Here is a 144,179-nt window from a genome sequence, read left to right as displayed (position 1 = left end):
TGGCAGCACATCTTTAAAGTGTCTCATAGAAAGCACCCCAAAATATCCTTAACTGTATGCTTCCCTGGAAAATTTTTATCATGGCAAGTCCTTGATTGAGAACTGTATCTTCTGTTATTGATGTCATGAGATAGATCTTTCTAACAGAATAAATCTAAAAGCAATTCTCATTTCATATTTTTAAATGAGATAGTATGCCTCAATGTGGCACATGCTGATTTTTTTTTTTCCCATGGTGTATAGGTTAGTACAATATAAAACCAGAATTTAAAAACCAATCAAGCAACCAGCAAGACTTTGATCTTTAAAATGCTGGAATTATCTTTAATCAGAGGAGATTCATAAGTAGTAGTTGAATTAAAGGTGGAATTACTGTTTGGCTTTGTTCATTTAAGTTTCTCTGCTCTTCCCACTAACAAAAAAATTTGTCTCAAATGTCTCCTATATTCTTTGAGAGGGATTTGTAATAGGCAGTCTTCAACTTCAGAATTGGGTTAATCTTCCAGAGCTTTAGTGCCAGCACTGTAAGTAGATCTGTGAGCTTGGAGACCCTTATCAGTGAGAGTATTTGAAACTCTGGGAATGTATGTTCCCAAGCCCACAGTGAACTGCCTCAAAGAGCAGAAGAAAACAGTAAGTCTAGATGGAGAATTCTTTGGTTTTGTGTTCCTAGGGAAAAGCAGGTTGTTTTCTTTTGAAATCCTGCTTCTTTACATTTATTTATTTGTTCTCACACACTTAGTGATTCTAATAATGGAAGAGGGGTTGCTGTTGTTTTATTTATTTATTTTAAAATTAGAATAAATGGAAAAACACATCAAAATTCTCAAAATGGGTTAAAAGTTTAATAGAAAATGATACTTCTCTTATAGATCTGACTGAGTAATATGAAAGTTGTGACAGAGAGCTTAGCAGTTTTGGTATGATCCAGCAGAGGAAAAAGGGTGTGCCAAAGCCCATAGGCTCATGTCCCAATTCTTCAGTTACAGCAGAGCACCCTTTCACTTTCTTTCTCTTGCTACACTGTTCAGGTATGTCTCACACATAAATATGTATGTATATATTAGAAAGGCTCAACTCAGCTTCTGTCAGAAGAAGGTTACTTTTCCCTGCAATTCAAGAAATCCTTCTTTCTTGAGTGGCCACCTGCACTGTCAAACCATTAAAGGGTGAGTTTTAGTAATGATAAAGTCACACTTAAAACATGTTCAGAAACACTTTGATGCCCTTTGTCAGATTTTAAAACAAAAACATTTCTTACCCTCCATACTAGAAATGCAATATAGTTTAAGAAAAATGTCCAAAAAATACCAAAATGATGGCGTGACACATGAACAGAGCCTTATCAATCCTGTTCCTTCCCAAGATCTCTTCTTCATGAAGAGACCAACAGACAGAACCTTCTTCGTTCCCCACAGCATCACCAGTTTAATGTTTTTTATTATCAAGTTTGCTGGCATTGTTCATACACCACTGGAAAGTCCTCTAGTCTCTGAGTTTAAAACTACCAGAAAAAGAGTTAGAAGTCATGTTTTTATTGGTACTACCATGACACAAAAGACCAATAAAGACAAAGTGAAGTTGTCTACATATCTGAGTAGAAAGAAAACTGCCTTCTATGCACTTCACTGTCGTTATAGATACTGCATGATGTGACCTTCATCCCATTCAGTCACAAAGGCAAAAAAAAAAAAAAAAAAAAAAGTAAGCATGGGTTATGCAAAGGAGGACTGCTTTAAGGAAGTTTTCAGGAAACAAAACACAAACACTGGTCTATAGAAGGGAAGGTGAGATGTGAAGAAGAGGGCTTTTAGTGAGGAGGTGTTATTTTTCTTTTCAGTTTTTGTTCCTTTTTCCTTTTTTAACTTTTCTGAGTTTACAAAGAAAGTAGCAGGTGTTTGTTCACTTTCCAACCCCTGTGAACCAAGCTCTGTTGAACCTAGTCTGCCAAGTCTTTTGTTAACTGAACCCTGCTGGATTTATCCTGCCTTACTTAGCACAGGCTATCTGGGTACTTTCACTCCTTACATGGTTATGGCTGTAATTCTGCATGGGGCTTTACTGCACCATAACAGGATATAAAACCTTCTCATATACAATTAAAAAAAAAAAAAAAAAAAGAGAGAGAGAGAAAGAAAGAGAAAAAAAAAAGAGAAGAGAATAAAAGCAAAGAATAAAAAAAACATCATCTGTGAATAAAGGTTTTTATAAGCAGCATAGCATTACATTCTGCCTGACTGTTCCTTCTGACAGTGCAACACTGGAAAAATAACTATTCCCATTGCCCCTTTGCAAGGAAAGGTCTAGCTGAGGCACAGTGAACAGCAGTTTAACATTTCTTGGTTTTCCTTTTATTTGTGGGTAACTGGGATTGCTGCTCTTGTAGCTGCAAAGTAGTGCAAAGTAACCCACAGATGCAATTTCCACAAAGAGAGACCCAGTAAGAACACTCTTAATAGACATCCAAAAAGAAGGGATAGCTAAAGGTCCCTTAAGAAAACACAAAACCACATCATGATTGAGTTCTGGTAAAGGTGTAAGTCACTCAAACTCCTCCTGCTGCACAAGAAAATAAACAAAATCACTATGAGTTCCCCATGCCTGCTCCTTGGGATAAGCAGAAATCTTTATAACTTATCTAAATACATTATTTGACTCTTAATATACCCGTTCATATTAAAACACACTGAGAGATGGGTCTGAGAATACAAGGAAGGCAGCATAGGAACAGGAATATAAGGACAGAAGAATGGCATTTTTCAATTCATTGTTTTGGGGGATAGGAAAAGGGAACAGGCTTCAGGAAACTTTTATCAACAATGTGATGTGGCAGACTATATGAAAGGACATATCCTCTGCACTGAGTTGTACAGTCTAGAGTAAGTGTTGATGCCACAGTACATCTCTAATTCTTCTGCCATGATGTTGGCATGTATATGACATATATTACAATGAGTTTGCTAGAGAAAGGAGGAAGAAAAGAAATACATATGCCATTTCTAAAATTTTGAAAAATAACAGTGTAATGAAGAAGGTATCTGTGGATTAGAATGTATTTCAGGTATCTAGTATCTGGTTACGTCTGGATACATCTAGTATCCTGTATCCCTGTCATGCCTTTTCTGTATATTGCTTAGCTGAGATTCGTGTTTCTACAGTGACTTCCCCAGTTCTCTATACTAGAAATATAAGCAGCTCTTTCTGAACTGATCCTTCCACCCAGTTCTTTCTCAAGGCCTATTTATCTACTGTCCTCCCACTAGGAAAGACAAAGAAAGAGGCTTGAGCATCATCCTGTGATCAACCCGATTTGTCTAAATGCTTTCAGCCATGGGTTTGGGCCTTGTTAGCTATTACATATACAATATAGGGGTTAACACAATATAGGAACCATTTCCAAGTGACAGGTGGGATGCAGCCACTCTACTTTCAGGGGAAAGAGTATATAAGCATATGGATGCAAGCTGTCTCCTCCCAGCTGGTCTTCAGGACAGAGAACAAGCCCTGGTCAGTCTTTGTTTGGGAACATACAGAAGGGGAGAATTCTAGCAGCAAACAACTTGGGGAGCAGATGTGGTTTCTTAGCATTTAACTCATCATTACAGTTTCTAATTATGTGTTTACAATTACAGCTATGTGTGCTTCTAGTTGACTATATTCTTTTCTTAAAATTAAAAGAGATGACTCATTTTACATAGAAAATATTCACAGGGGCATTTTCAGATGCTTTCTAATCTGTGATTATGTTTCTGTGACTGCATCTCTGTCTTCTTAACTGTATATCTTTCTCACAAGCATGTTAGCCCTTAATCTTTTTTTTTTTTTTATAATTTTTATATCTACCACAATTTAGTAATGAGTTTATAGGTTTTAACTTTTTCTAACAGATTAGCTTATTTTCCCAATTTTCACACTTTTGATTGATCTATCCACACTTCTATAGATCTTCCTGTGCAACAAAATAGTTGACATAGGTAAAACAGCTATGCATAATTGATTTTTTTTTTTTTTTTTAATAAATAAGGTGTCTGTCATATAGGGGAAAAGATTTCCAGTTGTTAAGTAGGCTGGATGAGTGGGAACTGTATTTTTTAGCTTCAGTGCAGAAGAATATAAAAGGTAAATCTCATATGCTTAATAAGTCATAATTTCTTCGGAAAGTAAATTGTGGTTGAAATATCCTTTTAAAAAAATAAAAATCTGCTGTACATAAAAGTTTCAGAATTGACAGATTTGATCCACCATTCATTTCACAGAAACAAAAAATGCCGGTAGAAGGAAAAAAAAAAAGTGAAAGTTTTCCTGCTGTCAATGAGACAGAGGTGACTGTAAACAATAAGATGCCTTATAGCTATTCTCAAACAGGAATCAAAGCTGTAATTAAATATAAAACACTGTCAATGATAGGCCCTTTAATGTAACATATCTCAGTTGCTTTTCCTCTCTCTATCAAATATAATCTCTTAGACAAAAGCTGAGTGACTGAAAAGAACAAGAGAAGAAAGACTTGCACTGAAGACATTTCTTGCTCTTATTACAAACTTATTACAAATTATTCAGTTGCAAATATTCTTGACTAGAAGTTGGTGCAGAGAAAATTACATAAGTTTGGTGGCATCTGTCCTACTAAATTGTGTTCTGTGATGTAGGGCTGTGGATTGAGCTGAACTCTAGGAAAAGGCAGTTCCAAGCAACCTTCACAACTGGTACTTTTTCTGTTCATCCCTTGGGCTGACTTCTCCTCCAGTATAAAGTAGGTGAGGAATTAGAGAAGGCACTTGTGCAAAACTGTATCTTCATATTTCCAAGTTGTTTCATAACACAAATGAATGGATTCTGGGTGGACGGCAGTATTATCCCAAAACTGCAGGTCCAGACAACATTGTTTCATGAATACACACCAAGTTCACACACAAAAAAGAGAACAAAGTAAAGGGAGGACTGGAAGTCAGAGGCAACTCTCACGCAACACCTACCTGAGCTAATCAAAAGGATCCACAACTTTTGCACATGCCTTGATCAGTTGTGCAATGCCTCAAGCCAGAATCCAGCCTATATATGTAAACAAAGAAGGAGCCCTGAGCAAGTACTAGGAAATAGGACAGAGGATTTGGTATGAAGACCTACAGTTCTTACATGGTGTCATATAATGCTCTTCCTGCAGAATTTTCTACTTGCAAATCGGAAGAGAGTCCTTCAAAATCTGAGTCACTACCCTGCTGTAAGGCTAATGTTATAAGATCATTCAAAAGCTACAATGATGAGGTAAGCATATAGACAATGGATAACTCATCCATCAATCAGAGGGTAGAATGGCAGTTAAAACTGAGAAATCTTTATACAAAATAAAAACAACCTTTCATTTAAATTGCAAAAGAAAAAGGGGTCAGAAGGAAGACAAACAAACAAACAAAAAACAAACACTTTTCCTAGTTACTTCAGAAAGGCTCTACTTCAGGATATGACCCTGCATAAACTCCCTTTAACAGAGAAGATATTTGCCAACTACTTCTACTTTCAAGAACAATAGATATAATGAAGCTTGTTTTCTTATGGCTTGAAGTGACAAGTTGGGACTTTCTGAGGTCCAATAGTGCAAGCACCACAATTTTCCCACTAGTGGGCTATGTAGTTCCTCTTCCCTGCAGACTCTAATATACACAATAAGTTTGAACTGCAGCCATCCCTAAATGGAATCAAAAAAAAAAAAAAAAAAAGGGATTTTTTGCAAATGACATTTCTGGTAATTTGATGTCATTGAAAGAGTTGTCAATCTCTCAAATTATGTTGACCATGACAAGTATGTTAGAAAGTCATTAGGGACAAACCGATAAACGTGAAAGCATGCACATACACACACCCTCAGATGAACTGCATAAGCCACAGATTCTTATTAGAACCAGGCTTACAATATGAGGTGAGTAAAAGTCCGGAAACTGCTTCAGGGTGAAAATAACAGCACACAGATCTCTTGTTTCTTTGCATCCTGGGGCAGGAAACACCCCTGAGGGGCTGTAGTCTGTGAAGGACTCATGATGGAGCAGAAGAAAATGAATAAGAAACAAAGAGCTAGACTGCACTGCCCATATGACTCCAACCTCCTGTGCTACCCACTACATCACCAGAAGAATTGGGATGGACTAAGTATAGCCCCTTTTCCTTAGTCACTGCTGTTGCTAAACAAAACAGGGACTGAGAGTGATTCTACATAGCTGCTTCTCATCCATCCTGTTTTATTGCTGGCATGTTCTCTGGCATAGTTGTGATCTGTAGCAAGAATAAAACTTCTAGACAGAGCCTAAGGCTGACTTGGGGACAGCACACACATCCCATTCCTTATGGGACACGTGGACCAAAATGCTTCAGGTTTGGCTTCTGTCCTTACCTGATAATACAACATACAACAGCATGCTTTGCAACTCCAAAGACCACTGCATGACTGTATGTTGAACACATGAACTATTTCTTAGTTTCATGCCAACAAAACACCATTTTGTCATGATGTCTTGCCTAAACTTCAGGTTCTCTTCCAGAGGGAGGAGGTTTTGTAGATCTGAGTTGTACCTGGGAGCTCAAGCTGAAGTCTTCAATATTCTAATGCAGTTCAAAAGGCACAATTTACCTTTGTTTAGACAACCAATCTGAGTCTTAATTTACTATAATAACAAGAGGTTTGACTCCGAGTGCACTTTCAGACAGCTAAGTTTGGAGTTAAGTCCACTTAGTTTTGTTAAACCTTAGGTTAACAGTCTCCTGGGGCCATTTATAAGTCTAGCAACAAATTTTAATTTTATGTTGGTAATAATAATATTTGTCATGGTGTTTTGCTTACTAAATTCCCTCTACAGATCTATGCTCTAACTTTTTTAACTCTACATTTCTTTCTTCTTCTGAAAGCTACAGGACTGACTTGAACAATAGTCAAGGACTCCAGACTCCTCAACGACCCTTCAATCGCCAAGCTTCACAGGAACAAATCAACTGCTTCAGCTAACAAAAAAGCTGCTCCACAGTCAGAATCTACCTGTGGGTGACCCGTTCGGTGATAATCTGGAGCTGATTAATACGGCGGTGCACTAAAGGTCAGGAGGGAGGTGGCTCGGGGGCATAGTGTGGCAAACAGCTAGAAAGGAGGGAGTTGGAACTGATGGGAGGAGGTTCGTGGATCTGGTGGAGCCAACGAAACGACCTGTCTATGACATGTCTGGTGGGGAACCCGGCAGATAACAAAGACTGGACTGTCTACTTACCGCAAGCGCCCCTAGAGCCACAGGAATTAGATATCCTGGGAAGTGTAACAGCAACAGCATGTGTAAGGTTTAATTGCTCGGGCGAAAAACCAAATCATGAAACAGATGGTCAACACCACACTTGCTCCTTATTGCAATGCATCTCTTTGCTGTAATTATACAAAACTATAATAACATCATTCCTTGCGCTAGGAGCCGCTCTGCTCGGCTGTGGGATCGACTGTGGAATGGACGCCCCTAGGTGCACCCCGAGCATTTTTCCTTGGAGAGGTCTCCACTCTTAGCCGCTCACCATCAGAGTAGACAAGGACCTCCTGAAGCTGCGGAGAAATTATTTTAAGTGATATTTTCTTGTGGTATGAATGAGAAGTGCAAGAGGCCTCTGTGCATGATTGTGTGATTGTGCTGTGTGAGTGAGAAGCAGCATCTCTGTGAAGCAACATCCCAAGCGCTTAGTGGCTTGTTGACTGATGTAGATTCTAGTTGGCATGCTACTTTACAATCGTAATTCTGCATGTGATTATGTCTGAGGGTCTCTAACCAATTTTATGACAGATTCGGGCGCGTGGACAGCACGTGGGGCTGCAGGGAAAGTATATGTAGTAGTGAAAAAGGGCAATAAATGTCTCCTTGTTCAAGAGCCATCAGGAGTCCGTGTCTTTCATCCCTTCATCTACCTGATAATATTTTCCCCCTACACAATTACACCGGTCACCTTCTTTCTAATTAATTACCATCCCAGTAGACTTGTAGCAATGTGTTTTGAAAAGTTCTCAACAACAACATTTTTTTTTCCTCTGAAGTAGCATAAAACGTGCACATTACACTCTGTTTTGATTGATTGATGAACCTCACTGCAGTGTATAGAATAATGTGCTAAATGTTACACATGCCCTTAGTGGGCAATTTCAGGAAATTATTAAGATGTGGTTCTTTTAAAAGGTTCGGTAATGTAAGTCAAAGAGACACTTAACAGACAAAATGCTGATTAGTGTGGGTGACCACAGTATACTCGAGTCTTTGATATTTCTTGGCTTTTTCTTGGTTTCCCAGAGGCCCTTTGGACAAAGCAGGAAAGATGGCTGAGACACCCTTGGCCTTCTGGGAAACTCAGTGACATTTAAAGGCTGCTGGGGCCTATTCTGCTAATATCTAAACTAATTAAAATCAAATCATAATTGTAGAAGCTTGTTCACCAGAATTCTAATAAGCCTCGGAGCAGTACATGCTGCATGCTGCTGTGCTAAAGGCTGTCTCAGCTATGTGAGAAGGGTTTTACTATACAAAGAATTGTTCCCAGCAATTTTTCTCAATCTCACAACCAACTTCTTATATACAAAATGTCACTTCAAATGTAGGATGAAGACTTGCTCCAACATGTCTTTTTCCATATACACTGAACACATTTTGCTGTATTATGTAATAGGATATTTGTCAGGGTGTGGCAGACTTATGTATATCAGCTGTGTCATTATTAAGAATAAGTGTGATACCCTGCATTGAACTCACATAACCCCAAAACTATTTCTGAAATTATAGTTGACACCCAAGGAGACAGAACAGTTGAGAAGTTGGAACACCTACCAAACAGCCATTATTAGGTTCCAGAATTAGGTTCCTTTTTTTCTTGTTTCACTCCCTGTGTAGCATGGACATTTCCTTCAAAATTATAGGATTTAAAGACAGCATATAGTCATATAAACCTATAATTTGAATAATGGATGCAGATAATTTCCTCCCAGTTCAAATCTAGATCCCTAGAAATAGTAGAAAGAAAGGTGTTCAAAGGTAATCAGAAGAAGAGAAAGGCTCATTTTCCTGGTGAGAACTCCTCAACAGGGAAAAAAATGACTGAGGAAGGATGTGGCAAACATTCATAGCATGGAGTAAGTAACAGAGAATGATCATTCGTTTTTATAACAAATGAAGATGGACACTCAAGGAGATTACCAGTCAGCAAGTTTAAAACAAATAAATACTATCTCTTTCACACTTCATGGTTAAACTGGGGAACTCACTGCCATAGGCTCTTGTAAGCATGTTCAAAGAAGAATGAAGTAAATTAACAATACTTCAGATGAAATCCTGAGTTCAAAAAGCCTCAACACCAATAAAGGCTGGAGGCTGCAAGAATGTGTTGTGGGAAGGATCACTCTTATATTCTCTTTCTTATATTCCTCTTTAAGCATCTCCTGTTGGATACTGCTGAGGACTAGTATGTGGGCATTTTCTCTGATGTGAGACATGCGTTTACATTCTTAAGAAATCAGTGACACACTGGGGCATTTAAATCCTATTTATTTCAACAGAATAACTAAATATACCAAATGTTTAACTGTCTAAATTATTTGGGTGAAAAACAAATCAAATTACAAGAAGAAAGAAAACTTCAGACACAAGAGTGTCTGAGTATGCAAATATTGCAGAGCAAGATTAATGAATGCTGGAGATCTCACAAAGTAAAAATTTCAGCACTCATTACACACTTATTGAAGGCAATGAGAATTTCATTATAGACTTCACTAGAATCAGAGGAAGGTCTGAAATGAAGCTTTGTTTAAAAAGCCTTTAGTTCCATCAAAATTGTTTTCTGTTCCACAAACGTCCATCTCAGACAATGAGAGAGCTTTTGAGGGTAAGTGCCACAATTAAAGGTAGTTAACCCAGTTGGAATCTGTTCTCACGTAGCTATTGGAAAGATGGTGGTTTTGTAAGACACAGAGCAGGAGGGGACAGGTTTCATATATTCCATCAGTTTTCAAACAAACACAGCACGGGCTCAATATGCAAGCAGTGTCTTCACTCATGTCGAAACTGAAGATCATTGATAATTTGTTAGCACAGCCCGGTGCAGTATTGTAAATGACAGGGGCATTGGGCTGAGCTGAATGAGCATTATGTGCCTGCTGATGAAGTATATGTCTGTCAACTCAACTCTGAGTCTGACAGGTCTATTTTTTTTTTTTTTTAACATCTCTGTGTTCAGTGTCACTATGACTGCACACTGAAATACCTGTGTCAGATCAATAAGACACTCTAACAGCTAAGAAGTGCAGCATAAGATTGTAACAAATATTGAAGGGTATAGGAAAAGCTTATTAATATTTAGTAAAACTAATCTGTTTCTCACTAGCCAAAATATGCACATCCAGCCCTTTTGGGGAGACAGCTTTGAAGATTCACTAAGTTGCGATGAGGTTTTCTACACTATACGTACCATGCATATTCTCTGTGGGCTAAATCTTATTCCATAATTTTGAAGCCAACCTTTGAGATTTGGGAGATCGTTAGAGGGTTTGTGTATGTTTTCTTCATTCTGTTTTTCCAGATAGACCAAACTTAGTCACTTTATATATGGGAATTCAATTTAAATAATATGACTTTGCTAACATTACATTTTGAATTTATCTTTATTAAGGCTGCATTTTAATTTCATTCCATGTATCCTCATTAAGCAACTGTTTGCTCCCTCAGGCATGTTTTTCAGGCTAACTTTTAATCTACCTATTGGTACTCAAAGCTGTAAAAGTTAAAGCTTATTTGAATTTTTATTCAGAAATCTGCTAGATTTTTCCCCTTTGTAGAACTACAGGCATTCAGGGGCATGATTACACTTTTGCTGGAGATGTTCTATTTTCCCTGTATAATTTGATAAATATTAAATTGAATAACATATTTATAATAATGTTTTGTAGGCAAAGTCCTAATCTCCAAAAAATTACATATTTGTTACAATAACATTTTATTTTGCATTACTATTAGCAGAATCTCAGTCTAATCAGCTGTCTGAGATCCTTACACTGTAACATGTAAATGTGAGATAGACATTGAAATTACCAGCAAGGGGCCCCAAAGGAGTTGTATTTTACTTGTACCTGTTGTTTCTGATGACTGAGTATTTCACACATAACTTTAGGATGACAACTGATTGAAGAAAGTCTGACAAAAGAGAGAAAGTCATTGACAAGGGGTTGTTTTAAGGCATGATGTGATTTTTTCTTGTACATAAAGAAATGGCAGAATTTGCAATAAATGCAAAAGCATTTTTAATTTTTATTATGGTACACTCAAATAATAACTTTTTCTTGTGCCATATGCAATACCTACCAAGTTTAGGAACAGTCATTTGACTGAAAGAATGGGAAAGACAGACAAATCTGGGGGAAGTAATGAAAGCACCCAGCACAAGTTAAGGTTGCAAAGCAAGTTAATTGTGTCCGGGGACATGGATCTAACTTTCATGTCTTCTCATGTAGTACCCTCATCACCGACTCTGTTTTTCTTTAGCTGCAGTGGCTGTTATTTAAACTGAGTTCTGTGGCTATGCTGTCATCAGGCAAGTTGGGACATATATATGTCAATGTGCAGTAATAGTGAGTGAGCTATCATTCTTTGGTTTTCATTCTTTCCTTCCTCCTCCATTGCCAACATTTCCCCACATACATTCCAGTTCAGGTCATCGTGTATTTCCCTAGAGAAACAAAATTGTTGATCCTTGGTTTGATATAATCCTTCATTCCCAGAACTTGCATAGACAACAGGTATTGACTGCTCTCAAACTAAGTTACTGTTTAGAAATATTTCTCTAGATCAGCATTTGTTGTTTTGAAAAGCTGGGTGCTACCTTCAGCAAAAAAATAAATAAACTTGCTAAAGTAGGTCAGGAATCAGAACCAAAAAGGCTGCTCAAGGCAGACTCAGATCTGTAGGTATTTGCAATTTTAACTCACTGTTGTTCAATGTACAATAAAGCTTATAGGTGTACAGCACAAACAAGTAACCAGTAAAAAATGCTTATATTATAGGTGGCTGCATGTGTCTTAGTTATTTCTGCTTGTTGACATCTAAATAAAAATGCATACAACAGTAGTTAAATATGAGTAGATATAAAGTAAACAAACATAACATGATCTGGAAATTGCATAACTGATATACCTAATGCATACAATCAAGGAGCAGAAGCAGATTCAAACAAATGTCCCTATCTGATATGGAAGTCACATAGCTTTAAATCTAAGGTGACTAACAAATTCCTTCAGCCAATCTGTACGGTGAAGAAAAGTAAGCATTTGCTCCAACTCCCTATTGGACTAGACTGGCAGTTCACATATCCAGAATAATAACTTCTATTAGAAGTACTGGACCTCTAATAGAAATTTTACACTGACTTGTGCTAGACAAGGTACCTGAGATCTGGTTCAATGTTGCCAAAATACTGTCCACAATGCCCAAGCTGAAGATAAGACCTTATGGGCTATCAGTAGGAACCTAATGGGGGACATCTTGATTCATCCTATTTTGTCTTGTTCACAGATCTCAACAAATGTATGAAATTGCTGGAAGTTGAGTCAAAAGCCTTCACTATATTCAGACATGAATCCTAAGCTGGAGGTCATTTAGTTGTTGTTGTTGTTCATTCCTTTTCTTTCCTTTTAAGAATATATGCATTGTTATTTTATGTGTATATGTAATTTGTGTATGCAATTATTATTTTTTTTTCTTTGCAAAATTCTGACTTTGCTTTGAAGACACTGAGGTGAAAAATGAAAAGAAAACATGATCTTTGACTTTAAATGTTCATGCTTATGAATCTAGACTTTCCAAATGAAGACCAGATGCAGAAGGACAGCTGACTTCACATTTTATCCCAGACCACTCCAGAATAAAAATTAGGTTCTTCTCTGTCAGAGTTAAAAGTTCCTTTTGCTACAGGCAGTTGCACATCTCTTTGAATGAGCCAGTGTATAGGGACAAGATAGCTACAAATCGTACTTTGAGCCACCTCATTCAGATACAGATATTCCAGCTTAGATTGGACAAGGAAGGAAACAGAAGTTGGGTTAGATGCTTCTCATTAACTTCCTTTGTATGGCTGCTCTTGTTTAAACATTCAAGACATGCCGTAAATTTAAAGGTAAATTTCAAAAACACAAGGCTGCTTCACAAGGCTGCTTTTATGAGTGGAAAATAATTTTCACGCAAAACATTCCTTTCTCCTTCCTTCCTGCCTGCCTGCCTGCCTGCCTTCCTGCCTTCTTGTCTTCCTTCCAGAAGAGGGCCGCAAAGATGACCAGAGGACTGGAGCACCTCTCCTATGAAGAAGGGCTGAGAGAGCTGGGACTGTTCAGACTGAAGAAGAGAAGGTTCCAGGGTGACATTATTGCAGCTTTTCAATACTTAAAGGGAGCTTACAAAAAGGATGGATGGCAGCTTTTTTTCTCAGACAGACAATGATAGAACAAGGGGGAATGGTTTTAAACCAAAAGACTTAGATTAGAGGTTAGGAGGAAATTCTTCACTCAGAGGGTGATGAAGCACTGGAACTGGTTGCCCAGATATGGATGCCCCATCTTGTCTATGTCAAGACCAGGTTGGACGAGGCCCTGGGCAATGTGATCTAGTAGGTGGCATCCCTGCCCGTGGGGCAAGGAGGTTGGAACTATATGATCTTAAAGGTCCCTTCCAACCTGAGCCACTCTATGATTCCTTCCTTCCCTCCCTCCTGAATCACAAAATGAGGTTGTAGCAAGATGGGGATCGGGCTCTTCTCCCAAGCACCGAGTGATAAGACAAGGGGAAATGACCTCAAGTTACACCAGGGAAGGTTTAGGTTGGGTAGTAGGAGAACATTCTTTACTGAAAGGGTTGTGTAGCACTGGAACAGGCTGCTCAGAGAAGTGGTAGAGTCACCATCCTTGGAGGTCTTCAAGAAATGTGTAGATGTAGAATTTGGGAATTGGGTAGCCTGGTTTAGTGGTGGACTTGTCAGTACCAGGTTAAAGGTTGGACTAGATGATCTTAGAGACCTTTTCCTGCCTGAATAATTCTGTGATTCAATAATTCCATGAAGTAATTCTGTCCTGATTTACACCATATTAGGAATAATGGCCCTCCTTCTTCACAACATCCTTGGCTTCTGTGGGTTTCTTACATGCAAACAGGTAAGGAACTTCAGTCTCTTTTGAGGTGTTTTGTTTTTTTTTCTTTTAATATATTAATTATTATTCCTATTTAGACCTTTTTCAGAAGATTATCCAATTGATTACTCCCTAGTATTCCTAACACTGAACAGACATTATTTGTGCTTTCAGAAGTCTCGGTCATTTTATCCTCCAAAAAAGGTCAGGAAAATCATCTCCTCTTGGTGCTGTAAGGGTGAGAAGGTCTCTGTTGAAGTGACTTTTTTTTTGAGTTGCTTTGATGGCTTACACCTTACCAGTTTATCTCACTGGCAAGTGAACTAATGCTGAGGTGGGCTGTCACTGCTCACTGTTATTAACAGCAGGTTTATCTGTTTCTGAAATTAAAGTGTCTGCAACTCCACCAGCTTGGTGTTCCTTGACAGCTACAAGAAAAATCTCTAACTGTGCTGCTAATTGTACAAAACACAAGAAGGTTCAGGAATGTGTAATATTGAACCATACCATCTCCAACAATTATAATTTGGTTGTTAACAGAAGGCTATTTTATAATTTGGTTGTTAACAGAAGGTTATATTAGGAACTGAGTAGTGAAGAACACTACTGCAAAAAATATAAAGAAGAGATATGACAGGAAAATTTGCTTCTAGCATGACATTTTCAGTTCTGCTGTATTGGAGAAAGCCTTAACCAGGAAAAGCTTGTAGTATTTAACAGGAAAAAATATTCAAACTCTAGCTCTGCAGTTCCTGCCATGTTGAATAATGTCACTCTTTTATGTGGCAAATTTGCTTGTATCTAACACGAATTTGGCAGCACTATGATTTTTCCAATCATATACAATTACTTAAACCAGAAATGTTGAATCAGAGTATAGAAGTTATCTACAAAGCTCAAATTATCCCTTTGGAACATGCTTTTTGATATTTTAAGTTTCCTGATGCAAATATTTTTGGATCTCTCTTATTACAGAGGAGTTGTGAGAACTGCAGTTAGTATTACCAAAAGGTCTTATGAATTTAATTGACTTTCACAGATGAATCTTGAACAGAAAAAAGTAGTGTTTGGAAGAAGCAATCATACATTTCAGGTCATTGTTTCCAAAAGGAAACTTCCAAAAATTTTGCTTGAGAATGACTTTGTTTTACAAAAAAAAATGCTTAACATTTTGATTTTGATATAGTGCATTTTTACAGTACCAAGTAACAAAAATATCTGTGTTTGTTAGAGGAGGAAAATGCCACTAATTTTCCCTCCCTACTATTATGACTGAAAAATTGATGAGAATAAACTTTCTTACAAAGTTTCAATATCTTTCTGTATATAATCAGGCTAGAAACTTGCAGCATTAACTTGTGCCCTTTAGGGGTGTTATTGACATCAGCAATTGTGAAAGCATAATAATAAGCAAGAAAAGTAAGTTTCCAGGTAATTATTATTATGTTTTTCCTGGAACTGAAAAACAAATCTGAGCTAAGTGTCACAGTATGAGGTTTTGTTCTACTTTGGTGTTGCATTCCCCTTCAGATTGTTGCAATCTCTTTGCTTTTAACTTTCCCTAAATCACTTTCCTACCTTGCCCTTTTCTGTTCTTAGTTTGCTTCCCCTTGCAATCACTTTAAAGGCCAATACATGCACACCTGTATACTGAAAAAATAAATAAATATTCAGTAAATACTGAATACTTGTGATTTAACATTTGAATTGTAATTCTGCAGTAATTCTAGTCTTAAAAATTACCAAGACATACTTTGATATCATGGCCTAATATCTGCCATAGGCAAGGAAGCAGCTGGTATAATATAAATGCATGACTCCAAGTTGCTGACTCTTCCCTACTGCCAGGTTTGCTTTGCCACACCGAGAATAATGTTAGTAAAGGAACCAGCAGGCTGGACAAAGAAAAGAATTTTTGTTCAAACCTCCCACTGACATCGAGTTTCACAGGTAATAAGCAGGACTGGCCTAAGGCCAAAAATAAACTTTTTATCTGGCTCTCTAAACAAGAGAGACTCTTCTATAACACAGGATTTCAGCAAAGTATCCCTGAAGCTAATGGCATTTCATTCAACTCAAGACAGTCAAAGTGGTTCTAGAAGATGCTGATCACTCTTGTCCTTCATTCTGTTTTTCTTTACAAAGTCTCCTAAGAAGTTAGAGAGTCACTTGGGCACATATCAGGAAATTTTTAAATGTATCTAGATTTATTTGAAATGTACATTATGCACCGCTGAGGGTAGAAGGTGTCCAGATCTGTTGGTGGTTGTTGTTTTGTTTGTTTGCTTTTACATGTTTTTTTTTTCTTTCCAGATTTTCTTGTAACTACATGAATAAACATGACTGTCTGTGTGTGTCTATGTATCTTCTTTAACCAAAGGACAGAATGGGAAACATCTTTAAAAAATCCAATAAGTGGAAGGTACTGTATAGCTAAAACAAACAAACAACAACAACAACAACAAGAGAAGTATTTAATTAAAAAGACTTGTCTTCAGAAATCTTGAAAAGAAAAAGAAAAAGAAAAAGAAAAAGAAAAAGAAAAAGAAAAAGAAAAAGAAAAAGAAAAAGAAAAAGAAAAAGAAAAAGAAAAAGAAAAAGAAAAAGAAAAAGAAAAAGAAAAAGAAAAAGAAAAAGAAAAAGAAAAAGAAAAAGAAAAAGAAAAAGAAAAAGAAAAAGAAAAAGAAAAAGAAAAAGAAAAAGAAAAAGAAAAAAAGGAAAGAAAAAGAAAAAGAAAAAAGAAAAGAAAAAGAAAAAGAAAAAGAAAGAAAAAGAAAAAGAAAAAGAAAAAGAAAAAGAAAAAGAAAAAGAAAAAGAAAAAAAAAGAAAAAGAAAAAGAAAAAGAAAAAGAAAAAGAAAAAGAAAAAGAAAAAGAAAAAGAAAAAGAAAAAGAAAAAGAAAAAGAAAAAGAAAAAGAAAAAGAAAAAGAAAAAGAAAAAGAAAAAGAAAGAAAAAGAAGAAAAAGAAAAAGAAAAAGAAAAAGAAAAAGAAAAAGAAAAAGAAAAAGAAAAAGAAAAAGAAAAAGAAAAAGAAAAAGAAAAAGAAAAAGAAAAAGAAAAAGAAAAAGAAAAAGAAAAAGAAAAAGAAAAAGAAAAAGAAAAAGAAAAAGAAAAAAGGAAAGAAAAAGAAAAAGAAAAAAGAAAAAGAAAAAAAAGAAAAAGAAAAAGAAAAAGAAAAAGAAAAAGAAAAAGAAAAAGAAAAAGAAAAAGAAAAAGAAAAAGAAAAAGAAAAAGAAAAAGAAAAAGAAAAAGAAAAAGAAAGAAAAAGAAAAAGAAAAAGAAAAAGAAAAAGAAAAAGAAAAAGGAAAAGAAAAAGAAAAAGAAAAAGAAAAAGAAAAAGAAAAAGAAAAAGAAAAAGAAAAAGGAAAAGAAAAAGAAAAAGAAAAAGAAAAAGAAAAAGAAAAAGAAAAAGAAAAAGAAAAAGAAAAAGAAAAAGAAAAAGAAAAAAAAAGAAAAAGAAAAAGAAAAAGAAAAAGAAAAAGAAAAAGAAAAAAAATCCGAGGAATGTAAACCAAAATCATTATTTTATTTTTCATGTTGAATATGTCAGTTCCTCCTACATTTATCTTTAGTTTCTCATACTTGTTATTATAGTTGCTCTTTTGCATTCTGTGACATTAAGTAAAGAATTACTTGTGGAATCTTCTAACTTTACTTTGCTTTCTTAAATTATTTCTCAATTAGAAACAAACCACAAACACAAAACAAACAAAAGATTAATTTTATAGAACCATTTTGGTCATACTCCAAAGACCAAATGGCACACTAAAAACAATCTTTAAATCCCATATTTAAAACAAACCAAATGAAGCCAAACCAAAACAAAGATTTTAAATCCTAGGTGTCCCAATCCCATATGTTAGCTGGCAGAACTAAGTAAATAACCTTCTTCTGTATTTGCATTTTTTAAAAACAATTTGCAATGTAGTTTTGCATAATGAGAACACTTTTCTTTTTTATAAACAGATGCCTCTCTAGCTGTCATTTCAAAGATGTGTGATTGAATTTCTGAAAATCTAGGAAAAATTATAAAAGTGACAGAAGTAAAGTAAATGATTTGACTATTGTTTCAAGTGTTCTTTCTTTTTCCATTTAAATGTAAAACCAGTATATATGTCCTGAAGATATTATTCAGTAATCATAATAGTGGACTTTCAATAACACTTGAAATTGTTAAAGGTCCTGTGCTAATTAATACAGATAGAGCCCAAAGATTTTACATGCTAATATTAACCTTGCAAAAGTGAGTCAATTTGTGTGTGTGCATGCGAGGGTTGCATTCCCTCTATGTACTCACATGCACTGAATATACAGTCATTTGTCAGTCTCTAATAAGAAACAGAAGTGACATCTGTCATGCATTCCAGTAAACACATTAAGCAAACACAATAGGACCCCAAAATGTTTACTCAAGTACTCTAATTAATTGTGACTTGCTGTAACAGAGTTTTCTATGAATTAAACAGAAGGATCCATGCTCTCTCCTCCCCCTGCTGTAGTTTTTTGTGCAGTGGGAAAAGATTTAAACTAAAGACTTCCCTTCTGGCCCTGCCAAGGTGCATTTTTTCCTCATAGACCTGACTTGCAGTAGAAGTTGATGTGAGAGTTTGTCATGGCTGTTTTGACAGTCCGGTCATCCTAATCCAGGGATCTGGTCCCTGTGGTTTGTCAATTATCCTACTAACCCTACAGCGAGAGGAACACTCAAGGCACTGAACTGTCATCCACTAACCAAGAAATAATGTCAGCAGCCAGTGAGCAGGGATTGTGAGAGATGGGGATGCTTTTGACAACAGAGAAGTGTGGATCATTTCAGAGTTTATTTTATTTATAGGCATTCGTAACAAATTAATTATATCGCACTGCAAGGCTTCACTAAAACTTGCTGGATTCAGCCCTGCATGCACACGCAAGATGATGAGCACAATAGAGTGCAGAGCTTGCAGCACTGCGGATCCAGATGTGAAGGTTCGATTCCCAGTTTCTTTCACCTCCCTCCTGTGACCTTGAGCTTGTTACTTGACTTGGATATGTTTCAATATCCCCCTGGATAAACTGAGGATAAAAGCATCCATTCTTAAGAGCAGGCAGAGCCTTAATCAATTAATGCCTGTAAAGGACATTAAGATCATTTAGCAAAAGGTAGAATTAAAGTGCAAATTATGCTAAAGTCCCACTGAAATGAAAAGCAAGTGCATTTAAAGGGGATTTAGATGGAGAAGGCGAGACAGTGAAGAAAATCTAGGTGGAGGATTACAGGAGACTTGATTCTGATCCAGTATATATCAGGATAATTTGACTTAATTCCCCCTCTTAATACTAACAAAGCAGGCTCTGTCCTGGATTCTCACTTGGTGTAAAGTTACACTGCACCAGTGACTATGACTGCACCAATTACACCAACTCAGAATCCAATTTTTTGGATCTTGAAGTCTTCTTGTCCTAATTTTATATATATATATATATGTATGTATGCATATATGTATAATTTCCTGAGTCTGTTTTTTCATTTGTTCCTTAATCACAGGTTTACTCTAACCATGTTGAAGCAAGAAAATATGTCGGAAGAAATGAAGCAATAGAGATTAATTAAATCTCTGGAGTCACCCTGCACTGAAGTAAGGCACAGCATAACCAGTAAGACTGTATGATGGCTATGGAGCCAGGAGAATCTCTTACACCTTTATTTCCTTAGTTTAGATGTGGTACAGCACCAGTGGTAACTTGTTCAAATGTTCTACCATCTGACATATCTTCAGAAAATCATAGGGAGTGAGATGAGTGAATTGACTCGGGCCTTAGCAGGCATTTGTAACTTCTTTTGAGCTAGTCTTCTCAATTCTGGTAAAAAGATGTGGGAACAGGCCAGTCAACATAGTATGGGGATAAACTCTGATCCAACACAACTGCTATGAAATTTAATGTTTTAGGACTGCTTCTAGTAGCCTGAACAATTTAGAGCACCAGTGTCTTGTGGTTGTGAAGATTTATTATGGATATCAACATGGGAATAGAAATATATTTTGATCCTTGGAAAGAAAAACTTTTTCATTTATAGTTATTTCAAACTCATCGGTGCTACCATCAGAACAACAGAATGTAGTAGATCTTGCTATGCATCTAATAAATGTATCTCCCACATATCACTTACATGACTGAAATATGCACATCAGCTGCTGATATTTTATGAAGTCTGGAAAAATAGCAATGCCTCAAAGCATTTAAATTCACCACCTTCAGTCTTAGCTATATTAGTGGAGAATTCAGTTCTGGAGTCCAGGACTTTTCATGATCATGTCTGATATTAGACCCTAGCTATTTCAATTGCACCAGAGTCATCAAATCTGGAAAAGATCTGGAAGGTAGCCCAGGAAAATATTGTACTTAGGCAATGTGTTACTACATGAACATTGCTTCATTGTGCAAAATCTAACCCATCATTCATGAAAATCTTGAAAGTATTAGAAAGAAAGGAAAGGAAAGGAAAGAAAGGAAAGGAAAGGAAAGGAAAGGAAAGGAAAGGAAAGGAAAGGAAAGGAAAAGGAAAGGAAAGGAAAGGAAAGGAAAGGAAAGGAAAGGAAAGGAAAGGAAAGGAAAGGAAAGGAAAGGAAAGGAAAGGAAAGGAAAGGAAAGGAAAGGAAAGGAAAGGAAAGGAAAGGAAAGGAAAGGAAAGGAAAGGAAAGGAAAGGAAAGGAAAGGAAGGAAGGAAGGGAAAGGAAGGAAGGAAGGAAGGGAAAGGAAGGAAAGGAAAGGAAGGGAAAGGAAAGGAAGGGAAGGGAAAGGAAAGGAAGGAAGGGAAGGGAAGGAAAGGAAGGAAGGGAAGGAAGGGAAGGGAAGGAAGGGAAGGGAAGGGAAGGGAAGGAAGGAAGGAAGGGAAGGGAAGGGAAGGGAAGGGAAGGGAAGGAAGGGAAGGAAGGGAAGGAAGGAAGGGAAGGAAGGAAAGGAAGGAAAGGGAAGGAAAAGGAAGGAAAGGGAAGGAAAGGGAAGGAAAGGGAAGGAAAGGGAAGGAAAGGGAAGGAAAGGAAGGAAAGGGAAGGAAAGGGAAGGGAAAGGGAAGGAAAGGAAGGGAAAGGAAGGGAAAGGGAAGGAAGGGAAGGGAAGGGAAGGAAGGAAGGGAAGGAAGGAAGGGAAGGAAGGAAGGAAGGGAAGGAAGGAAGGGAAGGAAGGGAAGGAAGGGAAGGAAGGGAAGGGAAGGAAGGGAAGGAAGGAAGGGAAGGAAGGAAGGGAAGGAAGGAAGGAAGGAAGGGAAGGAAGGAAGGAAGGAAGGAAGGGAAGGGAAGGGAAGGAAGGGAAGGAAGGAAGGAAGGAAGGGAAGGGAAGGGAAGGAAGGAAGGAAGGAAGGAAGGAAGGGAAGGGAAGGGAAGGGAAGGAAGGAAGGGAAGGAAGGGAAGGAAGGAAGGAAGGGAAGGAAGGAAGGGAAGGGAAGGAAGGGAAGGAAGGAAGGAAGGAAGGGAAGGGAAGGGAAGGAAGGAAGGAAGGAAGGAAGGAAGGGAAGGAAGGAAGGGAAGGGAAGGGAAGGGAAGGAAGGGAAGGAAGGGAAGGAAGGGAAGGGAAGGGAAGGAAGGAAGGAAGGAAGGAAGGGAAGGAAGGGAAGGGAAGGGAAGGAAGGGAAGGAAGGAAGGAAGGAAGGAAGGAAAGGAAAGGAAAGGAAAGGAAAGGAAAGGAAAGGAAAGGAAAGGAAAGGAAAGGAAAGGAAAGGAAAGGAAAGGAAAGGAAAGGAAAGGAAAGGAAAGGAAAGGAAAGGAAAGGAAAGGAAAAGGAAAGGAAAGGAAAGGAAAGGAAAGGAAAGGAAAGGAAAGGAAAGGAAAGGAAAGATTTGGAATAGCCTAACTGAGAAACCACTGATCCATACTGATCCAATTGAGCTGAAACAGCTGGTTCTTGTCATTCTCCATAGCATTCAGGTAGTTTAGGTTTAGGGCAAGTTCTTATATATAGAAACTCTATCTTGCCATCAAACACTAAAAAAGACTGTACTGGGAATGAATACACATAAATTTTAAGACAGGAAGAATACTCAGCTATGCAAACATACATTGTATAAGGAAAAAACAAAGTTCTTGTGAGCCAAAGCCATGAGTGAGTCATCAAATCTCCCCAAATGAAGGCCAGTAAACTTTTTTTTCCCTACAAATCTCACTGTTTTATGAGCTGAATATGATCCCTGCTGTTGTTGAAATGTCAGTCAAGAAAACCAAGAAAAACATCCTTTTTTTTTTTTTTTTTTTGGCTGGTTATGTGTTTCTCTTCCTGCAAATGCAGATTCCCATAGTCACTCACCAGCCTGATGGGAGTTGTTTCAATAATTCTCACATGCATACAAACTTCAGTAGAATCACCATATATCTCATATCCAAGTGCCTGGCAATGAGATAATCTTATTTTACACCAGTGACTCTGAGAGCAGTAATACCCATCATAGTCCTCAGGCCAGTCTCTTCATTCTACCCTTTGTGGGAAAGGACATACAGTTTTCAGACTGGTTATTTTATTTTTGGAAATATGGGCATGCTGGTAACACAAGCATGTCTGAAGATATTCAGACACATTCAAAATTGTGTCTGTGCACTGAATATTACCATCAGACTGCTAGTGAGGTGGTCGAGGGAAGATGGTAAACACAGCCCATCCCCTGGCTCTCCCCACACAAATGAATCTCCCTCTCTGATACCTCAGAAGTCGTATTCTGTGAACACTGGATCCTTTAAAACAATTTGCAGGAAAGTTATATTATCAATGAGAAACTTTAAACCTCTAGGACTGCTACTTGACAATTTGTCACTCAACTTCAGCAAAACTATAGGGGAAAAGCACAATGAATTAATGAATAGCAACAAATCCCCATGACAACATGTTACTTCATTAAAATTTTATCAGCATTCTTCCTAAGGAAAGCATGCCTTCTGTTCTATGTTGAGTTTCTTCTACAGTGTTTTACAGACAATTCAGAGCATTCTGGTGCTTCAAAATTAGTTCCTGTGGAGAGTGAGCTGCACACAGACTCTAGATTGTGTCACACAGCAGTCTCCTGGGTGCCATGATGAATTTTTGCCTACATTTTTTTTTTCTGTGCATCTTATGCCTTAAACATTAATCAAGCATTTCCCAATTGCTTTCTTTGAGAATAGGTTAATTAGCTGCAAATGCATCTCTGTGTTAATTTTCAGAAAATGCATTAAACTGCATTTCATAAATATTTTCCTAGCAACCAAATGAAAGCTTTGAAAGGAAAATGTTTTCATTGCTTTCACTGAGGTTCTATCTTATGCTTTTTTGTTTGTGTGTCTGGATATCCATAAAAACATACTCATTGCTGTTTAGTGCATTTTTCAGTTCTGAATACAAACACACACAACAAGATTATAATAAAAAGTAATAAAAATAGTCACTAGATATTGTAAACTTAACAATAAAATTTTAAAATTTGTAACAAAATAAAACAAAATCTTCTGCTCTGAAACACTGCAGGTATTTGCTAATGGAAATTCAGATGTTCAGGTTGTTTTAAAGAGGAAAAACAAAACAACAGATAAACTAGGAGAAAAAAAATAAATTACTCTGAAAAATAAACAATAGTTTATATGCATATCAGCAATCTGCTCGGGTTTTATTAATAAACGATTTTCACAGACTATTACAGCCCAGTTATTTACTTCATGTATTTGGTTCTAAAAGTACCTAACAGGAAAATAGGTTTTCTCAAAAACTTAGTACTCCAAACAGCTTTGGGACACAAACTCAGTCTTAGATTGTCACCTGGTAGTTATAGCATTTGACACAGGGATTGGGTGTTGAAGTGGGTGGCTAAAATCCTGATACTTTTTTGGAGTGAGGAAGAACTAAGAGTCCACACTGAGTTTCTGCAATATTTATGATACAGGTTTTCTGAACCAGACAGAGGGTATTGAAATGATATTTCTTTAGCATTAGACATTTATTTTCTACAAATGAAACATACCTCAGGAGGAGCCAGTCTCCTGCTTCCAGCCAAGTGCTTGAACTGCACATCTCTGTCCTCTCCTTGTGGCCCCATGAATTTTGCCATTCTTGAGCAATGGTCCAGTTTCAGTAGAAAAAATGTAGAGATCTATACACAGAATCCAATGATGATGAGAAAATTCTGGTTGGATGTTGAAATTGTCATAACCATTTCCAACTTAAAGAAATCCTACAAACATGATCTGCCTTCCAGATAACCAATCTGATCACTGAGTTATTATGCCAAAGATTTTCACTCTGTATTATGGTTATTATTATTTTAATTCATTGCAATCTTAGTAGGCTAGGCTTGTTTCTGAGCAGGCTCAACAGTGTCAGTTGCATTCAATAATGTCAGATTGTAGCCAATATAAAACTGAATGTGATGCACTTGATAAACTTAACATTGTACAAAGATTTAATGACATTTCAGGGTTCAGCAAGCTGTGACACCAGTGTCAAAGAGATGTTGTGAGCAAATGGCAGCAAGGTCAGGAACTAGGAGTTGTAGTACTCTCAGAAAGGCTTCCATGGGAAGCAGCTGGTATCAGGCTGCAAGTTACTTTGTTTTCGTGCTCTCTTGCAGATGACAAAATACAGGACAATGGAACCTGTAGCCACTCTCCTGTTGAGAGGCAGACTTTCCTGGTGCATTTCTTTTGGCAGATACACATTCAAACTTTAAGAAAAAAAAATATATTAAGTCTTGGCCTCTGAAATACTGTCAGACTTGCTACACACAACATGCTTGTCCAACATACTCTTCAGCCCAAGACCCAGATTCTGTGAAATGTCTAACCATGTTTGGCTAGACAATATAACTAAAACTCATTCTCAAATTACAGCTATCATTATCTCTAACCAAAGCCAAATACAATATGTGATATTCTTGAAGAAAGCAGAGGAAAAGCTATTTCCTTTCTTCTCTTAATTTCTTTTTCCACTTCTGAAGACATCAGTAACTTGTGAATTAAAAGGCAAGGGGAGGTGGCTTTGAGTAGGTTTCAGATATATCTGTCATGGGGAGCATGTGGTGCTATTTAAGTTTCTTCTGAACTCTGCCTGCCTGTCTCTGTCCTGTAGTCTTTTGGAGGCAGCTTTTGTTAAAGGCGAGTCATGCCAATCAATCCTGGCAGGTGGTCTTTTTAGTTCCAGGTGTTGACAACAGGTATTTGCTTTGGTCTCGTATACCCTATATCACAAAGGGAGATGGTGAATTCAACATTCGTTGGCAGGAAGATGATAGATGACATTTGCTGGCTCAATGTTCTTCATGATACCATCCCCAATGGTTGTTTTTCCAGTTCATGTGCCACTTGGTGAGGAGTAAATGCAGATTCAGGGCTTGAAAATTCACTGTCCTATGTATAGTGCTCTCTCTACCAGTATGCCTACTTCAAAGAAACACTGTGCTCCCTGTTCTTTTGTATTTTGTTGTAAGAGAGCTTTTTCATTCAGGCTTTTTTAATTTACCCCTGAGTTTTAATGAGTTGAACTCTATTTTATTCTTAGTCATCTTTATAGGAAACTGATGGTGAATTATAAACAGATGCATTCCTTGCAGACATTTCCTAAAAACTACAAGATGATTAGAAAGAATCTGCTTGCTAGTGTCTAGGACAGGACCATTGGGTATTAGTATATATTTGTGTGCTTTTATTAAATTAATTATTTAGGAGCACAAAATTATCTCAGTGAAAGATCTTTTTGTTTTCCTGTTGTATGCCAGTTGTGCATGCTGCACGTTTCCAGATAAACCTCTGAAATAAGGTTTCAGCAATCAGGGTAATGCTTAGAACAATCCAGTTCTAAATAACTGTTGGTTTGGAGATAAGTTGAATGTATTTAGATTATATTTATTCATTAATGTATTGTTTTTTGTTTGTTTGCTTGTTTTTTATTATTTTTTTATTTTTTATTGGGGAAACACCATCCGGTAACATGAGCAATATGAACGCAATTCTCTACCTCACACATTACAAAGCAGTTTTATTAAGGAGGTGTTATAAATACACTGGTAAAACACTAAGCAAACACAAAATGGCCTTGGAACTTAACTATTCATCTCCTGTTTCTAGGAAGAAGCCTTTCAAAAGGAAAAGGGCAAAGGAAAAGAAAAATTCTGTTTGATGTGAAACTAGAATATTAGTGGAAAATGAATAAATGAGAGGAATGCTCTAAGTGACCCTATCCAAATAGGACTTGTAAAGAAAAGAAGAGAAGAAATGGAGTATTCAAAACAATTTTCCCTGGACTCTGAAGATCTTTTCTATATACATCCTCAAAATTGCCAGTACTGCCCCTTGTTCACCTGAGGAACAAAATGCTTCTTCATCTTTGCTTGGATGATAGTTCAACATCTCAGTGTTCCAGTAAAGCAGATAGCAAACTTTGTTGCTCCAAGAACTAAGCCTCTAGTACAAAATGAAGATGCTGCCAGGGAACCGTGGAAGGCAAGTTATCCATATCTGTACCAGTGATGAGTTGCTTCCACTGAGCCGCTGCTAATTCTCCTCTGCCCCAAAGACTGTAGCACCCAAACTGGCTGTTGAGTATGTTTCCAGGCTGGTGCTAACTCTCAAGCCGTGGCTGGGAGCTGTTGGATCAATGCTTGCTGGCCAGTGTTAAAATCATGCCAAGGCCCATTCTAACATTTTCGTTATGTGTGTGCCAGTACTTGACTATGTGCTTTAAACCCTTTTTATTAATCAAGAGGTAGCTAAAGCATCAATGTTGGCTTACAAAGGTCTCAGTACTGTACAGGTGGTAGGACTGGGTGCTTCCTCTTCCTCTTTTCCTCCTAGATCTTGCACTGCATGAACATGTCCATGGCCTTTCTTAAGGAACCAGGCAGCCCCATCCACAGGCTATGCCTGTGCTTTCTACCTGTTGGTTTGCTGGACTTCAAACCAAGCTCAAAGCTAACAGGGTAGATGTGGATGGGTTCCCCTCATCTGTTCAGGTCCTTTTTTCTACAAATTGCATTACACTCTGCACAACCTCAGCCTCACTGATCTGTACATTTGAAAAAAAAAAAAAATGTTAGCCAGGTTCACATCTTCCCATATTTACTATGTTCAACCATTACTGCTGCCTACAGGACCTCTCCATCTTAGGTTTCTGCCTCACCAAAGAACTCCACATCATTACCTCAGAGACTTTATTAATGTCTTTTAGCCTAACTTTTTAAAGTATTTTGCATTTTTTATACACCTAGCCCAAATAACACTTCTGTTGTTATTGCTCTTTATTATTATTATTATTATTATTATTTAATACAGTTAGTGCTTCTGTATTGACTATTCAGAGAGGAAAAGAACTCATTGAAATGGTGGCAAACACACTGAAAAGATTCCTCTAAAATGGAAAACTGTTCTGACTTTTCGCATTTTATTCTCAAAGAGAGGTCTTTTATTGACACCAGCTCAGCACCTTGGAGAGAAAAATGGTATTGAAAAAGGCTTTTAAACCCTGAGGTTGGCTGTGGTTCTGTTGTTGTTTTGTTGTTGTTGTTTTTCGTTTCTTTTCCCTAGACTTTGTAATCACTTTTTTTTTCTCTGAAAAAGTAATGCATATAATTGTGGGAACTTCCATCTATTTTGTAAGCAATATGGTCTAAGCATAAAAAGTCTAAAAAATATTTATTTTTTACTTTTTTGGAAAGGAAGTTACCCAGTTAGGGAATAAATGCAGAACACGAAGATGTAATTTTTTTCTTGAACAAGTTCTGGATCCTGACAATAAGGGCACTTTAAAAGCTTTCTATTTCTAAGCCTGTGTTCATGGGGGAGAAGGAGCTGATCAATTTCCTTTCAGGTTTCTTTTTAGGACTTTTCCTTGGGCTCTCTTTTTTATTTATTTTTTAACTTTTTTTTTTTTTTTTCCCCAAGTTAAAGGTGAACGACACATTTTAGTTTGAAAGGAGGAAATAAAACATCAGTTGCACTGGCAAATTTTAGCAAGGAAAAATCAATCTGGTCCAGGTTTGAGCTCAGGATTTTATTTTTTACCTGCAGTAGCTAAGAAATATCTCACTAATTTCATAAGAAATACCTGGCAACCTGGTCTGCAGGCATAGAACAACCCCTAATCCTGCAAACCATGAGGCAGGGCAGCAGTTTTAATTAAAGTATTGCTCAGAGGAGTCATATCATGAGCACATACAGTCAGTTGGCTTAAAGCTTCTCTTGGCAGACGAGTAATAGAAAGACAGTCCTGCTTTTGCCAGTGGTGGCCACACATGATGAAATTCATCTCTCCAGCTTGGTCTCTAGTGTGGACACTTACGTGTTAGGCAGTTAGAAGTTATTCCAGCTCCAGATTTTATGTCCTACTTTTTCTGCTGTACCTTTAGTCATGAAAACACCGTTCTTTCCATTTTTTGCTGTGCTCTGAGTGTCTGTTACTACATCAAGAGTGGCAACAAATAGCCATTCTGATAGACAATTCATGAATTGTGATGAATATCACAATATTGATCTTACCCAAGAAGTCTTTTATGCTGCTTATTGCATAAATGCTGACTATTCTTTAAAGGGCCAACATTGCTTAGGAGTGTTTACACTACAAATACCGAGATATATTGAATTGAATCAAAAGGTAAAGATTGAGAATATATATATATATATATACATGAACAATGCACAGAGAATAATAAAGCTGCAAGTGTTAGTGCTTTATTGTTTCTTATTCTTCTTCTTATTTTTAATATACAGACCCTCATAAGAAAAAGACCTTTTTAAGATATGCAGAATTGTAAAGTACTTTAAATAATTGTGTGAACTTTTCAGAAGTGTCAGGCTTAAAAGACGAGTTGTCAGCTGTTTTCAAATGAACTTTTGCTCTTAATTCTCTTGAAAATACAGCAAAGTGGCAACAGCAAGATGTATCTACCTTATTCAGCAAAACCTTCATGTTTACACCTAGATCTTAAACCGGTTCAGCAATGGGGGGGCTGAAGTCCTTCATGGAGCTGGGTGGAAGTGCTTATGTGCTTAAAGTGAAGCAAACTCCTCAGAGCTTTGCTGAATCAATGTCAAAATCAGTTTTAAAAAGCTTAAGACAGCTTGGCCCTGCTGACCTGCAGACAGATACAGGTGTAATGCATGATCTTAGTGCTGTCACACATGGGGCAATTCAAGGGTGGAGTTGTACTTTTCCTGCTCCCGTCTCTTTAAGGTAGCCAGAATGTTACTTTAACATAATTTTGATACTGATTTCATTACAGTGTTTAAAGGAAGATCAATGTAAATGTATGATATCAGCTACCTCATATAAAAGTCTTTTATATAAGCAGGTGGTTTTGGACCTTGCCTCCAGCTATACCTTTTGATCATTTAGAAGGCTACTGATGTACCCCAGGCAACTTACGTAAAACAGTTATTTGTACTCATTTAATGCTATACCTTTAAACACCCCTTTAATCTATTTGCAGCTGCAAAAGGCTCACAGTATGGAAATGTTTTAAAGGAATAGGTTTAACTGCCACAATTAGGCTTTCTGTATGGAAAAGCTCTCCCTCTTTATTCAACATGTACAAGCATGTGCACATGCAACTGCACGTACTCCTCTGTCATTCTGAAAAAAAATCTCTAAGCAGAAGCTTCTATATCAAAGCTGGGCATTCCTGGGGAAGGCCTGCAGGATGTTGCAGATCTACTCCAGTAAGTGTACTTCAGTGCTTCAGACAATTCAGGAAACTTGTTCATCTACACTAAGATGAAATGTGTTTGTACTTATTAAAAACAAACAAATGAAAAAAAAATAAGAACACAATTTATGCTTGTTTCCTGTTACTGTGTTTAAGTTCCATCTATTAAACAATGTAAAACATTGTAAAAATGTAAAAAAAAAAAACAACAACGTAAAACATGGCAAAAGATGAAAACGTAGATCTCAGATTCTTTACTGTGATTGACCTTCCCAAACATATATCATGGGTAAGTTTAGTCCAAGATCTGCAAACTATAGAAAGAAGTCTGGTGATTTCATTCTTTATTAAGTCATGTAGTTGAACAAGTTTTTTCATTTTTCCTCCATTTTTGTTTATCAGGTAAAAACAGCAAACAGTGAAGTCCAGGAGAAGAGTACTTCATGAAGCATAATAATGTAATGTTCAGGTATGTGCTCATGTGCTCTGTGCTAAGATCAGCAATAAATGTGCATAGCAAATGCATTTTATTAATACGGTTAATTGCTTCCAGAAGGTTCTGGTGTTTTATTCTGTCAAACCAGCCATAGAAAGACAATTAGATATCAGTTAACACATTTACTGTTCTTATTGTTTTTTGATAGCAACAATCATAAAACAATAAAAGCATTCCTTCTCTGTAATGATATTCTAGGGAGCCAGGTGTTCTGCATGTTAGAACAAAATTACTACCTTTTGGAAATAAAACCTTTGTATAACACTGCAGTAGTGGAAGGTGGAAGGGATGTAACACAATAGTTACATAGCCATGTATATATATTTTCCTCCTTGGATTAATTTGTGGAAGCTATACTCGTATCTATGCACACAGATATGTTTCTGTATACTCACATGCACACACTCATGCACATACTTTCTTTTAACTACACAGTGATGACAGATATTTTGTGATCCATAAATGGACTCATTTCTGGTGCTTGTGGTGTAGTGTCACTGGATACCAAAACCAAACACAGGCATCTACAACTAAACTAAATGTAGTGCTTCCTTTCCTAAGCTTGTCTCCACTGATTGTGAAGGAAATCTGGTGTGGTTTTATCTGCAGGTACTTTGAACCATTTACTTTGGACTCATTTAACATGACAAAATTAATCTCATTCTTTCTATCCCATATAGCAAAACTGAAGACAGAAAAGCCTTCTTGAATTACCAAGCCTACTTTTGTATTACTGTAAATACTAATATCAGAAAAAGATTTTGATAAACACATTAAACCCCATCCCATCTGAGATTCATCTGAGCTTCTAATTCTCTTATTTGAAGCCTATTATTCATAAAGATTAAAAACTTTTGACTTTGCTAAGTTTATAATGGCTCTTTTATTGATTCAACATGCTTTGACTAGAAAAGTAGCTATATTTTGTGTCACAGCATTTTTCATTTATCTCCATCCAATTATTTTCCTTTGTAATACTGCCCACCCAACTCCATCCCCCCCCCCACCCCCCCAAAAAAAGAAAAAAGTTATTCATCAAAATCAGAGACAAGATCAGAAATCTAAATTGATTAAGAAGTGGTTGACCAATGTAAAAGACTGCCTCACAGAAGATAAAGTCTGAATTGCAAAATTGAAACCAAGTGAGAAGTATAAAAGAAGTTAAAACCGTGTTAAAAGATAATATGAAGTAAGGCAAAATGGTGAATGGAACAAACACAAATGTAAAAAGGTGAACTGATTGTTTACCTCAATAATCATCACATTTTTCTTAGTCAGATGTACAAAATATCCTTTGTATTGCATCTGCTTTTTGTAGCATTCTTATTGTTTGGCAAAACCTATTCCAAACTTCTTTATATCAGATTTGCTCACTGAATTTGTCTAAGAACTGTGCCAGCTCTAAAAGAAGGAACTGTATGTTCTTGGTAATTTTTTCTTGCTCTTCATCTTTCATCTGGGGGCAAGAACCTCTTCATAATGACTTAGTTCCTAGTAACCTCACTTTCATGTAGAATATATATATTTACATTTATAAGGATATGCACATGTATGTTTATATAAAACACAGAATGAGTATGAAATCATCATGAAAATGCCTGTATTCACATAGCTGCTCTTGACAATCTATAAGGAACTATAAGAATTCTGCACTGGTAACTCTTTCATCTTTCTTCCCCCTGTGTGATTTTGACCCAGACAGATTCACTTTCACCCAAGATATTTCTTCTTGTTTCTTTACTGTTGCATTAAATAAATCAGTATCCCATCACCTTTAGCTGTATTCTTTTTGATTTTGAACAGCTCACTCCTGTCAGTTCTCATCTTCCAGCCTTGACTGCTATTTCACCATGTTCCTGTCACCTTGCAGTACTCAGATACACAACCTGCACTGGTAATTCTTTCTCCTTCCCTGGAGATGAAGGTTGGTCTTTTGGCTTACCCATGAAATCTCTGTGTCTTTCTCCAGCTTTCTAGGCATTTACTAAATGATCTTTCACAACTCAAGCTTTCTGCTTGTTGGATTAAGGAGAAATAGGAATGTCTATGTGTCATTTATTAGCATTTCCAGCTGTCATGGATACAGCTTGTCTTTGTAAGCTGTGCAAACTTATCTTGCCTGTAGATTATAGAAAGTATGGCAATGTCTTCAGTCACAGAAAGAACAATCCAACAGCAAACAGTCTCTGATGATTCAGACCACAATGTTCCAAGCATCTGAATCCTGACAATTAGCAATTAGCATGACATAACTCCTCTAAAACTATTTAAAATGTAGGTCTTGTCAGCTTTTGCACTATTAAGCCAACAGACTATATTGAGAGCTCTCTTTACACCTGTGCCAAGCTTTTTCTCATAAGGAAAGCCAAACTCAAAATACTTTTTTTTCTTGCAGTGCAGCTTGGGAATGACTCTAAGACAGCAATTTATACTTTTACTCTTATAAAAATCCTCTCTGATATTATCACAGTCATATATTAGAACTATCCTTTAGTGAGTACAAAGAGAACCCAATGTCTTTGAAGTTAAAAGCATGTCCTGTTAGGTTAAAACCATTTAAAGTTTACAGATTGACAGGAATAATTCATCTCCTTTATGAATCAGCTATGGTGGGGACACAGAATGCCAACTGATCTTCATCAAAATTAATTGAATCCCAAACACTAATTGCTCACTGAGGTCTGACTACCATACAAAGTAATGTCAGACACTTGGGGAAGTGAACCAAGAGTCTACAAATTGCTTAATCGTATGAACTAGGCTACCGGGTTGGGTTGGTCTTAGAGCTAAAGTTCTGCAAGTGACAGCAAGGAGATCTAAACATTTCTGGCATTGTCACAACTTTTCTGTCTGCCTTTGGGGCCTTTTGACCTCTGTTGCCTTCTTTTTCCAGTATGAAGAACAGGCATCAAGTCCCTGGACTGTGTTGCCTATAATTAATAAATAGATGAGTTCAGTTCAACATAGTGAGTTCAGATCCTTAAAACAAACAAAGAAACAAAAGTTCAATATGAGGTTAAATATTACAAGATATGCATGAAACTGATTATTAATAATATATATGTTTGATTGAAGAATGTAGACACCTGTTTGTGTTGTGTGTTCGTGTTGACAGATATGTAAAGAAAAGAAATCACAAAAGTTGGCTGATGCAGTGAAGATAGAAGACATGCAAATTTACAAGCCAGTAATCAGATGCCACCTTCTGGTTCATGAAGAGAAAGAGAAAATCAATAGCCCTATATAAATAAATCAGTCACGTAATATAATGCATCTTCATTATCCATAAACGCAGAGTGTGATATAGGCTATGTTATTTTCTGTTTGCCATCACTTAGTCACATAAACCCAGCATACAGACAGTGGCCGGAAAGGAAAGCCTTTATAAAAAAGCCAAAAGAAGGGGAGATGAAGAAAGAAACATGAGAAGGAATAGTGGAGGAGGCACAGCATTGTTCTTGAAAAGGAAAAAAGCCTATTATAGCCCATAAGAGACATTGTCAGGTCTCGCCTGAATCCCAAGGAACCACTGCAGCCAGGCTCAGAGTTTCGCCAGAGCATTCCTTTCTCCAGCTCCTGGTTGGGAATCTGAAGCATCAGCATCAGAAAAGGAAATATGTATTAGAACATTATGGTCTCTCAAAATCAAATGTAGTCCTAAAAAGGCTAAACAATTAAAGCAAAACAGACCTCCTTCCCCTCCAACAAACAAACAAACAAAAAAAGCCCAACTCAGATTTTTTTTAATGTGTCTACTATAGGATCTCCTGCTATGAATAAATAAATAAATAAATAAAAATTGAAGAACTTTGCATAAACCTTTGTTTATCCTATGGCATTCTAAAAATTTAAAAAATGAGTATGATAATTTCGCTTTAAGCACATTACATATAAAAGCTGATTTGACACCTGTCAGATGATGCTGACATTAAGAAATAATATTTTAAAGGTAACATTTGTCATTATAGAATTGTATAATTTCAATACATTAAAAATAATATATAAATTAATCCGTCCATAAATTTGAGCTAGAAAGTCAGTCTTCTTACATAGTCAGGAGCAAATGAGGAGTTATTAAAGTATTTTTAGCATAAAGCTTTTTAAATTACACATTATTGAGTATAGTTCAATAGATTATATAATTCTAATAAAATTACCAATGACTCTGATAGAGAAAATAATAACAAACACCTTTGTCTTTGCTATCAAGATTTCACACAGTGAAATACTAAAGCTGGACAACAACTTAAATAATTTTCTGATCAGGGTTTACATAAATTTCAGACTTTAAAATGACAGATGCTGAACTACTTGTTAGTTTTCCAAAGGTAAATATGCTTCCTTTCTGTGGTATGTAAAGGTTTCTGCTTAATTACCACTTCTTTCAGCTTATAAGAAATATTTTTTCACCTGAATTCTGCAGTTTGTTCATCAGAGTCATCTGGCATTGTTCCAAGTGCAGCTTTCGGATTTAAACAGCTGGAAGCAGGAAAAAGAGAGGGGGAGGCTTAACTAACAAGAACAATTCTATACTATTGATGTTGAGTGTTTTCATCTGAATCCGCACACCCATACAAACACACTTGGCACAAATTGGGAGTAAAATGTCAGTCACTGTATAGTAAGTTAGACTTCATTCACCCTTTTCCAAAGCAGTGAGAAGGCTGAATATGTGTAGGTGAATCTATATTTTTATTTAAATAAATGAATTGTATTGTATTGTGTCCTCTGGATTGCAAGGAACTATCAAAGACTAATTGGCATGTAATTTTGTGTTCTGCTAAGCCAGTGAAATAAAAAATATAAACAGAATTATTTTTCTTTTTTGTAAAATGAGTAGTTTGGAAGGACCATATTAACTGGTGATTGAAAACAAGGTTTGCCTGCATTTTCAAATCATGAGTAAAATTGCAATTTTAAAGCACAGTGGTATATTTCAACCCACTACAGTTTTAAATAACTAAAACACGTTTCATTCTCTATTGAATTCAATCAGTTCAAATGAGAATTGTCCAAAGTGTAAGACCGGAAATGTATTTCATTTTTCATCCAAGATGAAAATTCTTGTGGACATTAAGAGATGTCCATGAATAAAATCCTATGCAAAATTGTCAGTATTAGCCCAAAACTGTAGAAGCAGTCTATCGCATATTTCTTGGCACATTTTTTTTGTTTGTTTGTTTTTTCTCCTTCATATTAATATTATTTTGTCCTGTGTCAAAAATCTTATCTTGTTCTGCAGTCTAGGTGCAGCATAGGCATAGACTTATTTATTTATTTATTTATTTATTTTTAAATGGAATTTTTAGTAGAAATACTATTTTAACTGAACTGCATCTATAAAAGTGCAGATAGAAATGTATCTATTTCAATAGACACTTCTGAAGAGTATCCATTTCAAATCTCAAAGTTCCTGATTCAAAACAATCTATGGTAAATTCCTTAAAAGGGCTTATTTAATGTTAGTAGACAGAGCACTAATAGGTTGCAAAGGGAATGCATAAAGCCTGAAGACCTGTAAGATTACCAAGATGTGCCTTAGTATTTATCCATCTGTATCCCTCCACTAACTGTTACATGTTCAAAGGTGTTTGTGTTATTTTGAGATGCAGAGAAAATGAATATGTTTGATGCATGATCATATGTGTTGTCTGTCTGTCCTAGCAAAACTCAGGAAAAGTCTTTCACAGCTTGTCCTTAAGTGACAAATAAATCATGGAATCATAGAATTGTTTGTCTTGGAATGACCTTAAAGCTCATCTAATTCCAAACCCCATGCCATGGGCAGGGACACCTTTACACTAGAGCAGGTTGCTCAAAGCCCCATTCAAGCTGGCCTTAAACACTTCCAAAGATGGGGAATCCGCAGCTTCTCTGAGCAACATGTTTCGTCCCTCACCACCATCATACTAAAGAATTTCTTCCTAATATCTAATCTAAATCTACCCATTTTCAGTTTAAATCCATTACTTCTTGTCCCATCACTACACTCCCTGACAAAGATTCCCTCCCCAGTTTTCCTGCAGGCCCTCTTTAGGTACTTGAAGACCGCTGTAAGAATCACAGAATCACAGAATCGTCTAGGTTGGAAGAGACCTCCAAGATCATCTAGTCCAACCTCTGCCCTAACACTAACAAGTCCTCCACTAAACCATAGCACTAAGGGCTACATCTAAACGTCTTTTAAAGACCTCCAGGGATGGTGACTCCACCACCTCCCTGGGCAGTCCATTCCAATGCCTAACAACCCTTTCAGTAAAGAAGTTCTTCCCAACATCCAACCTAAACCTCCTCTGGCGCAACTTTAGCCCATTCCCCCTCCTCCTGTCACCAGGCACATGGGAGAACAGACCAACCCCCACCTCTCTACAGCCTCCTTTAAGGTACCTATAGAGAGCGATGAGGTCTCCCCTGAGCCTCCTCTTCTCGAGGCTAAACAACCCCAGCTCCCTCAGCCACTCCTCGTAAGACTTGTTCTCCAGACCGTTCTCCACCAGCTTCGTTGCCCTTCTCTGGACTCGCTCGAGCACCTCCATGTCCTTCCTGTAGTGAGGGGCCCAAAACTGAACACAGTACTCAAGGTGCGGCCTCACCAGAGCCGAGTACAGGGGGACAATCACCTCCTTAGACATGCTGGCCACACAGCTTCTTATGCAAGCCAGGATGCTGTTGGCCTTCTTGGCCACCTGAGCACACTGCTGGCTCATATTCAGCCGACTATCAACCAGTACTCCCAGGTACTTCTCGGCCAGGCAGCTTTCCAGCCACTCATCTCCCAGCCTGTAGCGCTGCTTGGGGTTGTTACGCCCCAGATGCAGGACCCGGCACTTGGCCTTGTTGAACTTCATGCAGTTGACCTCAGCCCATCGGTCCAGCCTATCCAGATCCTCCTGCAGAGCCTTCCTTCCCTCGAGCAGATCGACACACGCACCTAACTTGGTGTCATCTGCAAACTTACTGAGGGTGCACTCGATCCCCTCATCCAGGTCATCGATAAAGATATTAAAGAGGACCGGCCCCAGCACTGAGCCCTGGGGGACTCCACTAGTAACCGGCCTCCAAAAGGTTTCCCTGGAGCCTTCTCTTCTCCAGGCTGTGATTCACAGAATCACAGAATCACAGAATTGTAAGGGTTGGAAGGGACCTCAAGAGATCATCGGGTCCAACCCCCAAATTCCCATCTCTCTCAGCCTCTCTTCAAAGGAGATGTGCTCCAGCCCCTTGATCAACCCTTGGCCCTCCTCTGGACTCATTCTAATGCGATCTTCTTGTGCTAGGGACCCCAGATCTGAATGCAGGGCTGCAAGTGGGGTCTCACAAAAGGAGAGTACAGAGGGAGAATCACTTCCCTTTCCCTACTGTCCACATTGCTTTTTGTGCAGCCCAGGGGGCAGAAAGCTTTCTGGGCTGCAAGCGCATGTTGCTGGCTCATGTCAAGCTTCTCATCAACCAACACCCCCAAGGTCATTTGCCTCATGGCTGCTCTCAATCCATTCTCCACCCAGCCTGCATTTGTGTTTGGGATTGCCCCAACCCAGATGCAGGACCTTGCACTTGGCCTTGTGACTTGATCTTCATGAGGTTCGCACAGGCCCACCTCCCAGGCCTGTCCAGGTCCCTCTGGATGGTGTCCCTTCCCTCCAGCATATTGACTGCACCACACAGCTTGGTATCATCAGTAAACTTGTCACTGACAATGATTATAAACAGCGCCGATTCCAATACTGACCTCTGAGGAACACCACTCTTTACTGATCTCCACTTGGACACTGAGCAGTTGACCATAACACTTTAAGTGTGACCATACAGACAAATATCTTATCCGCCATGTGGTCCATCCATTAAATTCATGTCTCGCTAATTTAGAGACAAGGCTGTCATGTGAGACAGTGTTAGATGTTTCTCACAAGTCCAGGTAGATGATGTCAGTTGCTCTTCCACATCCACCAATGTTGTAACCCCACTGGCCACCAGATTTTTCAGGCACAATCTGCCCTTAGTGAAGCTATGTTGCCTGTCCCCAGTCACCTCCTTAATTTCCATGTTCTTTAGCATAGTTTCCAGGGGGTCTCATCCATGTTTTTTTCCACTCAAAACAATACTTGGGTGGTGGCTCTGAAATTTGTTGAAATTAACTTAGCTGGTGGCTCTGAAAATCAAGAGCCAAAATACATACTGCTTTGCTCATATTTTTAGTGTCATGATTCAGTATTTCTTTCCAGTTCTCAGACTGATATCCAAAGTGCATCCTAGGAACCTTCACAGCTTAAATACTAAACTCAGCAATTAAGCCTATCAAGACAAATAGCCGAGTGTCCTTATGTAGTAAAATAGCTGTGAGCCTGGGGGAAAAGACAGGAAAAATTTGAAAGCCTACAAACTGAGTCGGAAGTTGAGTAAAGCTATTATATTAGACCTGACTACTGAGCTGGGCTCATACCTTCACCCCCCAAAAGCCTCCATGATAGTCTTCCAATTGTGGGCACACATAAAATGCACAAGAGGAGCTGATGCTGTTCATTTATTCGTAATAATCGACCAGTTAGAGAAATCCATAGCCTACTCTGAGTAGTTGAAAGTTTTAAAGGAATGGTTAAATCACTAATCATTAAGGCAAAAGATGATCATCCAGGAAATCAGGGTTGCAACAATACTAGCAAACTTGACTGTATCAAGTAGACAAGCACATGGAATTAAAATATCCCTGTTGTTAGAGCAAGACCTAGCACACTTTTTTGGCTACCACACTTACAAGAATTTCCTATTCACAGAGCTAATAGGATTCATGGACCATTCTCAAAACAAGGTTTGTCTGTGGTCAGCCTGTATGAGGCAGCAGGCAAATGTCATGGTTTGAATGGGGCCAGACTGTGCCAGTTGATCTTAAAATCAGAGAGAGTGTTTTTTCAGATGTTCAGTTTACTCTAAATAGATATATCTCAAGAGTCATAGTCCCAGAAGCACAGTATGAAAAAGAAAAAAAAAAAGAAAACGTAAACAAGAAATGTCAGATATAGGTTTATACCGTCATCTCTTCTTCCTCCTCTCTACTCCTGTAGCTGAAAATTGTAAAAAAATATTCATATAAAAATCTTTTCTATTCTAGATGTTGATCATTTAAGCTGAAATTTCATCAGCTCATGCTCTCACCACATTTGTTGGAAACAAAACAAACAAAAAACAAAACAAAACAAAACAAAATCAGTGAGAGGGCTGCAGCATTACCTATTCATCCTACATATGATTTCCAACCACTTACGACATATTTTGCCATTCTTCTCTCTCCTTTCATGCACTGTTTGTAGATGCAACAAATTCAAGTAAATTAGAGCACTCAGAAAATCTGTCATGTTAGCTATAACAGAAAGGAGATACTTATCAATAATTTGATGATAAAATACAACAATGGCTCTAGAATTAAATTAATAGCTTCTTGAAGTACCTCCAACTTTGCAAGACAGTCTGTCTGCAACAGTCTTAAGGCATTAAATAGAGGTGAAACAGAAAAAAACACCTGGAAGTGTTCCATCTGAGAATTTAATAGAAATTGCCCTGAAAAAAATGCACATTAACACAAAGAACAAGCTCCTGTAGGAGACTGTAATGAGTCTTATGAAGAAAAGAAAATTAATTTTTCAGTTTGAAACACTTAAAAACTACTGAGAAAAAAAATCTATTTTTGATTTTTTTTTAGTGAAATTCTACAGAACTTTTTCATAATGGGCGGATTTTCAAGGATGAGTGATGAAATAAGTACAAGTTTTGCAGTCAACTAATAAAAGTTGTTTAAAACCCTTGCATTGCACACCTAGAAGAGAGACTGTGCAACATGCACTGCAATCCACCTCTGAACTGGGCTAGGATTTACCTGATTTGAAATGTACTTGAAGCAGAGGACATGCCCAGTGTGTTACAAATATTAAGGAAGAACCTGTACTTAGCTTCCAAGCTGAGAGAGACCCTGAAAGCTCCTATTATTCTGGGTGGGCTGACATATTAAATAGTAGCCTTAAAAAGGGGTTAAAAAAAAATATGGGGTGGAAATGTGTGTGTGTGTGAGGGGGATCATCAATACCATCTTTTGCAGTGCTCTGATAAAGGTCCCTGAAAAACGTGCTTTAAAGAAGCCGGCCAGATTTCATCTGAGAAGGTCAGGAGGGGAGAGAAACCTTCATGGCATGCATAAAGAGTGTATAACTTTCAGTTTGGATAGTGCCTTACCTGATGAATTCTTATTACATCCTCATTTGACTCCCTTAAACTGTTACTAAATGTTCTTTAACACCCAGTGAACTAAACACATTGAGAAGAACTTAGTTTGAAAGCTATTATCGTATTCATTTCTTTTACACTTCTGAGAACATTGCTTATGGCACCTTACGAATTCCTGTGAATTCCCTTTTTAGTACCTTAGATAGAGGGTGTGAAAGAGAATATGATCAAAATTAATGCTGAAACATCTCCATAGGCAAAAAACTGCCTGGAAAATCAGGCCTTCAGGAGAATTCACTGTTCAGCTTTGGCTTTACATTCACAGCTGAGTGTATTTTAAGTGTTTTATATGGAAAGTAACAGATACGAGCACTTGGCTTACCAGTGAATTAGGAAATCCTACTGTTCTCCCACTTCATGCAAAGTTTTGGACCAGCAGAGAAGAGATCATATGCAATGTGTAAACAGGGAAGACTCTCTTTTTCAAAGATATGACTGTCCTATTAACAACAGCCCAGAAGATCTGCAAGCAAAGCCCTTATGCTCATACACCAATGATCAGATACTCTTTTGTAAGTAACTCAAGTTATAATAGTTGGAGTGGAATTTGGACCCAAGTTCGGGGTCAAAAGACTCCACTCCTTTTACATGCTAAAAAGCCCTAACTTGGATGTAAAGTTAAATGCTAGCAAAAGTACTGCTGTTGAGAGGAATGTCACTAAATGGTCAATACATGGAAACAAATGCATCTGGGATTTAGATAATTATACGAATGTTAGTGTATAACTCCTGTATTACAACTTCTTAGAAAACCCTACTACAAGAATCATGGTGAAGCAAGAGAGTGTGGCTTCCCCATTCTTTGCAGAACCAAAGAGCAAAGGTGCAAAATTGCAGACTGAAAAGTTTTGCATAATAAGATCATCACTGAAGCAATTTGCTAAATTAATAGATGTAATTTTTTTTCCCAAATTCATATTCCCATTGATGTTATGAGAACCAATCTTCCTTTTTAATTTTAGACAGCCATAAGATGGTAATGTGCAGAGTGGATGGTATTTCAATTACCTTATACCTGGTTTGGGGCTTGCCAGTTATGATTTCCTTGCAATTAGCTTAGAGCTCTCTTCATATGCAATCTTCTCTGATGAGTGAAATGTCCAATCAAGAGATAGCATCATGACATCATTTGACACAAGATGGTTCTGAGAATAATCAGTCAAGGGAAAAGATTTGAAACTTGGAGAGTAGCTTATGTAGAAATCGGACCAAATTTGTTTCATCTAACTTTCATCATGTATGATGCAGATAGCTATAAGTGCAAACTCCCTGTAGAGAGAAAGGAGAAAGAGAAAAATAGAAAGAAAAAGGTACTTTTAGGAATCAGTTCATCTCATTACAAACAAATGCCTCAAAGAGGTCAGATCAATTATTTTTTTGTAAGTGGCCATTCATCTCTGAAGGATTTGCAGAGACCAGCCCTGCAGACACTTTAATTTGGACGAGATGTGTCCAATGGTTGGTGTCTATTATTGATATGACCTGATGAACATCACCATTTGCCATCTCTCCTGGTGTATTAGTCTGACCTGAGACACATCAGCTTGGACGTTTTCTCTTTCTTCTAGAGCAACCCTGGCCAGCTGAGAGTTAATGGCAGAAGGAAGAAACGGTGCATGCTTTTGCTGTCCACATAATACCCAGATGGCATTAATCTGGTATTTCCAAGGCTTGCATTTAGACGGAGAGAAATATCTTGGTTTCTGAAATTCTGCATTGTTTTCAAACTGTTCATCACATAGCTTTCATCGCAAGCACTTGGTTTGCATGCATGTCTTTTTTTTTTTTTTTCCCCCTCCTAATCCTGTTGATTGCACTGTATTTTAAAGTCAGATGAAAGGAAGAGCAAGCAAACAGAGTTTTTTCCAACACTTTGATGTCACTAATGTTCTGTCAACTGGCTTATTAAACCATACACTCTTAGTACTCTAAGCAAAAGCTTGAGTGCTTTACAAGGTGTCTAAAAATATACTGTGATCCTTAAAAGTATGATCATACTTATTGGACAAGACACTAAATAAAAGATGATGCTCAAGACCTCTTTTATATTTTATTCACCTCTACATATAAGTTTAATCAGGGCAGCAGAATTTTCCATTCAGTCATAGCTGGTTAGGAAAGTCTTGCAGAGTCTGGAGGTGAGGCTTTTACACTCTGTATTTTAAAAGCTGTTTAAACAACAGCATCCAGCTAATTTCCAGCAAGGAGCAAACTGGAATGAAAATGACATTGAAAGAAGAAATTGCTTGGAGCGTTATTTTGTTGCAACAGAATACAACAATCCCACAAAGGAACAAGAGGATCAGTGTTGAACTCACAAGTCTTATGCATAGTGCAAAGAAGCTAAAAATCTGCATCAGATTAAAAAAAAAAAAAAAACAAAAAAAAAACCTGTCCTGTTGCTGTCCCGACTCTGACTCCTTCCATGTTCTGCAAAGAAAGTGTTTTGCTGATCCCTTTGTCTCCAGACTGTCTATTGGAATAAAAATTATTATCTGGAGTCCTAAGAAATTACTTTCCAAATTACTTAGCCTTTTCTGGGACTCCAAAAATGAGAATGTAGTACTATTCTCCCAAATTTGACATAAAGTCTCTTAAAATAATGTGCACAGGTTTATATAAACATTTTATATTGTGGTGAACTTCTCTTTCTGTTGACACAAATAACATTTTATCCCAGTAGGGCTGGGATGCTGTATTATTTTTTCCCCCCAAATAAACAGCAAGTTTTTCCTTAGTATTTGCTTATTACCTTATCTCAGACTTTTTTTTCCCCCTTTTGCTGCTGAATAGTATTTCCAATAAATCTGGGTCACAGGAGTAATGAGAGGTAGCTTCAGAAGACGAGTAGCTCTTGCTCTTTCCCTGCTTTTTGTTTGGTAATTTAAGCCTCTGTAGAGCTTTTAATCCCAGATCTCTGGATGGAATTCAACAGGCTTAGCAACAAAACATAAAAGCTTACCAAAAGCACTCCAGAAAGGACTCCATTCTGTCTGTCTTTTTCCTAGATGATCGCTTATTTATCTGACTTTCCTATCTATCATTTTTAATTACTTTTCCACAGTTTTTGAAGCCACATACTGTTGCTTTGCATTTTGAAAAAAAATATATATATATATATATATATTACAAAAAAAAGTCACCTAGTTTGATAAACCCATGGAGTCATGCTGAATGGGGAATCTGCATTTCTACTTCCAAAGGCAGCCTCCAGGTCAGTAGATGAAAACTCTGAGGTCAAAATGTTGTCAGTAATGAGATCTCAGGCATTTCAAAAGTTCACATAGCTCTTTGTACATTGCAGGAGAATCCCTCTGTTTCCTCTGGTGCTGTTTCATGCTAATTTGGAAGCTGCAAACTGGCACGAAACATTTCAAATGAAACATCAGTTCATCTTGGATCCTAATTTATTGCTTTTGCAGAGTGCTGGGGTTGAAGTTGTTGAATTCTTAAGAATGATAAAGAGACATTGTAGGCAGCTGGATTTCACAGCAGTGAAATAAAGAGTGAATTAATTGTGTATATACCAAAGATATCATTTGCATGAAGTGAAGTTAGGCACCTGTTATTATTTCCTGCTTCATATTTTTGATAAATACTTCCATTATAAAAGGTTCAATAAATTAGTTTGTTTGAACTTTTTTTTTTTTTTCCTCTTCTTTATGAAATGACTTATTACAGTGGTAGGGACAAGTTAAAAGCCAAGAGGCTTCTTCTAAAACTCTTAAGATTAACTCATCTGATTGTGACAAGTTATTTCTATTTTGTAATACATGTTGTTGCAGGAGAGTGGAATGTGCTTATCACTGTAAGAGAATGCTTCAGACCCTGCCATCCAGAAATTCCCATCTAAGCCCTCAAGAAAAATTTGACTCCCGCAGTCCAACACATGGATCAAGACTCTGTGAAACAGTAAGCCTTGATCATCTTGAACCTTGGATATTTTTATGACAAAATACTTTATTTGAGATTCTAAAAGGTGAACTTTCAACATAGCATTTGACTGTAATGTCCATAGCTTGCAAGGACACAAGTGCTAGGTAAAAGTTAACAAAATATAATAAAAACATAGGAACTGAACATCTTTTCAAAATCTGAGAAGTTTTCTGGTAAGCCTAATAACTAGTGGTTAGCATATGCTCTAAAGTATGAGAACCGTTTAAATCTTTATTATTATTATTATTATTATTTTATTTTTTAGTATATATCTTTTGGAACTAAACATTTACTTTTTTTCATATGATCACAAGCCTGTTTATGCAGCATCTGTAGTCCAAGACCCAAGAGGTTAAGAGAAGCTTGGATCCTTTCTGAGCTGAACCCGAACTCTGAACCTTTTGAGTTTTGTCTGTCATTGATGTTTGTATCCTGCTGGATGTGTAGGCAAATTAGACTTCCAATCCTACAGAAACAACACAGAGATGCAAGAAATGTTATTTTCCCTGCTTTGCACTCCTTTAAACAAACATTGAGCATTAAGTTATAATTACAATCAATATTTTTGCCATGCCTGCTTAGCCAAATAATATATATTTCAGTCAGTGCACTTCAGGGATTTATCTCTGCAAGGCCTGTTTCTGCCCAAATCAGTGTGTCTTTCCCTTTGATATTCCCACAGTGTTCACATATACCCTCAAACATACACAGCCCTGGGTAATATGTCTCCAATGCGATGAAATCAATGGGAACACAGCCTTTTTTGCCTGACAGTATTGTCAGGGTGTATTATCTGGTTTAGGCTGTGGCTTCAGTTCATAGCAGTCGTCAGTTAAATTTCCCTTTCTGAAGCTGAGCAAAGTGTGGTAATGTCACAGCCACAGGCGACTGCCGCTCACAGGACGGTTTACCGGTGGAGCTTAGCCTCCTGGCTTGTCACAGTGTATATATCTCAGGGTCTTCTTTTCCTTCCTACTCAGAGGTTTCCAAGAATGTTGCCTGGAGCAGTCATGGGATGCAAAAAAAGAGAGATTTTTGTTCTGCACTTAGCAACATTACCACACTTCACACTCAGTTTCTGATAAGGGGAAATTTAACTGACTGCTCTGAACTAGATATACCAGATAATACACTCTGACAGTGCTGTGGATAAAGGCTGGCAAACCTACTAATTTATATTTCATTATCTCTGCACTTGGCTTAATCTGTTATCTCTTACTAAACATTAGAGAGCTCACAAGCAGAGCTGCACTGAACAGCAGAAAGTGGAACCACAAACATCTCTTGAACACAGGGTGGCTTCTGTGCCAGAGGATAGATGGGACATTTTGGCTACCCATCCACCCCAGAAATTCAACTGCAGCACTGATGCACTGTCTATTATAAAACAAGGTCTGTATCCCCATACAACCACCTCTCTGCAAATGCAGAGCTTTATTTCTTCTCTGGGTCTCTGAAAGGGCATTCATACCATCTGTAGGTGTTCAAGATAGAGGTTCATCAGGATAGCTGTGGTTGTCAACACAGCCCACAGCTCCAGCTATTTCAGAAGTGGGTGATACACACGGATCTAAAACGTGCCCTTATTTTCTGTTCTCCAAGAAATGGCAATATGAGTCATTCTAGGTGATGATCAAGTTCTAATTTCCTCCAACCTGGAGTGCAAAATTCAACATCTTGCACAAGTCTAACCTGTTCTTTGTCATAATCATTTAGTTTCTATGAGGATCTTATTCTTGTTAGTACAATGAACAAGAACAATCTGAGAGTCATCTCAAACTTAAAAGAAGAATATTCAGTATTTGTTACAGTGGATTATCCACAGGCAAAACTTTTTCCATCTGTGAGTGAAGTTAGGACGTGAAACCATGCCAAACAAAATAACATTACAACACAAAGTTTACTTTATTACTAGAAAGACAACCACACCTTCTGAGGGAGTTTTAATTACTGCTGTATAGGTCCAAGAACTTTGTTCTCTATGATCTGCAGTGAAACTGTCGTCATGATACTGAGCTAAAAACCAGGAGAGCTAAATTATGTCTATAAATTATATAACAGAAGTTTTTCAACCGGGCTCCAAGAAAATTCATAAAATCAAGATATTTCTTTCTGTCCTGAGAGAAGTATGCTTTACTGCTCCACAGTCAAGAGTCCCTACTTGCCATAGTCAAGAGTACCCACTGACAAATACATTATTGAGATGTCTGACCTAGCTCCATACCTTCAGGCACAGAAAAGATGTGAACAGGTTTCCGATATCTTAGTGACCGCCCTCACCAATGGGATACTGGTTGAAAGGAGACTTCATCCTCCTGACTGATTAGAGCTCACAGATTTAGATCATTTTTTTCTCAGTCCTATTAATCTAATTTCAAAAAAGACATTTCCCCAAACTGGTTGCTGTTTAGAAAAAGTCATTTTTAATTCCCAGATAGTGGTACTGAAGTTCTGAAGTCATCACCAACAAGACATGAAAAAGGTAAGGATGCTGAGGGTCATTTCAGTGCCTTAGATGTCATTCTTAGCTCAAATTTTCCAAGATAGCTGAGAAGATTGTAAACACATTTTCTTCTAATTAGAGTTTTAAATAACTGTAGGTCATCAAATTACTGCTGATTCATAATAAAGGCTTGATTTTGATTAATTTCATGGTTTTAACTTTTTGGAAGACATCTCTGAAATGTCAAAAAATTCTGTTCTAACATGTATAAAAAGATCTTAATTACTTTTTGTACAAAGCAAGTACTTACTTTGAAATGCAAAATAAATAAGTAAATAAAAAGCTAAAATCAAAATGAGAACTCAAATATGTTAAAAACAAGGAGTTTGATTTACTTAATATTTTGGTTTTATCTCTCAATTTGTGATTTAAAAAAAAAATCAATTTTCTATTGGTCTTGGATGCAAAGAGCTCAATGGTTCAAAAGTTCTTGTGAGGCTGGACCAATGTTTCCTTTATTTGTAATAATGGAACCTGTAAAATAAGACAGGTAGATAGATAAATGAATGGGAAATCATATAGATCAATATAATCTGCCTTTCCACCATGTAGTTATGTAGACCAGATTATATTCCAACCTGTTACCTGTATGTATAAGAATCTTTGTATCTATGTTTATTTCTTCATTTCACCTTCATTATACTCATTCTTTTTCATAATGTTTATAAGAACAGTATGTGTCTCATTTGTACTGCTTTATTTGCTTACAAAAGGCTGGCTATTGTTTTAATTTCTTTAGTTGCAGGGCCAGCATTTATGCCATTTCATGATGTTTTCACATAAAAATAAATTTGTTTGTTAGTTTTCCCTACACTCTCCATTATGGATTGTCTATTGTTTGTATCTATTTCATCAGAAGTAATACACTGTGATCTCCTTTATAGATTGACAAATATTTTAACCTGCATTTAAAGACATTTTTTTCCACTTTAATCTTAAGGAATGAACTTTCAGTTCTTCACAGAATCACAAAATGGAATCTTAATTGATTATTCTTTTTCTTTGCATGCTTAGATTTTTAACATTCATGGTCTTCACCAATAAACTTTTAAAATCAATGTAAATACTTAAAGTGATTTGCCTTACATAATTTTAAACTATAGAAGTTGTTTGTTTTGATTTTTTTTTCGTGATTTATTGACTGACAAATTTGAAAGAATGTTTTTATGTTAGGATTTTGTTTTCTTTCACTTTTAATGTACACAGGCAGAGATTTTATCCTACTAAGCTGTCCTTTTTGACTGGATCAGCATTCAATAAGCACATTGTGAGCCACTGATGATAAAGACTAGATGATATCTGTCTTTTTAGATAAAAAACCCTCTGAAGTATATCAATGTGTGTTTAAAAACAAAATATGAAAAACAATATTAGATCCCATTTAAAGGAAAATTAATGGCATATAGTCCATGCGCTGGCTAGCTGTGAGTCTTCTGCAAGATGGCCAGCATCTTTTTCCCACCCTGGCTAATACTTTTTACTTTGCCATTTTTATTGATCATTCCAACTGAAATCCAGGACATCTATTAAAAGAAGACAACTTAGTCTGAATATGAAATCACTAATTTCTGTTTAAGAAACAGAACACACTGAAGTTGAGCAGGAAAGAAAGAAAGGGGTAGATTTTGTGTATCTACGTTCAGGATGCAATCCAAATTATTTTTATGTTCAGAGATCATCAAAGCACTTATTTAAGTAAGCTCAATGTGAATGTGAAGACTCTGTGATTGCTTTTTGATTTTTTTATCATTCTATTAATCTGTTGCTAACCCATGTAATATTCATTCACTTAATATTTCTAGAACATGCATAATATATTGAAAAGATGGTCCGGGTGTAAACACACCAGATTTAAAAAATAGGTGATCTGCATTCAGTTGCTGTCTTGGATATAGATTTCCTGTGAGTCATAAGTCAAATGGTCTGCTACTTCTATACCTGTTTTTTAAATGGGGTATCCAGTCTCTTCCTCACAGGGGTATATCAAGAAAGATAAATTTTATAATGATGGTGAACGTCACCGGACAGGGAGTAAAGGTGGCTTTGAGCTGAACGCTGTCAATTAGGATAGCCGCAGGGTTTGTCTAAATAGCGTATGGCTTCTCATAGTCATCGTGACATTAATGAGCTCTGACGGTGCGCCATTTCTGGCCTTGGCCTGACTCTCTCTTGCTTCCACACTCCTGGCCCAGCTACTCTCCTGTCAGCTGAGGATGGATGTTGTGATAGAACTGGGCTCTTTTTCATTTGTCAATGGTGTTTGCTTTGAATTTGGCATGATCCCTTGTTTTGGCATTTAGCCTTGTTTGGCTAAATCTTCATTTTACATCAGATGGAAAAGTTCATGTAAACGTATACATTTTACTAAGCTAAGTAAAGTAAAGTCTTCAATGAAACCAAAACTTTTTCTCATCCCCTTTTCTGGTTGTGTTGCTAAACCCCAAATGAATTATGATTACAGCTGAACTTGATCTAGGAATCAGTCTTCATTTTCCCAAACAAAAGAATACAAATATAATAAAATAATAAAATAAAATATCCACAGTGGGTAAAAGAAAAGGGAATGACAGCAAGAGAATATAAAAGCTGATTACACAGTCCAATGGAAATCTGAGGAAATGACCTTTGCAAGCTGTTTCTGGACAGCTTTTTTGGTAGTACAAGACTGTATTTGTCAGGAGGAGAGAGAAATCCCTCAGTAACTGAGAAATGGTGGGATTTCAGAGAAGTCTTTCAGCTTTCTAAGTGGATGGGACAGATCATGTCTTATACTCTATGGAAAGAATCTGCATGATGACATGTCCTGCATTATAGAGAAGTCCTTATCAAAGATGACACCTATGTCCTGAGCTAAGTGACAGCAGGACAGTAATAGTCCCCACACTGTGGAGGATGAGAGGTGGCAGGAAAGCCCTGCAGGCAAACAGAAGAGTTTGTCTTTTAGGTAGTCTCAGCATCATTCCTGCACAGGCAAGTAAGGCATTATAAATTGCCTAAAATGCAAAGACTCTGCCTTTGCATATAAGTGCAAGACAAAATCCATACGATATTGAGTTTCTAAGGCTTATAATGCCCAAATAACTTTTTTCAGACCATCTGCTTTGAAACAAATTTGTCCCATTCTATAATCATGCTGACTAGAATTAAATTTCACTTAAGTTTAAGGTCAGTACCAAAACAGGAACTTGCTGATGGTGGTGGGGTGATCCATCTTGACTATTTTACTTTTCTACATGAAGTCGATTGCACAGAAATTATTATTTCTTGCCCAAATGACTACAAAGACAGCCTTGGATGACCACCTCAGATGTAGACATTTACAGCTCAACAAATGAATTCTGGTCATAAATGCATTTCTGTACACAGCTACCCCATGACATTAAATTCCATGGTAGTACTCAGAGTTTTCTGTTGGCTTCAATAGGCAATAAAGTATCATGGTATTTGTTGTAGGTAAGATCCTCACTGTAAAGCAAGAAAATTTTAAGTTCAGATTTTGGATTCAGATTTTGCTGTGTGTCTGTTCTTCTCTCTAATTTCTGATAGATGGTCACTCATCTTCAGCTTGCAGTATCTGGGATTCCTCGGGGCATTATTCAGGGCCCATTACCTTTTTAGCTCTAATGATATCCTGCCAACAGCAATCCTCTATGTATGCCATTTATTCCATTACACTAAACAGGGGTAATTTGGTAAATTGAGTGTTTAAGTAGCCTTAAGGTAATTTTTTTTTTTTTTTTTTTTGCCTTTGCAAAATGTTGATGTTCCATTTGGCCTCAGTAGATTCTTCTATTTTTGGAAGGGCTTATTTTCCTTTGTTTTTAATTGTTCATAAAATTGAAAGGTTAAATAAAGCCCCAAAACAAATGTTAAATAAAACCAAAATCATGCTATCTTTAAATTAAATCCTGGATTTTTTAAATGTAACTTTGGGTAGCTTCATACTCCATGTTCTTACCCAGTTCCTAATCTCTCATTTCAAAAGCATAAGGGGAAGTTAAAGAAAATTATCTAAATTACTGATTAAGGCCAATAGATTATGACTTTCACAGAGTAAAAGCTAGAAGAGATTCTTTTGATTATTATCTCTAAATAAAAATAAGCTAACTTGACTGTTCCAGTCAATTAGCTTTTTTAATTTAGGATACTTTAAATTAGCTAAATGAACAAACACAAACTTTCATGGCACTCAGCACACTAATGAAGAGCTGCAAATGTTTTGAGTGTGTAAGAGACAATGATGAACTTATTGTGTTCTCTGTGGCCCATAAAGTGGAAGAATAAAGGGGAAAACTTAAGTGTCATAAGTAACGTCATGGAGTGTTCAAAAGAGACTACACAGACTCTCCTACCTTCAGTTGACTAGGACAATAAAATATATCCTGGAACCTGAACTTCTTGAACTTCTAAGCTTTTTTTTTTTTTTTTTTTTTTTTTGGGGGGGGGGTGGGGAGGGAATGTCTAACTTCATTTCAAAACCAGATAAGAATGAATTGACTACATCCCCTGAATTTGCCCTGATGTCCTAATGTTCAATTCTTTCAATCTCAAGAAAACTAACTCCAATTTAGCGGTTGAATTTGTTCCAAAATCCAAATATTCCCAACTCCCAAACAAGTTTCTGTAAACATCAGAACTAGGAGATAACTTGGGTTGGTATGGTTAACCTTTTGGGAATCTCCCTGTACAGAGAGAAGCTAGTTGCCAATTTTTAGAAGGCTAAATTCGGTGAGATGAATGTCACTCCAAGTCTTCGAGGCAGGTACAAAAAAGAGGTGAGAGCTAGAGCTATATCAGGATGTTGTTCTCTGTCTTTTCATCCAGACATAGATAAAAAATTCCTTCTCCTCACATCCCCATCCTGGAAGACTAGTTTTATCCAATGACTAAATGCCACAGAGAGCCTATCTTATATAGAAGCCTTCTTCATATTGCTTCTCTTTTCCGACCAATAAATTATCTGTTTAGGAAAGCCTTAGAGCCACAGAGCATAACTAGTTGTTGAATAAGGCCCTTAGGAATGCTGTGACCCACAAACAAGCAACATCAAGAAATATTTTAAATTTCTGCAGATCTCAGAGGAGATTTTTTTTATTATTATTATTATTATTTTTATTCTAAAATGACATGTCCATTCCCCTAAAAGTACAGTGCTCTTTGCCTATCCAGAGGACAGTTGGCCAGAAACTCACAGGTGGCTAGAGCTTCAAGCTAAAAAGATTTTACTCCTCCATAAATATGCATCTGTTAGCTTCCAGGGCTTATTGCTCTTAGTTAGGGTCACTGAGCCTTGGGGACAAGAAAAACACAAAGGTCACATTCATCCCATTTAATTGTAGCTATACAGAAATTAGCATTCAGCCATTTGTCTAGTTGAGGTCTTGGTCAATTGAATGAGAAAAGCACTTTCAGAAGATCACTCATTCCATCCTCAGACAAAGTCTATGACCTTTAGGAGAGCCTTATCACACACAATTACTACCCAGAAAGAGTAGAGTGGTTGCTTAGACTCGATGGGTAGCTTTATCTTGACTAAATTCAGGCAAAACTCGAACAAATCATTATGTAAGTGTCCCAGAGCAGTCCAGCTTGATTGCTATTTAGTCATTTTTAGAATGTGGTCTCCCTAAGCACAGGACAAACTGGTCCAAAAGGATGCAGACAGTAGCACCCAAGGCACATGTACACCAGTGAGGGTGTGAGTGCTCTCCAAAATCCCAGGCTACGGAGAACACAAGTCTGAACTATTTCCACAGCAGCTAGTACCTTACTTCCTTCTACGCTAAATTCCCTTCTTTTTAAATGCATGCACTCATATTTAAAGAGCTTGCCATAATTAATATTTTAATTCATGGTAGGGAGCGAAGCAAGGTTTGAAATACTGGAAAAGCATCTGCTAAGCATGTATTCTCCCAGCCATTTTGAACTTTTTGTCCTTTCAGGAGCTGAGATGTGTGATGTGAGTACATTTATGTACAGGGAGGGTAAGGCTGGGGAAAGATGTAATCAGTCGTACAACATGCAGTGTACTTTCTATATTAAAAGCGTGTTTTCCTCTTTGCACAAAAAAAAAGAACAACTCATTCACATGGAAATGGAATAGATCCCTGTGGTGATTAAAAACTCCAGTAGAAAGATACATATTTAATGAACAGATAACACAGATAAAGGGGAAGAATGCACTTACAGCAGAAAGCAGCCAGAATAACTTGAATGTATAGTCTTTATTGCATTGCAGAATCAACTGAAAATATGGGCTTATTAAGTTTTTTAAGTACAAAGGCAAGACATTTAGGAAGGAGAATGGAAAAGCTGGGGGCATGTGAGTATAAAGAAGCATGTGATATTATGGATGCAACTACAGTTTGGCTAGAAAACAACACTGGGTGAATTCACATTCAACTATTGCTCTAGGAGAGAAAGTCAGGCTATAAAAGGAGATGGATTATGGCCTCTGATGCTTGAAATATTGTTTGTCTGTCTTGTATGATCAAGTAATTGAATTGTCTATTCTACACTAACCAAAGTAAAAGAAGTGCTTGCTTTTTTTTTTTTTTTTCTTTTTTCTTTTTTTCTTCCTTTATTTATTTTAATAAGTGTAACCCTGATGTCAGAGAAAATGAGCCCATTTTCTCAAGGTACAGTTGTGGATAGATGCATAGGTACAGTAGTGTAATCTTAAATTTATTATGAGAGATATATGATCACCTTTGTTATAGCAAGTCTTGACTAGTGCTGGTTATGCTGTAATTTGTGCTCATGAATGACACGATACATGCTTCTGGACCAAACAGTCCAACAGCAGCATGTGTTGCTTGCAGATCAGAAAGTGTACTGTGCCAGCCTGATCACCTCCAAGACAGGGATGTTTTGTTTCTACTATGACAATCATCAACAACCCTGATGGATGCGGCACTGCTGATGTGCAGCCTGTCTTCCCCATTGCCCAGTATTCTAGGAGGAGCAGCTGAACATGTGGTTGCACACATTCTCATGTTATCCTTTAGCATAGAAAGAAAGTGGGAAAAAGACAGCTCCTATGTTTTAACATTTAAATAGACCATTAGATCAGAGCTAGTTACTCTCTTCATCAGCTAGTTACTCTTCATCATCAGTAGAGCAGCTGACTTTAATTGCACAATACATCTGATCTGTTTTAAATTTTAGGACAGAAAAATCAGTATCAGGGAGATAGCAACGCACCCTGGGAAGTATAGTGGAGAGCCAGGAAATGCAAAGTGCAAGGTTGGCTGATTAGAATTGGAGAAAAATGCACATTAGATGGGCCTCCTTGTTTTCTACTAGAAAAACAACAACAACAAACAAAAACAACAAAAAAACATGAAGAAGAGCTCCTTTCTTTTTTCTCCTGAACCATTGCTCTGAAAAACCTTAAACTCCATACTTTAAACTAAAAAGTTCTAATATTTTCAGGAGTTTTGGACATTTTATTAAAAAAAAAAAAAAGTAAAAAAAAAACCATGAAAACATAAAAAAAAAGAATAGTTTTGTTCAAGAAATTAAAAATAAAGACAAGCAGGATTTTTTATTATTATTTGTTATTTATTTTTTATCTGCCCTAGAGCCAGTAAGATGTTTCTTCCGGGATGTTTCTCCTGTCTTCTTACACCCCCTTCTTCATTCTGTAGACATTTTTATAGTGAGTAGGAGAACTTAAATTATAATCTGAGCAAGCGTTCCTAAATAATAAATGTGCTCACTTTTGGGGATTGTTTCAGGTGTGCTATAAACCTTTGTGAAACTGTGGGTAAATAGAAAGTTGGTATTAGTTGGTTATAATTAATCCCGATAGCTTTAAGGCAGTATCTTCCTGCTCCAGGGTTTCAGAGCTAGAGACAGCTAGAGAAGCAGGGAGGGATTCTCAGGGTAGAAAACTGAACGGATATAGCAAATAAGTTTATTCAAACCTTAGCAATATCTGACGATTTGCAGGGCACTTGCTTCTTTTTTTCTGAGACCTCTGAGCAGCACTCTGCTGAGGAAATTAGCATTTTCCATGCTTTGCTTTCACCCTGAAAATGCACAAAATACAAGTCCAAAACTTCTTAAAGGAAAGACTACTAGATAAATATATATTTATATATGTATATATATATATTTAAAATCTTGTTCTATATTAATTTTCCTACATTTATTGAAATTCTTTGTCAAAGTATAATAAGAAGAACCTGGACTAAAAACCACTACCAAAATCCTGCAATTTGATCTAATTTATGCAGACTATAGAAGTAATGCGGTTGGTTCCTTCCTAAAGTCCTAAAACGTACTCTCTAGAAACCTTACAGGAAATTTGAACACCTGATAGCTCAGGCTGTCTGTCTATCTATCTATTTGTCACTCTGTCCATCTAGATGGTTTACAATGGGAGGGAGATGGCCATTAAAGGAATGTTTAAAAGAAAAATTTAAAAGACATTGTATTATCCAACTTAAGTTAACTCAAATTCACAAACACATTGTCAAAACTTTACTAATGGCTTGGGGGGTGGAGGTGACTTCAAAACATTCTGTCAATACTTGCTGCAGATAGGTATTCTGGGCTTCTTGAAAAAGGCCTTTGCAAGGAGCATGGTTACCACTCGCTTTTTGTGGTACAGCTACAAAAAACAGCTGCCAAGAACTGTCATGATGCAAAGGAGGATTATCTTGGTCACAGTGAAAACATTCAGAATAATAATTAAAAAATGCTCCATCAGAAAACAAAATCTCCTGCTTCGCATCAGGGGTGGAAGGGACAAAATTGAGAACAAATAGCAAGTAACACATAAAACAAATCAAGTCCATACAGGAAAGGAAATCCAAAGGCCCTTGTGTTTGAAGTCCATGTCAGAAATGCTCCAAGTGTGCAGTTGCCAAGGACATTCACTCCTTTCTTTCGCCAGTCAGTCTTACAAGTTATTGCCTGCAGAGCAGATAAAAGAACTAAATGCAGATGAGAATCATCTTAGATCAACTGAACTGAGATGTGTAAGAGACTTCTCTAGATTCAATCTAAAGTCCATGGAAAAAGAGAGAAAATTGCAGAGGCGATTCATCCTCTAGCACATCTTAGAATAGATATGCAAGATGGTATTTCTTCTCTAGAGGTGCCTCTTTAAGCCTTCCTTCAATGGTAAGATGGAAGTCACAGTTAGGTAAAAAGTACTAGTGGTTCTAGACAAGGACATAAAGGACCGAAAAGAATTAAACTGTGAAAGATTTGAAAACACAGCCTAGCTTAAAAAAGGAAAGAACCAAAAGACCATCGGGAAAACAAAAATAAAACTAACTACAGAAAAAAAAAAAAGTATAAAATGGCATAAAAGGAAATAAAATAAAGCAAAACCATATCTTTTTTTTTTTTTTTTTTTTTTTTTCTGGATTCCTCTCATCTATATGAAGTACCTTTAGAGGGTATGTCCTGTCATCTAAAAATATCTATCTTCTGTGCTTGTCTATGGAGGTCATAATGACTAACCTAAACTGGACATGGAAATTTCAGTATCTAAAAGTTGGTGTAACAGATTCACATTTGAAAAATTGGCTACCTAGGTGGAAACATTTGGAAGAAAAGCCTTTCTTCCAATATGTTTCTTCAAGGTACCACTACAATAAACTGTACTGTAGAACAGATGAAAGAAGGCAATTGTAAGGCCTTATATGCAAAGGCTTCAATACTTTGTAAGTCCTTCCAACTCGTGATATTGTATGATCCTGTGGCATATGATTCTGTATGATTTTTTTAAAAATCAATATGGACCATTTACAATAATTTGTCCACACAGTTTATATGTTAAAGGGTGAGGTGGAAAGCTGGGAAATATTCAGAAAAAATTTAAAAGTTGCTCCTTCCAATACAACTAGAGGCTAAATGAGATATGTCAGCTCTGGATATGCACAGGTCTACATGTGTCAATGCCCATCTGCCGTATGTGAAAAAACTGCTATACACCAAGTCTTGTTAAACATGAGGCTTGTTCAAAAGAAGTATGGTATTAAAGTGAGAATATAATGAAACCTACTGTCAAATAAGCCTGTCTTCCTTTCCTAGGTCATTTTGCCAGCGGCTTATTGGTAGCTCTCAACCTAGGACCCATCTTTCCAACTTATTAGAGAAGATATTGAATCTGTCAGTGCATATGCAGTTATTTCAGGGTAACTAATTGCAGACTGTTCATCCAGCTGGACAACCAAAGCAATAATATTAAAGATTAATGCCCCGGTTCAGCAAATAACATGGGCATGTGTATAATCCCTGTGGCTTCACTGAGATTCACTTATAGGTAGGCTTTTTGAACTGAATATACTGCTGAAATGAGCTCTTTAAAATGCCAAATACACATTCACTGATGCTATGCAAACAATTCTAAGGATTTTTACAAGATTATTAGCTTTGATAATGCAACATTTAAAGCTCAAATATTGGTAGAGGGTATAATAATGTTAAACTATAAACAGATGAAACCATAGATCTTATTGCTGGTGTTTTGTGTTTTGTTTGTTTGGTTGGTTTGGTTTGGTTTTGTGTTTTGTTTTGTTTCATTTTCTCTGAAACAGATGATACTGACTGATGATAAATGACATTAATTTAGACATGGTCCATAAGAGAGTTCTTACATTATTCCATTGGGAATCATCTCATATGATTTCAGCTATCTAAATGTGGGATAACCAATCTCAGCTAAAGATCAAAGATCCCTACACAGACAAAGGACATCGGTAGTTACCTCAAGGGAGAAACTTATTCCATTTATTGCCCTCTGGAAGTACTTGTTTCTTTACATCAGTTACAAAGGGGCAAGACTATTTGCTCAGTTTTGGACTTCAAATGTTAGGTGCACTGAATCATATCTTACACACTCACCTTCTTATATTAGAATTTTTTCTTTAACTTTGTACTTTAAAATTTCTGATATACATGTGCAGTAGAAAAACATAGAAATAGAAATAAGTACACTAAATAAGTCTCTCCATCAACACCATTCCATTCCACTCACACCAAGATGGGTGCAAATATAAATGACAGTAATGTTTGGCCTGCCACTGACACCTATCCACACATAAACAGTCACAGTTAGATGAGAAGCTTCACAGTTTCTCTGAATTTTTAATTAGTACAAACTTGGTTTCTTTGAACTCCATCAAAAATAAAATTAAAAAGCCCAGCTTCATTTACCTCGTGTTGACTGTAATGAACATTTGAACATCCAGCACAGCTGCAGGTTTAGGTCTGCGGCTAACTTTGAGATGTTGGCAATCAGAAAAGTCTTGGGGCAAATCACACTTCTTTATCACCACAGGGATAAACTTAAGTGACAGACGTGCATGGGCTAATTACTTTTAATAGTTTCTCATTGTTCTGGCTGACACAGTGCTAAAAACCCATGCCCCCCTCAATAAGCCAGAATCTCAGTAACATGGCACTACGTCTTTATTACTGCTTCGTTACTTCAGGGGAGCCGCTTTCTCTAAAATGCCTTTCCCTGTGGCTTAAAGTAAAGATTTTTTAAATAAATAAATACAGTTTATGTTGGGCATCTACCACTTGAAGGGCTAATGATTATTGACTACCCTCCAGCAGACATCAGGGAGTCTAGCCTCAGGCCCTTCTAGCTCGCCCCCAAACATGCCGAATGTTAACACATGTTTCTAGATTCTGACTGGGATTGGACACAAACAAGGCAGTCAGAATGGACCATTTAGTGTACAAGTCAAGATGACAGATCTCTGCTTAATACAAGGAAGACAAAAATTCGTATCTTATTGAAAAAGGCAGAAGAGCCCCGGGTGCTTTCGCTTTGTGATTCTGCAGCAAAAAGTGGGTTGTGTCAATATAAGTCTATGTCACCAGCTCGCAGCTGCCACACTGAATTGACCCTGCTAGCAGCAGACAGAAAGGCCTTCCATTTCCAAATTCTCTCTCATGCTCATCTGTGAGAGTGAGCATGAGGTGGAAAAAAGCCAACAAGTTACTCTTAACTATGGGAGTGAAAAACAAAACAAAACAAAACAAAACAAAACAGCCTTAATGCCATGAGACTCTCTCTGATGCCAGTTACTAATGAAATGCTAGAAAAAACTTTCTCATCTGAAAGAGTTTCAGAGGATGCTTTGACAATGTGAGCTTTCTGTTTTGTAAATCATGTTCTTGTAATTCCTTGTAAGTCTCCTGATCCTCCTCAAATAGAGCAGCACAGTATTAAATATTCTTGCAACGCTCACCAGAGCTTAATTACTAAAAGTTGAAACATCTTATAAACTCTATAATCTTTTTTTTTTTTTTTTTTTTCCCCCTGGATATTTCCCAAAGAAAAGATAAAAAAAAAAAAGTTGAAAATCATGCACAAAAAGTATTAGTTAAGACCACATTTCCAAAGGGGGGAAAGAAGATAAACAATTCTGAAATGAAAAAAAAAATAGAATATTTCTCGATTCCATTTTAGTTTAACATGATAGAAGCCACTGATATGTCTGTTTCTCATGTGTGTATTTTACTATGCTCAGATGTTTACAATGGTGAAAAGATTTAGTTGAAAACCAAAAAGAGAAAAGCTCCCAAGTTCTCTAAAAAGGAAAAAAATTATAGAGATAGAACTTCAATTAGTTCAAACAGACAGAATTACATTGATTTCTGGAGAGGTATGATAATTTAGGAAGCTGAAAATCTGTCTAAAATTATACAGGTATTTAAAGTACATTCTTTTAATAGATCTGCCTGAAGTCCATGAGAATGTACAAAAAAAATATATACATATTTTTCTTTATTTTGGTGTACATCAGATCAACCTGTTCTCAGGGGAACAGACAATGTGGTTGAAGAAGAGCAGGAAGAAGAAAGCATATCTTGTAACAGAAGATAGATTTTTGTTGTTGTTGTTTGTTGTTGTTGTTTTTGGGGGGAGTAGGGGACAGGGATGAAGCAATTTTATCAGAATTTATTATAAATCACTGGATATTTCAATCCAGTGATCCAACTTGTCAATATACCTCATGTGACTGAAAACTTCAGACATGGCTGGGTACTCCATGGATATCACAAGGAAGAAAAATTCATCTCACCTAAGTAAGATCTAGTCTAATCTAACTAATAGTCTGTGATTTTACTATGTGCAAGGGAGAGAGAGGAGAATTGGAAGGAGATCATTCTTCACACTGTATTTGCAATGCTTGAAAAGAGGCTGAATAATCTTGGGGAAACACTTTCCTCTCCCCGTTGATAACTGGAGCATATGTGGCTAGCTCAGAGTAAGTGCTTATCTTCCATACAGCTAGTATTGGGTAAAGTTGAATGTTGGCCTTCCAAAGAACTATCATTCAGGTACATCTACAATTAAATGTTATGTCTAAATTAGGGTCTAAGAATAAGTCTTACCTGACTTTTTGTAGTGGGGAAGTCTCTCTTTAAACTAGTCACGGGAGGCTCTCTTTAAACACCTTCAGCTATTCCTTTTTAGCCGTGTCAGTTTTTCTCTACCGGCTATAAAAGCTAGTATGGATGATTAGCTCAGACAGTGATGTCTAAGTTCCAGTTAGCCATATTTTACTGCCTACATCCAGCTGTGAATATATTATAGGACTTTATCTACACCAATAAGCTGACACACACCAAATTTACCAAGACTTATACTGTGCAAATGTGTACACAATGTTGTAGTGATTTTGAGAGATCCACTCCAGGTCTATCCTAATATCAAACTGAACTGTTGTTTAAGGTTTTTCTGTCACCTTCTACTGACTTTCCCACAAAAAAACACAGTCCCTTCATTAGCTATTAAGTTACTTTTTAAAAAAAATTTGAATATTGGTGATTTATACTGCAGTGTCAGGGATCTGGGGATCAAATTTTGCAAGTGTGTGCAGAGAAAAAGAGGAGAACAGATCAGGCATAAGCCAAGAAACTTTTATTGCAGCGTATGTCAGCCTGAAAACAGATTATCTACTTATTAAATATAGTTGGGTTTTAATTCTTCTTTTAAAAAATATGTTAGAACATTAAACAGCACAAAAGTGTGCCAGCTCTCTTTTATTGATTGTTTTTTTCTCAGAGAATAACTGGGGATTTAAAATATTTTCTTTGCATAAATAAGGAAGAGAGAGAATGCAAATGTCTTGGGTGACAACATCTTCTATTTCAGAAATGAATTGGTTCCAGGTAATGTGCAATGGCTCAAAAGAAAACCCATTGGTCTCTGGCTACCTCCCAACAGCAAATTGGTTTCTTTTTGTGCTGCTTAAGTTAAATGTGTCCAAGTGTGGAATAACTGCAATGAAAAAGAAATGCATATGAACAAAATGCAAAAATGCATCTCATATATATGCATAAAATACTTTCAGTGCAAGCTACAGGATCAGTAGGTGATACTTTTAGTTCAATTTGAAAATGTGCAGTTTATTAATGTGCTCGTTTTACAGATTTCAGCTAGGAAAACTCAATGAAGTCAATGAGCTCTTTCCTTGGGTAGGAGCAAAGAACCATATAACCAGTGAGTGTTGGGCACTGAAGCTGCTGAAACACATCTGAAAAAAATCTTGGGTAAACAACTTTGAAAATTTTGCCCGGATCCCTGTATTTACAGAGCCTGGCAGTCAGGTAGCTGAGGGATGATATGCAACTACTCAATTGCTTTTGTGTAGTACACGATCATCCCATATAAATACATATATAGATATGTACACAGTGCTGTAGTGTCCTAGAAAAGTTTCTTCGGAGTTTCTGAGAGGAGAAAAAGATGTCTACTAGGTTTTCTGTAAGATGGACAGACTCTTATTAATACCAATCAAAGCTTTATGTGGCTTCTTGTGAAATGCAAAATGCAATTCCTTCAGGATGAGTTTTAAAGGACTTTTTTAATAAATAAAAATATTTATATACATTTTTATTACTTTATTATTTAGTTTCCTAAAGTCTGCAGTCAGGATTTTGCTTATATATTAGATGCAGACCAAAATAGTCTAGAGAGAGACTGTCTTTATCATACAGAACTTAGTCTGAAGAGGCAAAACAAACCAAAAGATATGACAACTTACGCAGGATCATTTACCAGGTGTAGTGAAAAAGGGTGTGTGGACACCCTGGGTGAGCTCCCTCTATTGTTAAAGAAGATTTTTGGCAAGCTCAGGGAGCAGTATACTTCTCTGTAAGATAAGAGTCTAAGAAGCAGTGATCTTCAAGTGAAGCTCATAGTAGCCAGTTTCAAAATAAATATTAAAAAAAAAAAAAAAAGGCACTTTGTGCAGAAGGTATTCTGGCTCCTCACTCTTCTCCATCATCCAGCAGCACTTTTGGAAGTTGGAAGGTATCACACCTTGCCAGTATGCCCTTGACATTTGCTTGTAACTATATACTTAATAAACACTGGAGGCAATGTTCTGATATCGTTTGAGGCCTTACCTCATAATCACAGAATCACAGAATTGAAGGGGTTGGAAGGGACCTTGAAAGATCATTGGGTACAACCCCCCTGGCAAAGCAGGTTCCCTAGAGCAGGCTGCCCAGGTAGGCGTCCAGACGGGCCTTGAATATCTCCAGAGAAGGAGTCTCCACAACCTCCCTGGGCAGCCTGTTCCAGTGCTCCGTCACCCTCACTGTGTTCTTTTGCATGTTGGTGCGGAACTTCCTGTGCTCTATCTTGTGGCCATAATGGTGCTCTTTCACGTGGAGAAGAATTGGATACTAAGTCAGACATTGTAAAAAAAGCCTAAGACATATTCTGGAATTGCAGACAGTACATAGACAAATGTATTTAGTGTTTTATAAAATCCCTGACAAGCTAAGCATCAGGGTCTTTTCCTCCACACTTTTTCCTTTTTGCAAAGGCAGTTATATTTCACTGAAGATTGCAAGCTTTTGCTTAAGCACTAGTCAAAGGTATTTAACACAGCCCATTTTCTTTGAGGAATACTGACAGCAACTCTCTACTGAGATCAGATCAAGTCAACAATAGGGAAATGACTGCGGATAAAAGTTAATGTTCCTCAGTCGTGTCTCAATAGAATGGGCTGACAATGCAGAAGATTAACAGCCTGAAGCCAGTAAATGTTGCTTTACAACATTGTACAGTCTTGAAAGCATGGTCAGCTGAAGATCTCAGATCTTGACTCTTACCTTACATGTATTACTAATTTGCCAAGAACTCTAAGAACAAATGTGACTTGTGATTTGGACCCCTCCATCTCTAAAAGTGGGGTGATGATCATGCTGGAGTCTGTTATTTAAGAAATATGGATGGGAAGTGGGTAAGCCGTGTAACTAATTCCATTCTGTCTCTATGTTTTACCTGTATCTTGGTGATTTTAGCTGCAGTTGCTTCAGCTGTTTTCAACCTAGAAATCCACTATTTCACTACTGAAGGTTTTTGGTCCCATACCAGGCAAGGCAAAATGTTCCCACTCTTCAGCGTCTCCAAATCATAGTGGCTGGCATTAGCTTCAGCTACTGATGAGCAGTGAGGCTATGAGCTATCACAGATGAAAGGCTGGGTGAAGTGTGCAGCAAGCTCTGTAAGAAAGTGGTGGTGGGCCAGCTCTTTGCTGCACTCACCAGAGATCATGAATCAAAGTCCTGAAATGTGTTACTCTCCACAGCCAAAGAAATGCCAGGAGATAGGGTAGTTAATGTTGGAAATGTCCTCAAATTGCTGGCATAATTTAGAGACTGTGGAGATAAATTCCCACAGAATATAATTGAAGTTTTATGCAAGCATCTCCCCAGTTGTTGTATCTGTCTGCCATTAAAACAATTGAATCTACTGTAATTTCTTTAAGAACACAATGAATTAGTTTGGAGACTATTGGAGTTTTTTGGGACACAGACTTCACCTTCTTTTACAACTAAGAGGAAATATTTTTATGTCATATTATGCTCTATTAAGTCTCTCTGAAATTTTCTAGAATTTGCATCAGTGGAAAAAACAAAAACAACAACACACAGCCAAGCATACAGGAGCAAAGCAAGTCATATACATATATTTATATATATATATAGACAATCTTTCAGCTTCTTGACAAGTTTAAGCTCCCTTTTTGGGCTTACTCAGCATTCTTTTAGAGCACTGGTCTTTCTTCCACTGGCTTACTCCAGCCTAAGAACAGACCTTCAAGGCATGTCCGCACCATGCAGTGCTGAGAGCTCCCTGCAGATGCACTGACTGCAGAATAAGAAGCCAGTCAACTCTCCCACTAAACCTCTTGCTTCAGAGACAGAGACTTTTGTGCTGGACTGCAACCTATATACGCAACAATTAATTTGGAGTTCATTGAGGTATCCAGAGAAAGATGCCAGATTTTATGGTCTCAATTTGGTGAGAAGAATTTAGCTTCCTGAATGCAATAATTAGAGATGCTCTTGGGTATCAAGCACAGGATATATAGGAGCCCTGAGGCCTTCTATATTCACAGGATAGCCCATAGTGCCTAAAATGGCAGTAGACATCTATATTTGAGGAGCTGAAACCTGTTTATCGTGTTCTCTCTGAACAGTGATATTTAAAGTTAGATGGAAATATAGACGCCTAATGTCGTTTCAATCATTAAGTACATTGGATACCCTAGGGTGTCTCAGGTGACATTATACTACTGTGTTTAGAAACTGAATCCCACTCTAACAATGCAGAGCTAGTTGATGAGGTAATTATATTCTTATATAATCACTTCCCATCTCTCTGCCAACATTACAAGTACAGTCTGTCTGGCTTAGTCACAGAGTCACACATGTCCTTGTACAAAGACACACTCCTAGATCTCAGCATGATGCAACATATACTTAAGGGAGAATAAAAGACTGCAAGTGTTTGCAATAGTGAAATGCCATTGAGGTCTGGTCCAACAAAGCTTCACACTGACTCAGCTACTAAGCAAGCTTGTGTTAAGGATGTAGCAAGCCCGTTTATATTATAAGACTTGAAAGGATAATCTCGACTCCTAAACTGGCAAGTGACTTTGAATTAGACAAATCCATGATACAAGCAGAAGGAAAAAAAAATCTACTTATTTTCCTTCACATCATGGCATATATTGATAAACGTATGTTAGCATTTAACTATTCATTCTTTTGGAGAAAACTGGTTAACCCCTTAAGTGTTTTGCCCTGAAGGCAGACATTAAAAGTTAATTATAACCACATGGGACAAGCCCCTGGAGGACCGTGACAGCATTAAGCTGCTACCAACCAAGCATGCAGGATGCACAGCACTCTCAGAGAACACCATGTACAAAAATGATGCTGTCTCCTTGAATGAGTTTTCAGAAGTTAAAAACATGCTACTTTTTGCATGCACAGTAAAAAGGCAGATTGCAAATATTGTACTCAGAGCAAAAAAAAAAAGCTTCCAACTGAAGAAGAAATAGAGCAAATGAAAGCACTGAGCAACATGATTAAACAATGTGGCACAAGGAGAAAGAACCATCACAAGTAGTTTTGCTTAGTGGTACAAGGATATGTTAAAATCTCTTCTAAAGACCTTAGACTGTTACCCTATAATAAACCTTTCCAGCACCGTATATGGCTTATGTGACACTTTGATTTTACCACTATTAAAAGGGAGAGGAGATGACACTTGTCCTTGGAGAGGATCATTTAGGCCACATGAAAAAAATATATATATTGGTTAGTTTTAAGGGAGAGACACTGCCTATGTGCAAGTAAATTAAGTGTGCCTGGAAGGCATTGAGGCCATGAAACATGGAACGGCCTGCACCCATACAATTAAACTTCCACCCTCACAGTAAGATATCTGTTTTCAAGCTAACTATCAAGAGTGGTTCCTGTGCTATTTCCCAAGCTGTTTAATAGAGGTGCTATTGATGTGAACCCCAAAGCACATAAAGTAGGCATTCTAATATCATAGTGGTATAGAAAGATGAGTTCCACTGATGGGGAATTTCTCTGATCTTTAGTTATTTATTTATTGTTTAGTTTAAGTCACAATGTCTGGTCAGGAGACATCCTCAAGACCTAATTCTGTTTCTATCTGGCATTGATCAACTAGATTTCTCTTGCAAGCACCCAAATGACGCAGAATGGGTGAGTCTAGCTCCTGTTAATATTTAGGAGAAACACACCCTCACCTAATTTAGCACTGAAAAAGTTAGACTTCATCTACATATCTAATTTGAAAGTTAATTGTCTTTAAAGAGAAGATTGGACCAGAGGACTCCCAAAGGTCACTTCCAGCCTTTTTTACTTAAATTACTCTGTGATTCTCATTGCTAAATAAATCAGGGCCACAGATAACTTTATGTCCTCTAGGCCAAGTGACATATGTAGTCTATGCTCACTTTGGATGGTACTTGGACTTGAATTTCCTCCTGGACTGCTGTGGTGGCACTGTGGTTGTAAGAGAAGTTCAGTAGTGCATGAATGTGTGTGTGTTTAAAATTCTTCTAAATTATGAGAAAATTCTATTGGAGCTACACAAGGGGTGAATTCTCAACACAAAACAGTTGTGCTATGTGTTTCACCATAAGAATAGGTCAAGGAAAGTGTATGAGTCCAAAAAACTTGTTCGGATATTGTTGGAGGGCAGTGTAAACAGAAAACAGCCATCCTAATCCTTAAAAAAAAAAAAAAAAAAAAAAGGTTTAGGGAATTCTAGCAAGGTCTAGCAAGCAGGCCAAAAACTTATCAGGGAAAATGTAGCTAAGTAATAGCTTGAACTAGAACTTGAGCTTGCTGGTTGGCTCTAAACCACGTTCTGATGCACCTAATTTAGACTAAACTAATTATTTGTACTCTAATCTAATCCCTAACTGTCTGGGAAGTCTACACTGTGCTAAACCAGGACAATGGTTTTAGCCACCTTGGCAAACTGTGACACCTATTTAAAGGGATTTGAGCTATTACATGCTTCCAGCTTGGTGTGAGCACTGAAATCACTACACCACATTCCACAATATAGCCTGTTGTGTTTCCATCCAAAAGTGCAAAATGCAAAATCATGCTTTTGGACAAAAATAATGACATGAAAAATGATGTCTAAAATGAAACCACATCAGCCATAATTGAAAGAAAGGAAAAATGAACTGTTAATGACATTTAGTTACTGGATTCTCAGGATCCAGTAACTTAATAAACTGTGAACAAAATACGGATGTGATACCCAGATACTATGAGAGAAAATTTGCTGAGAAATATTAGTGACTTTATAAAGGCAGATGGGAACCGGTGTTAAGTCTTTATAAAATTTGGTTGCTCAACTTACAATGAATATTATTTAAATATTATTTAAATGAAAATTTATCAATGGAAGGTAACTCCCAAGGACAGGGGGAATGAGGAGAGTATAATGTAAAACAGAGAGTGGAAAAGGCTTGGGAAAGGGATAAAGGTAGGATGATGCCTAAGATGAAAATGGGTTGACCCAGTAGTCCTAGATTCCATTTTTCCTGCATGATGAGGAGAGGTCCCAGAATTTCTTATTATATGGTTGGTACTTCATCATGTTATGTAATAAGAAGATTCAAGTGCTCAACATGCCTGGTCACACCATAAGCAAATTGCACGGTGCAAGGTCTGAAGGTTGAATGTGTCCCTAAGTGCCTAAGTGTCCATGTCATGCATTGTAGGATGCCCCGCCCCTCTTTTAGTGCTCACCATTGAGTTGCACAATTTCAAGCACAAGGTCCAGTGCTAGCTGTCTAGAGTATTGGGAACAGTAAATTTTCAGGGCAAGAATTTAAGAATATTTTAAGAACTTTTTTTTAAACTATCTAATGGTAACTATCTGAGATACACCTATAGCCCTGGTGCTTGTACTCTTGTAAACCTAATCTTCTGAGGTTAACGTATTTAACTCCATGCTACTTCCCCAAGGTAAGGAAAGCTACAATTTCCATTTTCCTGTGCTACTGAGTGAGGTATGAATTCATTCATTCTCAGAACCATGAAGGTACTCAGGATCCTTAAAGTGGGACAGAGACAGTACTGACGGGTGAGATTCTCCTTACCTAGATTATTTATCCGTCTAACAATTTGGCTTCTCTCTACACTAACTCCTTAAGACTCCATCTCTATCCCACACTGAACAGAAGACTTTTTAAAAATAAATCCACTTTTTTCAGCACTTGGTTCCACATTTTAAATCCCTAAGAAAGCACACAATTTTCTGCTGTTTGTTCTGCACATGCATCTCTCTCTCCCTTTTTTTTCCTCCCATTTAATTTAGTTTATTTTTCTTTAACACACACATTCTTTGCCTTTGCTTCTTTTAACTTCTTGCTTTACAAGCAATAGAATGTGAATTCAACCACCACATGGGGAAATAAAATGCTCTGATGCTCCTGAAGGGGCTACTTGCACTTTGAATTCAGTTAGGTAAGAGAAGTAAAGTAATTTGTTTGTTACGCTGTGCCACTAGCAAGGGAACATGATGCAAGGGAATAAGAGGCGAGGGAGGTGGATAGAGTCTTGACTCCCTACCTCCCTTAATTTCTGGCCAGAGTAGAATATTAGATAGGGGAAAAACAAGGGAAGCATTATGGGATTGTGAAAAGACTATGAACTTGTGGATCTGGCTGTAGCTCCAGAACAATAACAAGATTTAAAAAAAAAAAAAAAAAGTGGAATGTGAACTTTGAAGGCCTGAATCAACACAGACTCTACCTTCTCTGCTCTTTGTATCATTGTATGGGGAAGATGCTCTCAGAGGAGTATTGCTAAGGCTAATGCTACGGCTATGCAGCATACCCATATACCTACTACACACTGTGCCCATTTTCCTCACTTTACCCAAAAATATTACTTCTATACAAGCATGGGCCAGGTAGTACCAGACCAACCCTACTGTTCACGGACCCTATTTTGACTCTCACCTGCTACAGGTAATATAGTATCAACCAAACCCACATTAAAGGCTGTGCTGTTACCCACACTGATACATCCAGGGTCATAGGGACTTTGCAGTCACATAAACATCATCTATTATACATCTGAAAAACTGCCAAAGCCCAGTGTCAGAAGTCCCAGCAACATGCAAACCTGTGAAGTGGTGAACATGTCAGCTACATGACAGCTTCATGCCCAAGGCTATCTAGGCTGGACGTAGCAGGAGGAAATGACTGCAGGAAAGACCCCTGCAATGTCTGGGGAATTGGCTAAATGGACCTAATAGGTCTTTTCCATCTCTGGTGTCAGTGGGCTACGTTGTGCCCTCAGGCTGAGTCCTGAGTAAGAGGTGGCATGTAGTTCTGCTTCCCTGGGAGCAGTCCAAGGAAGGGACTGTGATGGAAAGAGTTATGATCCCTTCCCTGCTTTCCTTTAGCTACAGGATTGTAATATGGAGTATGGATGCAGTAACTCATAGTCATCTGGAAGACGGATATTTTACTGCTCTGGCAGCGCTCCACCAGCTTTACCAATTTCTCTACTCCTTCTTGCTGTCTTCAACAACGTGTGAGAGGACAAGTCCATTGGATGATGTTCATACTCAGCACTAGACCTAAATCCCATCTGCTTAAGCATCTTCTCTGCTTGGAGCCAGTAGGGTGCAGGCTGACTTGTCCAGCACACGAAGTTGTGTAGTAGAGTTCAGTACCACTTGGCAGTTGGGCAGAATCCTAGGGAGCCAGGGAAGGTCCCTTCTCATCTTTGCATGGGAGACTGTGACAGGGACTTCCTTACCCATAGAGGAGTGTATATGATCTTCAAAGCAATTTCACACTCAGTCTCAGAAACCAAACACATCTGCCGACTCATGGTCCCCACAGGCTCAGGGTTGGGAAACCCTTTGTTTCTTGTCAAAGATGGAATTACAATCTCACACTGTGTTTGTGGGCAAATTCTTTCGTTCTCCCCCAACAACCATTCGCACCTTTCAAGAAGTAAAGTGCTGTTTCAAGTGGCATGGCTGAATTCAGCCTGTATGAACAGTGAAGAACCTGCAATCCATAGAGAAACATCTCTTTGCAGGAAGAACATCAATTGTAGAGGGTCAGGGATTTTATGAGCTGGAGGAAATGAGCTATAATACTACTGAATCACAATCTATTGCCTCTTTCTATCCATCACTGTGTATCATTACTTGAGACAAAAGAGATTAAGTAACTGTCTCTATATATTTCCTCGTAGGAACTAAGCTACATGAGGACTCTTTGTAAATATCTATATATACATAATACGTGTCTATTTTAAAGTAAATTCATAGTATTGTCTGTGAGCAGAATATTTAAAGCTATAATCACCAAGCATCTTGCAAATATGCAGAAGTAGCTGAGACACAGGTGCTGCAAGTTGACATTCTTTGAGAAGACTGGCTAAATTGATAAGAAGAGGGAGTCTAAATGTATATACAGGTAAAGAAAAAAATATCACAAAAGTCCATTCATCTGATGGGGCAGGTGATATTTCCATTCACTGTTGATTCTCTCCCTCCTTCGCCTTTACTGTCAGGATGTCTAAAAGCCTGAGGTGGTGAACAGGTTGTTCAGAGAGCACAAAGCATTTTAAAATCAAACACTCCCTCCAACAGACCCTTTCAATACCAATGATAATCTGTGGTTTTACAAATGAATACACTAAAGCAGAAGGTGCTATCTGGTTATTGGAAAATCACACAATAAATGAAATTCTGGATACATTTTTACATGCTGCTTTGAAAATAAATGTTCTTATGCCAGCTGATTAAAATTTGCAGTGCCTTGCAGAGCAGCACAATGAACAAATGGGTGCTGTTGTTTTTTGGAACTGGCAAAGGGTGTGCTATAGGATGCTGCAGTACACTTGTAGAAGGGGAACATGATCATCCTGATGTTGATGCCTGGTATTTGGCTTTTATTTCAGAAAAAGGTGAAAACTTATTCTACCATTGTGGAATATTTCTCACCCTGAATTTAACCCCGGCAATGTAAGTCAGAGTCACCACACTTAAGTGTTTAATCTTGCTGATGCCCTCTTACATACAGGGTTTATCCTTTTTATCCCCATACAGATTAAACAAAGTATAACAACCAATTATTTTCCTTTCTGCCTTGCATAGATCTTCTCTATAGTACTAATCTTTTATTTTTCCTCTCTCTCTTTTTCTCACTATTGAAACATTTTAAAAGAACTCATAATAGAATTCGATTACTTACATAAGATCTATTGTTCAATTTGTATGAAAGCACTGCATAAAATCATTAAGGTGGAATGAGAAAAATCAAGTAAAAGGGTGAAACTATATAAAAAAGCTTGACAAATAAGAGTTCATTAGAACACAGTCTAAATAAAATGTTATTCTCAGACAGCTTTTATGTTCTATATGTCTGCCATGGGATTCATAGGAACTGGGATTCACATCACTTCAACCTAACTGCTTAAATTTGCTGCTTGAATTAGCCATGATCAGTCTCCTTCACATTATTAGAAACTAAAAGGTATCTCCAGAAGATTTCTCTGCCTCTGATATCTACCTCAAGAAAGAAAAAATTATCTCAGAAAGCTCTTATTTCTTTTTCTTAAGTATCTTAGAAGCATCTTGGTTTGTACACATCTGAAGTCCACATGGATGTGGTCATCTTGCCCCATGTCAATGTAGTCAATGAATCTCACACTTAAATAATTACATTAGAAGCACAGAAGACAGCTCTGATGTGAAAGCTGATGCTAGCTTAACTAAATATCTGGGTAAAATAAAATATTAAATATTAAACATATTTAACATATTTACATATTATAAATATATACACAATTATAAATATATAAACAATATAAACATATTTAAATATAATTAGTTTCATGGTATCTTTCATAGTACTTTTGAAAATAGTAGATGTGGGAGAGACCAATTGAACTTTTTCCTGAGAAAATTTCACTCACTGAAAAAGGTATCTCAATCTATTTTCTGGTTTAGACTGAATGTAGTGCATGATTTCACAGTTGAAGTATGGGAAACATATATGAAAACATCCACAAATGTAAAGCAAAACAAACCAAACAAAAAATGAAAAGCCCACAATATTTCAAAAACTAATTAGTGTTTTATATTTTCTTCTCATTTAATTTTTGAAGTTAACTTATTATAGAATAATAATAAGTAAAAGTTGCATACAGTCAGAAGTTCCATTGGAAAACATTACATTTTGTTAACCGAGTGTTTTTTTTTTTTTTTCCTTCTAATTTGAACACTAAACTCAGGAATCAATTATTCATTAATATTTACTTATGAATAGACCTGGCTGATGTATGTTTTTCTGCTTTGGAAATTGACTTCTTTTAAAAATGAAACTTTTCTTCAAAGATTGGCAATGTTAAGGACATTTTCTATAATCCAAGAAAACCTTTTCACAGTCTGAAGCATTTTTTGTCATGGACTGTATTTACACTAAACCTTGGTTCTGGCAGTAGGTTTTTATAAGTGTTGATTATTTTCAAAAGATATGACATAAGAAATATGGCAGAAATTTTCAACAAAAGCAGAACATGCGTCTTTTTACTCTCTAGAAGCAATAAAAAACCTCAACATTTCTAAAATGGCATGCAAGGTAAATTCATGAATTTCTAACATCTTACACAGATTACTTCCTTTCCATATTATGTTCAGCCTTTCTTTCTCCTAGCTAGGCACCTCAAATTACAGTTAGTACCAGGAGAACCCCGACAGAGGTCATTTTATTCCATGTTACATATCTAAAAGCTAATCTGCACAAGTCTTCTAAGCACTCTCCATAGACAATAACAACAGACAAGCATTTCCAGAGACAAATTATTTTCACCACTTCTGGTTGCTTTACAATGGGAATCACCATTTTCATGAAGTGACATTCATTTGGTGTCTGAAGAACCGACAGATGTCCAGGTTAGTGTTTAATCTAACATTTAGTTTTAGATGGCTTAACAGAAGTGAAATGGATACCACTTCAGACACGTAATAACATTGCTAGTGACCATAAACCAGGCACCAACTGCAGCACTGAGCTCATCCACCACAGACTGGAAGAGCTGAGCCCTGTTGGACTTTGATTTAATCCAAAAGGCAAGATGAATTAATGCCAGAAAAACATTAAAAGGCTAATTGAAATAAACTGATGGGCTACCCAGAGCCTTTTGACCTGGCTTTACCATTATTACCTTCCCATATCCAGAAATTCAGGAGAAGGATGTCTGATCATAATATGGTTTATCTGTGGTTTGTAAAACAAAATTAATGGGCTTGATCAGCTTGATCTGACTAGCAGCTATTTCCAGCCTGCTGTAGGTTCTTGAATCCTTTCATTTGTACTGGGTATAAGCTGTCAAACTATGGCAAATTTCAAGACAATCAGAAAAGTATTCAAAGACATCTATGGTGGTATAGGTCCTTGTTGGAGTTGCCTCTATCCCTTTGTTTCCTATAAATAATCCCTTTGTATAAATCCCTTTGTTTCCTACTATATGCCGGGATACATTCAGCAGGCTATGTTATTAGCTCATCTAAGTCAGCATGCTACCAATATTAATTTACCACAGCTGAAACCATGCCCTCTGACATTGTCTAATGGATGCTTGCAAAAATTGCTGTATTGCAGCCCTGAGCCCCAGGAAGAGTGTTCTTCCCAGCGTTCATGTGAGTGGAAGTGACAATAGCAAGAGTCTGTCCCCTCCATTCATCTGCCAGAACTGTGAATGAACTTATTAAATACAAATTATGAATACAAACTATGACTTGTTTCATGGAGAATAAAACAGATTTTCAAATCCAGCTTCAGATGGATGCATCTTTTGGACAAAATCAAACACAGATAATGAAAGATTCCCTCAACTCCCCCCAACTGAGATAAATGCTGAATATAAGAAAAACATTCAGGGGACTTTTTAATAATGTATTCATTTTAGAAAAGCAAAAAGATGATTCAGTATTTTAAAAATATAAACATATTATAATGACAATATTTAATTGAAAACATTTTATTTTCTGTGAAAACATAGAAAACTAAGATAAAAAAAAGAAAAGCTAAAACCAAAATCAACTAAACAAAATAGACGGGTTAAATCATAAGTTTTAAATCTAAGAGAAAATGTCTTTTTCACTTCAGCCCAGCTAACACTTTTCCTCAGGCTTGTTATTCCTCAGCAGCAAACTGAAAAACATTCCTTCATCCAACCCTCGCTGCTACTAGAGATATTGAGTTATGGCCAAAGAAGCATCAAAAGAGACTGTTTTCAGTGCTGAGCAGTTGAGCTGGAACTTGGCAGAGATGACAGACAATTCTTGCTGTTCTAATCAGGAAGAAATGTGCTCCATCCGTATGCCAAGAATACACAAGTAGCTGAATACTCCATTATTTTTATTTACTTATTTTCCAGGTAGTTCAGGTATCTCTAAGTACCATTAATAATGAGGAGGAAAAAGACATTACATTATTTGTATTGCCACTAGCTAGAAAATGATGGATTCCCACAGCATGGCTGGAGGGGGTTTATGGGATTTGCTTTTATTTTTTTAATCTTTCTTTCCTTCATTAATATTTAAGTCTAAACTTAGGGAAGTGAAAATGAATACATAACAAACAACAACCCAAGTTACCGTTTTCAGTTCTAGTTTGAAATTCACAGCACTGGTAGCTGGCAAAACTATCAAATGGTGAATATCTATTCCATGGGACATGTTTTTACTGCACCTTATCCATAACCTTGTAGCATTTTTTAGTCTAATGCTGGACTGTCTCATTCCCTAATTACTATACATTGGCACAGCTTTTAATATACTGTTAATATAGTACTGACAAATTATGCAAATGGATAACCTGGATCAATGTTCAGTAATTTATTTTGCAGAACCTCATAACTAAGCAGTGCTTCTCTCTTAGAGAAAAAAAAAATAAATCTTGTTGATGTACAGTTGGCTTTGGTTGTTTTGTTGCATGCATCTTACACAGTTTACCACAAAATTATCTTATCTTACCAGGTTGGTGTATACTAACTTCAGGGAAACAAACAAACAAAACCAACAACAACAAACAACCAAATAAAACAAAAAATTTTTTATATGTTTTAAAACAAACAAAAACAACAAAACAAAACAAAACAAAATGTCTTCAACGATGGAATGCTTAATTGAAAAGTTTTAAGGAGAAGTGGATAGAGGCTAATTTAGCATGGAAAATACATTGAAAAAAAACCACACCAAACTGTTCTAGGGGACCAAAAGAAAATCTGTTTTGATTTGATTGTTATGAGCTTTCTGGGTGAACAAAATATATCCTTCAAAGCAGTCCAGGTAAGTTCCTGCAGGAATGTTAATACAAGAAGGCAGGAATAAAATAAAATAAAATAAAAAATAAATAAAATAAAATAAAATAAATAAAATAAAATAAAATAAAATAAAATAAAATAAAATAAAATAAAATAAAATAAAATAAAATAAAATAAAATAAAATAAAAATAAGAAGACAGAAGTCTTTCTAACATCAACATAATTTGACCTGAAAGAAGAAAGGCCAGCTGTCAGCTATGAATAGCAACACAGCTCTACAGGTTTCTACCCAGTGTTCTGACATGTCCTACTCAACTCTTCTTCTCAGTGATTAGTCTTTTGCTTTCAGAAAAGTCTACAGTGCTACTCCATGGACTCAGTGTTGCTCCAAGACTGAAAAATAAAGAATCTGAAATCCATTTTATTTGTATATGCACCTGTCCTTAGGGTTTGATTTGGATTAACTTTTTCAGTCAACCAATTTCCATATTCTTACCATTAATTTATAATAGTAATATTTTCCTTAAAGACAGCTCCTGAAATTGAGCAATTGCTTAAGAAAATCAGTTTCTTTCAAATAATCAAAACCCAAACAAACTAATAAACAAATCAAATGTTCTTTTCAGAAAGAATGAGAATACTAGAAGCTACTAGTTTAAAAATAATCTATCTATGGAGAATGATTTAAACAGTTAATAATTTACATCTGGTAGAAGTGGGAAGTCAGAAAAGAAGACAGATTAAAAACTTATGATGCATTTGCATAAAATTAGAGTCTAATTAGAGTATATTATATATATTAAGATGGCAACGTTCCGATGCTTGTTAGTAATAAATAAATAAATAAATAAAAAGACCTTTAAGAGGTAAAAAGCTTTCTCTTCAGACAAAAAATATTTTTATAATGCAAAGAAATATTACTCAAATGTGCATAAAGCCACCATGTTGATGAAGGAGAATAAAAAGTTTTCCTCTTGCCCCTCTCAGAGTACCCACTGCATTCTTGCATGCAAATATGGAAAACACCTGCAGCCTCCTCATGGTTTCTTTTATGCAATCAAGCTAGAGAGTGTTTTCATTTACAGTTTGTCCATGCAACATATTACCAATGACTTTTAAAGAGTGAGTCAGGATCTAAACGTCACGAATGTCTCCAGCGTATTTGCTGTCTTCACTGGGCTCTGCAGTGTATCTTAAGCCCACTGAAGATGAGTCAGGGGAACAGAGTGAGGCTGTCAGGAGCCCCTGCTCAGGCTAGCTGAAAGGGGCAAAGAGAAATATTTTTTTTCAAGTGTAAAGTGCTTTATCCAAAACCTGTTTACAAATGAAAATACTAATAATGGTAGTCCTTAGGGAAGCTGCCCCCTGGTGCTCCAGTTTTGAAAAATATCAGATTATTTCACTATATGGGTAGGGCAGGACTTCTGTTTTTGAAAGCTGATGTTATTTGAGGATGAGATGCCATTTGTGGGCATTTTTGGGATTCCCTTTCTATTCCAGGCATTCAGAAAGAAAAGCTGCAATCCAAAACCAAGCTACAAAACTCATAACAGGGTTGTTTTTCTCTCTTAACATATTCATAACAGTTTTCACCATCATCTCCAGCTGCTCTTCCTGCCATGACACGTGATGAGAAAAAGGCTTGGAACAGCACAGATCCATGGAGTGCAGGCAATGTAGGATGTCGAAGCAGAGATGAGGGTAATTTCTCATCTGCCCTGAGGGTCCAGGGTCCCACAGGAGTTATTTGTGTTAGCTTTGCTCTTTTTTGTGTGATACCACTTGGAGAATTGATATGGCAGCCTGGTGAAGGCTGTTATTATTACACCAGTGATACCCAGATCTGTATCATCACGTCTTACGATGGAAATTCCTCGCTGAGCAATGATGCCATCTGGATAGAGCAGCAAGCTGAGACTTGGCTCATGACAGGCAACTGAAAATACAGGAAAGACCTAGACCTATTGGCTTGCCTGTGCTGTTGTACCACACTGGAAACTTTCTGGAAGATGAGATAATTTGAACAATCTTCCCACTTTCCAGGGTTAGAATGAAGCAGCAGCAATCCCCTCCAGCCCCATTTTGGTACTGAAACCCTAAAGAAAATGAAAAGTGTAAAGCTGCTTACTCAGTCTGTAAAATTACGGCTCATCTTGAACAATACATTCATTGAAGTCCCAGAGGGAGGAAACAGATGAGGAAACCTAGGAATGATCCACATGAAGCAACTTTCTCCACATCAAGGAGAAATCCAGGGATGGGGCTTTGTTTCATTAAGGCCAAACTTGTGTGGTTCAGTAAATTTCCACTGAATGTAATGGGAGAAGAATGAGTGCAGAAATTACTCATGATTCAGCACTGCATCCATGGGGTTGAGAAAGGATAGCTGCTTTGAATATGCAGATAGCAATTATTACCCTGCTGTCTCACCATCTCCTGGGGCAGCTGAAAAGGAAGTGACAATTGTGATATTCCACAGTTCACGTTGCTTTCCCACCTTCACCTTCCAGAGCCTCCTGCAGCCCTCCTGCAGGTCTTTCTGCCTTCTCAAATTGTTATGGTAGCTTGTTTGTATAACATTATATATGAATAATTATGTGTTTCTGAGTTTTTCTCTCCCCCCCCCCCCCCCCCCCCCCCCCTCTTTTTTTGTCCTCTTTTCCTCCTGTGTTTCTCCTTGGAGCTGCACCAGTAAAACTGGTGGCAAATCAACCTTTCAGAGTGTATCTGGCACACACAGGTTCTCATTGACTTCAGATGAAGCAATCCAGAAAAGTAGGTATGCCCTGGGATACAGCAAGAATGTATGAGAAAAGAGCGAGCTGTCAGAGAACTGACTCACAGGACAAGATACATGTCATTAGGACTTTCCAGTGTGTGAGATCACTGAACCCACGGTTACCCTCATGATTATGTACAGCAAAGCTTTTCTCCCAAAATGTGCTCTACTTTGTTCTGCCTGGCTACTCGACAGCTGGTTGAACTGTCTTAAAACTTGGGAGCTTTGCAATTTCTCCCCAATCCTTTTCCCCTTCCCTCAGTTCCACTCTTCCTGCTCTTGCTCTCTTTATCTCTCTACCCTGAAAACACTAACAATGATAACTAAAGTTTTTAATTTTTCCTAGACCTGAACAACCTCTTGTGTGCAGGATATTTTCTGCTTTAGGGCACAATCTGTTGCAGCACAGTTATAACTGTTGCTAAGGCACCTATTGTCATTATATATGCCTCAGCAACAAGGCATTCTGTCGTGTTTCTCATCTGTGAACCTGGTGATTTATTGATAATACTAATCTTGTTTGAAAGTTATAGAGCTTGTAAGTCAAATGTGTTTAAAGGGAGAGATTCCTGCTCCTCAACTTTTGATTGTTTGCATGTCAGAATAATCAAGTTTTTCAGAAACACCTAGAGGAGCTCAAGGTGTTCCACAAGAATGAATGAAGCCTTGCAACTGCACCATTTTTTTTTATTTTTTACATACTCATTAAAGGTAACAGGGAAACTGAGAAGCAGAAATGACAGTACATAACTTAACCTACCTCACATCAAGTAACCATAGAACTGAGCCTCAAGGGGATGTTGGGCAAGTTTTATAATAACTTTTCTACAATATATAGTAATTGATTTGTATGCCTATATCCTCTGTTGAAAACACAATTTTCTATTAAAAACAATTTGGATGGATACTTTTTTATTACCTTTCCTATATGATACTCTTCTACGGTAAAAGATGGTCCTTGCCCTGAAGTGCTTTCTGTCTGATCAGCTCAGCCAGACAAAATGAGTTTTACAATCTCTATTTTACAAATGGGGAAATGGGATACAGAAGCATCAAAGAGGCAGCTGTTGCAAGATCCCAGCAGATGGGGGATTCTCAAATATCATAAAGGAAAGAGCAAATCCTGACCACTTCTGGAAATACAGCTGCTAGACAGACAAATAGATATAAAAGCTTTCCATTCCTTCCTCTCCTTCTTTTCTCTTTCTATTCCTTCAGTAATAACTGAAGGATATGTATTTCAGTGCTGTTGTCGTATTCCGTTAAGTGAGGTGCAGAGAATGGCCACCTCCTCCCAGCCACTCCAGCCCAGCACCACTGAGGCCCAAGGACCTGGGATCTCTGCCCAGGCTGGGGGACATGGCTGCCACCTTCTTCTTTGCAGGTTCAGCTGGTAGCAAAGCTGAGCGCATGTCCCAGATACACACAGGCATACACAGAGACAGGACATGGTCAGTCACACAGGCTGCCCTGGCCAAGGGCTGCCTTCAATGGCACTTCCACACATGACTTGCGCAAAACATAGACAAAAGACCCTTTTGTCTCTGGCTGGTAGAGACAAAAATTCAGCAGTGAAGGCAGAAAACAGCACTCTCTAGGTTCACAAGCAGAAACACATTCACACAGCCCTTCACTCGCCTCCATCACGCTGATCCCCCCCCAGTAGCTGGTTTGGGAACACACATCACTCCCACCCTGTGCCTGGAGGTAGAAGGCCCTGCTTGCTCCAGTAGCTGAAGCCAGGACCCCACTGGCTCCAGCAGCTGGCACCGCAGTAACTACAGGCCTACACCCTTGGCCTGACTCCAGCAGCTGGCACCAACTTCACTCACACTGGTCCCCCAGCAGCTGACACTCTGGGCTTAAAGTCTGTAGGGCCCTTTCAGATCCAGAGAGATGTGGCCCCCCAGCTACTGACGCCAGGACACCACTGGCTCCAGCAGCTGGCACCACAGGCCAGGGCCTGCACTCCCAGCCTGACTCCAGTAGTCGGCCCACAGTTCACTCACACACACCCCCAGGCCTCACCAGTAGCTGGCACACAGTCCTTCAGCACACATACACACAGGAGAGAGAGTACAAATAAGCAGAGAGAGTTAAGATTTAATGAGGAAATATAAGAAGATAGGACAGAGTGTGGTGATCAGGTGCAGGGCTCAGACGGAGAAGTGCACTGACCAGCCCAGTTTTATTTGTGAGCAGCCCTTTTCTACCCATACCACCTGTTTTATTTCCTCCTTCTCCCCAATGGGATCTGCACTCTCCCTGTCTACATCTATCCCCCACCAACGCCACGTGCAAAGTTGAGGTTGATCTTCCTGGAAGTGGTGCCCATAGTTTGATAGCTCATCAACCAGTGTGACTGGGAGATTTGCTTCTTGTCATCGTCTCCATTTTTGCTTTGTCAGGTCTGTTTCTCAGCATTTTTCTTATTGTTCCGTCTTCTTTACTTCTTATCATTTTGATCCAGATATCTTGTTCTCAGACAACCTTGCTTGAACCTACTTTCCCACATTCTGTCTCTTTCCTTATCAATTAGTACAACTGACCTGGTTTGGTTCCCATCACTTCTTCCCTTTCTAATTACCCATTGCTGCACTGGAAAAGGTCCTTGACCTGTTACTGTGAAGGATCAGATGCTGTCCTTCCCATACCCTTACATATTCATCTTTCCTTCAACATGGAAAGATGCCACTTGGCACCATTTTTCAGATGGGGAGCTCTGGCACAGACAGCTTACAGGTTAGCTCCAAGAAAGGAGAATTAACGTCAAAATGCCTCTGATCTCTAATCTCTTGAAATGTTTTACCATTTATCTTTCCAGTCAATGGAGCCACATATTAAAAAAAAAAAAAAATAGGTTTTACTATCTACTCAAAATGCAACTGCTTTCACAAAAGATCCTTGAAGCAGACAGTAATGGCTTTCTTAGTGGTTTCCCTCCCTTTTTGACTTCCCTTTGGTGACAAAGGCCCAGATCTCAGCTAACTTCAGACTTTCAACTGAAGTGCCTAGTTAAGAGTTCAGATGGGCTCCCTTGGAGTCTGTAAGGAAAAAGTTTTTGACAATCTGAGATCTGAATCAACCCTTTTGGAGGTGCTGCTATCTCATCATGCAAAGAAAAGGAATTTTGCTAAATCAGGTAATTCAGAGATTTCTTGTTATAGGTAAGACAGTTATATCGATACTTGTCACCAAAAGTGCCAATCACATCCTCTACTTCCTTTATCTCTTGCCTCTGGCTAAATGCTTCCCTTGCATTTTGTGTGCTACTCTCCTGACCTCCTACCCTTCCCTTTGTGAATCACCTTTGGAAGCTAAATCTTAGAAAATTAACCCTAATGAAAACAAAAAACTCTTCCTCCCCCCCCTCCCCAATAAAATACAACAAAACAAAACAACAGGAAAAAAAAACAACTCCCCCCCCCGCCCCCAACAATAAACATTGTTTTCGTACTGAACATAGGATCAAATAAATGCCATTAATAGCAAAAAGGAAGCAGCAAAACTATGTGGCTGATGGCAAGAAGGCTGAGGGCAGATCTTCACCTTTAGCAGGGTTGGTCATTGGGTGGGTTCAGCTATGACATAAAAATCCTTTAGTTAATCAAGTTCACAAGGATAGCAAGGATGTATCTGAGACAAAGACACAACAATGTAAAATAGATTATGTCTAGTCCTAAGTGAGTTGAGTGAGTTGACCAGTGTCAGATATTATTCACCAGAGAAAGGATCAAAACTCAGGTCCAAATATGATGTCCTTACACCAAAAAAAAAAACAAAAAACAACAACAACAAAAACACTCTTTTACAATGGTATACATAAGTCTTATTCATGGGCCATCTACTTGGCACTTCTAGACCATTAAGACAATAGGAGCTAAGAAAAACAAAACAAAACAAAACGAGATTGAGTCACTGGCAAATCTCAGGACCAGTGCCAATCTCTCTTACACAGTTATCACCAAAACCACTCCTACTAGTTTCACTTCCATAGCTCTGTGTAGACCTGAGAAATGCTATACAGCTTCACCAATGTGACCTCATGTAAGTAAGAAAAGCAGACAAAGCACTGAATTAAGGAACTACTTTTATGCTTTAAGACTGTATATCTGTCAAACCAACTCTAAGACTGAAAAAAACTGAAGCTCCTCTCCAGCCTTCTGGCTTTTGTCTTCATCAAGTGATGGGAGTCAGCCAGGCGGCATGAATCAAACATTCACGACTGCAAAATTCTCTCCCATCTGTTCTAAAACCAGTGTGAGCATGAACAAGTGAGAGGTGAAACAATTTTCAACCTCCTCAGCAATCTCATAAATTATCTGCAGCTAAATAACCTAGAAAGCAAAGCAGAATCTCCCAGCCTTAGGTAACAATTACACTATGTGAACTTTGAGAAACCTCTTGCTAGCACTCAAAATTAGAAGCTTAATACACAAATGAATAGTGAAGATATGGTGACAGCAGTGTTTAGAAAATGCTTTTGCAACCCACCCAGGTGTTGTGCTGATTTGTTTCTGAATGGGGAAATGTAATCGATTTTGCTGAAATTAACCAAAAAAAAAAAAAAAAAAGGCATGTAGATTCTTACTGCCTGTCTCTGAAATAGTGAACAGCATGCATCAGTTTGCTTTTCAGTAAAAGGCGAGGAGATGCTCAGGTCATCCCATTGCTCCATTGCAGAACATGGCTGGGCTGAGCATCCCATGACTAAGAGAGACTCAGCTTTTTGTTGGATCAGTTTCTTCCATGGACAAGCCTTTGTGCCAGTGTGGACCTATAGATGACTGACTGCCAGAGTTGCAGTCAAATCATGCCTGAGCAACGGGTTGACCTCCACTGTTGCTGTTCACAGACCCAGCTGTTGTATTTGGTTCACAGCTCTCATGTTGATATAGAAAGACAACTATTACTATTCCAATTCTACACAGAGTTTATATACAACAGAGATATTGTCCAAAAGTTATCAGTGAAATTTTGGAAGAGAGCTGCAATCTTTTTGTGCAAACATGAGGCCATGCTACTATTTCTTTCCCTTTTCTCTAAGGGCTAATCTTTCTGTAGAGGCAGCTGAGGCAACACGCAGCCCAAATACAAACAGTTGAAAACAGTATTGATAAACTCAGCAGGCTTTGACTTTCCAGAAATGTAAACACAGACCGCCAAGAAATGATTTTGAAGAAAATCACATCTTCCTCTTTAAAAGTATCCCCGTCCCCTGTTTTTTTATTTTATTTTATTTTCTGTGCAGTTACATGATCTCCAAATAACTGGTTTTCCTCTGGTACCTAATAATACCATCTAAACTGATTGATTATTTATTTATTTATTTATTTAACTGTAAGTACAGGCCTCAAACAGGTATCTCAGCTATGTTCTCATGAGTACTTAACAACAGCATACTAATCTTCTCTGGCTCTTTGATTTAATGCCTCCCAAAATTGCACTGGTGTATGTTATTTATTTATTTTCTGCTATAACACATCTATGTTACAAGCATGTAACAACTTTTCTGCTTTATGTCATCCTAAGTTTCTTTCAGCATTCTCTTTTTCCTAAGCCTCTGCCTGCCAGCAAGCAGGCTTATTTCTGATTACTACACCTAGGTGAAGCGAAGGGAAACTTGGCCCTTGTTTCTTAAAAATACATCTCTTCTGGTAGCTATAGCAAATTGTTTGGGATTTTTTTTAAATGAATTATTCATTAGATTCAATTTAGCATGATTATTAATTCTAACCTCTGCAGTGCGTGAATAAACAATCTCATTGCTTAATATTAGTGCCTGACCATTCTACTCTATAACTAATGACCTGTCATAGATATCTGGTTCTAACAGTCATCAGGAATCTGAAAAGTACTTAATTACTATTAATTTAATAAAACAATGATTGAACTAATAGTGAAAAGCTGACAGTGCTTTTCCCCCAGTTAATAGGGAATAAATTAGTAATACATTTAGAGTGACATATCAGCAATCAAAATAGATTTCAACACAGGGGCAATTGTGAGTCTGCATTTCCCTGTGCCTAAATTTTACATTGTCATAAGTCATTTTGTGAAAAAATGCAACACTGCCACCCTCACTTTTGTACAGTTTGCTGGGAGAACTATCTTACTATTTTCTTATTATTTGACTATTCTATGTGGAATATCTGATTACTAGTAAAATCAGCATAATACCAGTTGTCTTCCTATAGCAACCTGAGAGCTGTAAACCAAATATAACAACTAGATCAGTGAACAGCAACAGTGGAAGCCAGACAGTTTGTCTGATCATCAAAATCTCAGTTTGAAGGACAGATGTTGAGAGACATTGTTTTGGACTTCTGATACTCCAGAGTTTTCAAATGTGTCTAGCAACTAATTCCTGTCCCCCTTGTCCTTACCTTCAAATCAGTTCAAGCAGATATCTCATATTGTCAGATGGATATTGGTAAATTCACTGAGCAGTCATACAAGCATCTGGATAAGAAAAACATCTGGATAAGAAAATCTGAATAAGAAAAAAAATGAATGATCACTACAAGCTGCAGGTGTGCATTGGAAGAATGGGAGATCCACCATCTGCCTTTGCTGCTGAAGCCAGCACGTTATCTAGCTTCTGCCTTTGGGGTCACTGTAACCTGCAAATCTAGTTCCACACTTAGTACCCAGGAATCATACAGATTGCAGAAAATTATCCAATCCAGAAATGAAACAATGCTGATAATCAGGCAACATTTTAATGACAGTGACTTTGACTTAGTTGCTTTCCAGGCTTTGGAAGCAGATTTTGGAAAATATGTTTTTATTGTGATAAATTCATGCAACAAACATAAATGTTCATAGTCTTTCACAGGAGAGACAGGAAAAAAAAATAATAAAAAAATAAAATTCATTACCCAAGGGAAATCTTTTAATAGTAGTAATATTAGCATCAGATGAAACCACCACCAATGTCAAGCTTTACAGAGGCAGACAAATAGTGTGATGCCCATACCTTTGATAACTTACATGCTGAGAAAGTATATCTTCTTTGCCACAAAGACAGGGAAACTGATGAACTAACTGCTAAAAATTGCAGAATTCCTGGTTTCACACACCAGCACCTGTCTTGCCAATGTTTGAGTGAAACCCAGCAGGACTTCCAGGGTCTTCACTACCAGATTACAAAGTTAAGAAATGGCTCATCATAATAAAGTGCAGAAAAGTAGTACTGGTAGGTGTAGAAGATTAATTTTCAATAACACAACGATATTTTTGACCTACAAATTTACACATACACATATATATATATATTTTATATATGCATATGTTCTTTGTAATATAGCACTGGGTGTAGGCTAGTGTTTGTGTCCTGATCTCTTTCTCTGATTTTTAACCGTGTACCCATAAATTATACACTTTTGAGTATGATATGAATATATATATCTGCATATGATATAAATTGCATAAATACAGATGAACTGCTGCAGTTGTAATATCATCGTTAGAGAGTTTAAGCTTTGAAGTCATTCTTTATTACTTGGTTTCTGTGATTTTATGACTTTGATTGCTATAATAACATCAAAACACAGTGCAGCTTTTAAATATATTCACTTCAGTCTTTGTTCTTAAAAGAGACCAGTTATTTATTTCTGTCTTCTGAAGAATCTCATAATTCTAGTAAGGAGCTGAGTGTCAGGAATGCTATATTGTGACGAAGGATTCATGTCCATACAGGTTTCTACATGCTGAACATATGTGTGTAATTTGTTTTATGTATATGCACTTTTGTACATGTTTGTGTCTATGTTAAAGAAAATCAAACATTAAGAAAGTGTAGTTTCTGTATATGCATGTTACCAGTATAAACAAAAAATATGTCTGGTGAGCATTTTGCAAATCTGACTTTATATTTATAAATCTGAAAGTTTTGACAGCATAAAAACAAAACAAAACACCTATTATGTTGTATTCTTTTTGGATTTTATGTTAAATCTAGATTTTTACTCATGTAAATGGCTACAATGAATGAAATTCATTCCGTCATGAAAGCTCTACTAATGGATGAATTTATGATGTTCTTTTCTGGGGTATAAGTAGTTCTGTAGGGTTTAAGATTCCAAATACCTCTTTTGTATTTGTATGAAATAATTTTGTTAAATACTGCCCCAACTGGACATTCTTTTGATAATATTATGATTGACATAATACCTTGTTTGTTTGTTTTTTTAGCTTTTTTTCATAGAATCGTAGAATCATGGGTTGAAAGGGACCTCAAAGACCACCTAGTTCCAACCCCCCCACCATAAGCAGGGATACCACCCTGATCAGGTTGCTCAGGGTCTCATCTAACCTGGTCTCGAACACCTCCAGGGTGTTTTGTTTTATAAAGAAATTTTATTTTATAAAGAAATTTTTATACGATCACAGTCTTCATTTGTCAGCCTGTCCAGTAGTATCTCCCCCACACACCTCTCTTTCTGCTCAACAGTGTGAGAATTCATCAGGAAATTTAGACCAAAGTGGTAGAAACGTATGCTTCTCAAAGATGAAAGGTCACTACAAGTGTCATGAAATCCAACAGATGAGTACAGGAGAGACATCCAAGCTAGTGCCCCAATCACAAAGAAGGTTTTCAACGTGAGTTTAGCAGCTAGCTAAACTTCTTAGCCTCCTTGCTGACCAGCTACCATGCTTCTAACTGGAAGAGGAAAATGTCATCATATGGACTGAATTTCCCAAGCCCTATAATTGCCAGCCAGAGGAGGGTGGAGAGGATGTGTTTGTATGTATGCAGAAAGAGAAGAACAAAGTGGGGACTGATGAAATGGTGGGGATAAGGAGTCTCTACGGGAATTTTTATAGTAACTTTTACAGATTACAGTGTGCTGTGATACAGATTAAAAATATGTACAAACACAGGTATTCTTCTTCCTATGTTCATGGAGAACCAGATTGGGTGGCACTTTGGGCAACCAGGAGGTGTCCCACCTACTGCAGGGTATGTGGAACTAGGTGATCTTTAAGGTCTCTTCCAACCCAAACCAGTCTATGATTCTGTGATTATGCGAGAGATTCATCTGCTGGAAGCATGCTGTTTTCTGGAAATATTTTTCACTGAAAAAAAAAAAAAACAACTAAAAAAAAAACCAAAACTTTTTGCTTACATTGGTATGGATATGACCTGATAACACCTAAAAACTCCAAACCTCCTCACCACAAGATACAAAGAACCAAGAATATATAGCTGTATGAGCTGGGGAGACATCAAAAATGCATCTCAAGTGGTTGTGATTCATGGTTCTGCAGGTCCCCATGAGACCCACACCAAAACAGTGTCTTTCTGCTTCACTGTCTCAGATTCTTTACTTTTCTACATTTCCTCAGTGAATGACTCATTCTCTGCTCCTCTTTACAAGGACATAAAGCCGGACTAAGTTCATTTCAGTCCCTGCAGACAGATAATGATGGAACTGGGATCAAAATCAAGATGAATGAGATGCCACAAGGAATGGAAAAAGCTCCCAGGAGAAAGCATTTAAAATAGTATCATTGGGCTATTGAAAAAGTCCTTGTTATCACAATTTTAGTTACAAAAGGACTCAAGAAAAATGATAACAAATATAAAATAAATCATAAAAGCTTCCATTATTTAACTTCCAGCTGGAAGTGAATTAAAATATCAGGTTAAAAATCACCACAATCTGTCAATATCAGTGGCTCAGAATGTAGTTTTGTGCACAGCTCAAGAGAAGGCATAGGTTCTCCTCAAACCTCATAAGCAGTTAACCTTTTCTTTCAGTCAGCATAGCAGATGTGTAATATGGGACAACCATATCTCACAGTAAAAAATATTATTATTATTATTAATAATAATATAATATATAATATATAATATATAATATAATATATAAAATATAAAATATAAAATATAATATATAATATATAATATATAATATATATACTATATACTATATAATATATAATATATATTATATATATATTATATATATTATATATATATTATATATTATATATTATATATATAAATATATATATATAAAAATAATAATAATAAAGTTTGTGAGGCTAAAGTTACTAAAATGCTTGCTTTTCACTCCAAAAGTCAAAATACTAGTATAGCTCTATACTTCTAGCATAAATGATTAAAAAGAGAGAAAAATCCTGTATCTCTTGAAATAAATACCAAAACTATTACTAACATTAAAACCAGGATTTCAAGTCTGTATGATCCACACTTCTGTTTTCTTTGGTTTAAAGTAAAAGGTATTTCTTCTTTGTCCTATAGAAATATAGGACATAAATTTTCCTTTTGTCCTGTAGAGGGAAAAAAGAGAAAATATGCAGGAGATACACATTTGCTATGGTGACCAGAACACACATATGCAGAGGATGACTATTACACATCTAAGCAGCTTCATTTTCTTGTTCCCGAGGCCTCAAAGATTCTATCCAGCTGTGTTTTCACCTGAGGTTCCCAAATTTCTGAGAGACAGATTTTAAATATGAAATCAGCTTTATAAAAGTTATTCTTATATATCCTGCATTAATGTAGTTTACAATCAACTTAAATCACAGTGTTTTTTTGTTTGTTTTTTTTGTTTGTTTGTTTTCCTGAAATATGGAGATCTTTTTTCATTATTATGCAAACATTAGAAATAGTTTTACTAATTATTTGATAAAGCATCCCAAGAAAGTATGAGGATGGAACACTTATTCCCAGTGATGATAATTGTGCTCAATTTTGGATACAAGTTGAATACTAATTTGACAACTTTTTCTAAATTCAATCCTTGTCTATAATAACCACCTTAGCTTAGGTCAGTGGTCTTGAAGCAACATACAGAAATCCTAACTGATTTCAACATTTTTTATCTTCCCTGGAATTATGCATAAAATCTATATCTCTCCTGTGAGACCATCTCGAATAAATTGCATTAATTCTTATATTTGCTGAAACCATCTTTCTCTTTCTAAGCCACATGCATCCAATTATGTGAAATGGGAAATGCTTTAAAATACCACATTCTGGCATGAAGTGTTTGAAAATCTTTGGGGGATGTTAGTTTGTCTTTAATAACAAGTCCTGAATTGTGCCTAGTGGGCCTCTTCTCTGAAAACAAAAATTCCAAACTGCTATTAAAAAATAAATAAATAAATAAATAAATCTCATGGCTACTATCTGTCAAATGAAGAATGATTCTGAAACTGGGAAGAAAGGATGAAGGGTAAGGAAACAAATTAATTCAAACAGAAAAGATGTTTGTATTTATTTCAATAAATAAAAGTGGAAAAGATATTTTATTTTTATTCCCTGCTTTCTGAACATTTACAATTTACAGTTCCTCAGTATTTGCATGGGTTTTTTTTTGCCTTTTTTGGGGAGGGGGAGGCTGGGGGGGGTGGGGGGGAGGATTGTTTTTGTTTAATTAGAGCTGTGATAATTCCCTGGGGGTGGGGAGGGGAAGAAAGAAGAAAAAGACTTTTAAGAGTTTCTGCTAGGCATATAAAATGCCTCTTTGTTCTGCACTGTGCTACATTTTCCCTCTGTCAGACACACCATGGAGAACGTCAGTGAGCATTGGTGGGTTGTTTAGTGAGTACATTTTATTTTCAAAAATTATTTTCTTCCTAAGGTACCAAACAACACTTGAATAATCTTGTTTTATTTTGTGTCAGACAGGCATTTGCTTCTGGGTGTAAGAAAAGTGCAAATTAGCAACCAAACATCAGAAGAAAGAATAAGAGAGGTCCCCATTGAATAGTGTGTTTTCTTTTTCTTTTTCTTTTTTTTTTTTTTTTTCCTGGAATCTGAAAATGTATCTATGGGGGGAACAGGAGACAAAATATTATTGCCAATAATGTTCATATGATGAGTGCAATCCTGCACCTAAAGGAAGTTGCACAGCCTCCATTGGAAATCATGGAGGTGTTACCTTTGTCTCTGAAGACAGATAGGTATGAAAATAAGGATATTGGACTGGAAGATATATCCTGCATTTCCAAGTTTCTTCCCCAGTAATTGCAGAAGCATATTATGATCCCTATAATAAATGTACCAAGTTCCATATGAAAAATAATTAGGCTTTGGGGGTGTTTTTCTGCTCCTAGTAGTTGTACTGCAGGACTGTTCCAAAACCTTCCTCCTCTGGTATTTTATGGTTCTACTCCAAATTTCCGTGATAAATATACTCATGGGAATTTTACACCCAGTTATTCTTGGGCCAAAACTGCTCTTTGATGTGAATAGTCATTCTCTATTTCTAGTGTACACATCCTTCTGTATTTATAGAGTGGGATAAAAAATATCCTACAAAGGATGAGTGGGAAATGCACATGGTGTATCTCATTTGGGACATGTTAGAATCTTTAATATAGCTTCTAGCTGCCCCACTTGCTTTATTCAAATGCCATTTCCAGATCCCTGAGGATTCTTGACCCCAGTGCCATTTCTTGAGACCAACAATCGCTGTAGACTCTGGACAGACACAGCACCTCTAGAGCAAAATGAGAAGACACATCTACCCAGTTTACAATAAAACTGATGGTGTTACCTGCACAATCTTTGTCATTTTGCCCATGTTTTCTCTATTTCAGAAGTTGAATATAAATGAGTAGCTCCACCTTCTAGATTTAGGCAACAGAAACATCAATATCCTCCTTTGGGCTGACTCAAAGCCACTTTATAGCCACTGGGGGAGGATATGATTCACTTGATCTCTATGTCATGAAATGAATCACAACCCAGGTGTGGTTGTTTGTTGTTTTTATGTTGTTGTTGTTGGTAGTGATGTAGTTTACTTCATTTTTTTTTCCAGTAAAGAAAATCTATATTGGATTCTCAAATGTAGTTGTCTATGCAGTCTATAAAAGCATCTAGATGAAAGCTGTCCACTCTCTCATATAAACATATTCCTAATTCTGTAACATCATTGTATGTTTGTTCTGTCTTTCCCTGTTCTTTTCCTGCTCCTTCCTTTCAGTTTCCAAAATCTATCCTCAAGCAATCGTTTTCTTTTCCTGCTTGCTTTTTCTACCTTCCTTTTTATTTATGTCCTTTTTTGCTGCTATGTGCTTCTCTTCTCCACCTTCATTATCTGTTCATTTTCTCTGCATCCAAGTCAAGCTATTTCTACTCCCACAATGCACAGAAAAGCAGAGAGCCCACTTAATTAGCCCCATAAAGGCATTGTTTATTCCCGGAATTGTCACCTTCACTGTTTCATACCCACGTATATTTGTTTACTTTTGTTTAACAGGTTTTGATATGAAACCCATTGATATCTTTGGAGCGCTGACTTCAGCAGGCTTCAGGTCAAGTCCAGCAGCAAGGCCAAGATTAAAACCTCTTTGCAAAAGTTACATAACTACTATGGTTTGGGAACAACTGTGAAAAACCATAGCTGTGAAAGATATCGAAATATACAGAGAAGAGGTTAACAGTGTGCAGAGGAAATATTCGCGGAAGTAAATGGGGGAGTCTTTGGCTACTACATGATCTGAAGTTCCTTTAGTCAGCAAAAGTTTTTCTGTCATCTTTTAACTTTAGATGTGCCCCAGGTGTTCAAGCTGAAACTTGATCAACAGTGTCATTGACTTTCTAACTCATTGATTTTATGATCTTAACCTTGATGTTGACTAACTCCTTCAAATAGCTCAGGTTTTAACATACTGTGGGTTTGTTTGTTTGTTTGTTTTTGTCTGTTTATTTTTGTTTTTTAAAGCTAATCTGAATCAAGAATTAAACAACTAAATTCAAATAATTAAGTTCAATCTTCAAACTCAGAAAATATTCACATTAGTGTTAATTACCTGGACAAACAGGCTATCCTTTATTTTTCACAAGTCATTACTCCTTGATCAAAGACATTTGACCCACCTGCATTAGATCAAAGAAAATCTCCTTCAATGATAATGAAGCCTTAATACCCATCCCCTTTAAACAATCCAAGTTAATATTTAAAAGATGTCTTATGCAATTTAACACTCTCCTTAATTGTATTATTATTATTCATCTTTGTACTTCAGTATTGCAGATGTCTATCTTCTTTATGTCTGTCAGCAGATGAACTGCAACTGAACCCAAGAAACAGATCAATCTTTTTGAACTTGCTCTGACTAGGTAGAAAGGCCATCCCAAGAATTCAGGCATTAACCCTGGATTTGGAAAATGAGGAGGGCCATCTCTGAGTTGCTTAAGTCTTGTATGGCATTGAGGAAATTGTTTTGGTCTAGACTGGACTCTCTAACTATTCTTAAATGACAATTACATTAGCCTTTATGTTGTTTGGCCCCAGAAAGGGATTCAGAGTCCATGCTGTTGGGCTCCTCTCAATCCCAGGAACACTTCAAATCAACTACTTTGTCTGTGTTGGGACAGGTAATTTGCTTTGTGCTTAAATATCAGAGAACAAGGGAGTCACTCTTTCGTAAGGGAAGAGGAGCCAGAAGCCACTGGTGACAGCAGGACTGACAAAGAGAGACAGCAGATTCACCAACAAAAGGGACAGTCCCACAGTATTTGAGTATGGTGACCTGAGCAGGTCTTGTGATGATAACCAGGTTCAGCCGAGAGTCCAAATCACCATTTAAGAATATGGTTGCATGGCAGGTCCAAGATCAAGTCACAAAGGCAACTATGTGGGTCAGGTCTGTGTCTGCATCAACAGATTACAGTCAAGCATGGCCTGCTGAGGACAGTCATCTATATTGTCAATATTGACATAGCCAAGCTGAATGTTTTGAGCAGACGGTCTGCACATGTCCCTCAACGCCCCCCCCCCCCCCCCCTCCCCCCCCAAAAAAAAGACAGAAACTGGTAATACATAAAGCATATATAAAGCACCTTGTCTCAAAGACATGTTTTGAAGAAAACCACAAAAACAATTGTGAGGTATATGCCAGGTATTATGGCAGATTAGTGAAAGCAGAAATAGGACTAGCAAATTCGTCAAATCTCATTTGCTGCTAATTAATTCAAGTCACCAAACTTAATCTTAGAATAGATTTTAGGATTGCACCTGCTCCTTCCCTCCAGTACTTCTGGAAAATTACAGCTTGTGTTCCATTAGGGGCATTGTATCTTATTACCATTCATGAAAAGGTACAGTCACAAAAGTCATTCTGAGCCTTCCTGTTTCCAGGGGTGAATATATTGAGCTAGGGCACTGAAGCAAATAGTGTTTCTGTGCTAAAGTTAATATGGCTGAGAAAAGTCTGTGGTTCACAGTGCAAGAAGAGTTTTAATTGGTAGGTGACAAGAATGATCAGTATACTGGAAGAATTTTTCACGTGAGGAAATAACAGATCTATAAGATCTATAAGTTATGAGATCTGATATAAGAAAGAATAATCTGCTAAAGAGAAGAATGCTATGTTTGTCTCTGGAACTTGGGACAAGAGGGCTTCACACAAAACATTTTAAATGGATTTAACACATATAAATAGTCCGTGATATCAGCAAATAACATATTTATAATTACAGCAGTGAAGATTTTAGTTAGAAATATAAGCCTGAGAAGGACATAAAACAAAAGACTTGCTACAAGACATAAGACCACCACAGTTAATGAGATTAGAAAACAAATTATTTTAGGAGAAATTATTTTGACTTTGCTTCTCACAGCAGCCACTTTTGCCAAACATGTTTCATACAGCTTCATTTGTCTTCACTCAGAGAGAGGAAGCTGAGCTTTTGGGTTCATTGTACTGCACCATTAAGTAAAATCCTAATGGAAGAAACTGTCCACTTTATTAGTCAAAACTGAAATATAAGATGCACACCAAGGATGCTTCACACAACTTCTCAGAAGTATCAAAGAGATCAGGAAAAAAAAAAAAAAAGGAAAGCATTTGTTTCCAAACCTTATTCTTTTGGTGATTGTTATTAGCCCTTCCTACCTCCTGACATGGTTCAGAGAAAAAGGAAAGACCAAATTGGAAGGGAACTGTTGCATACTCTCCAACTGGAACAGAGATATGAATGAATATCTTCCCATGTTAAGTAGCACCAAAGACCTCGACTACCAGGAGAAAGTGGGGCTTTGAGGTGCTTCTCTCCCAGAGAGTGACAGGAATGGCTGACCTCATTAAACTCTGCCTTCATAAGCAAGGAACTAGGAACTTATGAGAGGTTAAGGAGACAGAGCTATATGCACAGGTCAGTATAACAGGCAGAAAAAAAAAAAAAAAAAAGGACCTGTATATTAGGCAGTAAAATCTCTTATAATGAGGGCATAGCTACAGCTCAACAACATCTGAAGGGAATATATCTCCATGGAGAACTCCTATTCTCTGCATTCCCTTTTTCATTATCATTTTATCCATTAGTGTAATTTCTCCGTTATAGAAAATGAATGTCAGAAACCAGAATGCTTTGCTTTATTTGTACCCAAGCCAGTGCCAATCAATACCAGAAGTATTCCCAGTGCCCTGTCAATGCACTTCAACCCTACCTTGTTGAGAGTCCTTCTTAATTGACTCCAGTGAAGCAAATCCAATTTCCACATTCTCAGTCCTTGTACACATATGCTAAGACAGCTAAATTTAAACTATTTCTGCTCAGTTTTGTGGTGTCTACTCTGACACACACGACAGAATGAGATCACCTGAATTTGCTTTATATCTCATTTTTAAGACCATTTAATTGGAATGATTTTCTGCCATTGTTTCTGGGTGATATTAAAGTGATATCCTAGAGGAAAAAAACAAATACATTATTCTATCCCATCATCAACTCTCTCTGAAACCACCTTCTTTACTTTTACTGCCGGATCTGATTTATTTCCGAGACATAAGTGTCAATAACTTGTTTTTGATGGGCGAAATACTGCCAGAAAAATGGATATAGTTGAACATTAGGCTATAAAGTGGGGTATGAAGTATAATTCAGATGGGCTTCATGACACTTGTCCCTCATATGACACACATTTTTTCATTTCCAATTTCATTGGAACAAGGAGAAAAAACTGTTTCCAATCTGTCCCACCTCATAAAAATAGACCTGTGTTTAATTCTTCAGGACCTAAAATTATCCTTTAGATATTGTCAACCAATCATCCAAGGAAAACGGTCATGGACAAAGTAATAGAGAAATCTTCTAGATACAGAGATGACTAAAATATTGCTGTAGCTCCAGTTTTAATGACAGCACTCAAAGTATTAGGGGAAAGCTAAATGCAGTGATAATAGTGGGATCGTCTGGCATATCCTTTTATTTTTTTTTTTTTAGTAAATGGTGTAGTTTATCTGTATATTGCTGCAATTTATACATATAAATGATTTCACCAAAAGAAAGAGCTAATGATAGTCCTCCTATATATCCAGTGGAGAAACTGCACTCTTAGAAAGAGAGCATCAAAGCACTGCTTGGTTATAAATGATTTTAAAATGGAAAGAAAAACATTTTCTTTTTATGCATGGATACCTTGGTTTGTGTTTGTCTGGTGAGCAGCAGCCTCAAAGCCTTGATGTACCCTGGCTTGTGTTTAATTGCTATTTCTGCAACAAGGACAGAAAACCAAAAGCAAAAAACCAGCAGCCCAAGAGCCACCTATGGTTCAGATCATCTTCTAGGTGAGTTCTGGACATTTTTGTAGGCAGGCTGCTAATTATATCAAAGCAAAGCTGCGGACTTGATGAGGCGATTTATTTGGAGCAAAGGCTGGCAGTCTTCAACATGGGAAGCACTTGAACTAAAAGCTCCAGTTTCATGCTAGGTTTTCTTTCTAAGTATCAGGGTCACATCATAATGATTGAGCAGGTATAGAAACACTAGAACCAGATGGAGAGTCTCTAACATGTATTCTCACTTACTTGATGAATTATCTTCAAAGAAAATTGCCTTGTAAGTAAGTAAGTGTTCCAAATTGAAATTAAAAAAAAAAAAAAGTCAGGTAGACATTTTTTTCTTTGTGCAAATAAAGTTGAGGAAAGGAATTGTTTGACTCAGTTAGAAACCATTGAACCTTTTCTCAGGATTGAAATCATATTAATTACCATGAAGTCCTTAAGGTTCTAAATTTGGAGTTGCAATCCTCTTTGAATTCTTGTCCCAGTGTAGTGGTAGTTGCATTAACATTAGCGGGAGCTGAGCTAGATCATGAAAGTCTCACAAACTGTATTTAAGCCAACACAGGGTACAGTCATACACAGTGGCTGTTTTCAAGGTTTACAGCTGGTGATGTAGATTCTTTGTTGACTCTGATTTCTCAATCTCTCTATTTGTAGTAGACAACATAATCCTTTCCTTGCTTCTTCTGTAGTCACGTTAAATTTGGCATTGGTCCTTATTTCAGCTATGATGATTTAGATCTTTAGTAGGAGTAGAAAACACTAATTGTGGAAGACTTTATTAGAGTTCTGTTACTGACTTTAGCTACTCTGGAAATGCTCAGCAGATCTGCAGTGGCTAAGAAATAGTTGTGTATATCTGCATAGATCCACAGAAGATAGTGAAGTCATTCTGTAACAGCTGAGAACATGGTCCCTTGAGCCAACTCTATGCCTGATATAGCTCCACAGGAATGAACGAACACACACCGCATAAACCCATTTCCAGAGCTACAAGTTAAAAAGCGCTATCTATTGACTGCTATAACAGAACTGAAAGAGACTATTTTTTTGAATATTAGCTTACAAGGTAAAGAAAAGGATCCTGATTTGACCCTGAAGGATTAAGATCCAAGATTTTTTTTCTGATTTGCCCACCCTGTAGCATCATAGCATATAAATCATCACACACAAACACAGTCACACAAAAAGGTCTTTTATCTTTTACATTTTCAGAAACAAATTAAAATTGTAGGGTAAAACATAAAGTTTCATCCTTATATACAAACCTGGCTGAACACCACGTTCAAAAAGAATAGATTTAATTGTGAAAAAAAAAAAAAAAAAAGTGCTATGAGTGGAATTGGTCTCACCTATGTCAAATTCAATTTATCTTTGCCACAGTTTATTATATTAATGGATTAAAATTGATTTATATGAAACCTGCTTAATCCAAAAATAAGCCTTGATGAATCAATTTGTATTATGGAGGTAAGACTTGTGAGTAGAAGAAAGATCATGTCTGAGAAAAGCAGTTGTAAGTAATATTCACCAATTCAGCTCCAGATTTGTGCTAGAATGCAAAAATAATGAGAACATTATTGACTAGAAACCACAGAACTTTATGAGTTGAAATCAAAGTTGAGCTTCAAGAGATGTTATATTTACTCAGTCTTGTGTTTAGGGTCTTCACTTTTATTTCTCTCTGCTCACTGTTGCAACTTATTTCATCTGTCTTTAGATATTATAAGTTAGGTACCTAGCCTAGACTGAATCAACAATCAGTGGAGAAATCTAGACATTTTGAAGTGTGATTAGGCAAGATTATTTGTCTCCTGAAGACGCGTTTTTCTCCCCTTATTGACTGTCAAGGCAGTTTAGATAATTGACTTTGTGTAATTTATGGTGAAGTAAAAAGCCCATGTCTTTATAATCAAGAGATAGAGAGTTCCACTGCTCTTGGTCCGCTGAAGACAGTGGAGTCATTTGTTGAACAGTTGAAAAATGCGTCTTTTCTCTGAAGTTGAAAGTCCAGTAGGTTAGTCATCAGCAATAGGAATGCAAACCATATTCTGCAAAAGTTTTTCTGCTGTGACTTTACTATATTTGCCTGTTGATTTAGAGAAATCGACATGAGTTATTATTATTAATAATTAATTAATAATTAATAATAATAATAATATAATTAACCCTCTCTGTCCTATATTTTATGTACTTGGCTTTCTCTCTCAAGCCAAGATCACTTCAGCCACCTGTTGTTTCCCAACTGGAAAGATAAAATCCCTACTGATCGATTGATTGATTGATTTGACATTTCTGTAGCAGAAGTTGGTAGTAAAGCTCATCCTAATCCTTCTGGCTCCAGAGAAAAGAATCTTAAATACTTTTCCCCTGTGTTCCTTGCTCTAGCAAGAGCAAATGTTTCTTTCTTGGTAAAGATTAAGGCCAAAGAGGTCAACTGATTCTCCGTTCCAAAACCTGTACAGAATTCCATATAATTACCAATCTATTCATGTCAACAAATTGTATTTGACTGCTGTATCTTTCCCAGAGGATAGTCTTTGTTTAAAGATATTTGGAGTTAGAAAACAGTAATTCTTAGAGTGGTTTCATGCTAAGGTTTAACCTTATTACTCGTTTGAAAGTTCTTGATTTTGAACTGTGGGCATTGCTTGACGCTATGCCTCATTTTACCAAAAAAAAATAACCCTTTATAATCTGATGTTTGCTCCTCCTGTTATCATACTATTCTTTCTGATAATTGATCTGAACAATCAACATTCTACATTCTAAACCATTATTCTGGACTTAGAATTTTCACAGTCCTTAACTCTATCTTCTCCACCTTTTAAATTTTTTCCATTACCAGAAAAGGTAATGGTATTCCTCTGTGGACAAAAACAATACCATGTGCAGGGGTAAGGGGTAAGTTTCCTACATTTCTTCTATTCATGACTGGCTTGTTTATTCATCTAGAGGCTCATTCACTTTTTAAATGCCAACAGTGTATCTTATTTTTGTTCCTACTTCATGGAACTTTTTAGAAAATCTGATTTGCAAAACACATTCTGTTACCTTCAGGCACTATCTACATTTTCATCCCTAGATATACAGCTTTTAATGCATTAGAAGTTGTATGTTTTAATCAATTATTTTAGCAAACAATTTAGATTATTTTATATGACATGTTCCCCGTGGGTGACCTCTGTTCACAAATATTGCAGGGAGAAAGAACTAGTTAGTTAATGGACATTGGTTATTGTGATGTGTATAAATTAAGTACAGGCTGGGATATTAAAGAATCTTTCGCATGACATTCAGCAAGGCTAAGGGCCTGGTCCTGCACTTGGGTCATAACAAGAAAGTAATAAAAATCCCATGCAGCAATATAGGCTTAGGGAAGAGTAGCTGGAAAACTGCCTGGCAGAAAAGATAGCCAGCTGAACACAAGCCAGCAGTGTGCCCAGGTGGCCAAGAAGGCTGGTGCTCTTCTGGCATGCATCAGAGAGAGTGACTGTCCCCTAGTACTTTGAGTACTGTGTTCATTTTTGGGCTCCTCAATACAAGGATATTGAGTTGCTGGAATGCATTCAGAGTAGAGCAACAAAGTTGATGAAGAGATTAGAAAACAAGTTGTATCAAGAACAGCTGAGGGATGGGAACTGTTTAGCATGGAAATGAGAAAGCTGAGGGAGACCTCATTGCTCTCTACAACTACCCGAAAGTAGGTTGTAGTGAGATGGGTGTCAGTCTCTTTTCTAATGTGAAAAGTGGTAGGATGCAAGGAAACAAGGCTACAGGCAGACGGGATGACAGATTGGAGAGCAGCCACGTGGAAAGGAGTCTGGGGGTTCTGGCTGACAGCAAGGTTGGCACCCAAAAGGGCCCTGGGTTGCATCAGGCACAGCACTGCTAGCTAGTCGAGGGGAGTGATTGTACCACTCTGCTCTGCACTCACCTTGAGTACGGTGTGTTGTTTTGGGCACCACAGTATAAGGACAGAAAACTACTAGAGAGCATTCAAAGGAGTTCTGCAAAGATGATGAAGGGTCTAGAGAGGAAATCATTTGAGGAGCAGCTGCAGTCAATTGGATTGTTCAGCCTGAAGAAGAGGAGATAGGGGAGGCCTCATGGCAGCCTGCAGCTCCCTCACAATTGGAGCGGAGGGGCAGGGACTGAGCTCTGCTCTATGGGGACAGCGACAGGACCCAAGGGTCCCATGGAGCTGGGACAGGGGAGGGTCAGGCTGGGTGTTAGGAAAAGGTTCTTCACCGAGAAGGTGGTCAGGCACTGGAACAGGCTGCCCAGGAAAGTGGTAACCACACTAAAAATGCTGGAGTTCAAGAAGTGTTTGTACAATGCTCTCAAACATATGGTTTGATTTTTGGGTGGTCCTGTGTAGAGCCAGGAGTTAGACTCAGTGATCCTTGTGGGTCCCTTCCAACTTGTGATATTCTATGATCCTCTGATTCTGTGAAATAGAATTCTCCAAGCAATTAGAAGAGAAGAACGTTATCAGGAGTAGTCAACATGGACTCACCAAGGGCAAATCATGCTCAACCAAGCTAGTCCTTCTATGATGTCACCACTGGCTGGGTAGATGAGGGGAGGCAGTGGATGTTGTGCACCTTGACTTCAGCACGGCTTTTGACACTATCTCCAACAACATCTTTGTTATGAAGCTTAGAAAGTGTGGGATGGATAAGAGGACAGTGAGGTGGATTGAGAACTGGCTGACTGGCAGATATCAGATGGTTGTGATTAGTGGTGCAGAGTCTACTTGGAGACCTGTAACTAGCAGTGTTCCCCAGGGGTCAGTATCGGGTCTGGTCTTATTCAACATCTTCATCATGCGTAGCGATAGGACAAGGGGCAATGGCCAAAACTGGCACACAGGAAGTTCCACACAAGCATGCATAAGAACTTCTTAATAGTGAGGGTCAAAGAGCACTAGAAAAGGCTGTCCAGAGAGGTTGTGGAGTCTCCTTCTCTGGAGATATTCAAGACCCGCCTGGGCACTTTCCTACCCAACCTACTGTAGGGAACCTGCTTTTAGCAGGGGGGGTGAAGTCCATGATCTCCAGGGGTCCCTTTCAACACCTATGATTCTGTGATTCTGTGAAACAGTCTCAAGTTGTGCCAGGAGAGGTTTAGTTTGGATATCAGGAAGAATTTCTTCATGGAGAAGGTGGTCAAGCTTTGGAACATGTTGCCCAGGGAAGTGGTGAAATCCGTATCCCTGGAGGTGTATGAGATACAAGTGCATGTGGCATTAAGGGATATGATTTAATGATGGGACTTAGTAATCCCATTTAATGTTTTGGGTTGCTTTTGGGAGTTGAGAAGCTAACTCCATAATTTCTCTGTCTTGTCTTTTAGAATGCTGCAAAGAAAAGGTTGTCTGTTACGTGTGATTTTAGTTTGACTGTACTGATTATTTTTTATGTGACATATATATATCCATATATATATATCCATATCCATATATATCCATATATCCATATATATCCATATATATATATATACATATACATATACATGTATACGTATATGTGTGTATATATATATATTGGGTTTGTGGTATATATGTATACATACATATGTGTCTATATATATATTACAGTGCTATTTATTTCATCTTCCAAATTTACACAATGTAGTCATAAATGAGTCTTGTAGTTTCAGAACTACTCTGTACTTATTCACCTAACATGTATGTTATAGGCATTATTCATTTAAGTATACTTCCTCAATATCGCAGAAAGCACTGTAATCAAATGCGTCATACACCATATGTCAGATTAGTATTTTATGTGTATATATATACGTATATATATACATACATATATATGTATACACATATATATACACACTTATATATGTATACATATATACATATACATGTATACATATATGTGTGTGTGTATATATATATATATATAGGGATGTGGTTCAAAATACATATGGTATCTTGCCTGAGAAGAGTGACTGGGTTGAGAACATAGACCATTGATCTTACTGGTTTTAGCAAGCTAATAAAGATAGAAATTGTTATTATGTAGATGATATTATTCATATTTATGTAAGTCTGATGTTATACTAAATGGCTCTAATCATGCAGATGTCAGGCTGAAAGTTTTAATTGAATTTTAAAGCAATTTTTCACAGTGACTTGGGGAAAAGAATAATGATTAGATATTACATCTATTATTCCAAAAATTCCATCTCTCACCATTTCTGTCATAGTCTTAAAAATATCAGAGGTAACTGGAGCCTGACCTGCACACTGTGAGTGGCAGACAGAAAAATGATAATTATATACAGAATTGTAACAGTTCCATCAGAGACATATGGCCCTGGTATTTCTTTCTGTTAGCTGGGAGCAGCAGTGCTTCATGGTTCAGTGATCTGTTGGATAATCACAAAATAAAATAAAAGATATCATTTGTTACAGAGAATAAGCCTCAATAATGCTGTTGAACTACAAAATGACTCCTCTGTAATCACTGGTTGTAACAAGATGTGAATGATCCCCATGCCATACACTGACTCTGACATCATGGTATCATTTACACTACTAAATGAATAAGCATTTGCTTTCATATGAAGACACATTACTTGTATCTCAGAAACAGCACTGTTATAAATTTCACTTGTTATTTTATTCATATTTTTATTTTTCCCCTTAAAAAGAGAAGTTATCTAGAAGAAACCCTCAAGCGTTTTAAAAAGCCCTCAAGATTTTTACAGAAAACTAGTATTGCCAATGGCTGATTGTGGTCTTCATTAGTGTTGCAGTGCAAATAAAATTAGCAATGGTTTGAGTTTAACCTGTATAGAAACTTAAAATAAGATATTTCAGTGGTATCACTGTAGCTGAGAATGAGTGTAGTCCTGTATATCTCCTTAAATATGCAGAGCTGCCTTTACTTTCACTAAAATCAGATGTTTCTCTGAATGCAGTCTGTGGACACTATACTTTGTCTCAGAAGTATACTTTGGTCTACTTCCTCTACTTCCTCTTGTTTAAATTTGGCCATAGGAAAAACAGTCCAATAACTTTTTCTTCTCCCTTTAATGCAGCATCTAGACAAACTGTTTCAGTTATAAACTTGTCAGCTAGACTGTGAAAGTATTGCCTGTCACGAGTTCATAGCATTAGGAAAACAATTCCAAACACTTCATATTCATTCAGGATGAAAATCCCAATGTGAAGACGGTGTAAGACTCTGGTTGAACAGTGCAAGTCTATTCTCTGGCCCTGAGATGCACAGATATCATCTAACCATATTCATACTCATAATGAATTTTACATCCCAAGGGAAGGTCACAACATCCAAGCTATCTATGGGGACTAATCTGTGGACCATATTAACTCTTAAATCATTTCAGGAAATGGGAGAGTGCTTGCCAAGCACTCCATAAACCATGATGGCAGCTGACTACTGGTTTCCAGTGCATCTGCCAATGGCCCTCAGATTATTTAGTGTATTGGGATAGGTGTAGCATGTATGTCCTGATTATATTTCTGAAGTCTTGTGTAGATTCAAGATGCACACTGCCTTTTCTGTCCTATGCCTGTGAATGGATTTTGCCCTAATTAATTAAAAATACGAAATGGGTTTCTCAAAAGATGTTGCCAAAATTTGGTTTCAATTTTATGCATTGAAAAAAAGTATCATTTTTTTCAAAAGCAGGTTTTTTTAAGTATTAAGACTATGTTTTCTCAGATATTGTAGATATTGTTTATAATTTTGGACTCTGAAGATATAAAATTTAACAGCTGTGCAAACTAATGGTGACAGATATATATATATATATACGTATATATATGTATATATTAAAGACAATATGGCATTAAAATGTTCCAAGAAGTTTATCTAGCCTCATTCTGCTGAGAATTTACACGATCAGTATATCAGAATTTATGTCTGGAAGGGTAATTTACGTATTGATCATACAGCTATTTCAACTATGTAATTTTTATTATCATTATTATTATTAACAGTAATTTCAAATTATTTGCACCAGAAACTGTAGAACTATGAATCAAGAATCCTGCCAATTTTTTGGTAGACTTCTGTTTCTGAAAAAATAGTTAGTAAATGCATAATTTTCCATATAAATCTTGAGACCATGAAAATAACAGCTTTGTGGTTTAACCCTGGTAGGCAGCTCAGCCCCACAGCCAGTCGCTCACTTCTCCTCAGAGGGATGGGAATGAGAATCAGAAAGGCAAAGGTGAGAAAACTCATAGGCTGAGATAAAGACAGTTTAATAGATAAAGTCAAAGCTGTATGCATAAACAAAGCAAAACAAGGAATTCATTCACTACTTTCCATCAGCAGGCAGATGTTCAGCCATCTCCAGAAAAGGAAGGCTTATCATATGTAATGGTTTCTCGGGAAGCAAACACCATCACTCCAAATGTCCCCTAATTTATCCCAATTTAACATGTAGGGTGCCCCAGTCTCAACACGAAATTTCATAAATTCACTCATGTTCACTTACTACATCTCCGTTTGCCGTTCAGCATGATAGGAAAATCTCCCTACCAACATTCTATTGCAAATACAGGCTAAATATTGAGAAATTTCATGTATAAATGTATATTCAGATATATGTAAATTTATGTGTATGTATATTTAGATATTTGTATATGATCTTTTTCACACTTACACATGTATAAATATATATGGTATGTATACCTGTGTGTACAAACATATGAAAGTAAACATGTCCATCTCCACATCGTCTATAAAGAAAACTATATTTGTTATTTCAGTTCTCCAAAGTTTCCATAAAATGGATCCTAAGCCTATAGAAGAACTGAAATATTCTTAAGTTGTTTAGAGTTTCTTTCTTGCTTCTAAATTTAAAACTAGGCTTTTGGGGCATGAGCTGTACTTTCTCTGGGGGTGTAATTGTCATGTACATATTAATATATGCAAATAAAATTGGAGTTTCAACAGCCACTATTCCTCCAAAGGTTACATTCTCTAATTAGAGCCAAGCAATTAGCTCCAAAGTTTCCTTTTTTTTTCCTTTTCTAGAAGCCTTGCTTCTCCTTAACAGTAAAATTACATCTCAGCCATTCCTTTTTGTTTCAAGTTATGAAATAATTACAACTGTACCTTCATTTCATCTTGCCCACTAATTGCCCCCTTTTAACACAGATCATTTCAAATGGTGAGTCTTTGAGATTTTATAGCTGTCTAATATGTACATGAGTATAGGTGCGATGTTAGAACAAATTGAACTGTTCTCTGCCATTCTGACACCTAAAATCCCATGTTGCTGACTGATGAGACTAAGGGACCAGCAATAACCAAGTCTCCAGGCTTAATATTCTTTATTTCTTCTTTTTTTTTTTTAATACCTCAGTTTGATGTAGGAATAGTGTGACCCATAGAGTGCACTCAAAGACAGATGAATAGTTGAACATTTTTTCCTCCTCTAGTATGAGATCTTAAATTTTAAAATAAACTGTATTTGACCTTAGCATGACTTTTTGATTCCTTTTTGTAAATGAATCAACAATGATCAAATGAAAAAGGTCAGAGAGTGAGAACAGCAAAGTGATTCATGTAACTTTGAATGATTCATGGGATGCGATCATTTTTATCATAAAAAATGAGTAAACAAAATCAATGGAACGTGCCTGTCAGTTCTTTGTCTGAAATGAGAACCCATACCCACAACACATAACTGGAGGGAAAAAGAGTCCATTTGCCCAGACTCTCTCAGCAGTCAGCAGGGAGATACAAGCAACTCCAGAGGGTAAGTCATCACCTCCAAGATACACACTTCCCTCCAGTGTGCTGTTCTCGTTCTCCACTGATTATTTGGGGAGCTTAGAGTCAGCAAGCCTGTAATATAGATCACTCAGTTAAGTGCCTAAAAATACTAAATACCCAAGCAAAGGAACAAAAGTGAATTTCTTGTGTGCCACTTAGGCAGACAAAAATCATTGCAAGTTCTCCATTTTCAGATAGATGCAAATAGTGTGATAGAAGTGGATTTTAATCTACTATGTCAGCTCATGGATGTCCCATGCACAGACTGGGTGGTCACCCATTTCCTGATAAAGAAAGGTAATATCTACCCAAACAAGGCAAGGGAAAAAGGAGGTAGAGAGGCCCAAAAAGAGCGGTAACAAAATTCAAATAATGAAGATATTGAATCATAGAATCACAGAATATCCCAAGTTGGAAGGGACCCATAAGGATCATCGAGTCCAGCTCCTGGCACCACACAGGTCTACCCAGAAATTCAGACCATGTGACTAAGTGCACAGTCCAATCGCTTCTTAAACTCCGACAGGCTTCGTGCAGTGACTACTTCACTGGGGAGCCTCTTCCAGTGTGTGACAACCCTCTCAGTGAAGAACCTCTTCCTGATGTCTAGCCTAAACCCCCCCTGCCTCAGCTTGACACCATTCCCAAGGATCCTATCGCTGGTGACTAAAAAGAATAGATTGGCGCCTTCCCCTCCACTCCCCCTTGTGAGGAAGCTGTGGACTGCGATGAGGTCTCCCCTCAGCCTCCTCTTTTCCAGGCTGAACAGTCCAAGTGACCTCAGCCACTCCACATAAATCTTCCCCTCTAGGCCCTTCACCTTTTTGTAGCCCTTCTCTGGACACTCTCCAACAGTTTTACATCCTTTTTGTACTGTGGTGCCCAGAACTGCACACAGTACTTGAGGTGAGGCCACACCAGTGCAGAGTAGAGTGGGACAATCACTAGCAATGCCGTGCTTGATGCATCCCAGGATATGGTTGGCCCTCCTGGCTGCCAAGGCACACTGCTGGCTCATGTTCAACTTGCTATCAACCATAACCCCCAGATCCCTCTCTGCAGGGCTGCTCTCCAGCGTCTCGTTGCCCAGTCTGTACATACAGCCAGGGTTTCCCCGTCCCAGGTGCAGGACCCAGCACTTGCTCGTTAAACTCCATGCAGTTGGTGATCGCCCAGCTCTCCAATCTGTCCAGATTTCTCTGCAAGGCCTTTCCACCCTCAACAGAGTCCACAGCTCCTCCAAGTTTAGTGTCATAATGCATATGTTTATTGCATTTATAGGCAAATAAGCCAAGGACCGATCAGGTCGTACTGGCTCAGAAAGAGGACCCAGGTGTTCACTGTGATCTGAAGAAGCAGCAGGAGAAAGCAAGCTGACGGAGCTAGAAGGAGCTGAGAAGGCTGGGAGCCCTTGGGAATAGAAAGGCAGAGTACCTAGGGAGAAAGAGAACACAGTGTCTCCAAGATGTCTCATTACTTCTGTTCAGAGATACAATGACAATCAGGAAAGGCTGAAGGACAATTTCACAATTAGCCATTTTTTCCCCGTTTTTCCTTAAGGGGAGGAGGAGAAAAGGGGGAAACAAAGGAAAGAAAATAAAATCCAACCTGTTCATTTATATTATACACCAACCCTTCCTTAGGGCTGTGCCTTAGGGGACAATCTTGCCCATACTGATTGATTTATTATAACCATATTAAGCTTATTCCCACTTTCAGTACATTGGTATATTTATACATATACATACATATTAGACATGATGGCAACTGTTTTTTTTTTTTTTTAATTCAAAGAAATAAACACTGTGAGCACCATCAAGCACTCATAACCTTATATGACAACAAAAGTGGCAGCATCAACCACTGCCAGGATCATGGATCCACCTACCTGCCTGCCTGTATAGGGACAAAGGCTCTGCCTTGGATATTTCACAACTTAAAGCCTTACCTCCTTGAAACCTACTTGTGGTGGACTGATTTCATCTTAACGTTGCGCTGTTGACAAAAACAGGAGTATGCAAACAGGAGACAATATCTCTCTCTCTGGAAGGTGGCTCTTCAGCAAAGTTTTAAGTTGTTTCCCTCAAGAAGATGATTCCATGAGAGAGGTTGCAATCATTCCTCTTTAAAGATGATAATTTATTTAGAAGATTGTCAGAATCATTGCATGGAGAAGCAGGTTTAGCTGTGGCTACGGAATTGATCTGGGGGCTAAAATGTACTTTAGCATCTCACTGTCATGTGAGAATAAATGTTTTTGTCCCTGCAAAAGAGGGTACACAAGTAGAAAGTGTCTAAATGTCATGCTTCTGGATGTATTTCCAAGAGCTGGGAGATGAAGCATCTTTATGAAGCAATGGCTCCTACCTCTTCCCTTGACAGAAAACCACCAGGAACTCTCATCCTACAGACAGTCATGGCACCAGTGCTTGGCCACTTGAAAACTTCTTGCCTTTTGTGAGAGACAGCAGTGCCCAGTTATGATATTGTCTACTAGTGCCCTTAGTCTCTAATTTGGGAAAAGAAAGCTATAAACATCTCGTTTCTTTCAAAGATTCACAAGCCTTAATCCACAGCTTGTTCGACAGGAAACCAGACTCAGCTGAGACAGCCCCCAAAACTACGTTGTGTCAACCATGAACCTGCTGATGTTGGTTGGGAGCAGGGAATAGATTACATGGCCTCTTGAGATCTCTCCTAGCCTTGTTTCTACACCTTTACAAAAGGAGCGGCAGAAGATGGATTTATTCAGTTTAACCACAAGGGATCTTCCCTCATCAGGTTTCTGCGGAGCCAAGGTGCAGTGCAAAGCTGTCATCCCTTTGGGTAATGCACAGGGGGCAGGGACAAGGCAAACACCATCTGCTCTTTCTCCTTGGCACTGTGTCTTCACAGACTCTGGGAGGTGCATTTGTACCTCCATGTGGAGTTAAATCAAGATCTCACTCATCAAAGATATTGTAATAGTCGGCCAGAAATCTAATATAAATGTCAAGCAGTTGTTCTCTGAAATATCATAGGCGTTGTTTGCCATATTGCTGCCTTTACCTTTCTCATGTGTATTTAGTTAGAACTGGTTAAAAAGTGTTCCAAAAGAACATGGGAGAATGCTGACTTGACAAAATGAAACTTTCTTCAAGAACATGACAATTTTGTCAAAATTTTCAGGGGAAAGTATTCAAACATTTGGTTTCTTGAAAAAGAAAAAGAAAAGGTCGGGGTCCTTCAATTCCACTTTGTCATGTATTATAGATTATATGATGCAAGCATACTTAGAAGGCAATATAAATGCCAGAACAACAGGTTAGTATGAAAATCTCAGAAGTTCTCTAAACAAAATATTAAAAATATATATTTTTTGGTTTTTAAAAAACAGCAAATTTCAGAATCTCAGAATTTATTTAAATAAATAAATAAGCAAATAAATAATCCAATTTTTGTCCAGAAAGTGGTGAAAGTCAGTATATCAGAATAACATTCTGCAGAGGTAAATTTTGAATTTGAAGGCCACCTACATTTTTCTCAGTGCTAAGCTAGAGAAATCCTTCTGTAACTTGATAAAATTATTCACATCTAGACCCTGGATACATAAAACATGACTTCAGACTGAAAAGTTCTGTTTGTCTATTCAGGTGAATAGTAGTCACATCTTGGAAGAAGCTACACTGTTATAATATTTCTCAGATCATTTAAGCAATTCTGAAATTCTTTGAATTCCACTTTTGCTCATACCCAGCAGTGTTCCTGTCTGATCACTTTGATGCCACCCTCACAGGAGCATCCCCTGAGACAGCCAAACTGGTGCATGTTTTCAGATTACCAGTTTAATAACTCAGACACACACTTGCTTAAGTAGAGATACACTTTCTTTTGAGAACAGTGGTAGTGCCCATCTTATAATATTATAACCCAACAGTTAGAGCTCAGGCACACATGGGAAAGAGGGCCATCTTCCTTCTCAAGGACGCACATTCATTTGCTCTTTAGTCACAAAAGAAGCCGTAGCATCTGGTGGGTTCAAGCATCTGCTGCCTTGGCTCATTTTTTTATTTCAGATGGTGACTTTTTCAAACCACAGAAATATTTTTCGGTGTAAAGACAGAAACACCAAGATCTCTTAGTGAATTCTCATTGGAGAGTAGCAACCTGCATGACTCACCTCAAGCCAAGAAAGAAAGAAAACATAGGTTTCTTACTTTGGATGGAAGACTACATCCGGCAGACTACTAAGACTACTATATAAAAGATGAGTGGAAGCACCTGTACGCATGTTAAGCGGAAGACACCACCCTCTTTCTAAACACTGAAAAATAAATCTCTCTGGAGAAGACTGTGGACCGTAAAAGAACATGCTTAACTCTAGCTCTGTATGGTGGATGACCTCTGGGACCAACAGGATTTGAGAGATGCCCTTGCACACCTCCTCATTAACAGATGGTACTGAGGTGCACAATCATCCCCAGTCAATATATAGGGAACAAAACATATAGGACATGATTATGAAGAGTTCTACATGCTCAGTACTGACAGGGCTGGTGTCCATACTATACTGGACATGGCTGTTCTCCACATGCCTTCAGATGCTGCCTCTTCTGCCTACACTACCTGTAGGGGTATAGGAAATTCATTGGTTTGGTGACATGACTCAAATGACATTTAACCTCTGTGTTAGTTAAGAGTTTATTGCCTGTTGTGGCGGATACCTTCAGAGCAGTGGGGCTGTTTCTCCAGTCATGCTGCTCATATTCTGTGATACTAGAAACTTCAGTAGAGTTCCTCTCCTCATTTACATTGCATTGTAGGAGTTTAAAGCCTCTTTGAAGAAGTGAGGCTACAGAAAGGATTTGGAAGATGAGAGAATGGACTGAGTATATCAGTCCCTTCATTCTTTAGATTTGAAGGGCATGTGAGATCAGTATTCAGTAGAGCCAAAATATAGTCACAGTTTTTGGATGCATCCATTTATGAATTACAAAACACACAGAGAAGTTGATGCCTTCCCCCCCCACCCCCACACACCGCCCCCCTGATGACTACTGGACAGACTTCATAGCTGGTATAAAACTTGGATAAATTATCTTAGTTTATCTTACACTAATGAAGCCTTGACAGTTTACACAAGCTGTTCACAGATGTCAGTCGCTTGCAAACACTGCCATTGTAAGCCAAATTTTAACGGGTGACCTACTGATTAAAGTCTTGTGCGTTTCTCCTGTCCTGTTCCTAATCCCTCTATCAAAACTGTTTTGAAGAGAGCATTTTTTGAAGCATGCAGCATTAGGTCCCAGTGAAAAGAAGGCCAAGTCTTTAAAATGAAGCTTTTAGAGATCTAATAAAGATTTCTATTTCAGTAATTTTGCTTGATTAAACTTCTTTGGTTCTTACCAAAACATAAATTACAGTAGATTGTGGCAACAATATTGAAGACTAGTTTGGAAATTGTGTCAGATCTTTGACCAGCAAGCTCTTGAATTGGTTTCATTCCTATTAAACTAACGGATACAGCTTTGTGTCTGCAGGAGATGTTTTGTTCCTCTTGACATTGCATGTTTCAGGACCCCTGCTGAGGCATTCTGTCCAGTTTTATTGTTTACAGTTTACGTGTTGCTACTGGGCTGTCAGTTGGAGGTATGGGCTGGGTTAGACTGCATTGTCATGTAAATGACATCCAGATTTACATATTACCCCAGACTAATATTCATTGTGATGTCTCAGTAAAGGTGCCTTTGGTGGACAATAATTTTTCCAAGACTACAGTCTTCTTTGAAAGTGCAAATTAAACAGAAGCCCCTTTAATAGGATTTCAATAGACTTTAAATTTTGTCAGTTGTTCATCTGCATTGTGGTGTTCCAGGGTCAGGTTCTTCCATCCAGACTTACGTTGGTGATTAGTGACTGCTCTGCAAATAACCTACTTACAGATTAAAAACTTCTACTTAGAGTGAGCCCAGGTGCTAGACCCTCATCCTACTGAACAAACACTGGAGAAGGATAGAGAATTTTGGTGAATTTTTCAAGTAGTATAAATATATTGTTTAAGAAATAGCAATCAAGACCTATAGTAGCTCACAAAAAGTTCCATCAAAATATTTTCTTCAGTGCAATATACTATAAAGGATATTTGAACTTTGTGAAGGAAGACTGATGAAGATATGATATTCAATGTTCTCTACACTAGCAAATGCCAACCCCCATCCTTTTCATGGGATGTAGATGGATCCTACCAAAACTCTCCCTGTATTACTGCAAATAGACTCAGACAGGATCTTATATATCACCCATTTTCAGGAACTTCATTTAGTAGCAATAAGCACCAGGAGGGTTTAAGAAGACACAGTTCTATTAAAGATCTCATTTCACCAGAAACTCTACCCATCGTCCAGACTCCATACCAGAGGAATGTTCTCACTTTTATTTCCTTCTTTTAGCCAGAGTTTCGCAGTGACCATGCAGTTCTTGATATAAAGGCTCCCACATCTACTTAAGAGGATTAGTCAGGTTTCCAAGCAGGGAGTTAGTTTTGTTTGTGCAGCTAGGATAAATGTGTTACTGGCCACTGTGTTTGAATAAGACTGCCATATTTTTCTCTGAGATTTCAAGAAAAATGTCTGCTTATACTGTAGAGTCAGTGCAATACATTGAACATGAAAGAAAATGCCTTGAACATGTACTGACTTCTGTAGAGTACATGAATAGGAAATTCAGTATGACAGGAAAATGTAAGACCCATTTCACTTGGGCTCAATACAAGAAATGAGACAGATGAAAACATCTAGTAAATGTTCTCTGTTCTGAAACTCCATCTAAATAAAATTATCATGTATGAAGACAGGACATCTCTTATGTATACTCTTGTGGAGGACACGATAACATTTGACTGACTCAATTAAAATTCTAAAATGTATAGAGTTATATTTGATCTAATGACTCTAAATTTTGATAATAAGCAAAAGAGAAGAAAAGATATTTCTAAGGTGTTATTAATTTCCTTCTAATGCTAAAATCAAGAATAAACTGTCCTTGAAAGTTTCTTTCTTTCTTTCTTTCTTTCTTTCTTTCTTTCTTTCTTTCTTTCTTTCTTTCTTTCTTTCTTTCTTTCTTTCTTTCTTTTTTCTTTCTTTCTTTCTTTCTTTCTTTCTTTCTTTCTTTCTTTCTTTCTTTCTTTCTTTCTTTCTTTCTTTCTTTCTTTTTCTTTCTTTTTCTTTCTCTCTTTCTTTCTCTCTTTCTTTCTTTCTTTCTTTCTTTCTTTCTCTCTTTTTCTTTCTCTCTTTCTCTTTCCTTTCTTTCTTTCCTTTCTTTCCTTTCTTTCCTTTCTTTCCTTTCTTTCCTTTCTTTCCTTCTTCCTTCCTTCCTTCCTTCCTTCCTTCCTTCCTTCCTTCCTTCCTTCCTTCCTTCCTTCCTTCCTTCCTTCCTTCCTTCCTTCCTTCCTTCCTTCCTTCCTTCCTTCCTTCCTTCCTTCCTTCCCTTTTCTTTCTTGCTTTCTTGCTTTCTTGCTTTCTTGCTTTCTTGCTTTCTTGCTTTCTTTCTCCTGTGTGCTTGATTTCTGTCCATCTGTCTTTCATGAGATCATAAGGTAATGTGCACATATGTAATTGTCTACATTGTAGATGTGCCATTAAAAAATACAGATTTCTCTGAGATGATTAAGGACATGTTATATGCCCTTTCTCTCCACACAGCAGCAATGATTGCCTACTGGATGAAATCCTGTCTTTGCAGAAGAGAGAGATGAAACTATTGCGGATTTTAAGAACATGAAGATTTCAACTATAGCCATTAATTGAACTATTAAGTGAACTGAAAGCAAAAGCAATATTTCTGGGTATACAAAACTGGTGAAACAAGCAAACAATACAAACAAAACTTACAGCCTTTGATATAGCTTTATCAATTACTAGCATAACTTGTTATTTTCCTTGGCTTCATTAATCTATAACTAATTTGAGTAGGTTCAAGCTTGCTCTCTCTCATTCCCAATTAACCCAGTGGCAATTATCACTGGCTTTAGTCTTTAATATCTAAGAAATCTCTTTTACCTCTTGAAAGAAGCTTTTGAAATCTGAAAATGCCAAACCAGCTAATGTTTTATTTAAGCATAGAAAATGAACTTTAGGTTATTCCCCTTGCCATAGGTTAACTAATTATTTATGAAATAGGGAAATGAGTAAGAGAGAAAGAGAGAAGGAGAAAGAGAAAGAAAGAGGGTGAGAAGAGGAAGTTTAATATCCAAAACCAGCTCAATTTTGCACCCTAACTTGTACATTAAAAAGTTTGTGTCCTTTGATTTGACATTCAGTGTACCCTCAGTAATTGACACTGTTAATTTTGATCTGCATAGCTACATCTATATTAACAAATTTATACCTATTCTATGAAATTTATCATTCTCTGACCCAGGATTTGGCCAACACATTCTGCCCATATCCTTAGTACTGAAACAAAACAAACAGCTTAGTGGGAACAGTTCTTTGTCCTTTAAAATCTCAAGGACTCTTGGGAACTTTCTAGGTTAGTGCCACTTAGCCTAAGCCAAAAGTGTTCAAGGGTCTTTGCTAACAATTGACCTGTATGGATCAAGTTTCAGTGCTGGTTCACAAGTGTCATCAGTGTTTAATTTCTTACAAAGTCATAACTGTCATGTCTGGTGTCAGCATAACAGTAAACTTAGAATTTGGCCTGATTTTTCTTAGGACATCAGTGAAATTTCCATTGACTTGGTTAGATGATGTCCATCTCTAAATGTCCTGCTAGAACATAATAATTTTACACCGTAAACAATTTGACTGAAACAAAAGGTATATTTTGTTTTAAACCTGCATTCTACTGAAACTACCTGAAAACTACCTGAAACTACCTGAAAGGAAGCTGTGAAGATCTGGGAGTCAGCCTCTTCTCACACAGATAAAGAGTAATAAGACGAGGGAGTGGCCTCAGGTTGCACCGGGGTGGGGGGGGCGGGTTCAGGTTAGAAATTCGGAGACATTTCTTCTCAGAAAGAACAGTCAGGCATTGGAATGGATTCCCCAGGGAGGTGCTGGAGTCACCATCTTTGAGGGTGTTTAAGGAAAGGTTGGACATGGTGCTTAGGGATATAGTTTAGTGGGGAATATTGGTGGTAGGGAAACAGTTGAGCCAGATGACCTTGGAGGTCTTTTCCAGCCTTAATGATTCTACGATCCATATGGGCCCAGGGTCTCCTCCAGGGGGAAGGGGTAGGAGGGAGGGGGAAAGGGGGCAGGCAGGGTGAGAAGGAAGGTCAATGTTTTGTAGCCAAAATGTCATTTACAGACTAATGGTATGGACAGGTGAAAATTCTTGAAGTTCTTGCAAGGGAATGTATGTTACTTGGGCTTGAATTTAGATGGAGAAAAACGCTATTTCATATATAGTGTTAAGCATAGATCATAAGTATATAAGATATAAGTATAGATCATACTTGACTTAAACAGATAACCTGCCTTATTTCATTTTTACCCTTCTCATGTCAATACAAAGTGCTGTAAAGGCATTCAGACTATAGATTATTGTTTGGGGAATAAGGTCAGCAATAGGTGTGAAAAAAATGTAAACTAAAGTAAAGGGTGATATTGTGACAAGGGAGAGAAAAACAACACAGATATAAAATGTATCAGGAAAGAAGTTAAACAGTAGGCAGAAACTACTTTTATTTGTGTTCTTCCATGACAAGGACAATTAAAAGTAGTCAATTTGTTATAATGATTTTGTAATATACAAGGACAATTTCAGTAAAAAGAGATGAGGAGCTCAGCAAAGAAGGAGCAGAAATGAAAAGTGAAGAAACTTTGAGGAATCCCCTTTGTCTTCTGGCTGGCACCCTGCTCAGAAAAATCATGAGCACGAAGTTATTTATCTCATAGAAACTGGACATTGTTTTGTCATTCTATTCTATTTAATACTGCAATAAAACAGAGCAGTCTGGATAACTGGAATGATTTCTAACCACCTCTTCTACTGTCTCACCAACTAAACTTGCTGACATAGCAATCTAACCTATATCTGTTGAAGACAGATGGGTCTTTATTTGTAAATTGCAATCAGCTGAAGATTACTGCCCCCACAGTCCTGCTGCCAGAAGGCAGTGTATGAATATATCCTAATCTGTGTCACAGCAAAGCCAGTCAAATGGGCTAAAAAGCATATTTGTCATGATTTAACTGGAGGACAGTCTACATTACACTGAAGTAGATGAGAAATGTTCACAAGTTCCTTTCCTGTAAAGTAACCTTCAATTAGGATCACTGATACTGCAGCCTATATGTGACAAGGCTTAAAATTGCACTTATTATCCATAAAATGAACACAAGACTGGGGTCCGAATGTGAGATCCTGTGTCGCTTGTTAGGGTTTAAGTTTTCCTTCTCAAGGATCATAGCCATTTCCATGTATAAGTAGGAAGAAAGAAATTTTGAAAACATGAATAACTTGGTGCCAGGAAAAAAATATTCAAAATGCAGAAGTCGATCACAGGAGTGCATGGATATTTAATCACCACTTTGAAGGAAAAATAATCACATCTTTTTATGACCTAACCTTTTCAACAGTTCCACTACAGTGAATGACACACAAAGTATTATAGAAATCAACAGAATACAATTAAGAAAAAGAAAAAGAAAAATGAAATCAAAAGAGTAAAACATCTCAAGCACAGCAGGTGTTGCAATAGAAAGATTCATGAAAACAATGTGTTTTACTCAAGTCATTCAGTGGGAATGCATTTAGATTACTTGATGAGAAGAACACTGAAAATATCTTTCAGTGTCAAGCTGTCAGTCATCTGTGCTGAAGGGGATGTGACTGATGTACCTAGCTGTCATGGACTAGTTTCTTCCCATAAGAAGAAGAGAGAAATAAGGACATGCATCCATGGTCTATTTTTTGGGCAGAGGAAGAATACACTGTACTTTGTGCCGATTTTCTGGCCGCTACCAACAAGGCCTTGAGTATTTGTTTCATTGGTTTAAATTTTAGCTGTTTCTGTTACTGTTGGTGCTGGATGGCTACGGGCCACCAAGAAGTCCTTAAATACTAGGAATAAGTAAGTACACAAGCTAAAATGGATTTTAAGCCACATATAAGCATAATATAACATCAATTTTCTCAGTTCCTTCAGCTTCTAGATGATGTTAAGTAGGCATAGCTGGTGTACCACCATACAGTACGTTGGGAATGGTCCACCTGCAATTTAACTATATATAGCTTCTTAAAAAGAATAGGAATCAGAATCAAAAATTGTTTGGGTTGAAAAGGACTTTAAAGATCATCTACTTCCAACCCCTCTGGGACACCTCCCACTAGGCCAGGTTGCTCAAAGCCCCATTCCACCTAGACTTTCCCAGCGATCTATAGCTGCTGGAAAAACAAACAAACAAAAACCAACCAATCAAACAAAAACCACAGTAGAATAAATTTCAATGACAATCTCAAAACCTACATTGAATTTTAGCTTAGCAAACAAGCTCTTTCTTCAAGAAGAAAAGTATTGTCAAGAATATTGTTCAAAATAATTGTTTGAAATGAAACAATTTCTATTTTTCTGCTCCCTAAGCTTGACTTTTGTCTTGGGAAACAGCTCCGTTACCTATCCATGTCATGAAGACAGATGGACAATTAGGGAGCCAAGTGAAACCTCTTCAAAGAAAGTTTCAAAGTAATGTGTTCCCTCCCTAGAGTGGTTCTTTGAATCAGAGTCCTCTTCTTGTGCTGCTCCCACTAACTAGGTCTAAACTGCATTTCAGGCTCAGATAGCTAACAGAACCATGTGGGCACCTGTAGACATGCTACAGGCATCCTGCAGGCAGCAATCCACAACATTAGAGCTGGGTCAGACAGCATGCTCTGCCTGATGTGGCTTCCTGCCTTACACCCTCAGGCAAACCTCTGAAAATTCTTCTCTCCAAGGGCTTCAAGCACCTGAACCAGGTAAAGTGCGGTGAGAGGAAAGCTGAAGATCATCTGATGCAGGGAGAAGCTACAGAGCTATGTTGCAAACAAGGAGGTGTGCATTAAAGGAGATACCTGGAGGAAAAGGTCCCATCAACTTCTAACTCCTCTCAGCTTGCATCCTCTCAGGCGGCGTCCTCTGCCTTCAGTTCATGACCCTATAATCCAGACACTGCTTCTCAGATCGTCAGTCAAGCTAACTAGCTGCCATTTAACACACCAGCCATGGAGAAGATGAGATGTGTTAGTACTGTGATGTAAATAACCAGCAAAGAAAATATGCATCAGGAAACAATCTTTGAATGAGACATTGGTAGCTGGAGTAAAGACAGAATAAATATCAGAAGCGTAACAATACTTTCAGCTGAATCACTTTTCCCTCTGTAACAAACAATCTTGTAAAATGAAAACACGATAAGAGTCTGTATCAAATTCATTTTTCAGCTTTATAATTATAAAGAGATAATTTTAGTGTATACTTCCCATAAAAGTAAAATAAGAAAGAAGAAATTGTTTTTAAAGACTATTTTCTATTGAAAATGAGAGAATTAAAAATGTCAGATAAAATTATCTCTTCAGATTAGTTAATTCTGCACACACACACACAAACACACTTTCTAATATTGTGTCCTTTTGCATTCTAAACAATAAAGGGATACATTCTGATGTTTCCATTTTAGTGTTGTATATACTTACATACATGTATATATTTTTTAACACTGATATCAAATGGAAAATTTCAATGACTTAGAAAATGTTATCCTGCATCAATCACATTTTATGCACTATTTTTGTGAGAGAGAGCAACATTTTGCTCAGGCAGACAATGAGAGTACAAGAGGGAATTGTTTTAAATTAAAAGAGGGCAGCTTTAGATTAGAGGTTAGGAGGAAATTCTTCACTCAGAGGGTGGTAAGGCACTGGAACAGGTTGCCCAGAGAGGCTGTGGATGCCCCATCCCTGCAGGTGTTCAAGGTCAGGTTGGATGAGGCCCTGGGCTACCTGATCTAGCAGGTAGCATCCCTGCCCATGGCAGTGGGGTTGGAGTCAGATGATCCTTAAGGTCCCTTCCAATCCAAGCCACTCTATGATTCAGTGATTCTATGCGCATCTATGCCCAAGTTATACCATAGCTTCTGCATAGAAAATCACTTCAGCCATAAAGCTGTAATGATTTCCCATTTCCTCCTCTCAGTTGCCTTTCATTCCCATCACTCTACTACAGGCTGCTTTTTCCACATGTGCATTGGCACTAATGTTCATGGTCTTAAAAAAGAAAGAGTAATCTGTGTTTCTCCTTGGGCTATATTTCTTCGGGCTTAAAAAACTAAATCCTTCCAGTAACAATTGAGACAGGAAAAAGACATGGAACCATGAAGCCAGGAGAAAGGATGAGGTGAAAGTGGCAAGATTGGGACCATCTCTGTCAGAAAGCGACAAACTATGATATCCTCTTTGCTTTTTTATCTAAGCATACCCATGAAAACGCAGCAGATGAAGGGTAGGGGAAAATTCTTGGCTAGGTAGGTCTTTAAATAGAGATGTCTAAGTATCGCAAAATCAAAACCTTGGACTGAACTTTATTTTCAAACAGTCCCTTAGCTTCAGTAAGGCTATGTTAGTCCTAGGAATAAAATAGTGCTAGGACATATCCTTCATCCCTGAGCTTAAATGTCCAAGTCTTGTTATATTCCAGTAGCCTAAACATACATATTTATACTTTTGCATGCTTAAGAAGCCATTCCATTTTTGTTGGCTGTTTGTGATTTTTTCCAGCGTGATTATTAAGTGTTAGTGGAATTATTTTGATGAATAATTTTCAGACATTTCATTGCTCATGAGCTGTTTGCTGCAACTATTTGATGTTTGTTATTCACGGTGTATGATTAGCTGTGCAATTCATGTATAATTCCTTCTGATTCTTCCTTCGAAGATTTTTTTTTTTTTAAAGCAGACCGTGAATAATGTTGTCTCTTACAAATGTTTGGAAGAATATTCTGTTGTACAAACATTTTTGAGAACATCAGGATTCAGGAATGATTACACAAATTCTCACTCTATGTCCATATGAGCACTCACAAACCGTTCATTGTTTCTGGATCTTCTGGTACATTTAGAGTTTCTTTCTTGATAACCCATGACGGTGCATTCTATTCTCTACTACAGTCAAAAGAAAAAGGGCACAATGATCCACTTTTTAAATTAACCATAAACTTTTCTCCTTATGAAAATATCTACAAATAAGAGTTTTTAGTAGTTCTACCACTATTTTTTTAGGGCAAAGTTTGCTTGCTTCTTCTATTAATTGGAACAGCTGAATGCCACGCTAGTCACAAAGCTTTCTCAATTAATTGTATTTTCCTGCACTATTTACTATCCTTTGATTTTTCTCCCACTAAGACCTCTGTAAAAAATATATATATATATATATACATATATATATGTTTTGACTGAGTTTCTTTTTATTCTTTATGTTGTGGTTTTTTATTTCATGTTCTCATGAACTCTCAAAGGGAAAAGCACTTCTTGATTATACCTGAATTAACCCTTGAAATGAGGGACTATAGGAAGGAGCAAATATTTCAGGTCTAGCTTCAAGCCCATGAATTCTCCCCACTGATACATCAGTGTTACTTTGGTAGCATATTCAGTGAACACTTACACGGACTTCGACGAAGTTAAGTGTGTGATCCCCAGGAGACAAGGATGCGTACTGCTATTACTGATTCATGAAAAGGAAAAAGGAAGGTAAAAGGAAGCCTTGTCGGTCAGTGAGGTGTGTGATGGCTGTTTAGGATTAGGAATTAGTACAAAATTCTTCTTTCCTGAGACAATGATTGTGCAGGCACAGAAGCTCCAATAGGACAGAAAAAAGATGGAGGAGCTGGGGGGGGGGGGGGGGGGGGGGGGGGGGGGCGCGTGGGGGAAGGCTTCTCCAAATTTGAGAATCAATTTAACAATCCCCAGCAGATTTAGCAAGACCTAAACTGAAACCAAAGGATTTAAAGTTACTATTCCAGGAACATATCCCCATACTACTGCCTCTGGTAAAAGAACAGCAAGCTGCAGCCCAGGACTACAGCTGACAGCTAAGTTGGCAAATTCCTCAGTCACAACAACTAAATTTGACAGGGATCATAAGTCAGAGTCTTTAGCAAGTCCGCTTTCCCTTTTCTCCAGAGAGAAGCTCATGCTATTCTCCTACTTGCTGCAGTTTGAACCACTATCAGATCACCATCACCACCTGAAGTACAGGTGACATCAGGCTATTTTTTTCCTTCTCTTGCTGTGAACATTCCTACAGGAAAGAAAGAAAAGTTCTTAGTTCTTACATTTTTCATCTCCCCTTGTTGGAAACATAGTCACAAAGACCAGAAGAGCCCAAGATTAAAAATAAAATAATAATAATAAAAAAAAGGTTAAAGTTTCCATTTGATAGCTTAATTTTTGAGTGCTAAGCTCTCCTTGCACACATTAATTCAACCCTATAGATTTATACAAAAAGAAAAATAAATAAAATCCAGCTAAAACTGCACTCCCGCCCTTGATCTCATTGCAGTCTACAACTTCCTCGCGAGGGGGAGTGGAGGGGCAGGTGCTGATCTATTCTCCGTAATCACCAGTGATAGGACCCATGGGAACGGTGTTAAGCTAAGGCAGGGAAGGTTTAGGCTGGACTTCAGGAAGAGGTTCTTCACCGATAGGGTGGTCGCACACTGGAACAGGCTCCCCAGTGAAGTAGTCACTGCACCAAGCCTGTCTGAATTAAAGAAGCGATTGGACTGTGCATGTAGTTACATGGTCTAAACTTTTGGGTAGACCTGTGTGGTGCCAGGAGTTGGACTTGATGATTCTTAAGAGTCCCTTCCAACTTGGGATATTCTATGATTCTATGATTCTATGATTTGTGACAGAACAAAATTGAACTTAAAATTGTGAGCCATTAAATTGCTACCAACGTTGAAAAGCCTTGTTTTAATAGCAGTGTGACTTGGGAGACATCAGAGAGCTCCATGAACCATATATTCCCATTGCAACACACCAATAAATACATTTTCATTGATCTTTGCAGCTGGTTCTATGCATCCAAAGAGCCCTTCTTACTTTTTGCTCTGCAAAGTCTATCCCAGACAGCCAGCGAGGATTCATGCTAGAAATGTAAATCTTTGCCACATACTGCAGAAGAGTCACCTACTGAGTAGAACGTAAACTGGAAATATCATTATCTCTTCTTCACTTAGAGAAAATATAATAGGTTAAACAGCGACAATTTGTACACAGTACATTTCAGTGTATTCTGCAGCATGCAAGCTAAGGTGAGCACACTGACACACAATACACACAAAAGTAGAACACCTTTAAAAGTCTAGAGCAAAGAAAGGGAAAACTCTGAAAATCAAGATCAAACCAGGACTGAAACTTAAAACAGATAAAGAACACTTCAGCATAAAGTGCAGTTTTGACAGCAAGTCTGCTGTGAGGGGAGGAAAAGAAGAAAACTGATTCTCTGTATTGAGCAGAGCAGGAGTTAAAATGATGAATAATCCTAATGAATAACCCCTGGAGGGGGCTGTGCAGTAGTAAACCAGATTTGTGTAATCGGTTCTCATTTAGGTTCTGCTGCTAGTTTAAAGATATTGAATGAATTACTGTGATCCCTAATGAGACAAGCCTGTTTTTCTTGAGATAATTGATATAGTAGCTCACAGTAAATAATAGTGACTTTATATATTGCCAGTGCTAAATGCTATAAAGTTTAAAGTGTTTTCATCAGTCAGGAAAAGGGAGTAAGGGAGGGCAGACCTCTTTTTCTATGCATAAACAAACATAAGAATTGATTGAATTCAGAACATTTGTTTTTTTATGAAGGAAAAAAAAAAAAGTACTAGTTAAAAATATTCTCCCCTGGAAGTTCTGTAGATCCTACAGAATAAATGTTGTAAACAAACTTTGTTCCATGACTTTGAAGTCTTCCTAACCAGTTTCCCCCAACTTACAAAAATTAGACTATTTATAAAAGTGCATAAATTGTAATTTAAGTAAAAAGCCTTGAAATTTTTATCAAAAGCATTCAAATTAGTCTCTCCCCAGGTCAGCTAATGAGTTGTCATGAGCTGGCCTCTTACTGTAGTGCACCTCCTGCAGACTAAGACAGTGAACCATGTTTTCATCAAAGGAAATGCTCATTAGTAGAGCTTTCAGAAACTGATTTGATTATAGTTTCACTTGTTAAAGTGAAATATTTTCAGCTCATTAGGATGATTACGATTCAAGGTCATCTTTTGAAGCTAGTCCTGTCAATATAAGATAAATGGGCCCTCATCTTTTTCCCTTCTTTACGTCTGTGCTTTTTAAACTCTTCTGTGCAAAAGTTCCATAGCGATAATTAATTTTTAGTTCTTCTTTTACAAAGCTGTTTAAAAAAAAAAAAAAAAAAAAATAGAACAAAGATTTTGGCTACCAAAAAGGCACTGAAGAACTATTAAGAGGAGGAGGAGACTATCTTGTTTTAGAGAAATCAGAGAAAATCCTTGAAAAGTTCAGCCTTTGAAATCCAGCTATTTTCTCCTTGACCTCTTCCAAAGTTTCTAAAAGGTACTTTGTACATATTTTTGCATGTATATTTTAATCTCAAAAGTGTAGAATGAAACTAAAAACTGCCCAAGAAGTACTAGTGGCTTATTAAATATATTTTCTTTTATGGCACATGATAAAGTTAACACCTTTTAAAGGTTTTTTTTTTCTTTTTTTTTTTTTTTGGTTTCCCCCTTTATATTCAGCACTTAATCTCTAAGTGGTTAAAGAGCCATTTAAACATAAAGGAAATAGTGCTAACTTCTATCCACATACTGAGAAATACTGCATTTACATAGGGCTTGCATCTTAAACCTAATTGGTCACATATCGCCTCATACATCAACTTGAAAGATGAGGTCAGGAGACCAGTTTTTGTGATGAATATATCAGACTTGAAAGCTGTATATTAAAATGGGAAATCAGGCCAAAAAAGGGGAAAGAAAAAAAAAAAAAGAGAGAAAGAGAAAGAAAGCAGTTTTGGTCTCTTTAGTAATAGGCAAGAGAGTTAGAGAATGACACAGATTTCAATTCCCCATGGTGACTCTGAAAGTGTCCCACAAGTCTAGGGTTATTGGTACAGAGTGGGGTATGTATATGTGATTGCTGGGGATAGAGACTGGGGAGGAATACGAAGTGGATTAACAGACCTCCCGATTAATGATAAATTATTAATCATTTTGTCAACAAATTATCCACAATGAAGCCTAGTCTTTACACCAAAGCAGTGCCAATTATACCAGCGTAATTGCATCAGGGCAACCTCCCCAGCCAGAGAACAGTAATAGAACTATTTATCCAATATAGTTTACTCCCAAAAGGGGAATGCTCCTATGCAGCATCTCTATGCTAGTGTATCTGCATCCACTCCTGGACTTAAACTAAAGTCTTTCTGATTAAAATAAGTTAATAACCCCCCTGGTAAATTAATTATATATGTAAACATAGGTTATTTTGTCTTCTTATGATCCAATTCACTCTATTAATATAACTTTTAGTAATGACAAGTGTCTGCCTGTTGCAGAATGCAAAAACTCCCTGCATTTCATGGTGGATAAATGCCTTCTTTCTGCTAGCCCCTTCCTGAGGATACTTTTCTACATCGTGCTGCAAATACATGTAGCTACACGCTTAGTGAACTAACGAAGAATGGCATCCTAAAAATTTATGTCTTCAGGTTGAATTGAATCTCTGATGAACTCACAGACGTGCCTAATATAACAGAACAATAAGTAACATTGCTGGTTAATTTCTTTGTTTTACCTTGTTTCGTTTTTTTTCGTGTGTATGTTTACTTGCTTGGGGGGGGGGAGGATTTTTCATTTGTTTTTTTGTTTGTTTTTCTTAATGGGAACACTGACAATTAGATAGAGCTGCAATGTAGTACCAGTTCCCTAATAAGATGGTGCATTCTACCTGGAGGTTTATTTGAACTGCATCTCTAGCTAATTTCAAAATTTATTAAGTTGGTCTGGGTTCTGTTTTTACAAGTTGCTTCTCCTGTGACTTTTGATAAATAATTTCATGCCTGTTTCTCAGATTTTTTATCATTTCTATTATTCCAATCAAAACAAAGCTGAAAATAAATAAATAAATAAAAAAAATCAACACAGTGGGGTTTATATTGCAATTAGTCATTTACATGTGAAGTATCCAAGCAAATCTACTTTTCTTATTTCCATTTACAGTCAATGAAGAAAGGTAGTCACTTCCAAACATAATTAATCACTTCTCAAGAGAGTTATGTTAGGCAGGATGAATTATCCTTAGGATATGTCCACCTGGGACTTTCTAACTTTTTCCTGCGATCAAAGAATTTTTCCACAGGAGAAGTTGATGGTTTTAACCTGAGGTCTCCAAGAAAATAAAGAATTCATTATTTCCTTTGGTAGTTTGTCCCAGTGATGAGCCAGTGACACTGTTTTAGATCTATGTCTTTATTTGCTTGACTAAATTCCAGCCACTGCTTTATGTTTTGCTTTTCTCTATCGGTTACATGAAATTGAAGTCATTGACAACACAGGATCCCAGGATACCACTTTTCCAGATTTTTTTACCTTTGATGCCCTGAGAATCATTTAAACTGTTTTCAGAAAATTTAAATTGTTTAGATTGTTTATGTAGTTCATCAAAGCTTAATCCAAGAGGAGGCCACCAGGGAAAAAGCACTGAGTTCTACAAATTGCCTTTGTCCTCTTCCTATGTTCCAAAAGAGAAGGGAGAAATCTGAACTGGTATGAGGGAAATGGGACCAAACTTTTCTCTGCAACATCCAAGTTCTACCTCAGAAGCAGCAAACAATGTAACAAGGGACAACAGACTCAAATTGCAGCTTGGGAGATTCCTTTTGGACAATATTTTCATCAGGACACCGTGACACCAGAAAAGGTACCCAGAGCTGTGAAATCTTACTTCTTGGACATTTTCAAGGCTGAGCTAGACTAAACCATGGTTGACCTGATATAGCGTTGGTAACAATCTTACTTCTGGTGAGAGGTTGGGCTAGACAACCTCCAGAGAGACTGCTTACAATGCCTCCAGAGAGACTGCTTACTGCTTACCAATACTTCTGTAATTCATCTCTCCTGCAGCAAGAAAGAATTTTGTCCAAATTTTTCAAATTATTCAAAAGGATGAAGGAGTTCAGACTTTAAGGAGACAGACAAATATTTTACTGCAGTAGGTAAACTGAGGTGTGTAGAGGCAAATGAAATGTTCACAGTTATATCACAGGAGTGTCAGAGCCATGAACAGAAACAGAACTTGTCTGTTTTGGCTAATTTGCCACATGACAGAGTGTAATCTTTAGTCAAAGGGACAATAGTGAAGAACTTCTGCTTTTTATTAGTACAAAAAAAAAAATCCTTCATTTGGAATTGTAAATTCATCAAGAAGGAAGCTGTTGTGATTTTGTTTTAAACCACACAGGTCGAAAGTTGCCAGCCTCCATAAAGTTGTTCCCTTGTTTTAAGAGTCTGTATGAGACTGTTTGTGTGGAACCCTGCAGGCTAACTCCAGGGGAATTTGGTACAGACTTGTCAAAGACCAAACAATGAGGATGCTTGGGTGTCTTTCTATTTTTTATTTTTTCATTGCTAATATGGTAATGCTAGTTTCCAAATATAGCTTTCAGAGGAAATCAAAGTTGGAATAAATACTCCTATAGTATTTCACACAACAGTGATGAGATCTCAGTAATCTAACAAGAAACACTTTTACCTACAGCAAAACTAGGAAAACTATGGCTATAAACATAGAAAGAATTTATTGATCACTTTGTTTACTTTCACCATCAACAGAAATTTGAAAGATGAAGAATTGCTCAAAAAATGAAGGAGAAAAAACAAACGGTAGCACTGCAGTTTCAAGGTAATGATTAATAGTCAGGATCTATTGGAAAAAAAACAAACAAAAGAGAAAACAGGCAAAACACAAAACCAGACATTTTACAATCATCAGTGACCACTAGAATTCCAGTAGTCTCACTATCAGCTAAATCATATGGTTTTGCTTATTCGCTTATTCATCTGTTAACTTTCTGAAAGGTTCCTTGAAAAAGAAGAGTAGTAGATAAGCCATTTAAGAAGTGATTTTTTTCACAAGATAGTATCAGTCTAAATGACATTTAATTCAGGGTTAATGCTCTCCAAGTGGGTGCCAGATTTTTTATATATATCCAGAATTAAACCATGCTGAAAAGAATGCTTTTTGGATGTTTTCTTTGACATGAAAGTTTATCTACCATTTCTGCCAAGACTTAGACTGTCTAGTTTTTAATGACTGCCTAGTTTTTAACATCTGTATCATAATTTCTCAAGTGTAAATAATGTCCTATTTCTCCCTTTTTTCTAAGCCTCTTATATTAGAAAGAGGCTGCCCTAAAAGACAATTGTCAAATTCCTAACACCATGTAGCCCTGTCTTCAAAATTATCAGATACTTACTGGTCAGTCCTTTGAGGGTCTCTTCAAGATGTTCCAGAATAAGCCTCTCATTTACCCTTAAAGGCTATAGTTTTTATCCTACCTAGTTGTAACCAACAAAGAGTTCACGTCTGATCTAAACCTGCCATCAAGTCTTGTCCTCTGGTCAGTGGAGAAAGGTTCAACTCATCTCACCTTGAAAAGCTGTTTCGGGGAAGTGCCTTGAACACCCTCCTTGGAGACATTAGTCTTCATGGACAACCAAGGGAAACTGACAACTCTTTCAGAGTAAACTTTAGCTACCTAAAAGACAGAAGTTAAATTAAGTGAAACTCTTGATGAATAGGGCTGAAGCAAGGTTGTCTAAAAACCCCACCACTGAGAACTGAAGTAAGAGAGAGATGACCTTAGTTTGCCTTTCTAGAAATGAGTAACCATGGGGGAGGGCATTTGTTCTGATTAAAAGAAGCATATTTTTCTACCTTCTCAGTCACAGGGGTTGAACCTGGAGCTTCCTGAATACACCAAAATTTTCCTGGGAATGTCACAGAAACAGTTTTAGCCATAAGGAATGATTCACATATTACATAATAATCCTTCAGGATATGGGGTCCTGACAAGCCCAAGAATGCACTTCTAATACTGTGAACAATTTTAACAATTCTAGAACTTTTCCCAGAATTCCCTATTTTAATCAGACTAGTGTTTCAGCCTAGACATCATCAGTGGAGGACCCTAAACTTTTGAGCCTGCCTCCACCACTTGGCCCAAAACAGCTTTCAGTCAATCTCCTTGCAGGGTACAACATGAAGCTCACCTATGTTCTCAGGTTTTTGCCTGAGGGATTGGAGATAGGGAACATGTCTAGCTTATCCTAAGAGAGTCTATTTAAGGCAGACATTAGTCAGCATGTTTGCATTTTGTATTTAAATTATGTAAATGTGTTCAGAGACTGTTTGATAGGGACCTATGTGACAAACCTAAAAACAAGTAAACAAAAAGCAAAGCAGATTGGTATGAAAACGGAAAACCCAAACAAAAAAGACTTTTCAGGGGTTTTATACATGCACTAAAAAGACAAAACCACAAATCCAACAAGTTGGGGCAGGGCAAAAGTCACAAATGGACACTGGGCAGGATGAAGAGAGAGGTTTATTTTCTGATTTGTGTCCCAGTTTACTCAGCCTTGAGCCTAAGGCACCCAGGAGTACAACAACCACAGGGAACATCCTCCCTCAAGGAAGCAGCAAGGAGAGTAAATGCTTTAACTGGTATCAAGGGCTTTTATATGTCTTACTTATCAACAAAGATTTTTAGACATGGTCTTGTCTCCAGATCAAGAAACTGTGAGAACATGTGCTATCGACCACAACATGGGAGATGTTGTGGTAGCAAGGCAGAGTGACTGAACTAAAGTTTCAGGTAAGTTTGGGATGCCTTTCAAAGTGTTGGCTTTTGGTCTTACTTCACCTGCCTGTAGCCAAATTCTGAATAATGTGTAAATCCTGACACAGATGAAGCAAAATGTGATGTGGGGAGTGACCCTGGTTTCCAAGAGGAGTCATTTGCCTCAAGCTCCTAACATCAGATAATTTTTGAATTTGAGATGATCCATGAATACATGAAAGTGATACTCGGGGCTAAAATAAAGGGGTTTGATTATCTCCTCCTCTCTTAAGTGTTAAATAATTTTTTGACAGAACTAAAGCTATAACTGAAGAGTCTCACTTGATCAAATTTTCCACAATGATATTCTAAACTAGAAAATCATTGGGCCTTGGCAACTAAAAATTTGATTATTTATTTATTTATTTATTTTAGTAAATGAAATGTTAACTGAAATCCATTGTACAGTTTGATTTTTTTTAAGAAAATTAAAATTGAAACCTTATTAAAAAAAATCCATAAAAAAAAAAGTAAATTGTATCTTAACCAGCTAAGTAGATTTGCAGTGAAATTTCTTCAGAATTTTGCCAACACTTTAGAGATTTCTAATTGCTAAGCACCCTTTTGAGGCTTTTAGATATCTTCTGTGGATATCTGTTATCCATCTATATTTAATGATTTAATTCTGCAAGTTAAAAATAAAGGGGGGGGAGGGGGCAAAAAAAGTTGTTCAAAAAAAAAAAGCAACAACAAACCTGTCCTGTTGACTCACTTGGTCAGTCTAACAACTTCAACATTAAAGAGTTCAAAGAAGAATTCATGAAGAAGACAAATTTTGCTTTCTAAATTCATGAGAATTTTGCCTTGTGAAGTATTTGGTCAATCTGAAAACAGGACAGCATACAAAAAGGAGTTAACTTAAGAGTTATGGAAAAGAAATTTATTTAAAAGTTTATATCGTATTATATTATTTTTCAACCTATACATCAAACAAATTGAGACAACCTTGAACCTTTTAATTTTGAGGTTCATGGTTCAACTTGGGAAAGGTTAGCCCTTTTATCCCATCCCCTAGACTACAGTCAGTGGTTTTTTTTTTTATTTCGTTTTTTTTCTTTTTTTTTTTCTTTTTAAATATTGCTTCATGAATGCAATTGTTTGCAAACATTTGCAGAAGAACATCCCAAGATCTGCTTGCATTAGTTCATTAATTATACACACTCTGTACCTATATATCCAACAACTAAATCTAGCCCATGAGTAATCTTGAACCTAACTTCTCTCTCTCAAGCAACTCCCATAAACTATATGCAACAAACAATACCTATTAAAGTGCACGATATAATGAGCCAAGGAAATCTATTAGAGACTTTACCCTATTACAAATATTTGTTCTATTTATTACATGAATATAAGGATAAGACAAACACAAAAGTGTCTGTATTTCATGATCTGTGTAGAAATGATCAGGTATAGTAGCACTGAAGCTGAGCAAGGCTTCAATATAAAAACGTTTCTACAATTTCAAGCCTTCTTTAAAAAAAAATAAAATAAAATGGAAAAGTTGTTAAATCTACCTACCCTACTAATAGTTGTTTTCATGAATCAGGATTTCCCCAAAAAACATCATAAAATTTGATATCAGTTTTATTCCTCATTAATAGAAGAATGAAGTTTAGCTATCATTTTAGAAAGTGTCATTTGAGCTACTAAAGTTGTATTTGTAAATGGTGTTTTAGAAGAGGGAACTGATATGGGGTACCGCACCTTTGAAAAAAGGAAGTTTGCTTCAAATAAGTATCCCCAAATCAAGACAATTGTTAGAAATTATCCAGAGTAAAAACAAACTACATTTCCCTATTACCTTATAAATACTTTGTACCAAGTCTAAAAAACCTTTTATGGTATCTGTAGTCTGTCTGGAAACTCCTCACTTTACTTTGATAAAGTTATTTTGAATGAATTTAAAATCATACAGGGTGGGCAGGGTTATGGTACCTGCAGAGTTCCTGCATCCTGAAATGCTTAAATATCAAAAACTAGTGTATGTATGTTGTAAGTACAGTTTGTCTGATGTAGTTTATTACATTTTGGGGGGGTGAAAAGCAAAACAGCTTAATTAAAGAATACATCTTTTTTCAATTCTATCACACTTTCAGAGGAAGAAAAGTGAAAAAATGTTCAATTTATAACTTCACCAAAGTTTCTGTTTGATATTTCTCAATCTGAAAAGACTTATATTTTTATCAGAACAGAGTATTTTTATTGACTCTTCTTTTCACTTCTTTTTGTTGTGCTGCTTTTATATTTCATCCCGTGTAAAGAATTTATAGAAGACATTAAAGAACGATGTGACAGATCTAAAAATCTTGACTGGAAAGAAGCAAATGAAGTGGTTGTTTCTTGTCTTTCCTAACACAAGGGGGCATCAAATATAATTGTCTGGTAGCATGGTCAAAATGGAGAAATAAGATATTTACTCATGCCTTGGATAGTTAGGTATTCAACTCTGCCAAGTGATATCACAGAATCTAAAAGTGTATCTGGGTTCCCAACCAACTGCACACGTTGAACCCAGAAAACATTAGGTAAAGATATTTAGGTATTTTTGTCCTTAAGGACAAAATGCCCTTGCCAATTTGTTGTAACTAACCCAGAGCAGGGATTTGAAGTTTGATTGTTCATGAATAGTTATCCTGAGCTTAGCTTTCCCTGTTATTAAAGCGAAAAAAGGGATGATCTTTTTCCACCCATGATTTTAGAAAACTGACAGTGGCTCTTGAATTTCTTTTTGCTCTTACCTTTGATCTTCAGCAGGAGCTTTGATCTACACTTTTTATTTTTTGATGTCACTAGTGTAAGAAAAAAAAAAAGGCAAGATATTCAATATGTACAAATGGGCGTATCTCCTAAAAGGCGTTACAGGTTGGTTTGTACAGCTGAGAATCTAGGTCACCACACAGAAACTGACTTAGAAAGAGTGGAATTCAACTCCCCTAATTTTACCATTTTATGAGAAATTAGGTGTGTTCAACAAATGTTATAAGTTGAATCAATTAGAGATTTATATTAAATGTCTACTTTATAAGGAGATGAATCATAGCCTAATTCTAAAAAGAAGTTCAGGGAACTAATTCTGATGTATATTTAGCAGAATGAATTGCCTTTAAGAGGACACAAAGTAAGATATATGACTCTGAATCTTTATTAAATATGCACCTAATAATTGTTCAGTCTTTCTGGTCCCACTTGATCTCAGAGTGCTCATTCCACTTCAGTAAAAATAGCTAAAGAACAACCTTTGTACATCAAAATGAGAAGAGAGAATTTGCTACCACAGTGCTCCAGCATTCATCATTCCAAAAATAAAAATAAAAATGAATAATTCCTTCACCAATAGCCAAAAAAGGAAAAAAAAAGTGGAAAATAAGTGTTTTATAGAACAACATGAAGTATCGATTCTGATACTGAGAAAGAAGGGGAAAAAAGAAAACCTGGGTTACATACTCTATTATAAGCTTGTAACTCAGCCCAGTTGAGTCAACAGATCAGATCTGTTTACTGCCTTTCATAGAGGAGCTGCTTTGGCTGATAAGGAGTCTTTCATGAAGTATTTTCATCAGAGCCACACGGAATGTATTTTCTCACTGAAAGCTGGCACAACCTGAGATTAAATGACAAGAAAATAACAGATTATTTTTCTCCAAATTTATCTTCTTAAAAATACAACATATTCTGAAAATAAACAGACAAACAAAATATCTGTTATATCCTTGGATAGTAATCATTCAACCTGTGCTTTTAGGTACTTCATAGACCTCAAAAATACTCATATAAATTGTGAACAGTAACTAAAAGCAGCTGGCCTTTAACCAATAGGCATAACTTCACTGTTTCAAAGTTCATACTTCAGCTTAAAAACTGTCTGTGCAAGCAAATAGAAAGATAGATCACCATGTCAATGTTATTACAAAGTTAGGTCTGTCCTGTGAGTTATGGCTATATCATCTGCAAGATTTTAGGGAAGTCAAATGCCATACTTAGTGGGATGCTCCCCATTATACCTTCCAAATGAGTCAAATAAAAATATTGTTAAGTAAAGATTAATTCAATTCCAGATGACTCCTCGACTGTAATAAAGACTACATATGGTTTGGGACTGCACTAGAACTTATTTGGGACAATTAAGACAATATGCTTGTACGCTGGGTGGTTTCATGAGTAATCATGTAATCAGCCCTAAGGCTGATCCATCCAAACTCTCCAAAACAGGTGGGTACATTCTAATTGATTTTTGGAATTGAACAGTGTTCAAGTTAATTCCTGAACAATGCATATGGAAGAGACGTAGTTAACTTGAGCCAAAAAAACACCAGATATTTTCCAGTAATGTAAGGGTGGGTGCAGACAATCAAATTTCAGTGCTGATACTATCTGCTACAACTTAATTTACTCACAAAACAAGAAGAATTCTAGAATGCTGAAGTTGTTCAGTGATCACATTTTGCTCTTTACTTTTTGCATCCAATCTGTGAAGACACAAAGCATATAGGATTGTATGGTGATAATGTGTCATTAAATTATATGGATTGAGGTTAAGAATTAATGTATTGAGATATCAGGGCTCTTCCTGCAGAATTTATATACATCTGACACAAACAGCCACATTAAATTTCCTACCAAACTTGGAAAGAAAAAAAAAAAAAAAGTAAAGGAAGAAAGAAACCACCACTAACAAAAGCCTAACACTGTTATGATTTTTTGAAAAATGCTCCAGAGTGAAAAAGGTTCTTTGCTTTATTCTACAACTGTTTATAATGCCAACTTGGAGACGTATTACAAATTCAGGCATTCAGAGGGCTTTTCTAATCCTCAATTGCAGTTTGTCAGTGCTTCAGGAATATTCCCTTGCTCCAATTGTTCATCCTCAGCAGGAGCTGGATTAGTAACATCAGAGTCTGCAGATGCGTATTGTTCCCCATTAGTCTCAGCTTGAGCCTGGTGTTATGTCCTTTTCATCAGGAACCTCCAAGTCCAAGTCAGTGAACCAGGACTAATGATCCCAGCCTTCCTGGGAGACATCAGAGTCTGTGTACGTAATGTCCAGAGCCTTCACTTCTGCTGTTGTTAGTCATTTAATGTGCTTCTTAAGTCTCAGAGCACTTACTCTCAATGTATAAGCTACAGCCTCTCCTCAATGTTTCCAAGAAAATACACACTTGAATATCATTTTTTCTCCATCCCTTTGAATTTCTTTTATAATTGCATCTGGCAGGAAACAAGGAGTGGGAAGAATAAAAAATAATAATAATAATAATAAAAAGAATCAATTTAGAATCAATTTGTGAACACTTAATTGTTGATGGCCAAGATTTGCAAAATTATTGGTAAATTACCTCAAAATAAAAATTATTTACAAATCATTATTTGGCAGAAATAGGGGAGAAAAATGCCAGAATTCACACAGATGATTAATATTTGAGGAGGAATATTCTGCTAAGTCTACTCCACACTATCAGATAGAGAAGTACTTTATAAAGGTTACTCCTGTCCTTTTCTCTCTCTGTTTTCTTGCTAACCCTGTTGGCCTTTCATAGATATCAAATTCATGTTTCCATCTCAACACAGTGAATAAAGAGCTCCCTTTAGAAACCCTCTTTTTTGATAGACCTGGGGATATTTCTTGTAACAAAACCAGCAACCTGAACCTTCTGCTCTGGACTTTAATATGAACATATAAGACTTCCCCTGGATGCCCTCCTTTTATAACCAGCTGCCTAAAAAGTATTTTTCATGCTTTGTGATACCAGACATATTTTTAATGAAGGTTTAAAGAATTTCCTCTTAAGTTCCTCTGAAGCCCGTACACCACAATATTCCAGTGAAGTCTGTTTCTTGATTTGCCAGTCTGTTTACAATCTTAGAAATACAGTGCTAGAGCAGGAGAATTTCACTTTAATTGCCATTGCTCCTAGCTATTTAAGCAATGTGCTGAACTGTCTATCATCAAACCTGGGCAGCCAGAACCACTTCTTAAACATGAACTTGATATTATCTTGAGTCAAAGCGCTTAGAGCCTACATAGTGTTTGTGCTATATGATGTTTGTGCTATATTGGGGACTTAAGAAATCATTCTCTCAAAGTGCCCCAGGTATATTTCTTATTGTAAATGTTTTGGCCCAATAGAGACCTTATCAATATTCCAAAATAAATCCTTTGGATAGTCAAGATAGTAATTTCTGGCATTTATTGCTATACTTAGTTGTACTGTGATCAGAACTGGAGATCTAAATAAGGATCAAGAATTTCTTATCTGAGTGCTACCAAAATCCAGAAAAGAAGGCTGACTTCCTGAGCTGAAAAGATTGAGATTAGAGAGGTTTAATACAGACAACTAGATGGGCAAAAAATGTTTGAATGATTGGGCCCAGAAAGTAGTGGTTAATGGGTCATACTCTACCTGGAGGCCAGTGACAAGTGGGTAATTTAGGGTCCGTCCTGTTTAATGGACCAGGGACCTGGAGGAGAAGATGGAACATACTCTCAGCAAGTTGCAAGATGTCACCAAACTGATGAGAATATTTTGATATGCACCAGGACTGAGCCACCTTTCAGAGGGATTCAGAGAGTCTGGAGGAGTGGACCAGCAGGAACCCAATGAAATTCAACAAGTACAACTGTCCAGTCCTGCACATCAGAAAGAAGAGCCCTTTGCAGCAATACAGGCTGGGGACTGACTGCTTAGAGATCAGCTCTGTGGCCAAGGCCTGTGGCCAAGCCAGGAATGAGCCATGGCAGCCACAAGGGCCAACAACATCCTGGGCTGTATAAATGGGAGCAGATCCAGAAGACTAAACAAAGGAATTATCCCCCTTTACTTAGCCCTCAGCTTACTTTTGGACTAGTACATCCATTTTTTGACTCCGAATGCATGAAAGACACATCAAGAGAAAGAGCCAACAAGGTGCTTGGGGGCTGGAGTATTTTCTTTGTGTGGGAAGGCTGTGGGACCTAGGGTTTTTCAGCCTGGTAATTTGGGGAGGCCCAAGAGCAACCTCTAGTACTTACAAGGAGGTTATCAAGAAGCTGTAGCCAGGCTTTTCACTTAGGTGCGTGGTGAGATGAGAGAGAATTGGTGTAGCCTGAAACAAGAGAGATGCAAAGTGATCTAAGGAAAAAAATAAATTTCACCATGGAAGTCAGGTATTGGAACACCTTGTCCCAAGACATCCTGCAATCTCCATCCTTGTAGGTTTTTCAAAATACAGATGTATACGGTAACCTGGTCTGACTCCACAGCTGACCCTACTTTGAGCAGCTGGTTGGACTATAGACATCCTGAGGTCCATTGCAAACTCTATGTCTGACAGCATTGCTCAAACACTTCTTGAACTCCAGCAGGCTTCAGATGAAAGGAGTCTCTGTTCACTGAGAGGATGCAATATCATACAGACGATAAGATTAAAAGGTGTTGTCTCTGAAAAGACAAACATTGCTGTATTGATAGTTATCCTAAGAATCTACTTTAAAAATTATCACTGCCTCTGTTTCTGGAAGGTGTTTGTCAGCAAATACGTATCAAAATAATTTTCTCCCCATCAAAAATCAGATTTAAATTATTTAATTTTTTTCTCTCTAATTATATAGACAGAGATTTACTTTCTATTTTATACATAGACCCCTAAACTTAGACACAACATATATTACCTGGTATCTCAGAAGATACAATATTCACCAAGAGAGTGGGTAACTTATAGTCTTGTCTTTCTTTGCTTGTCTCACTATCAAACTGCTGAGTTTAAGGAAGGAATTACAAAAATTTATTTTTTTCCTGAACAGTCTCATGACTTTGATTGAATATTTTATCTTCATCTATGTACCTTAATTAAATTGGCTAAGTAGTTCTGTGTCAAACAACCTGGTTGTTAATATCAGAGAAATAATTGCCCAGAACAAAAAGTTTGTATCTCTTTACTGTGTGTTCCAGACTGACCTACAATTCCTAGTTATTCTTTACAGGGTCAACACTCATAATGCCAATGCAAGCTACATTTAGCACAGAAGTATAATAATTTAGGGCCTGTATATTGTTCTCAGCATAGCAATATCTTAGCTTAATATGAATTTGTTTGTTTTTTTGTTTGCATTAATCATTCAGTTGTAATGTTGATTACATAGGTCAACCTTTTCTTATTTCTTCATATCTGAGAGTTTCCCCAGAACATAAACAGAACAGCACAACAGACTTTCTGAATCTATCCTTCATGACATGCTTCTTGGTTGCCTCTGCCTTGGTTAGGAACTCAACACTAAGTCTGAGAAAGCATCACTACTAGACCGCATCTCTGTCATCAAGGACAAAACTCTCTGATAAGCTGACTGGCATGTCCTGGCTGTTGTCATGATATCAAATCCACTTACCCTCAAAAAAAAGGCCCCTGCTATTTGAATGCAGACATCTAAATCTACTTTGCTCATGGCAGAGGGCTTGGAACAAGATGACCCGTAAGGTCCCTTACAACCGAAACCATTCTATGATTCTAAGCTACATTTTGGGAATGCATTTTGGCATATTCTAAGTCCTACACAGGGCCTAAGAACTTTTTCAGGATGTGCTAGGCATACCAGGCAGAACTTGTGTCAGCAACCATGCTGGCAGTACAACTTTACATTCAAATTTCAGTTTGCTAGCACTAACACAACTTTAGTGCTTATTCATTACAGTTCTTCACTGAAGCCTTGACTGCTGGCTGTGGGCTTTGTTATTTCTTTTGCATTTTAAGGACCTGTCCTCTTAATTTTGGATTGTTGAAGCCTCTGTTGATAGTCTAGTGTGGCAAATTCATGTGTATATAAAATCTAGGGGTGATGGTGTGGTTGTACACAGGGACGTTATAGACCATAACACCTGGTGATTATACAATAATCTCTGTTTAATATATTCCCATCCACCCCACCAAAAAAAAAAAAAAAAAAGAAAAAAAAAAAGAAAAAGAAAAGAAAAAGAAATACTGATGTTTAAAAGTCAACGCTTATAGAATCTGCTTACCAAGCCTTCAAAACGTTTCTGTCAAGTGGGCCATTTTTTTGCTGAGTTTTCTAGAGTGGAAAGGCTGCAAAGTTCAATGTCTCTGCATGTGATCTCTATGAGTTCTTTCCCCTGTCTTCTCTCCCCTACTCTGTTCATAATCTTTTTCCTCTTTAGGAAGCATTTGCAATGCAAAAATGCTACAGGCTTTTCTGGGTTATTTGGCATTATGTGAGAAATCACCACTCCTGACCTCGTACAGTGAAGCATCAGTAGTTTAACAGATTGGCAAGAATGGGACAAAGTGCAGTAAAACCCTGGAGGACATAAATGTCTGTTTAGCCAACTTGAAAGATTCTTGACATTCTTTTGACCAACGCCATTTTTTTTTTATTTTTTCCTGTAATATTTTTGTCACAGGACTAACTATAGTAGACAGATTTGTTATGAATTTCCCTTGGTAGTTTATCATAGCCAGAGAGAATGTTAATTTCCATACCTTTTTCTTTGTACATGAGCTTGTGTAATATATAGTATCCAGCTGCTTCTCTGAAAGAAGAGTGAAATACCTTTGCAATCTGAAACATGACTGTATCTGTAGATTTTCATAACCTCAGCTCTTATTTTGCTAGAGAATCATTGCCAGCTCCAACAACTTAAAACCTTTCTGATCTTTCCCTTCAGGAGATAAATGGCTTGCAATCCCCACCTTACAAAACTCAAGCACTGATGAAAGAATTGGATAATGGGAACACAGGGGGGACTTATTTGTTATAACAATTATTCCTGATATTTGAAGAGCAGTTAGAGTTTCAGTGAGTGAGCCTCTGCTCTCATATTGCATGTGTTAGTTCAGCACATTGCCTTACAGTGTAATGATATTCTTGTAAACTACTGATGCTCAAGAAATTGCAAAGAGCTTTACAAAAGATATCAGTACCATTATATCCATTTTATGCAGAATTTTAAGTCCAAAAATAAGAAGTAATTTGATCTAGATCATCTGGCTAGGCTTGGAATAAAAACCAGAAATCATGGGTCTTCATTCATTTCTCTCTCTCTTTCTCTCTCTCCCTCTCTCATTCCTCTCTACAAAATCACTTAAATGCATGTACTGGTGCTTGGAGGTCCCAAGTAAGGGAGTAATACAATCAATGCTTAACTACAACAGACTTAACCCATGCGTAACTTTGTGTTTAAAATCAAACCTTTTCCATGGGATCTAAGCAGAGATTTTCCATTAAAAACATATAAATAACAGTTTTGTCAAAGGACAGTAGTCATGTCACTTGAAACCCATAACAGAGATGGATGTAGCACATGAAGAAGGAATATAGGTGTCCACCAGCTCTCAATCTTAATTTCAGTACTCATCTTTTTAGCTATAATTGGGAGAGAATTTTATGACACAAATAGCAATTAGGTTTCCAATTTCCATTAAAGCTGTAGAAGTAAGAAAACTAAGTCCCTCCTGGGCTTTTCAAAACCTACCCATTACCCTTAGTGTTTTTATTGATCTCTTTTGATTTAACAAAGAAGGTTAAGATGATTCTGCCAAAACATTCTGATGTCTCTCATACATTTTAAAAGTATAAATCATAAAAAACAAACAAACAAACAAAAAACAGTGATTAATTGTTCTCTTGCAAGATAAAAAATAAAAATTAATCAACCACACAGAATAAAGAAAGGAATGTAAAATGCTGCATTTAAATGGATAGCCCAAAACAAGATCCATAGAAGACACCTTTGCTGTTTGCCTCTCCAAAAGACTGGGCTACCTCTGTAGTGTTTCCTGAGTTTTCCTGACACAATTAAAAAACATTCATAAGCCTTTTTTTTTTTTTCTCAAATGAACACAAGAGCATATATCTCCCCAATAATCTAGAGTAAGGCAGCACTGTGCTCTTAAAAAGGAGCTGCATGGTCTGTCAGCCATCCTCTGGAGATCCACCTCCCTAATGACCCCTTAAAAGTTTGTTATCCTCTTCTGCAAACTTTTCTAACATATTTGGTGTAAGGTGAAACCATAAAGGCTGTTGCACTACTCATTATCTCCCAGATAATGGGGTCTTACTCTTGACTTTCCTCCTCTAATTCTGTTCCTCAGTAGGGTATCATTTGGCCCAGACTGTGGAGGAATCATCAAAAAATAAACTATGGCTCTTTTAGAAACGGCCATCCATTTGTGTTCTCCTCATGGAGAAAGTCTATGACACCATAGAGCAAGTGTTTGATACACCTATGGAAGTACAATGGTGGAGAAGTGTAAGATAGGATTTAAAACATGAATCAATCATTCAGCAGGTTACATAACACATACATGAGGGAATTTGTTTCTCACCACATATGATGTATATGGGCATGATACCTGTGTCAATAACTGTACATTACCTTGGTCCTCTTATGTGGCATGAAAGTTAGGGCAAGCTTCTCCCAGGTTCCAAGACATTTACCATTTTTACCCACGGTAGTGACTATCCCAGTGTAACGGCACGGGAGTTTAGTCCCCCGTCTTTGGTAGGTTTTCAACATGTTACCTAAAGATAAATAAATAAATAAATAAATAAATAAATAAATAAATAAAAGCAGCCATGTTCCTAGCAAGGAAAAATTGATGAGACACTGAAATTAGTCACCTTCTGCCCCAGCAGCTTTGTAACTTAGAGGCTCTACCACTGAGAGCACTATGCTCGCATGAACCTGAACGAATTTTGGCTGGGTCTGGAAGCCTCATCAAAAGACATTTGTTTCCCTTCCATCAAAAGGAAGAGGAATTGTACCTATGAGAATGGATGGTTTCTAGAAGTAGATGTGTTTTAGTGATAAATGACTGACAATTAATTTACATATTTAATCTGCATTATATGCACAGAAATTATATGTAAGGCGTCTTTTTAGCTCTTCATTAAGGGGATAAACAGAGAAATAAAAGAATGTCCTCCTTGAATTCTTTCAGAAAGTTATAGAATGTCACGCCATATATCATAACTCAGATATATCTGTACTTTTGACAACTCTTTCAGCCTTTCTGAGACTGATAGACTCCGTGCGTGGACTTTTTTCATAACAGATCCCCATTTATCTAACATCTAGACTTTGCATGTCTCCATTCTCTTTCTCTCAGATACAGTATGTATTTGAGACATAAGGAAACACAAGCCCACCTGGGTTTATCCCCTATTTAAGATTTTCCCTTGAACTTTTCTGTATCAAAAAACCACAGTGAAGCTTGACACTTCTCTCAAAAGAAATGATCTTTCATTTAGACATGCAATGGCAAAATCCCAGTGGTAAATTGAGAATAACAGACTTATTCGCATACTGATTCATGGTCTTCTGTAAAGTTCAGCCATTCCCCAGGATTTGCAGTTCAAGAAAGGGTGAGATATTTGTAAATGTTTGATCTTTTCAACCAAATGAGTTGGGGAAGTCTTTTTTTTTTTTTTTTTTTTTTCATTTTGTACATATTTTATGCAGTTTGTACACAAACTCTACCTGGTTACAAAAGGCTGGGATACTATTGTCAGCTTCTTGGGACAGGATAGTGGTTCTTGGCAAAATTCATCTCACTCAGTATTAGGCGTCTGAAAAGCAGAAGTCTATCCCTGAGTAAAGCTGGCTCAGTCACTCTGGGCTTTCTTGATCATCAGTAAAAAATAAAAAAGAGGCACTTCTGGAATATAACTCATCAGACTTAAATATATTCTACAGGGAAATAATCATACCCTAGGTGTGCCTTTTCTCACTGCTGACTGTAAAGATCTCTGGTGTCACTGGATGGTTGTATCCTTATGATAATTTCCTTCTCCATGTCTGTACAGGTCTGGGTTCATCACTGAATGGTTTAAGTATTTAAGAAATGGCATTGGTGTACTGATATTAAAGCAGATCTTAACAGGCAGGATCCATCTTTCCAGATTCATTTATTTGAAAATTAAGCACTTAGGATCCCCCTCATTGAAAAGGAGAAAGAGAAACTTTCAAAAAGTAACTCAACCCATGTAATCATGCAACATAATATTTTTGTCTTGAGACTGGTTGAATCAACCTTCAGATGTTTTTCACTTATTTTTTTGCAACTGATTACAGAGGGAAAGCAGGTGACACAAAGCCTAGCACAAAGTTTAGCAATAAGCTGCTGACAGATGGGAATCAGGATATTTTACCTCAGCCAATTCCATTCTAAAATGCCAACCTAACACAGGAGAAATAAACCTCTTGTTGGAGATGTCTGTTCTCCACCTTCACCATGGAGACAATCTTCAGTAGGCTCTCGGGCTATGATTTATTGTACAGACAGGGCCAGGGTACAGACTTCACATCTGATCATCCACACTGTGAGGTTATCAGCACAGCCGGGACACAAGGCAGGGTTAGCACAGAGCAGGGACCATTCCCAAAATGCAGACTGAAGGCAGCTGACCTGTTTTGGAGGCTGAGAATTTAGTTGTATGTAGGCCAGACCTTTCCAGCAGGACCCAAAAGAGCAGTCCCTAGTCCATTTTATTTGCCAGTATAGCTATAACCTTAAAGACCCAGGGTCAGAGGAATACCACCCAAAGACATCTGCTCTATTCATTGTACAAACCTAGAGGAAGGGCTGCTCCTAGCATGAAGAAAGAAACACCACAAGCCTGAATCACAGTCAAGGTATAAAAGTACTGCCCCTAAATTTATTGTGCTGCATCTCCTGGCTCCTTCAGTGATGTCGGGAGTAGGAAAGGGAATGAGAAGCAAAAGGGGGAGGGAAGCAGTTCCATATCAGAGCACTGCTGGGTCTCCTCACTGCCAACTCACCCAATTGCAGACACATTGGTAGAAAGGCTGCTTTCCCACCAGGTATGCACATCAGTGCCCTCAGATAGGTGTCTATACTCAGCCCTTAAGCAACCCCAATGAAGAGACTGGCTTTTGCAACCTACCTGCATGTTTAAAGGAGCTATGTTTGCACTTGAGAAAGAAGGAAAGTTACATTCATTACATAAGTACTGTGTTTTGAAAATATTTGGTTGGCAAATTTTCATCTTTCATTTGATCTCTTTTCCTTTCCTGCCTCTTTTCCTTCTTTTTGCAACTCAAAAAGGAAGCCTGAGGAAGGGAAAATAAAGAGGCCTGGGATATGAAACCTTAAAGAGCAACTTAAAACAAAACTACAATGTTTGCTTTTCTGAGAAGAGCAACAGAAGGATCAGGGAATTGGTTTACGAAATCATGATATTACAAAAAAAAAAAAAATAATCTGACTGCCTTTGCCAGCTTCATTATTCGCTTGTTAAATACAAGCAGCCTGACTGATGAGACATAAGGCAGAGATCAGAGATGGAGACAAAGTTCGCACTCTAAGGTTTATAATCAGAGCAGAAATTGTTTTCATTGTGATCCATAAATATTAACTGTCTATTATCATCCAAGAAAAATGAAGAAATATAGGTTAGAGACATATTTATTTGGAAGTATGGAGTGAGCCAGTGTCAGATCCCCTTTCGCCCCTTTTGACAAAATGCTCAGACACATGCTTAAATTCCTGACATAAATACCTTTTTGATTATATACACATGCATATGACATTTGATCTTCTCATCTGAGCCAGTTCTTAGACTCAGCTCCAAGACGCCTAAATCCAAGGTTTATGCTACAAATGTACATACATATCACCACTTTCCTCCTATCTTTTTTTTCCAGCTTTTGTATTGGCAAAGGAATAAGCAGCAAAGCAAAAACAGGGGAGACATTCTGGTGTTCAGAGTGAGTTCAGATATTGGTGCTTGGGCAGTACTTCATAAAGTTTAGCTTGGGAGTCCAAGACTATTTCTGGAAAGAGTCTGAGCACATTTTTCACAGCAAGGGGAGTTTCTTAGTATTTGGGCAGTGTCTACACTGTTGCTAGACTATCCCAGCCACTATTTCACAACCACTACTTGGAAACAAGTAATTGTAATGAAAGTACACCTCTTTCTAATTTAAAAAGTAGAAGAAAAATGAGATAAACAGTGAAGAAACATCCTTTAAGTTTGGTAAGGTGAAAAAATCTAAACTTGGGTCTATATGGTGAACCATTTGTATGTCCACAGATATGTGGGATAACTGTTCCTGATTGATCAAATATTGCAAAAAATATAGAGATTTTTAAAAATCAATCACATATGTAGCTCCATACCTGGAAATAGCATGTCAGTTATTCTCTTCTTTTTTGAATGTAAGATACATTTATTGGAGTTGTTCCTGATAATTATCTTTGCATTTTTAATATAGATGAAATACAGACACACAACAGCTCCCTTCATGTTCTTACAACTTATTTGGTAAAAGGGCTACTCCACCCATGTAGGAGTCTTTCCCTCATGATATGAGAAAATACACCTCATTACTATCCTTCCTTTCTTCTCAGGGTACTAAATATTCCCTTAAGCTTTTCAGTATTTTATGGTGATCCTCTCTCCCTTAAAACCCCCTGCCCCCCTTAAAAAAACACACAAAAATAATAACAATAAAAAAAAAAAAGTCTCAGACTAAGAGCCAAAACCTTACATCCAATGGTTAGCCTGGCTGACATATGCAACTAATTCTCTGAGAGGTTTTGTGGAAAACCAGTGACAAGATAGGTACTGTGGGCTAGCCCCGGGCAGTCAGCAGTGGCAGAATGCTTCACACAGCCTCACATGTAAAGTTTCTGAACTGACACAAAGCTTAATGGAAGTGAACCCTGACGACTAGGCCAACCAACTGTAAGTGACATCCTGCATGGCATGCCATTATGCATCCATCCTCCTTCCCTGGCCCTTCTGCCTCTCCCCCTTGAAGGTATAATGTCTCCTGTGGGAAGCCTTGATGCTAAAATGTCCTTGTACTCTTTGGCAGATGATTTGCTGTCTACCAGCTCTTGTGTAATCAACGCAGCATCCTCAGGATGGGAGTGAGCCACAGACTTACTTTTGGAAGGAAGCAAGCTAACGGAGTAATGAATCAATAAAGGGCATATTGAGATTGTGTTTGAAAACATGCTTTGCTTTCTCTGAAATTATTAAAGTCAGAGAAGTCTGTTTAGGGA

The 144,179-nt window shown here is 37.3% G+C and overlaps 1 long non-coding RNA gene across 2 annotated transcripts; it reads right to left on the bottom strand.

Annotated features, from left to right (window-relative positions):
- Nucleotides 1–53,620: 53,620 nt before the first annotated feature.
- LOC136790549 (uncharacterized) lies at nt 53,621–127,220 on the bottom strand. Of its 2 annotated transcripts, none has more exons than XR_010830685.1 (3): nt 126,909–127,220; nt 55,808–55,923; nt 53,621–55,034 (listed from the first exon to the last, which is right to left on the bottom strand). It is a non-coding gene; the product is annotated as an uncharacterized lncRNA (long non-coding RNA). The 2 variants fall into 2 exon arrangements; XR_010830686.1 differs by lacking the exon at nt 126,909–127,220 and adding an exon at nt 84,311–86,741.
- Nucleotides 127,221–144,179: the final 16,959 nt, after the last annotated feature.

Source organism: Anser cygnoides, chromosome 3, assembly GCF_040182565.1.
Source record: "Anser cygnoides isolate HZ-2024a breed goose chromosome 3, Taihu_goose_T2T_genome, whole genome shotgun sequence".
Classification (NCBI taxonomy): domain Eukaryota; kingdom Metazoa; phylum Chordata; class Aves; order Anseriformes; family Anatidae; genus Anser; species Anser cygnoides.
This window is presented reverse-complemented; position numbering and strand designations above follow the sequence as displayed.